The sequence below is a fragment of the Trichosurus vulpecula genome, chromosome 8, assembly GCF_011100635.1.
Source record: "Trichosurus vulpecula isolate mTriVul1 chromosome 8, mTriVul1.pri, whole genome shotgun sequence".
NCBI lineage: Eukaryota > Metazoa > Chordata > Mammalia > Diprotodontia > Phalangeridae > Trichosurus > Trichosurus vulpecula.
This window is the reverse complement of record NC_050580.1, coordinates 32,226,874-32,364,234: the sequence shown is the minus strand read 5'-3', so window position 1 is coordinate 32,364,234 and position 137,361 is coordinate 32,226,874. Positions and strand designations below refer to the sequence as shown.

At 46.1% G+C, this 137,361-nt stretch overlaps 2 protein-coding genes across 3 annotated transcripts; one reads left to right on the top strand and one right to left on the bottom strand.

The window, feature by feature from the left end:
* The first annotated feature begins 17,042 nt into the window (after positions 1-17,042).
* TACR2 (tachykinin receptor 2) lies at positions 17,043-30,874 on the top strand. Its single transcript, XM_036736466.1, has 5 exons — positions 17,043-17,434; positions 20,814-21,005; positions 23,443-23,596; positions 25,966-26,162; positions 30,679-30,874. Exons 1-5 carry the CDS (start codon positions 17,043-17,045, stop codon positions 30,872-30,874), a joined length of 1,131 nt encoding a protein of 376 aa, XP_036592361.1.
* A 6,299-nt stretch (positions 30,875-37,173) lies between these two features.
* Positions 37,174-134,485, bottom strand: HK1 (hexokinase 1). Of its 2 annotated transcripts, none has more exons than XM_036735079.1 (18): positions 134,085-134,485; positions 103,985-104,147; positions 93,296-93,444; positions 81,718-81,837; positions 71,056-71,151; positions 70,398-70,497; positions 70,119-70,302; positions 62,532-62,687; positions 59,767-60,000; positions 53,245-53,549; positions 52,706-52,854; positions 51,765-51,884; positions 51,319-51,414; positions 50,482-50,581; positions 44,675-44,858; positions 41,776-41,931; positions 40,776-41,009; positions 37,174-39,274 (listed from the first exon to the last, which is right to left on the bottom strand). In XM_036735079.1, the coding sequence occupies exons 1-18, from the start codon at positions 134,145-134,147 to the stop codon at positions 39,124-39,126; spliced, it is 2,760 nt and encodes a 919-aa protein (XP_036590974.1). In that variant the 5' UTR covers positions 134,148-134,485; the 3' UTR covers positions 37,174-39,123. The 2 variants fall into 2 exon arrangements, with proteins under 2 accessions (XP_036590974.1, XP_036590975.1); XM_036735080.1 differs by lacking the exon at positions 134,085-134,485 and adding an exon at positions 117,563-117,607.
* Positions 134,486-137,361: the final 2,876 nt, after the last annotated feature.

Here is a 137,361-nt window from a genome sequence, read left to right as displayed (position 1 = left end):
CTGTAACAAATGTTTGTTGAACCTGGACGGGACTGAGGTCACCCTTCTAGAGCTGGGGTGGAGAAGAGAAAGGAGGAGGACGAGAAGCCGAGGCCTCTGGGGCCCCCTGCCTCATTTTACATCGTGAGGGAAGACGGGTCTTGCCCCGAGCTGCGACGCTGGCGAGCCTAGGGTGGTATTGAACCCCGGCTCTGAGATGCCAGAGCCAAGTGCTCTTTGGGCTGTACTGAAGAAGAACCGAAAACCCATAATGACTACAGCCTGGAAGCAACGATTTCACAGGCTGAAGGCGACAAGATCACAGCCTGAAAGCGACGAGATGCGCAAAAGGAAGTTGAACTTTGGGAAATGGGAGGGGAAAAAAAATCCACAAAAGTCGGAGAGGACATTAAAAAAGTCTCCTTCCCTACAACTAAGAAGTGGGGGTCGACCAGGACAGAATAGTGTGTACATTAGCCAAACAAGGTTTCTGTATTTTTTTTCTTTTGCTCCATTATTACTCCAGAACCAGCACACTTTCCATGGGTTGGAGAAGAAGTTTCTAAGTGGTTCCGCATTGAGTTGTAGGTTTCAGAGTCAGGAAGGGGATCTGCAGAAATCACCAGAGTCCAATCCCCTTGTTTTACTAAGGGGGAAACTGAGGGCAGGAGAGAGACAACCACGTGACTTGCCAACAGTCAGCCAGGTAAGTAGCAGAACCCAGGTTTAAACTCGGGGCCTCTGAGTTCAAGCACGGTGCTCAGAGGGAGGGCGGCGCAAAGTGAGCTGAAGGGGCGAGGGAGTAAAGGTATCCAAAATTTGAAACAGAATCCGAGGCCAGTAGGCCTGGGTCCCTCCCCAAAACGAGGCTTACTATGTGCAGGGCACTGTGGGGGATGCCATACAAATATTGTCACATCTGATCCTCACCCCATCCCTGGGAGGAGGAAACAGATAGGCAGAGGTAAGTGACTTGCCCAGGGTCACTCAGATATTGTGTCTGAGGCCCTATTTTAACTTGGGTCTTGGACCGCACTGTGACCTGAACTGCCTCTGTGAATAATCCCCATCAGTCCAGCCTCCTCTTCCCCATTTCACGGAGGTAATGATGCTTGTCCCAGCAGGTTGTGGTAAGAATCAGTGGGATAAGGTATGTGAAATTCCTATGTAAATGAGCTAGTTTTTTTATAGTTCATGTACACGGCATTAATCCTTAGCTCAGGAATCTACATTTAATTTTTTGCTCAATTACATGTAAACAAAAATTTTTAACATTTTTTAAATTTTGAGTTTTATATTATCTCCTTCGCTCTCTCCCTTTCCTGAGAAGTCAAGCAACTTGATATAGATTACGCATGTGCAGTCATGCAAAAAATTCCCAGATTAGCCGTGTTGGAAAAGAAAATGCAGACAAAAAAAAAAAACAAAACCCTGGAATAATAAAGTAAGTTTAAAAAGCATGCTTCCGTCTGCGTTCTGACACCATCAGTTCTTTCCCTGGGGGTGGACAGCAGCTCAGGAATCTAGGCTGCACAATGGATAGACTACTGGAGTCAGAAAGACCCAATTCAGACATTTAGGAAGCTGTATGACCCTGGACAAGTCACTTAACCACTGTTTGCCTCGGTTTCTTCATCTGTAAAATGTGAAAAGTAATAAAAGTACCCACCTTGCAGGAGTTCTGTAAGGCTAACAGGAGTTAATCGTTATAAAGTGCTTTGTAAACCTCAAAGCACTATGCACAGGCTATACACAAAGGCTCCCATTCCCTGGGTCCCCCATCCCCACAGGCTCAGAGTGTTTTCAGATACTTTTAGATTAAAAGCCAGAGGCTCAGAAAAATCCTCATACGGTTACCAAAGCCTCTCTCTTCACCCCTTTTGGCGGTAGCGGATTTTCCGGCTTAATTCAATGAAACTCAGTAAGTGTTATTGAGAACCTGTCATGTGCTCCGGGTACTGGGAATACAGAGGCAAAGTGAGAAACAGGAACGTCCCTTTGCCAAGGAGTTGCCTCCATCCTTCCCAGCTTTCTGTCTGGATTTCCTCCCTGGGAAGGGGGAAGCACTAGGACCAATCTGTCTTGGTGGCTGTGCCCCACGTTCGCCTCCAAAGCTCACGTCTTGTGCAGAAGTCTCCAAAGGGAGCTTGCCCAAACCTCTTCACACCAGCCAGCAACCTTCAGGATTCTTTGGGAACCTGCAATTTGGGTTCATTGGAGATCTGGGGGTTTGTGGCTTCAAGCCCGTAGCGCATCACCAGGAAATGATTTGTATTGAAAAGATGGGAATGAATACGGGTAATAACTCCCATTTTTCTGTCACTTTAGGGTTTACAAAAAGCATTTTTTTTCTTGTCATACCTATTAAGTAGATATTATACGTGTTAATGTCCCCATTTGGAGGAGTGGAGACCCATCGAGGTACACTATATTCTAGCTAGTATCAGAGGTGGATTTTGAACTCAGGTCTCCTCATTCCAGGCTGTTGGTTCTTTCTACTATATTACCCTGTCTTGCTGGGAATTCTGGAGAACATCCCAGAAGGCCATTACTAGGGGGAGCCTGTGGTAGACCACTTCTGAGGAGCTTGCCCCTCACTCCAGAGACGAGGGGTGTACTCTAAAACAAGCCAGTGTCTTGCCAGGTGTTCAAACCTAGGTGTCTTGTGAATCCAAGTAAAAAGTTCTGGACTTCGAGCCAGGAGACCTGGATGAAATCCTGGCTCTGCCATGGGTCTCCACGGGTAAGCCACTTAGCTGCTCTGTGCCTCTGTTTCCCTGTCTCAGAAACGAAGATGAGCCTTGTACCACCTCCCTCACAGAGTTGTCAGGAAAGTGCTTTGTGAACCTGAAAAGGCTATAGAAGTGTTTATCACCATCCTCACAGGAGCTGTATGTGTATGTCTTTTACTCTTTCGTAAGACTATAAACTCCTAGAGGTCAGGGAGAAAATCTTTGCCTCTTTCCCTGAGTCTAGCACAGGTACACAGCTTATTTTTGTTGTTTTTAGCGCAAGGAGACCTGAGTCCAAATCCTAGCTGTGCCTTCCTTCCTCTAGGACTCAGTTTCCTCATCTGCAATATGAAAGTATCAGACTAGGTCATCTCTGAAAACCCTTGAGATTTTGAATCACTCAAATCAAAGTCAACTGCAAGTCATGTCATCATTTTCCTGATGTCATGGTCCTCTTCAAGAACAAAGAACAAACACAAGGTGAAACTGAATAACAGGCACTGATCTGCAGTGGGAGAGAGAGTTCCTGAGACCAATGAAATCACAGGTCCATAAAAAAAAAAGAAATAAAGACTTCTTCGAAACACACACAAAATCCCTCCAAACTTTCTGGACGTCCAATCACCTTCAGGTTCCACCTAGAGACAATGGTCTCATTCCTTTCCCCTTTCCCGGTTTCTCTGGTTCTTAGGTTGTTCGGTTCAGTCAAAAGATACTGGAGGAGTTTGCCTTTTCCTTCTCCAGCTCACTTTATAGATGAGGAAACCGAGGCAAACAGGGTTGAGTGACTTGCCTTGGGTCACACCTAGTAAGTGACTCTAGTCTTTCCCAGGGCTTTAGTGGTGTTGGGATTCCATATTATTACCCCTGCCTGTGAAATCCAGCTTGTTCTTTCATCTTGGGTTCTGCTTCCATCAGATCCTGAGAGGCAGAAGGAGCTTTCCAGATTATCTTAGTCCAACAGTTTACTCCTTTTACAGATGGGGAAAGTGAGGCCCAAGAAGGCGGGAGATTTGCCCAAGGTCACATATTGAGTTAAGTGCAGAGCCAGGACAAACCCAGGTCTCCTATACAGGAAAATTCACATCCTCCCAGTGATCGTGAGGCCCACGCCTGAAACCAGAAAGATGATCTCTAAGGTCCATTTTAGCTCTGACATTCTTTGCCTTTTTCTTCTTCCTAAATTTTTTATTCTGATATATTTTGTTTTTATATCATCTGCAGTTCCCAAAATGCCCCCTCTCTCTTTTCCCATCCAGAGAACCAACCTTTATAATAAAGAAGAAAAAAAGAAAGAGCAAAAAGCAGCCCAACAATCCTAACCAATGCATTACAGGAGACAGACATTGCTTACCGTGTTCCGCATCCATAGTCCCCCACTTCTACAAAGAAGGGAGAGAGATGCCTTTTTATATGTTGGAGGGCAAGCTTGGTTATTTTAATTATACAGCATTCTATTGTTGTTGTTTGGTGGGGGGCGGTTTTCCATTTACATGGTTGTAAATGGAAATTTACCACAAATTTTATCTGTATATACTGTTGTCCTCCAGCTCAGAACTTCTATGTTCCGTGGTCTAGCATTCCATGTTCTAAAATCTCTTCTAGATCTAGCAGGCTGTGTTCTAAGGTCCCTTTCTGTACTATTACTCTGTTCTAACATCCCTTCCAGCTCTGACATTCTATGTTCTAAGATCTCTTCCAGATCTAGCAGGCTATGTTCTAAGGTCCCTTTCTGTACTATCACTGTTCTAACATCCCTTCCAGCTCTGACATTCTATGTTCTAAGATCTCTTCAAATTCTAATAGTCATTTTTCTAAAATTCTGTGTCCTAAAGGCCTTTCCTGTATCAATATTCTACATTCTAATGTCCTTTCCAGCTGCCCCATTCTGTAAATTCTTTTCCACTATTGAACCCCGCAAGCCCAAGCTATTCTCTCTTTCCTCGTGACCCTTTGCCTGACTCTCTCTTCAATTCCTATTCCAGTCAATCAGATATCATTTCTTTATGTATGTGTCATACACAAGCTCCATGAGAGAAGAAAGTGTATTTTTTTTTACCTTTATTCCCAAGGCTCAGTGAAGGGCCTTGCGCATAATAGGGACTCAATACATTTTATTAAATTGAATTAAAAGTCATTTCTGTCCTCCAGGGTATGGAACTTTCCCCGGAAAGCCCAGCTGGGTAGGTATACCAGCAAAGTGGGCTAGGGAGGGAACCCTGACTTGGGCGTTGCTCCCAGGGCTTTAGCTGACTCACACAGACATGGCTGAATTCATCTGAGCCTTTGTCAGCTCATGACTGCATCACAGGCCTGGCCTGGGGGGTGGGCCAGGGTCACCTCAGGCATAGCCCAGTAACTAGAAAGGGTTACTGTCCAAAGGGCAGACCAGCCCAAGGTGAGGAGCCGCTGTGGGGGGTGCTGGGAAGGGAAGGCACAGAAAGAAAATTTTGACTCTTCCTATAGGGAAGAGCAGAATGGCTCAAATAAGAGAAGCAGGGAAAGGGAGGCTGGGTAGGGCTGACGACCAGCAGCAGATGCGTCTTTGTAGAATAAGAGCTTCTTGAGGGGGAGGATGGCTTCCTTTTTGTACAGGTGTCCTCTGTGCCTAGCACAGTGCCTGTCATAGAGTAAATGCTTAATGAATGTTGTTTGGCTGATTGGTGAATTGAATTAACTTATTATAATGGAAAAGCCTATTCCAGAAGGTGGCTGTGTGATTTGGGCAATTGGGCAGGAGGAAGGAAAAAGAACCGGGATGACAATTTGCTCACTGGTGCCAGCTTTGGAAATGAAACCTCAAGCAATAATAAAACTCAAGTATAAACCGTTGGTGCTACCTTTTCTCCCTCTTAAAGAGTAAATGGAAGGTGACTCAGACATTACCAATCTCTCGTATATTTTTTGACTTCATCGTTTGGAGGGAATATATCCTTCACAGGTGGTAAGTTTGTGTGATTAGATGTTTCTGCTGGGTCAAAACTGAATTTATCAGTTATGAAGAGAATTGGGGAGGGGACTCACTTTACCCAATGGACCACTTTGTTTTATGTTGCTGAAAAGTCCCCTGGAGGTAGAATTTTGGCTTTTTCAATCCCATCCATTTAAAGGCACTGAAGGATTTATCTCACCATTTAAAGTGAGCCCTTCAAGTGACGGTCTTTTGTTATGGGAATAATGGGAGCCCTGTTTCTAACCTCTTGTTAATCCTGGTTCTTGGGCATCCAGGGAAGAACCTTCAAAGAAAACCAGCTTTATTACTTGAAAGAATGTCCTCTAAAACAGCCTAATCATTCACAGATGTTTCCAGAAGAGGCACATTTGTAATTAGCAGCATGTATTTGCAAAGAAATGGTTATAAACAGGGCCTAGTTCTTTAAAGCAGCTGGTTCTCCTTGGTAGGGACACACACACACGTACACTTAAACACATATCCCTGTACCCTTGTTTGTTATATCAACTTGCTTGCAACAAAACAATAAGCATTTATCAAGGGCCTGATCTATGCTAAGTAAAAAGACAAAGGAAAAATGAGACTGGGTGCCTCCAAGGAGTTTTCATTCTACCAGGAGACACATAAACCCTTTCTTCATAGACTTGAGACAAAGCAGCATCAAAGAAGGCCTGCTGAAAAGGACCCCAGCGGCTCAGGCCCCACTAAGACAAAATCTAGATGAGTCCGGTCCGCCTTAATGAGATCTTGTGGGTTTTTTGTTCATTTGTTTCAGTCTCGTCCAGCTCTTCATGACCCCATTTGGGGTTTTCTTGGCAGATACTAGGGTAGTTTGCCATTTCCTTCTCCAGCTCCTTTTACAGAGGAGGAAACTGAGGCAAGCAGGGTTAAATTACTTGCCCAGGGTCACACAGCTAGTAAGTGTCTGAGGCAGGATTTGAATTCAGGTGTTCCTGAGTCCAAGCCCAGCACTCTGTGCGATATGATGACCCCCAACTGCCCCATTGAGGTTTTACTCATACTAATAAAGTTGATACATTAAAGAAATGAGATAATATTTGTAAAATGCATTTAGAAACCTGAAAGTGGCATATCTTTTATATGTAGCTATTATATGTTGTATAAAGTGGTATGTCACATATATAACCTTTATATATTATACATAGCTGGACATCCAATCACCTTCAGGTTCCACCTAGAGACAATGGTCTCATTCCTTTCCCCTTTCCCGGTTTCTCTGGTTCTTAGGTTATTCAGTTCAGTCAAAAGATACTGGAGGGGTTTGCCTTTTCCTTCTCCAGCTCACTTTATAGATGAGGAAACCGAGGCAAACAGCCCATTACTACCACATTTTTGCCTGGCACACAGAGGGAGATCCAGACCCAAGAGTGTTGTGGGTTCTAGTCCTAGGTCTGGCACTAGCTGGCTGGATGAAGCAGGACAAGTCATTAACCTATAATGAGTTCCTTATCTATAAGATGGAGATGATAACCAGCCCGGTACAGTGTCAAGTGAATAGCTTTGGAGTCAAAGGACCCGGGTTCAAATCCTGCCTCTGATGAGTACTATCTGTGTGACCTGGGCAAGTTAGTTAACCTTCTCTCCGTCTCAGTTTCCCATCTAAAAACTGAGAGGGTTCAACTAGAAGGGCCCAACTTTCAGCTCTCTCGCTCTCTTTCTCTCTCTAGTTGGCTAACTGGTGTCACTTAGGGCAGGTGCCGGTCTGGGACTCAATGCCCTCATCTGTAAAATGACCCATAAGGGCCCTTTTAGTTCTGAATCCTCTGAGTCCCTGCCTGACTCCTGTACAGGAAATCCCCCCTACAAAAACACTGTGGACAACGGGTCATCCGGCCTTGTTTAGAAAGCTCCAGTGAGGGGTAAGCCATCATCTCCCTCACAGGCCTCCCCACTTTGGGGGAGCTTTCCCTTTCATCCACCTCCCTTTGAGTCCGTCCCTGCTCTTAGCTCATCGTGGAGCCAAGTACAATGGTCTAATCTCTGGTGGCAGCCCTTCAGACACTTGAAGACAGCAGTCTCCTCCTCCTCCCCACACCTTAATTTATTCCCAAATGAAGTTCCCACTTCTTCATTGAGGATGAAATGACATGCTGCAGACCGTTAGGATTATTATGTATAAAACACCGGATGCTTGTCAGAAATACTTATTCTCTTTAAGGAATTTGGGGTACCTACACCTTCAGGGGATGCATCTCACCAAATCTGCCTATGCCCTTGATGGCCGGCTGTATTGACAATCAAGATGGGCTCTTAGCACTTACTCAACCAAGTCCCCTTGAAGAGTTTGGCCTTTGTTTCCTTGATTAAATTAGGAGTCCTTGGTGACCTCCTTGCCTCAAGGGAAAGCCTGGTTTACATGGGTTTGAGTGACATGTTTGTGACATCAGAGGCTTTTAGACCATGTGGGTTTAAGTCACATTTTTGTGATGCTTTTAGGTCACGTGGGTGAGAGGCATGTGTGACTCACCTTTGACCCTGAACAAGACATATAAACCCAGAGGTTGGCTTTCTCCCTTGGAGCTCTGAGCCACAACAAGAGTGGAGTGTGACTCTGAGCCAGCCGTTGTTATGAGCTCCCCGGCTTTGGAGAAAACTCAGATGGTGATGCTTCTTTGGTAACTGTATATTGTGATTTTGTCAGATGGAAATCTGTCTGTTGATTCATGTTTATTTGCTCTGAAGCTCAGGGTGCTGGCTTTTCCCCCTGAGCTGAGTGAATGATATTTGTATGTTGGATTGAAGTAAGATTGTTAACCCCTTAACGTTGCTTTCCTTAGAAAAGCAGATCAAAAGAATCTGGGCTTGCAGCATTCTTGTTGTTGGGCTTGTGTTGGTTTTTCACCCCCATAGCAACTGCTAGCTGCATTGTTGAAACAAAGGCTTAGCATCCAAAAAGCCCTTGACAATGGCTTGAGTGACCACATGGGGCAGTGATTAGAGAGCTGGCCTTGGACCTAGGAAGACCTGGGGTTAAGTCCTGCCCCTGGCACATACTGTCTTTAGCCTCTTGATGCTCTCCCCAACTCCCTATGACTATAAATTGCAAAGAAGGTGTTGACTTGCATTGGTAGAGGAAATATCCTCATCTGGAAGTTCTCTATATCAGTAAATTCACAGATTCAGCCCTATTTCTGTCCCTAAGTGTAGGCTTTTATTTGGGTACAAAAAACTAACTTCATGAGGGCAAGACTGGGAACATAGGGTTAGTAATTCATTCTGAAGAAAGACCTGGGGGTTTTAGTGGACCACAAGTTCAACATCAGCAAAGTGTAAGACATAGCAGCCAGAAAGCTAATCTGATCTTGGACTGCATTTAGGAAATAAGAATAAGGAAGTGATAATGCCTCTGTTCTCTGCCCTGGTCAGACCTGATCAGGAGTGTTGTGTTCTGTTCCAGGACCCAAAAGGAAGGAAAGACATTGATGAGCTGGAGACAGTCCAGAGGAGCTTTGAATTCATGCCCTCTGAGGATTAGCTAAAGGAACTCAGGAGGCTTAGTCCAGAGAAAATAATAATAATAGCTAGCGTTTATATAGCACCTACTATGTGCCGTACAAATGCTAGCTGTTATTATGAAAATAACATAAATAACAGCTAGCGTTTACGTAGCACCTACTATGTGCTATGTTAATGTTAGCTATCATGAAAATAATAATAAAATCTTAGCTTTAGCAATAAGAGGAGAAAAAGAAATTGAAGGAATTAGAATAGGCAATGAGGAAAGAAAACTCTCCCTCTTTGCAGATGATATGATGGTGTACTTTGAGAATCCTAGAGATTCAACTAAAAAACTACTTGAAATAATTAACAACTTTCGCAAAGTGGCAGGATATAAAATAAACCGAAATAAATCATCAGCATTTCTATACATTGCCAACAAAGCCCAGCAGCAAAAGATGGAGAGAGAAATTCCACTTAAAATAACTGCAGACTATATAAAACATTTGGGAGTCTGTTTGCCAAGACAAATCCAGGAACTATATGAACACAGTTCCAGAACACTTTTCACACAAAGTGAGATCTAAATAATTGGGAAAATAGCAGTTGCTCACGGGTAGGCTGAGCTAATATAATAAAAATGACAATTCTTCCTAAATTTGTTTACTTATTCGGTGCCATGCCAATCAAACTACCAAAAAATTACTTTGTGGAGCTAGAAACAAATAATAAAATTCATCTGGAAGAATAAAAGGTCAAGAACATCGAGGGAATTAATGAAAAAAAAATGCAAAGGAAAGTGGCCTAGCTATACCAGATTTTAAAACTATATTATAAAGTGGCAATCATCAAAACTCTTTGGTACTGGCTAAGAAATAGAGTGGTGGATCAATGGAATAGGTTAGGTAATCTGCTGTTTGATAAACCCAAAGACTCCAGCTTCTGGAATAAGAACTCACTATTTGGCAAAAATTGCTGGGAAAACTGGAAAATAGTATGGCAGAAACCAGGCACAGACCAATATCTTACACCGTATACCAAGATAAGGTCAAAATGGGTATGTGATTTAGGCATAAAGGGTGATACCATAAGCAAATTAGAAGAGCAAGGAATAGTTTACCTGTCACATCTATGAAGAAGGGAAGAATGTATGACCAAACAAGAGATAGAGAGCATTATGAAATGCAAAATGGATAATTTTGATTACATTAAATTAAAATGGTTTTGCACAAATAAAGCCAACTCAGCCAAGTGTAGAGGTAAAGCAGAAAGCTGGGAAACAATTTATATTACCAGTCTTTCTGATAAAGGCCTCATTTCTAAAATATATAGAAAACTGAGTCAAATTTATAAGAATATAAGTCATTCCCCAATTGATAAATGGTCAAAGGATATGAATGAGAAGTTTTCATATGAAGAAATTAAGGCTACCTATAAGTCATATGAAAAAAATGTTCTATGTCACTATTGATTAGAGAAATGCAAATTAAAACAACTCAACACTCATCAGATTGGTTAATGTGACAGAAAAGAAAGTGATGGGTGTTGAAGAAGATGTGGGAAAATTGGAACACTAACACATTGTTGGTGGAGTTGTGAACTGATCCAACCATTCTTGAGAGCAATTTGGAACTATGCCCAAAGGGCTATAAAATTGTGTATACCCTTTGATCCAGCAATACCACTACTAGGTCTGTATCCCAAAGAGATCATAAAAAAGGGGAAAGGACTCACATGTACAAACATATTTATAGCAGTTCTTTTTGTGGTGGCCGAGAATTGGAAATTGAGGGGATGCCCCTCAACTGGTGAATGGCTGAACAAGTTGTGGTATATGAATGTAATGGAATACTGTTGTTCCATAAGAAATGATGAGCAGGATGCTTTCAGAAAAACCTGGAAAGACTTATGTGAAGAACTGATGCAGAGTGAAGGGAGTAGAACCAGGAGAGCATTGTACACAGTTACAGTAATATTTTTCGATGACTAACTTTGATAGACTTCGCTCTTCTCAGCAATGCAAGGATCTATGACAACTCCAAAAGACTCATGATGGAAAATGCCATCCATCTCCCGAGAAAGAACTATGGAGTCTGAACGCAGATGGAAGCAGACTATTTTCAGTTTTGTTTTTTCTTTCTCTTCATTTTCCCCTTTTGTTCTGATTCTTCTTTCACAACATGACTAATGTGGAAATGTGTTTAATATGATTGTACATGTATGACCTATATCAGACTGCTTGCCATCTTGGGGAGGGCAAAGAGGAAGGAGGAAGGAAGAAAAAAGGTTGGAACTCAAAATCTTATAAATATGAATGTTGATTTGATAGACTTGGTTCTTCTCATCAATGCAAGATTCAAAGACAGCTCCAAAAGACTCATGCACATCCAGAGAAAGAATTACAGAGTCTGAATGCAGATTGAGGCAAACCATTTGCTCTCTTTTTTTTCCTTCTTTTTTGGTTTCGTTTCTCCTTCCTCATGATGCATTCCATTGCTTATAAATCTTCTTTACAACTGGACTATTATGTGAATAAGTTCAATGTGAAGGTATATGTAGAACCTACATTGGATTACATGCCATCTTGGGGGGGAGGAGAGGGAGGGAGAGAAAATTTGGAACCCCAAAACTTGTGAAACTGAGTGTTGTAAACTAAAAATAAAAAGTAGTTTATAAAAAAAGAAGAAAGTGAATGTTTGAATTTTTTACATGTAACTGAAAAAAGTACTATTTTAAAAATACAAATAGGTAAAAATAATATTAGCTAGCATTGACATAGCACCTACTATGTGCTATATAACCAGCTGCCCCAGAAGAAAGAGCTAAATAAGTGTGCATGCTGCCTAAACAGGTTCATCTACATTATCAACATTTTCTCTATCACTTTTTCAAGTCTAGACAATCAATGAAACAATCAATCCAAGCCTGAGTTTGTAGTGGTTTTGCCAATTCCTGAGGTGTAAATCCTCACATTGAAAATTTAACAATCGGCTCTCCTAAGCTGATTTGAGATTCTGTACATCACTGTCAATGTCCCTTCGAACACTGAAATTCTGTAATTCAGTGAAATCTGTTCTTCCCCAAGCCCAGGAAGTCCTGGGTTTGAGTCCTGCCTCTGACACTTATTAACCATGTATGTGATTATGGGCAAGTCCCACCATCTCTCTGGACCTCAGTTTCCCCATCTGTAACATTAAGGGGTTTCATTCAATGGTCACTAAGGTCTATTCAAGCTCTGAATCTTGTGACCTTGTAGGAAAAAAAAATTATCCTTCTGCTCCCTGATTGAAGGGCTTGAGGGGAAGGAGAGCTCAGGCATAAAGGGGTTTGAAGAGCGGGAGGGGCATTTGGGGCAGAGGAAAGGGGTCCTGGGCTCTGTGTCCAAAAGCTGCCTCCTGGGTCATGGAATTGACCACTGGCAACTTCAAACATCCCAAGAAGATGTTGACAAGGTCGCCCCCTAGTGTCTTCCTCTGCACATGACCCTCCCAGATGCCGGAGTTACTGTAGGCAAAGCCACTCTGGGCACAAAGGAAGAGAGGAAAAAAAAAAAAAAAACCAAAGCTCAGTGCCTGCTCGCAAGCGTGTAACTGTGGGGCCAGAGCTATGTGATCTGTAGTTCCAGCGTCTTCGTTTGACTGTTGAGGAAACTGCCTCAGAGAAGAGAAATGAAGCCACGCAGGTAGGAGCAGAAACGAGATTTGAACCCAAGTTCTCTGACTCCATATTAGGGTTTTTCTATCACATCAGGCTCAAAAGGGGGAGAACCCACAGTTAGGAGATCACAGGCCCTTGAAAAAGGTATTATTGTCACCATTTTGCAATGAAGAAACTGAGACAGACAGCGGTTAAGTGACTTGTCCAGGGTCATGTGGCTAGTCAGGTTCTGAGGCTAGATTTGAATTCAGGTCTTCCTGACTCCAGGTCCAGCACTTTAACTGTAGCTATCTGCCCCCCTAAATAGCTCAGATCTGGGGGAATGGTTTGCTTTTAGGTTCAATTGCTTTCCTGGTTGCTATCTCTTAAAAGGGTTAGGGTTTACACCTTCAGACTTGACTTCTTCCCACCAAATACTAGTTGCACAAAAGACCTTCACAAAGAGCATAGGGTGAGTAATCCCATTTATCCTAAAGAGAAAACTTAACCAAGGAAGATGCCCTGATTTCATCCAAGTGGGAATTTCCCCAAATCTCTAAGGAGGCAAACTGGAAAGTAGAGACATGTGGAGGTGCCAGCTCTTCCATATGTCTCTCTCTCTCTGTCTCTTTGTCTCTCTCTGTCTCTCTCTATCTCTCTGTCTCTGTCTCTCTGTCTCTGTGTGTGTCTGTTTCTCTGTTTCTACACACACACACACACACACACACACACACACACACACACACACACGCACTCGCGCACACGTGCACACATGCGTCTCTCCCCAAAGAAAGCATGGAATCACCTGTGTCTTAATGAAGGGATGAAGAATGTCTTTCTGCCCAAAGCTCTCCACTCCCCACATAGGCAGATAATCTCTCTACCAAAAGGAGAATATTATGGAAGCCCTTCAGGCTTCAAACCCATGTTCTGTCTCATCCTTCTGCATCTGTTGATGTTTCTCTCTTCTTTTAAGGCCCAAGTCACATGTCGCCTCCTCTGTGAAGCCTTCCCTGAGCACTCCACACTGAAATGGGGAGTCCCCAAGCATTTCCCAGCCCTTTTCTGGCTCTCTCCTTGGCCCATTTCACAATCATTTTCTCGTAGAAAGCATAGTTATTTGTCACCTACCTTTCTCCTAGGTTGTAAGTTCTTTGAAATCTTGGTTTTATGTCTAGTTAATTTCTATGTCCCAGATCTCTAGAGAAGGCTTTGCACATGGTGGGTACTTAACAGATGTATGTTAAATTGAATTACCAATAATAATATTATCTCAGGTGATCCTTTTAAAACCTGTGAAGGGCTTTGGACCAGGCCATTGTCATTTAAAGGGCCATCATTGGCAGCTTGTGTTCTTTTAGCAGGTAAAAAAAACCCCAAAAATTGAGATTAGCACCCAGTGAGCAAAAATAATTTGCTAAAACAGGAAGCTACCAGATGGTAACAATGCTTTCTAACACCTCTCCCCATTATTAGAGAAGTCTGGAAATCACCTCTCAAATGCCATTGCAAGTGCGTGTTGGAGGATCCCCTCTCTGGCCCCGAGACATTGAGCCGCCCTCCCTCCCCTCATGTTGTCCAAGATCTCTATATTCAGACGATAAACACACTTTGCCTGGAGAGACAGCCCAGAGGCTTCAAGCCTGCCAGTTTGGAGGCTGGTTTATACAACCTCTGGGGCTCTCCTCCAGCTTCATAAATCTTACACCCTCCCCCAAGACATTGCCACCAACACACTGAGGGTGTTTAGACAACCTGGCAACAGCTTAGTGTTTATTTGGTCCACGGGGTGGCAGCTATGGGAAGGCTGTGTGTGCCTTCCTGAGCCGAAGACTGAAAAACCCAGCCATTGGTGCTCAGTGGAGAAAGATGACTAAACCTCTCTACTTGCCATAGGAGGGACCATTGTCAAGTCAATTTACCCTTCTGGCCTCAATTTCCTCATCCGTAAAATGGGAGAGAGTAGGCTAGACAAGCTCTTTTATGGTTAGATCTAGGGTTTAATTGAAAAAGTGATAAAAAGAAGATCCAAAAAAATGTACCCCTCTCCCAAAGGTCATGGCAGCCCCAGATCCCACTGTACGTTCAAGAATTGTTGTAGAAGCTGAATCCCATTCAAACCATTTTCAGCCCTTGTGGTTTTGGAGTCGGGGAGCTGGATTTGAATCCCAACCCTAGTTGTGCCAAATGGGCAGGTCGCTTAACCTCACTGGGCCTTGGTGTCCCAGTCTGTGTCATACCCGGGGCACACTTTCCCACAAAGGTCCCCACCATCTGTTGGAAGAATGGATGTTCATAGGAATAATGCATGAAGGGAAGGCATATAACAAAGAACATACAGGTGGGGGCACCCACATTGGGAACGCACAAACAGGGCACCCACACTGCTACAGGGCCGCTCATGTCTTCTGCTTATAATGCATTTATACAGCAATTTTAAGTTGTGCAAAGCATGGTGCGTACATCATCGCATTTGAGCTGTGAGACAGGTGCTATTATTATAATACCCATTTTATAGATGGGAAACAAGCAGAAAGAGTTGGAATTTGTCCAGGGCTGCCCAGTTTTTGAGTGTCTGACGCTGTCTCCAAGCCTGGCGCTCGATCCACTGCACCACGCTAGGGCGGCTGTTCTCTGTCTCTCTCCATCCCTAGGGCTCCTCTGCTTTCCAACCCACTGTTAATATTGTGGTTGCTCCCCCCCGTTGCTCTCTACTACCAGCTTCTCAGCTTTATCTCTTCGGGGCCACCTGCTGACAATGTCAGCTTCCGTTTGCTTGGGTACAGAAACTAGAAAGCAGGTCTCTGTTAAGAGCAGGCTGACAGCTATTTAGTCATAGCCAGAGGTTACGAGCCCAGCCGTAGCACCCTGCTAACAAAAGCCAGGCACCATACTCTCAAGCTAAGATGATGTCTTTTCTTTTAACACCTGTGTTGGAGCTTGACACAAAGTCCCCTCTCCCAGACAACTCTATGATTTAGGATTAGAAATTGTCAAGATCCTCTCTTGGAATGTATATTTCACCATCAGTCCTCTAGAATCAGGACTGGTCATGATCTTGATTCAAAGTTCTAATATGTTGCAGTGTTGGTCAGGATTTACTTCCCAAGTTAGTCCCACGTTAGGCTAGAGGAGGGAGAAAGTGATCCCTTCTCCCTTCTCCTTCCTGGTCTTCAGTTTCTTCTTTAAAATGAGGGGTCTAGAGAAGATCACAAGATTTAACGCTTAGAGGCCATCTAATATCTAATCGAACCCTCATTTTACAGGTGAGGAAACTGAGGCCCCAAGAGAGGAAGTGATTTACTTGCCCAAGGTCACACAGCTAATTAGCATCAGGATTCATATTCTTGCCCCGATTTAATTCTCAAGAGACAACTTTCCCATCCCTTTCTGATGCCCCAAGATAATGCTCCTTTCCCATTCTTTAGAAGGCCCTTATTTCTCCTTGGTCCTACTGCTCTTCTGAATTATTCCACTTTCCTGTGCCGAACCAATTAGCTGAGAGAATTCCGACAGAGACAAAAGGGAGTGAGCAATTCCAGCAGGGAACAGAAGAGATCAGGAGTCCAAATCGGGAGACCTCCCACCTCCCTCTTTCCTTCAAAGGAAGTGGTTTCAAAGGGAGGCTGACCAACCCAGCAGTGGGCCGAGCCTGGCAGTTTAAAAGGAAGCAGAGACAGCCAAAGGCCCAAATGCGATCCCTACCCCTGCCTGGATGAGGCGAAGATCCAGCCAGCCCTTCGAGCTGTCCTGAGGATCAGGGCGGCAGTTGTTTCAGGCTTCTGTCCCATAACTTCTGCCAAAGTTCCCACCCTAAGCAGAAGCCAGGACCTGGAATTCCACAGGAGCAGAGGAAAATCTCCCATCCTTGCTTTAAACAGCCACCGTTAGGAGTCGAAGGAATTAGCAGGAATAGAAGGAAGAATCCCTGGGTAAGTCCCTTAATTTCTCTGGGCCTCAGTTTCCACATCTGTAAAATAAGAGGGTTGGGCTAGCTATGAGGCCCCTTTAACGCTAACTTGTGATTCTGTAGTGTGGGTTTAGTCCTGATTCTGGTAATTACTACCTGGGTGACTGGGGTGAGTTAATCCCTCACCTTCTCTGGGTTTCCTCTGGAAAAAAAAATGAGAATTTGGGACAGGATGGCTTCGGAGACCCACCTTCCTACGGCAGTATGACCATCGAAAGGCATTTTCATTCCATAGCAAATCCATAAAACAGAATCTGGGGAAAACCAAGAGATTTCAAGTCCTTCACCCTTCAGCCCCACCCTGCGGAGCGTCATGGTCACATGCATCCTCTCAAGTGATGGAAACATCTCCTCAGCCTCTGAAAGCAACACCACAGGCATCACAGCATTTTCTCTGCCCAGGTGGCAGCTAGCCCTCTGGGCCATGGCTTACCTCTTCCTGATACTGGTGGCCCTCACGGGCAACATCACTGTCATCTGGATCATCCTGGCACACAAGAGGATGCGGACGGTGACTAATTATTTCATCGTCAACTTGGCGCTGGCTGACACCTTCATGGCCACCTTCAATGTCGCCTTCAACTTTGTCTATGCCAGTCACAATATCTGGTACTTCGGCCAAGCCTTCTGCCACTCCCAGAATTTCTTCCCTGTCATGGCGATGTTTGTGAGCATTTACTCCATGATGGCCATCGCTGTGGACAGGCAAGTGATGGGGAATCGATGTGGGGGGGGGCGGGCAAGGCATAAAGGATATGCGGGACAAGAAGCCCCTATCAGTGGATTGTGTCAGTCCAGCATAATGATTAATAGAGCCACAACTAGGGTTGGGTGATCAGGGCTTTGTCCCAGGGTGAGAAATTTAGAAGGTGCTTTCTCCCCTGCCCAGCTTGCCCCTGAAGCAACACTCTTGTTCCACAGAGACTATCCTCCCTTCAGCAACTTAAGAATCTTATAATTTCCTAGATGGTTGTTCTACCTCCCCACTACTCTCCATCAGTGGACTCAGTCTGGATGAATGTACCCCTTCTTCTACTCCTCTACTGCCGCCACTAGTTGTGGTTCTGATAATAAGTAGGCAGTTAAGTGGTACAGTGGACAGAGTGCTGGACTTGAAGACAGGAAGACCTGAGTTCAAATCCTGATTTAGACATTTACAAGTTGTGTGATCCTGGGTAAATCCCTTGACTTCTCCCAGCCTCAGTTTCCCCATCCGTGAAATGGGGATAATAACAGCACCTACCTCACGGGGTCGGTGTGAGGATTGAATGAGAAAGCCCGTGCAAGGTACTTTACAAACCTCCAAGTACTAATAATGCCTCGACCCCAATCTCACCAAGTAGTAATAAAGTACTTCCCCCAGAACCACCCTGTGAGGTAGGAAGTGCCTGTGAGACTTGTTTGCATGCACATCAGAAAGGATCTTGGAACTGGATGGGCTTCAGGCCTGTGCAGGATCTGTCTTGGGTTTTTGTTTGGGGTGGGGGGGTAAGGAGATGGGGGGGACATGTCCAAAATGCATTTTGGGAACACAGGATCGCAACATGGGGTTTAACAGGAGCTGAAAACTAGACACTCGTGATCTTGCCCGTTACGATGTAGGCTTCTTGAGAAAAGGGATTGTTTCATTCTTTGCACTCTCAGCCTAGCATATAGTAGGTGCTTATTAAGCACGTGTTTATTGATCTATTCACGCTGGGCAGCTCAATTTATTTCTTGGTGCCTCAGTTTCCTTATCGTCCGGATGAAGAGGCCTGATTGACGGCCTCTCAGATCTATGACTCCACCTACTTCCCGAGAACTGCAGAACGGCCTGGACGAGGGCCAAACATTAGCCAGACTTCTGCTGGTTTAGAATCTCCTCCCTTGAGCCCTGGGCATCTTCGGGCTTGTTGTGCTGGTCTGAGCTCTTGAGAAGCCCAGGGAGATGCAGAATCACAATGAGAATCAGAAGACCTAGGTTAGAGCCCAGCTGGACTACGTGTGACCCATGAGATCTCCTTCCTTTTTTGTGTCTCAGTTTCTCCAACTGCTAACATAAGGGTCTTGGACTAAGTGACCTCTAAGGGTACTCCCTGTTTTGAATGTATGAGCCTAGGATTCTCAGCCCTTAGGGCTGATGTAGGATCTTGGGAGAAGGTAAAGGCTCTCTGTAAGAACTTGGGTTGTTGAGATAGGTGGACACTCTCCTCTAAGAGCCCTAGGTTTGGGGTCAAGAGGTCTTGAGTTCAAATTCTGACTTTGTATTTAGTAGGAGTATATCCTCGGGAGAGTTGTTCCCTTTCCCTGGGTCCATCAATGTGGGAAATTGCACTAGGGGTCCCTGTGGTTCTTTTGGCCTTAACTCCTATAACCATTTGAATCTATGCCTCCTCCCAAAGCCCACTGAACCTGCCTTCCAAGGGCTACCCGAGAAGCCTCGGGCCTGGGCAGTCATCTCTGGGGGTTAAGCCACTGAAGGGCCCTGCTGAAACGCAGCTGTTACTTGGGGGAAGGGCTAACATACCGTCCACTGTCCTCAGCTTAGCCAGAAACAGTGAAATCCCTTCTTTCCTTTCACACACAGCTGGGATCGCAAGAAATGGACCTGATAAGGTTTGATAGGGATTGGTGAGATTTGAAAGGGTGAGCAAAAGGAAGGAACATGGGCTCGGAGCCAGGAAACCCCACTTCAAGTCCATTTAAGTGCCTAGTAAGTGCCAGGCACCGTGGCTCAGCACTTTGAAATTTTATTTTTTGGAAGGGGGTAGGCGAGGCAATTGGGGCTAAATGACTTGCCCAAGGTCACACAGCTAGTGTGCCGAGTGTCTGAGGCTGAATTTGAACTCAAGTCCTCCTGACTCCAGGGCCGGTGCTCTTCTCACTGCACCACCTAGCTCCCCTCAACACTTAGCAAATTTTGTCCCATTTGATCCTTGCTATAGCCCGGAGATGAGGGCTGTCATGATCCTCTTTTTACAGTTGAGGCAGACAGAAGTTAAGTATCTTCCTTCGGGTCACACAGAGAATAAATGCCTGAGGTCCAATCTGAACTCAGGTCTTTCCTGATTTTAGCCACTGTGCCACCTGGCTACACACATGAAGAGTCAGAAAGGGACCTTAGAGTCTGCCTCATTTTATAGATGAGAATAATGAGGCCCTGAGAGGTCCAGTGATTTGTCCAGGGTCACACAGCTGGTGAGCGTCCAAGGCTGGATTTGAACTCAGGTCTTCCTATCTCCAGGCCCTTCATGCTAGCCAATGCACCACCTAGGTGCCTTGGGCAAGTCACTTCCCGTTCTGGGCTTCAGTTTCTTAATCTGTAGAATAAAGAGTCTGGACAAGATGGTCTCTAATGCAGCAGAATCTAATGTTGCCTCCCATGTCCTGGCCTCGCATCTAAAATGTCACCATGAAATGGATTCCTTTGGGTCTGGTGTGGCAGGCTTTACAGGCCGTGGAACCGCACCCCCCCCCCCCCCCCCGCCATAAAAAGGCAAGCAAATCCCAGGAAGGGGTTCAACCGTAAGGTCTTTTCAGTCATTTTTGTCTCACTGGGTTTTTGCGGTTGTTGTTCAGTCATTTTCGGTTGTCCCACCCTTCATGACCCCAACTGGGATTTTCTTGGTAGAGGTACTGGAGGGGTTTGCCATTTTCCTTCTCCAGCTCATTTTACAGAGGAGGAAGCTGAGGCAAACAGGGTGAAGTGACTTGCCCAGGATCACACAGCTGGAAGTGTCTGAGGCTGGATTCAAACTCAAGTCTTTCTGCCTCCAGGTCCAGAGCTCTATCCGCTTGCTACCTAGCTGTCCTGTCACTGGGTTAGTCCCTAGCTAACTGAGATTGAGGGCCTGTTAGGAATGGGACACAGGAAATGGCCTAGAGAAGACCCAAGATGGAGGAAAGGGTAGAGGCCTCTGTCTGAGACTCAGTTTCCTCTCCTATAAGATGAACCAGGTGAGCTCCCATCCCGGCTGTCCTCAGGAAGGCAGAGCTGTGTGTAGGGCCAATGTCATGGTCACAGGTGGTGAGGAAGGGAAAGTTGTCATAAAAATTGGGGCTACAGCTCACCAGTGGTTTTCCACGGTGCCTCCTCCTTCTCCAGGTACATGGCCATCATCCACCCCTTCCAACCGCGGCTGTCGACCCTCCGCACCAAGGTCGTCATTGGGGCCATCTGGCTGGTGGCCTCTGGACTGGCCTTCCCTCAGTTTTTCTACTCGACGGTCACTGTGGAAGAGGGAGTCACCAAGTGCATTGTGGACTGGCCGGAGGACGGCAAGGTCAAGCTCCTTGTGTAAGGAGGGGGGACTTGATGGATTGGGTTGGGTCAAGAAGTACCACCCCAGCCTGGTATCTCTAATGCCTCCAGGGTTAGGTACAAAAGCCTCTGTCTGACCCTTAAAACCCTTCACAGCCTGCCTCCAACTTGTCACTCCCAGGAGCACACATCTACCAGGAACCAAACTGGCCTCGCAGCCATTCCTCACACACAACCTTCCATCTCCAGGCCCAGGCCCAGGATGCCTTCTCCTCATTTCTCTCTTAGAATCCCTAGTTCAACTCTCAGCTTCTGTGCCACCTTCTTTATGAGTCCCCCCCCCCCACCGTGATTGTAACATATAAATACCTTGTGTTTATTTGTAGTATCTAACAATAGAATTTAAGCCCCTGAGGACAAATTTTCATTTTCTCTATCCCCATCACCTAGGGCACGCCTGGCATAGACACCTGATAGATGCATGTCACACTGATTCATTGTTTGGCTGGCCTTTTGATTGTGGTGTCCTGCTCTCTATAACCCCTCCTGGCTCACCTGTGTGAGCCTGGCCCCGGACAATCAGGTCATCCGAGATATGAATCTTGGTGCCCGCTGGGAACAGAGCCTGTGTTGGGCCCTAAGGACTTCTGTCCCAGAGAAACCACAGTCTTTGCCCTCACACAGTTTATAATCGAACAGAGAAGAGAATACCAAGTAGAATTTTAATACCCAATTGGGGACGTGGGGGCTGCTTGATATAGTCTTGGAGTCCCATGTCTCAGCAAAGGGTGAAGTGGATAATGGCAGTGCCTCTAAGGAGGAACTGGGACTATTTAGCCTAGAGAGAGGAGTATTTGAGGGTAGAGAACCTGAGAACGATCTTCAAGTGTCTGAGGCACTGTCAGGGAGAACAGGAGTGAGTTAGATGGGGCGGAATCAAGAACAGTGATAGAAGTTGTACAGAAATTGCTTCCTGCAAAGAAAAACTTGTTCAGAATGAAGGCTAAACACAAATCGGCTGCTTCCACAGGCGGTGAGCTCCCCTCGCTGTGAGCACTCAAGAGGAGGGTGGACAGTCGCCTAGGATCCTAGGTCTAGGGCTAGGAGGGAGGTCTCGGGGGAAACTGAGGCCCAGGCAGGCGGTGACTTGTCCGAGGTCCCAGGAGCATCAGAGGAGGGATTGGAATGAGTCCTCTGCCCTTTCCACTTTCCTGGGATGCTGCAGAGGAATCTCAGGTATATCAAAATCTGAGGCTTTGGGATCTGACCCTCTCACAGCTCACTGAGTGAGCTCAGCCACGAGGGGGCAGAGTTTCTTGACCCTCCACAGCTGTCCTACCATCACCCAGCAGAACAGGGAGAGAGGAGGGATGGGGACGCAGAGGCGGGGCACACCCATCTGCAGACAGTGGGGGAGGGGTTACCCTGCCTGGCCCCCCCACCGTGGGTTAGAGGCAGCCTCGTGTTATAACAAGGGTGCTTTCCTCAGGCCTCTATGTAACAAGAGGGATTCCTGCTTTAGGCATGGGTTTGACAGCCCTCTGCCCTATAGAGGAGGAAACCTTCCATCTGGGGCCATGAGATCTGGGTTTGAATCTCACCTCTACGATCCCAAGCCTGATTCTGCTATGCACTATATGACCTTGAGGCAAGACCCTTACCCTCTCTGGGCCTCGGTGTCCTCATATGAAATAGGACAGGGTTAGGGAGAATGATATTTAAGATCCCTTCAAGCTTTAAAACCTATGAGGTGCCTCTTTCTGAACTTCAGCTTCCCCCTCTATGAAATGGGGGGATGGCATCTAGAACTAGACCCATTGTCATCCTGGTGATAACTCCTGGGAAGCTATAGCCAGGCAAGCCACTTAGGCGGCTTACGGGCATTGTAAGGGAAGGGAAAGCAGCAACAACAAATCTGCCTCTTTCTGCATTTCCCAAGTTCATTGTAATTGTGCTCTCAGAAGCAGCCCCCTAGAGGGAAGCTCAGTGAGGCTGGGAGGTCCAGCCCTGTTCCCTGCCAGGTTCGTCTAGCAGGCTCTTGGGCAGAGGCTTTCATCTCTCCCGGGCAAGTCAAGTTAACAAGCATTTGTTAAGTGTTTACAATGTCAGGCAGTGTGCTGAGCATTGGAGATACGAAGAAAGAAAAAAACAGTTCTTAGAATTTAAGCTGAGTCCTGAAGAAAGCCAGGGAAGCTGGGAAGGGAGGGGAGAAAGTACATTCCAGACATAGGGGGCACAGCCAATACAAAGATATGGAGGCTGGAGATGAGGTGCAAGGAACAGAAAGTAGGACGGTACATCTGGATCATCATGTAAGAAGCCTAGAAAGGCCAGATTGGTGGTTGGGGAGGGTGTGGAGAGGGGGTTCTCAGTCAGAGACAGAGGCAGTCCCGTTCAGCTCAAGGGTCCTTGGATTCCTCTAGGGGCCGAGGCAGCCTTGTGACCTGAGCCCACCTTCCTGTTTCCTCCCCAGGTACCATCTCACCGTGATCATCCTGACTTATTTCTTGCCACTGGTGGTGATGTTTATCACGTACAGCATCATGGGTGTCACCCTCTGGAGACAGGTCATCCCTGGAAACCAGCTGGTCCAGCAGAAACCGAGGAACATTGCAGCGAAAAAGAGGGTGAGCTGAGAGCCCTGTGCCAAGCACAGGCCGTTCTGGGCCCTGCTCTGGGCTGCTTTATCTACGGAACATGCAGGGTCCATATGGAATCCATCCATGCCCATAACCCTTCGTGGCTGACCCTCCTTTGAGGCCAGAGGATTGTAGATGAGATAGAAGGGACCTCCAACCCCCTCATTTTACAGCTGAGGCCCGGTGGGGTTAAATACTTTGGCCAAGTTCTTTTCTCACAGATAGCAAGCACCAAAAGCAGGCTCAGAGATTGTAGAGTGCAGCGGTGCTTTTCCCAGTGGCCACCTTGGGTTCTCCAGGCTAGGCCAACAGAATACAAACTCTCATTAGCTCCGACACCAAGCTGGAATGGCTTAGGGTTTGGACTTTGTAACAGCCTGCGGACCTGTCATGTGAGGACCAGCTGGACGAGTTCTGAGAGGCCCGTCACCAGCTTGGCTACAAGGAGATGCATTTTCCTGACATGGCAACTCTTTAGTTAAGCAAACAGCATTTATTAAGCACATACTATGTACCAGGTAGACAGTTAGGTGACTCAGTGGATAGAGCACCGGGCCTGGAGTCAGGAAGTCCTGAGTTCAAATCCAGCTTCAGACACTTAGTAGCTTTTTGGCCCTAGGCAAAAATGAACTGGAGAAGGAAATAGCAAACCACTGCAGTAGCTTTGCCAAGAAAACCCTAAGTGGGGTTACAAAGAGTGAGACATGAGAGACAACTGAATGACAAATGACCATGCATGACACTATGTTTGGGAATACAAAGGGAAAGAGAGAGAGAGAGAGAGAGAGAGAAGGAGGGAAAGAGGGATGGAGGAATGGAGGGAAGGAGGGAAGCAAGGGAGAAAGGAAGGAAGGAAGGAAGGAAGGAAGGAAGGAAAGAAGGAAGAAAAGGGAAGAAGGAAGAAAGAAAGAAAAGGAAGGAAGAAAGAAAGAGAGAGAGAAAGACAAAAGGAGGGAAAGAGGGATAGAGGGATGGAGGGAAAAGGGAAGCAAAGGAGGAAGAAAGGACAGAAGGAAGAAAGGAAAGAAAGAAAGAAAGGAAAGAAGGAAGGAAGGGAAGGAAGGAAAGACAAACAGAAAGAATGGACAGAAAGAGGGAAAGAGAGATGAGAAAGAAAGAGGAGGGAGAAAGAAAGGAGGGAAAGAAGGAAAGAAAGGAAGGAAGGAAAGGAGAAAGAAAAGAAAGGAGGGAGGAAGGAAGGAGGAAGGAAGAAAAGAAAGGAAGGAAGGAAGAAAGAAAAGGAAGGAAGGAAGAAAAAGAAAAAAGGAAGGGAAAGGAAGGAAGGGAGAAAAGAAAGGAAGGATAGGAAAGAAAGATGGAAGGAAAGAAAGAAAAAGAAAGAAAATGCATTCTGTCAGGGTAGACACCATTTACATATATGGGGGAGCAAGCACTTATTAAGCGCCTACTCTGTGCCAAGTGTTTCAGAAATGTTATCTCACACTGTCCTCTCAATAATACTAGAAGAGATGGGTACTATTATCATCCCCATTTAGGGATGGAGAAACTGAGGCAGTCAGATTGTAAGTGACTTGCCCAGGGTCACACAGCTAAGCGGTGTCTGAGGTCAGATTTGAACTCCAGGCCAAGTGCTCTATGCAGTACTTTAGGGAGGGAAGGCATCAGTGATCGGGGAGGATCAGGAAAGGCTTGAGCATCTCCAGTCTGGGGAGGAAGGGGTGCCAAGGAGGGTGTTGGCTGTGGAATAGTGGATCCAGGGCTGGGCTTCGAGTCAGGCAGACCTGGGCTTGAGTCCCTCTCATCTGATATATCCTAGCTGAGTGTCCGAAAGTAAATCACTTAATGTCCCTGAGCTTCAATTTACTCTCTTGTAAAATGGGGAGAATGATGCCAGGAACACCTTCCTCACTGAATGAGATTGTGATATACAGAAAGTGCTTTGCAAATCTTGTGTAAATGCCAGCTATAATAATTCTTCTTGGGGGCCAGGTCAAGGAAAGAGAGGGAAGAAGCATCTGCAGGTGAAACAGGACTGGAGATAATGCTCTCAAGTACTAGGTAGAGGAGGGTGAGCTGGGGGTGTACACGTCACTGCTGACCATGTGCTGAAGACACGGAGATGGGCCGAGGCTCAACCTAACCTTGAAGACGGCCATCATGTGCCCATTGGGTGCACCTGTCTCTGGTCTTCTCCAGTACAAACTCGTTTCAAAGATGCCTTGGAATTGTTCTGTGGTTCTTTGTGGGTAGATACAGTGCCCTGTCCCTCCAAATAAAGTAGAAGCTGCCTGAGGGCAGGGGCATATGTTCTCAGCCCCTTGGATTTTCCAGAATGCTAAAGCAGAATGTGGCGGCTGGACTAATGACCCCAGGCTCTTTCTCCTTCCTCCCAGCAGTTTGTGAAAACCATGGTGGTGGTGGTGGTGACTTTTGCCATCTGCTGGCTGCCCTATCATCTCTACTTCATCCTGGGCACCTTCCGTCAGGACATCTATTGCCACAAGTTTATCCAGCAGGTCTACCTGGCCCTCTTCTGGCTCGCCATGAGCTCCACCATGTACAACCCCATCATCTACTGCTGTCTCAACCAAAGGTGAGTCTCCCACAGGCCCGAGCCCGGGCTCTTCAGCTTGGCCTTCGAGGCCCTCTACAAGAATGACCACAATAATGATAACCAATAGCTTGGTCTCACTTGACCTTCATAATTACCCTGTGAGGTAATTACTACAAGGGCTACCAGCATTACACTCATTTTATAGATGAAGGAAACTGAGGCAGAGGCAGAGTGACCTGACCGTGGTCACACTGTACGTACCAAGATTCACACCCAGATATCTCCTCACTCCAACTCCAGCATTCTTTTTTTTTTAAACAATATTTAACTTTTATTGATCTTTTCCTCCCTCATCACCTTTATTCCTGAATGGATCCCAGTGAGCCATCCCTTGGGATGAAGATTTTTGAAAAGAAAGAGAGGAAAAATCAATTTGCGAGCTTGACTATATATGCAGGATTCTATACCCAGAGTCCCCCAATTTTATAAAGAAGGGCGGGAGAAGGAGAGACCAATAGAGTAGAATGAGCAGTGAATGTGGAGTCAGAAGGCCCTACCCTCTGTCACTTACTGTGTGCCTCTGGGAAAACCATTCCATGTCTTTAGGATTCCATTTTTTCATCACTAACCCAAGGGGGTTGGAATAGATGTCCTCTATGGTCCCATCTTGTGCTAGATCGATGCCCCTCAGAGGAGGGGGACATTTTCTTATCTCTTCTTTGGGACCAACCAATATTCTTTCTACTTCACCTCAGGCTGGTCCCTCTCTACCTTAACAGAAAAGTGCAGTATATATGTACAAACATGTGTTGCATATATTCATTTGTGTGTACATGCACACATGTGTATATATGTACATACGCATCCACACACGTGACTCCCAGCATGAAGCCCTGGCTCTAGACCAGCTGGTCTCGTCACTGTTACCTTCCCAGGGTCTACTTCTTCATCACAGCTCTAAAGCTACAAAGGTCCTTGGACATTGCCCAGTCCTTGGTCAGATGGTCAATACTATTGGCTGAGCACCCCCTGATTTCTGAGTGCCATGTTAGAGGCTCATACCATATGTTGGGGAGGAGAGGAAGGAAGAGAGTAGCGAACAAAAGAAACGGAGAATATGGTCTCTACATGGTGTTAATGACTGTTGACAGTTCGTCAACAAGCATTTATTAAGTACTTATTATGTGCCAAGTACTGTGTGAGTGCTATGTGTGATGCTGGGTGCTGAGGAGACAAAGAAAGGCAGGAAGCAAAGTCCCTGACACCCACAAACAAGATCTGGCAACCTTACCCATCCTCCCACCAGGAGGATGAAGCATGAGGAAGGACGTCCCAGTGGTGAGTCAGCTTCTGGCATTTCTGAAGACATTGGGTTTCTCAGTGTCCCTGAATATTTCATCTGTTTTTAGCCAAGTCGTGAAGTAGATTCTCTTCCTCCATGTCTGGTGTTCTTTCTACTGCACCACAGCCTGCTGCAGCCTCCCTGATCCCATTTAGCAGCTTCAGGGTCCATCTAGGCCAAACCCCACCCTTACAAGACTCTGCTCTTCCACCCTCCTGAGAAGTGGTTGGATACTCAGTCTATCCTTGAAGACCTACAATAAAGGGGAACCTACCACCCCGGGGGGAGGAGCTCATTCCCCTTTAGATAGCTCCAAGTTCTTAGCAAATATTTCCTTAACAACCCTGAATTTGTCTCTCTTCCATTTGAGTAATGCCTTATGTAGTGTATTACAGTTTTCAAAGTATTTCCCCAGCTATAAATAAAATACCAGACTTTAATCCAAATCCTGCTTCACATTAACTAGCTGTGTAAACCTGGACAAGTCACTTAAAACCTCTCTCAGCCTCAGTTTCTTCATCTCTAAAATGGGGGTACCTTTCTCACAGGGTTGTTGTGAGGTTCAAATGAGCTAATATGTGTAAAGTGCTACGTAAAATGTTAGCTATTATTATCTCATATGATGATCACAACGATGGCATGAAGGGCATACGTTACCATCAAATCCAGAACTGAAAGAAACATTTTACAGATAGGGAAGCTAAGAGGTCACCCAGGTAAGTCACAAAGTTGAGATTTTAACCCAGGTCTAAGTCTCTCTTGTCTCCCACAATTTCAATTCTTCAGAGACTGTAGTAGTTCATAATTCAAAACCACTCAGTGTCACTGGGAAAATGCTGATGTTAAAAAGATGGATTTTGTATCAGAGGGGATATTTATGTATGATATAAAATCAGTTGGGGACCATTGAAGGCACAACAGGACTTCCCAAAGACAAGTCAACCTGCCTTCCTCCTCCCAGTCCATTCTGGTCCTGACTCATTATACATTTGTAGCATCTGTCCCACATCTACAAACTGATGGAAGAAATTAATTCCCATTCAATGCCCATTCAACTGAATGTTATAATCTGAATGTTTATCATCAATTTAATTTTACCTGTGTGGAATATGAGGATGATGTATTTTGACAATGTAGGTGTATGGCTCAACTTTCTTCTTGGTAATTTTTTTTTGGAATAATTTTCTTGGGGGAATTTTTCCTCTCAAATATCTTGAAGATCAATCTTCTACTCCCTCTCTATTGCAGATTTCTCTTGGGTGTACTTGGTTAGGTCCAGCTACTCTCTTGTATTTCTTCATCAGATATTATAAACCATGTGGATATTGAAAACGGATCACTGTAGAAACATTGGCCCATCAGTTTTGTTTGTATTTCCTGTTTACCCATCTAGCCTTATCTATCGCTGTTCTTGGGATGATCCAGCTGAGTCCTCTCTCAAATTCCTACAGGCTTTTTTCCTTTCCTATTGTCTTTTGTTGTTTCAGATGTCAATAACATTTATAATCTTTCACCATCTTCCATTTTGTACATATTAAACCATCATTGCCCTTGACTATCAGGTCTTTTCTGGTTGGCAGGAAAATAAAAGATTTGCCGACTTATGAGGTTTCTGGGCTAGTCTGGCCATCTCATTGTGGAGATTGTTTTACATCAGTTAAACTTCTCTAAGAAATGGTGGTAGTCAAAATCAATGTCTTCATTTTATCCATTTTCCACAGTCGACGGGTCATTTAAGTAGACTGAGTTGGATCTGTTGTAATCATGTGCAATGCCATCTCTCCTTCTCCTTCCAATTTAATGCCAATCTTGACCTTTACTCTTACTAATTAATGGTCTGACTGCACACAGACAAATGTCTTGGAAATGATTTTCTCAAAACAACCAATTGTTTCCTGTCTGTTAAGATACAGTCAGTTTCCTTGTGGGAGTGACGTTCAGAGCTTACTATATCTCTGACTTCATTAAGATAGAATTCATTATATGCCTGCAGGCAAGTATTGTAGATTTTATTATCTCCATCTTACAGGTGAGGAAACTGAGGAGAGATTTCTGAATAGGATATAAGCCTTTTGACTTTTTTTTCTTAATCCACACGGTAGATAGAAAACCCCAAATTGAGAAAACCTGGGTTTGATTTCTGCCTTGTCAAGTCACTTAACCTTTTAATAGTGTCTGAAGCAACTCTCTAGCAGGTACAGAGAAGGTGCCAACCTGCACGGACAGGAGCTCCCATACTCCAAGAAATGATAGGTTTGGTAAAAAAAAAACCCTAGAACTGTACTTTCTAGCTTATTTTTATAGTCTCCTCCACAGTAGAACCAAACTCTATGTTCACTTGGCTTGGATGATGTTGCCAAGGTCTTTGTAGATTAACTTTCTATCTTCATTCTCTGTAGTGTGAGCTACAGTTATCTTTATGGTGGTCTTTTTGTTGACATCTACTGTGACAAACTCACATAAAATGATGCTTCCTGGGGCCTTTGGACACATGATGAAAGCAATCCATCTAGCCCCTTTAATTGGCCTTTTCCAGGGGAACCTGGGAGCCAGGGTCAGCTGCTTCTTCATGCTATCTCTGGCTTCATTGATAGCATGAGTGTCAATATCCATGTGGTTCAGTTCCCATGGTAGCATATCAACTTGCTTGTCACTTGACAAAGATCTCACCTTTAGAGTATCAACAGGCAATATTTATCAACAGTCTAAAATTGTGCGTTCCTCAGCAACCTCTGCCCGCTTTCCACCATCATGGCACCATAACTACAAAAGCAGAAGGGGATGCTAGATGGGAATGGAGTCCATTTTGGATTTTTCTCTTTCACGGGTCTCTGCTGCCAAAGGATTTATTACCTGGTGGCTGAGATGCTGGAGGTAAGCTTCTCTAAGCAAAGTCAGTGAGTAGTATTTATTATGTAATTAAGTACCAGGCACTATGCTAAGCTAGGTGGGCTAGGTGATAGCAGGTACAATCTGTCTGTCACCCAGGCAGTACCTGAAGCCTTTTCAATTTGGTATCTACACTGCCCAAGCTTGGCTCAGCTGGCAAAACCTGGGGTCACCTTTGGACCCTGATGAAGCATTGATGGGAGTGGCATTGATGTGTAAGGATGGAGCATTGATGGGAACCGATGGCTTTACCTTCCCACTGTTCTTCTGGGTCAGTCTCCATTAACCTGAATGCTGGATTCATCAGAACATTCCACTCCCTAGGTTTCGCTCTGGCTTCCGACTTGCCTTTCGCTGCTGTCCCTGGGTCACCCCGCCTGATGAAGACAAGCTAAAACTCTTCCAGAGCCAGTCACTGTTGATGACTATCCACAAAAACCACAACAAAATGTCACTCTCTGTCAGAAAAGCATCTTTGCCAGAAAGCCCCAATGATCAGGAGGGAGACGTTGGGTACTAGCTTCCTAGCGGACTCTGATGGCCATCCCTTCCTCTTTGCTTTGCTGGAGACACATATGGAATCCCTTCTCCCTTACCTTCCTCTCTCCCTCCCCGCCCCCACCCTGCCCAAATCCTCCCTTGGAAACAGCAATATCCACTTTGGAAAGACAGTCCTTAACTGTCTAGTAGAAAGCAAAAAACAGGCTATGTCCCTGGGCAGACAGATAATTTTCTCTAAGGGGGCTTCCTAGTTTAAAGCCTTGGAATTTTATAAAGTTGGGTTTGTGCTTAAAAAAAAAAACAAACCAACAAAGCAGAGTCACCAAACCAGAACAGAGAATATCAGCTGATAGCTATATATCACTTTAATTTTTTACAAAGTGCTCTCTTAACTTCGTACACAGTAACAGTAATATTGTAAGATCAAGTGAATGACTTAGCGATTGTCAGCAGTACAGTGATCCAAGACAGCACAGAAGGACTTAGGATAAAAAAATGCTACCCACCTTTAGAAAAAGAACCGATGGAGTCTGAATGCAGACTGAAGCATACTTTTTTAACTTTATTTTTCTTGGGGTTTTTTGGTCTATGTTTTCTTTCACAACATGACTAATATGGGAATATGTTTTGCATGACTACATGTGTATAACCTATATCAAATTGCTCGCCTTCTCAATGAGGGGGATGTGGAGGGAGGGAGAGAATTTGGAATTCAAAATTTTAAAAATGAATGTTGAAAATTGTTTTTACATGCAATTGGGAGAAATAAAACACTGAATAGTTTTTAAAAAATAAAAAAGTGTTCTCCTTACTAACACCTCAAAGGTAGGTAAAGACATGTATAAAAGAGGATCCATTCCTCCATGAGTGGGCTGTCAGCTAGCTCAACCCCAGAAAACAGCTCCATGTATTAGATAGCCTTGTGGCAACACACTGTTAAGAGGGCCCTGAAGCACATGTCTCCTTGTATATGAGGCTCCTAGAATACCCAGAGTGGGGAATAATGGAAAATGTGCTCATCAGTATATAGGTTGAAACCCCTCACTCACATCACACGTGTGACCTGAGGTAAGTCACTTCACTTGTCTGGGATTCAGTCTTGTCCTCTGTAAAATGGACTGGATGACCTGGGAGGTCCTGGGCAGCTCTAAAGCAGGGATGCTTTTAGAACAAGGAAAGACTTAGCATCCAACACCTTCCTCTACCCCCACCCCCATCTGATAAGGAGCCCAAGAGGGAAGCAACCTGCCCCAAACCATGCAGTGGTGTCAGGACTGGGACTCAAAGCCTGGTCTTCTGGCTCTAATCCTTTGTTCTTTCCACTATAAAATGCTGGGTGGAGAAAATAAAATTTTGATTTTCCATTAGAACATATTAAAAACACACACATCATGAAACTGGGATCAGAGAAGACAGTCTGAGCTCCATGTGTCTTTGAAGAACAAAGATAGCAAGCAGCAGGTTCTCTCATCCTGACTCCTCAGGATTCACCGACCAAAGCCAAATAAAGGAAAAACCCTTCCAACCAATATTCCCAGCTCTACATAACCCCCCTACAAGCCAGTACTGAAAAGACCTGGGTTCTAATTCTACCTCTGACCCTTTCTAGTTGTGTGACCACAGGCAGGTGGCCATTTAACTCTAGAGCTTTGGTCTTCTTATCTGTAAAATCGGACTATTAATATTTGTATTATCTACCTTACCAGGTTGTTGTGAGACTGAAAAAAAGATAACACCTTGCAGACTTAAGAGCACATTATTATTATCAGCTGTCACTATTAATGCCAATGTATGGGTGGGAGTAAGAAGCTTCAAAGACAAGGAACCGTCCTAAGCCACCAGTCAGAGATGGCCTCTCCCCCAGAAAATAATCAAGGACTTTGTCCTCTCTAAAAGTCTTTGATTGTCATAATAACCTTGTAGGCTAAATAAGGCGTGCCTCGTTATCCGCACTTCACAATAAAGAAACTGAGGCCCGAAGCTTGAATTAGGGTTCTGCCATTTATTAGCCTTCTGACTTTGGCTGAGTTATTTCACCTCTCTGGGACTGTTCCCCCAACTGTACAATGAAGAAGTTGACCTGGTCGATATCTAAGGTTTCTTCCAGTTCTAAATCCCATGAAGTCTCTGCTCAGACAGAAAGAGAAATAAGACCTGGCCCCTGCCCTCAAGGAGCTTACAATCTAGTAAGGGTAACAGTGGGGAACAAGTTATGGTTTATGATTGTGATGGAATACTATTGTGCTATGCAAAATGATGAGAGGGATGGTTTCAGAAAAACCTGGGAAGACTTATATGAACTGATGCAAAGTGAAGTGAGCAGAACCAGGCGAACAATTGCTACAATAACCGTGATAGTGCAACGATGATCAGCTGCGAATGATTTAGCAACTGCAATCAACACGATGACCTACCACAATTCCAGGGGTCTCTTGGTGAGACATGCTCTCAGCCTCTCGATGAGAGCTGATGGCCTCCAGGCAGACTGAGGCACAATTGTTTTGGACAGAGCCAATTTGGAAATGTGTTTGCTAGAAGTACGTGTTTATATCAGGGAGGCTGATTTTTCGTGCTTTGTCAGGTGGAGGAGGGAGAAGGGAAAGGGGAGAAATGAATCTTTTTAAAAATGTTAATTAAAATGTATAAACATAGGGTATGAAAAATGCCTGAGAAAATAATTTCTCTTGATTATACAGATTTATTACAAGGGCCCTGGTTTTTTTTTTCTTTTGCATTTAGGGAGATGGGAGAGAAAGAAGACAGATTTTGATTAGTTTTAAAAAATATATAACTCTGATTATGTCAAATTGAAATGTTTTTGTACAAAAAAAGCCAATGCAACAAGAATTAGGAGGGAAGCAGAAAATTGGGAGAAAATCTTTGCAACTAGTATCTCTGATAAAGGCCTCATCTCTAAAATATACAGGGAGCTGAGCCAAATATATAGGAATACAAGCCATTCCCCAATTGAGAAATGGTCAGAGGATATGAACAGGCAGTTTTCAGAGGAAGAAATTAAAGCTATCTACAGGCATATGGAAAAATGCTCTGGATCGCTGCTGATTAGAGAAATGCAAATCAAAACAACTCTTAGATACCACATCTCTCCTGTCAGATTGGCTAAAATAACAAATCAGGAGAAGGATAAATGCTGGAAAGGATGTGGGGAAATTGGAACATTGTTACGTTGCTGGTGGAGTTGTGAGCTGATCCAGCCATTTTGGAGGGCGGTTTGGAACTATGCCCAAAGGGCTATAGAAATGTTCATACCCTTTGACCCAGCAATACCACTTCTAGGGTTGTATCCCAAAGAAATCACGCAAGCGGGAAAAGGACCCATATGTACAAGAATATTTATAGCAGCTCTCTTTGTGGTAGCCAAGAATTGGAAATCAAAGGGATGCCTATCAATTGGGGAATGGCTGAACAAGCTGTGGTATATGAAGGTGATGGAATACTATTGTGCCATAAGAAATGGGGATGATGCAGACTTCATAACAACCTGGAAAAACCTACACGACATAATGCTGAGTGAGCGGAGCAGAGCCAGGAGAACGTTGTGCACAGCCACAGATATATGGATTCCGTGAGGACCAACCCTGACATACTGCGCTTTTCTCAGCAACCTAAGGGACAAGGACAACTCCAGGGGACTCACGATGGAGAATGCTATCTTCATCGAGACAAAGAACTGCGAAGTTTGAATACAGACTGAGGCACACTACATGCTCGCCTTTTCTGCTTCTCTTTTGTTTTTGTTTTTGGTTTTTTGGGTTTTTTTTGGTTCTGTTTCTTCTTTCTCATGATTCATTCCATTGGTCAAGGTTCTTCTCCACGACTTGACTAGTGCATAAATTAATTCAATGCGAAGTTATACATGACAGTTATATGAGACTTCATGCCGTCTTGGGGAGGGAGGGGGGAGGGAGGGGAGAAAAACTGGAACTCAAGACTATGTAGAACAGTGTGTGGTAAATTAAAAATAAATAAAGAAATTTATAAAAAAAATATATATAACTCATAAAAAGTTTGTGATACAAGTGTTATGAGATGATAGGATCAGGAAGTTAGGGCTGGAAGGGATCTTTGAGATATCATTCAAGGCCCTTATTGAGTGCAGTAACCCATCCAGGCCACAGAACAAGTTAGCCCTGGACTTGAACAAGGTCTCCTAGGTCCCAGGTCAGTACTCCTTTTACTTTTTCACACCGTATTCCCAGAGAAACTGGGAGGCAGGGAGAGCTCTCTGAGGCTGCTCTGGATTTGACCACAACCATGTTCCCAATGATCTTTATTTCTTTGCAATTTTAATTTTCTTTGGACCAAACCTGTAATTTCACCGGTGTTGGGCAGGGCTGTCAAATATACCTGCATGTGACTTACAAGGCTCCCAAGTGTGGCCTGAAACAGATTAAAATATAATTGAGAAACATTTCACAAAATAAATAAAAATGTAATAGAACATAGATAATGTTAATATGTGGTTTTCTAAGTCAATGTGGCCAGCAGGGATCCTTCTGTACCGGTGGCCCCTAGTTTCTATGTAAGTTTGATACTATTCGTGTAGGGAACCCACGGTGAGGGGACTCCCATTATTGGCATAGCTTGGCAACTTAGTCTTCGAGAGCCCAGAGAGGTTTAGTGGCTTGCCTTGACTCACACAGCCAGCACATCTCAGAAGAAGGGCTTGAACCCTTGTCTCTGAAGCCAGCTTTCATGGGATGTGGGGAAGTGTATGGAGCAAACCTCCTGTTTATGAGGCACATTTGACAAGTGCAGACACAAGTAGATATTTTCAATGATATAAGTAGATTCTCCCATGCTGTTAGTCACGTGAGCAAGGAGAGCGTATTCGTAAATCGCTTAGCTCAGTGCCTAGAACATAGCAGGTGCTATATAAAGTAAGTGCTTATTTCCTTCCCATTCCCCCTTCTTTCTAGGCCCTGGCTATAGATATTTGCTGCCAGGAAAAGGCCTGTGACATTCTACTGTCAATCATGCTTTCTACCTATGTGACCTTGCTGGAAGTCTCTTAATCTCTAAGGTTTTCTGTTTTCTCATCTGTAAAATGGGAGGTGTGTGGCCTAGATTGCTGATAGGATTCACCTCCTACCTCCAGACCCAGGGTCCTGTCTGCAGATAAGCCAACCCTGGACGGATTTAAAGAAAAACTACTAAACCATCATGGCTGTTCAGAAGCAGAATGGTCTGCACACAAGGCACGTGGAATTCACTCTCTAGAGGTCAAGTGTTGGCTGGATGAGGCCACTGGTGGGAAGCAGGCTGCAGAGGGGACTTCCTGCCTATATGGTGGTTGGATGAGGTGGCTTCTGAGGTCTCTTCAAAGCTCTAGGCTCCTGGGGATGAACAGAGCTCCAGATCTGGTAGGCAGGACACTGCAGAATGGGCCCAAGGCAGCCGAGAATTGTTGCGCCTGGTGAACTTGTAGAGGCCCACCAAAATCTGGTGCTTTGAAGAGCTCAGGGCTGGTCCATGAGACGAAGCTGTGGCATAGTGGATGGAGCGTTGGCCTGAGTCAGGAAGACCTAAGTTCAAATCAAGCCTCAGACACTTCCTAACTGTGTGACCCTGGGCAAGTCATACAACATCTCCCAGTCTCCTTTTCCCTATCTGTAAAATGAAAATAATAGGACCTACGTCTCAGAGTTATGAGTGGAGCTATAGAGTAAGCAGGACTTTCCTTCCAGAAATAACAGTCAAATCACTGAACCCAAACCTTAGTGTCCTCTCTTAAGATGAGAGGATTGGCTCTGAGGGACTCTATGGTCCCTCCAACTCTGAATCGATGCACCTATGAATATACACCTCAGGGAAGGCAGACACGGATTCTGGACCTTTGGTGGGGAGGGAATCAGGGCAGGGGAGACAAGGCAGATGACATCCATGAGCTGCTCACTTCTACTGGGGTTGGTTGTTCAAATCACTGTCCCTCGTCAGAGATAGCAACGAATAAGCTGAGAACAGGATGGGGCCTTGTTTAGAAACCCACACGCATCCTGCACTGACTCTAGGGTCCCCTGTAGAAAGAGCCTCAGGAGACAACCAAACATCAGTTGTATTTACCCAGGAGCCTGCCTGTCCACTGTGCGCTGGTGAGGGCTGTTCACTGGCTCCACGACCTTAAGACCGCACCGATGAGACCATAACTGGGTTCCCCATGAGATCATGACAGCCACCCCCAGTTTCCAAGGAACACTGGGCCTGGACCAGTTCAATGTTAAAAAAAAAACCCTCTTCTCCTTCTGAGATACCACACCTTCTTCCCCAAGATTCTCCAGAAAAAATGATTCCACACCATTGAGCCGACATCAAAAAATTTTAATGATGTTTGTCTGTTTTCTCCACAAATAGCACTGTGCCGCGGGCACGGTCACTGCCGATGCAACATATGGAAAGATTTCCTCCCTGTCCTAACCAAGTGGGCATGCAGTCCCTGAAGGTGGACACACCACAAACTGTAGTAACAGCAAAGCAGACGAACGTGGCACCTCACAACATTCAGTCAATCACAGTGCGTCAGGACACAAATGGAATCCATGAAGGAGGAGGGGAGGGAATTCAAGATGGCGGCTGGGGACAAGGAAGCCAGAGGCTGAGACTCTCTTGGAGGCAGAGTGGAGTTGGGGGTTGGGGCCAGGTGAATGCCTCCCACGGGAGGGAGTACCTCATGAACAGGAAGAGATAAAAATGGAGCCTGTCAACTTCACCTGGCCCTGGCAGGGCACACGCCAGTTCAAAGGATCGCTAGTGTTTGCATGGGAACAACTGGTCAGGGGAGCATTTATTTAGCTTCATGACTCCAGGTTAGGCCAAAGAGGGACAGAAGGGCCTTGGTTTGGAAATGGCAGGTAGAAGAGCGGTTATTCCCATCTCCTCATGAAATTCAAACCAGGCCCTCCCATCTCCAATTCTAGATGGTCCAGTGAAAAAACACCAGCTCTGGGTTCAAATCCTGCCTCTGAGCTGCGAGTCGCTCTAACTTCTGAGGTCCCTTCTCATTTCATCTCTATCATTCTGGGGTTTTAAGTGGCTTCCCCTGGGCCCCAGCTTGGGGAGGTAAGGAGGCCAGTGAGACCGACTCATCATTTCATTTGGTTACCCCTCATCATGATGGGGTGAAGGGGGCACTCTGACTGGAGACTACTGGCAGAGTGAGGGGGGCTGGCAGGATGACTGCTGGGATACAGTACTAGACACAGGGAGGGAGAGACTCTCATCACACACAACACGGAAAGGTGGACAATACACAGTCACACCACATCGAGTCTTTCTGGGCAGGGCTGGGGAGAAGGGTGGGCTTAGGGACATGAACCAACCAGAACCCCTCCAAATTCACAGGAATCTACAGGGCATTTTGGTTTGGCCACACTTTGAGAAGGAGCCCCCCTCCCACAGCCACAACTGGCCCAGTGACTGTTGGAATGGTACAGAGTTTACAGAGTCACACAAGACACGGCCCGTGAAAACAATGAGGCAGTCCAAGGATAAAACGGGAAGCAAGAGAGAGCCTTCAGGGAACAAAGGGGAGAAGAACTGAGGTGAGGCCCCTTCCAGACCCTCCCTCCGAGAGACACACACACACACACACACACACACACACACACACACACACACACACACGCACCCACGCAGGGCTAGACCATCAGATGCAGCAGGCAATCACCAGACCCTCACAGCACGGCCCGGCACAGCCCCTTCCCAACAGGGACCTTAGGAAGTGAGATGGCTGGCTTTCGCTACTGGGACGGAAGGAGCCCTCTGATTTTGGAGTAACTCTGGGGCAGCCATGGGTGTCTAGACACAATTTGCCGTGATAATACATTTCACAGAGAGGACGTGTTCCCGAGGGCAGCAGGGGAGTAGAGTCTATTGGGCGGCTGGAACTTTTCACGTCAAATCAATAAATAACTTAGATGACTATATAAATTAGGAACTGACTTCACTAACTCACGTGTGGAAACTGGACAACCCAATGGAAATGAAAACATGCAGAACAGTGACGGGGGAGGACAGAAGGTGGCAGGGCAGGGCAGGAGGGATGGGGCTCCCGGGTGAGAGATATTATCAACAGCACACACTTAATTTTGCACCCAAGTTCTTTATGCCTTGAGGTGTACAGGGCTCCATACGTCGGCAGGGTCCGGTGTGCGTTCAGTTCAGGCTACCCAAGGAAGGAAAATGGAGGAGTGCACAGAGGGGGGGGGGGAAGGGGGGAGAGGCTTCTCCTGGTTGGGGCGGGGGGGGCTCTTAGCTGGCCTTGGCCTTGGCCTCGCGGAGCCTCACCCCGACGGCCGAGATGAGAGCCGCTCCCTTCCCACTGCCGTCTTCTGAGAGGAGGAATTTCACCTTACAGTTGGGGGCCAACTCGTTCACGGTCTGCTGCATGACCTTGGAGAAGCTACAAGAGAGGAAGAGAGGGGGGCGGTGGAGGGGGATGTCGCCAACATTCGCTGGCTAGAACCCCCACCTCTTGGGTCCCTGAGAATACAAAGGAGTCCTCCGATAACCTGGGTTTGAATCCTCGTCCTGGTCCTTCCCTGCCCTGGACAACTTTCTTGGTTTCTGAGGGGATCAGGCTGTATGGCCCGAGGTTCTTCATGATCCCAAGAAGGGTGGGCAGAGGGGGAGCGGCTTGGCACAGGGGACTTGGAATCAGGAAGAGCCTGACACTGAGGGACCCTGGCCAAGTCACGTAATTCTGTTCCTCATTTTTCTCACCTGTAAAAAGGGGATAATCAGAGTACCTCTCCAACTCCCAGGGCTGCTAGAAGGATCAAAGGAGATGACATAGGGAAAGCACTTGGCAAAACCGAAAAGCATCACAGAAATAATAGCTAGGAGGAGGAAGCGGCGGGGGAGGAGGAGGAGGAAGTAGAGGGAGAGGAGGAGGAAGTGGAGGGAAAGGAGAAGATGAGGAAGAAAAGGAAGTGAAAGAGGAAGAGGAGGAGAAGGAGAGGAGGGGGACAAGAAGAGGAAGGGAAGAAAGAGGAAGAGGAGGAAAAGAAAGAGGAGGAAGAAGAGGAGGAGGAAGTGGAAGAGGAGGAAGAGAAAGAGGAGGAGGAAGAGGAAGTGAAAGAGGAACAGGAAGAGAAGGAGAAGAGCGGGACAAGAAGAGGAAGAGAAGAAAGAGGAAGAGGAGGAAGACAAAGAAGAGGAAGAGGAGGAGGAGGGAAGGAGAAGAAGAGGAGGAAGTGGAAGAGGAGAGGAGGAAGTAGAGGAGGAGGAGGAAGTGGAGGGAGAGAAGATGAGGAAGAAGAGGAAATGAAAGAGCAAGAGAAGGAGAAGGAGAAGAGGGGGACAAGAAGAGGAAGAGAAGAAAGAGGAAGAGGAGGGGAGGAGAAGAGAAGGAAGTGGAAGAGGAGGAGAGAAGGAAGAGGAGGAGGAAGAAGTGGAAGAAGAGGAGGGGAGGAGGAAGTGGATGGGGAGGAGAAGAAGAGGAGGAGGAGAGGGAGGAGAGGGGGCAGAGAAAGAAGAGGAAATGGGAAAGTTGTGGAAACAGAATGTATAGGACATGGCAAATGAACTGAGGACAAAAGTGAAGAAGCAATAGTCAAAGATGATTCCAAAGATGTCTAGGGGAGCGAACAAGCACTTATTAAGCTCCTACTGTGTACCACGTACTGTGCCTTATAAATATTATTGAATTTGACTGAGATGATGATACTGCCCTTGAAAGGAACAGGAATTCTCAAGGAGAGGACAATCTAGCGGCAAGAAGACAAACATAATAGCCATGAGAAAACGCCCCAGTAGGGGCGCCTGTAAAATGAGCTGGAGAAAGAAACGGCACAGACCACTCCAGAAAACTCCAAATGGGGTCATGGAGAGTCAGAGGTGCGGCTGAGCTCTGCCTCCCAGGAAGTGCGTGGGCAGGAACTGAAGCCAAGAATAAGACTTACTGAGGATGAAGTTTGTAAAGCGTCCCATCGACTCCCACGGCCACATTCAGCGTCTTCAGGCCCCTGTTTTCCTTGATCTTTTCCACGACGGCTGCCATCCCGGCCCCACAGACCTGGGCAGCCCTCCTGGACACGATCCCGCAGACCTTCTTGACGAGGATACTGTCATCACAGGTGCTGTTCAGGCCCAGATCCTGCAGGATTGTTCGCACTTGGAGCAGGGCTAACCTATCGCTGCAAGAAGGAAAGGATAAGGCACCAGTCAGCTGGTGACACGGATCTCCGAGCAGTCCGCCAAAGTTCCCAGTGAGAATCATGGAGACAGAGCTGGCTTTGAAGTCTGCCTCCCTGCGACGATGACTCTTGGTAGAGCATTTCCAGTGAGCGTAGACTTTGCTCTAGGAGGAACCCCAAGGACCATCTGGTTCAACTCCCTCATTTGACAAATAAAGAAACGGAGATCTAGCAAAGTTCTTACATGATAGAGCTAGAGCCAGAAGCGACCTCAGAGACCGCCTAGTCCAACCCCCCTCTTTTTACAGAAAAAGAAACTGAGGCCCAGGAAACTGAATCGTAAGGGTAGGATTTGAACCCAGGGACTCTTGACTCCAGGACCAGAGTTCTTGACACTATTAATACCACGCTGATTTCTATTTTTATGTTTTCAAAGTACTTATATCCTTGTGAGGTTGGAAATTCAATTCGACAAGCATTTAATAAGCACCTGCCATATGCTGGGGGGACAGGATAAAATTGAAATGAATCTTTCCTCAAGGACAAGCAGTTTTCATTCAACTGGGGAAAACAATAGGTACAAAGACGCAAAATATTTTTGGTGGGAGGAAGTGGGGAATCAAGTAAGGCTGAGCCTTGACTAGAGTCAGGGCACAGTCCAGGTGACTATCCCCATTTTACAGATGAGGTTACTGGGGCCCATTGGGGACCTGCCTGCGATTTAACATGGTACAAGCCCAGGCTCTCCCTCTTGCTGTTCACTTACCTTTCGATCTGAGATAGGAACTTGGTCTTAAAGATTCCCCGGGTTTTCAAGGCCTCAGAGATCTGACCTCGGAACAGGAAACCCTTTCGAGTGAAGTCGATTAAAATGTTTCGGACGATCTCTCCCAGGTACATGCCACTAATCATCTTCTCATACCTGAAACAGAGAGGGAAGAGGCGTCACATTGGGAAGGAGCCAACAACAGCATCCCAGCCTCCGTGGGATTCTACACAGCAAGCTTCCCCAGAGCGTCTCGGAGGGCTCCACCGACATCCCCAACAGTTCACCTCCCTGCGTAAGAGGCAGGCTGATGGGGATTCAGCCAGGGGAATTCCCAGAAAAACATGGTGTCCAAAGAGAAAGGAAACCTAAAAAAGAAAAAAAAAGCCAAGGCTCTCACCTCCGAGCCTGAGCCTCACTGTCAGAGGAGAGGATGAGATTGGAAAAGATTTTGAGCCAGAGAGGATTTCAGAAGCCACCGAGTTCAACCCTTTACAGATAAGGAAACTGAGGCACATGAGAGAAGTGACATACACAGGGTCACCCAGCTAGTAATTGTCTGAGATGGGATTTAAACCCATAAGTTCAGGGCTCACGCAGGCAGGATTTTTAGGGTCAATAAGGGTAAAGATAGAGCAACCCCAGGCATTGCTCTCACTTAGCTAGAAGGGCAGCACGTAACAGAAGTGTCCTTCCCCTGTGGCTCAGGACATAGCCTGCTGCTTGACCAACTGCCCAAGCCATACCCTTGTGCATTAGACCAAGAATGACAGACAGACCTAGGGACTCATCGACTATTAGACCTGGAAGGAGTCTCAGAGACTGTCTGGGTAAACCATCCCCTTTTACACAAGAAGCAGCTAAGGACTGTGGGGAAGAAGGAAATGACTAAGCCAAGGGACTGTCGGCTATTAGACCGTGCTATCATCATACCGGGTGTTCCTAAAGTCTGGACACAGGCAAAAATGCATATTTTCAAGAAATGAAATGATAGAAATTTTCAACAACATTTTATTTAACTGGAATATTAACAAGTAACATCTTCAACTTCAAATAACATCATTTGATTTCATATACATATTCCAAGACTGAATGTGCTAAAATTGAAGGCAATGTGGAGTTATTAAGTTACTGCATCAAGTTCACGTGAATCTTGCAAAGCGCATCAACCTTTGCATCGCAAATGATGGAAATCATATTGAAGATGTTATTTGTTAATATCCCAATTAAATAAAATGTGGTTGAAAATTTCATTCATTTCACTTCTTAAAAATATGTGTCCAAACTTTAGGAACACTCTGTATATCATGTGTTCAAAAGCTGGGTTCAAGTTGGATTTGAATTTGGAGGAGCTGGGTTCAGATCTCACCTCTGACATCTGCAGCCTACATAACCTTGGGCAAGTCACTTTTTTGGGCCTCAGTTTCCTCACCTGTAAAATGACAGAGTTGTACTAGAGAACCCATCAAGGTCAGTTCTCTAGATAGATGATAGATAAGATGCTTGTAAGGTCCCCTCTCTGAGTGCATGATCTCATGATTGTCTCTCCTTTTCTCAATACTGGAGGTCGCCCTACATCAACTACAGAAGAGTTTCTGAGCAGGATTATTCCCTGGTGCAGCCCTAAGAGGAAGCCTTCCTAGCTGATGACACCTTTCAACAGCCTTTACTAATAAGCAAGGTCCCAGGACCTGCCCTTGGTAGCATCCTAAAACCACCAGGTGGCGCCAAATACTTCCAACATGGTTCCATCAACATCTGAGTTGCTTGGACACCACCAGTTAAACAGAAAAGCAATGATGTCAGGAAGGAAGCGGCCCAGGAAAAATTCCCTTCTTCTACTCCAGCAGAGTTATAAAAGGGTGTGCCTATCCTGGTAGTGTGATGTGGATGGTAGTCGTGAGACCTGTGAGGGACTTTGTAGAGGGGAGTTCTCATTCTGGTTGGGTCCCTCCTCCATAGGCTTGTGGAAGATCCACTGCTCAAAGTCACCTTGGAGGGAATAGAAGCCCGGAGAAAGGACATGGCTTGCACAAGGTCACCCAAGTAGTTCGTGACAGAGCTAAGATCTGAAGCCAGGGTCCTAGTCATTCCACTTTTCATCCACTTCCCACAAACATTCTGGGGTTTCTAGTAAAAATAAAGAACTTTAAACTCATCTGTGGCTTCACCCCAATGGTAGCTAAAAGGTTACTAGGACTGTGGGGCTGGAGTTTCCCTGAATGCAGTAGACAAAAGTCCTAGGGAGATTCTGGGAAAGTCACAGAGATCAGAGCGCCAAAAAACTGTCTCATGACAAGAAGAAACTAAGAGATTTACAAGGGGTATTTGTTGGGCAGTGGGTGGGGAATTTGAGCCCTGGGTTCAAATGCTTTCTCCAACACTGACTGGTGTCCTTGACTAATTCCTTCATCTGTAGAATGCTCACACCTCTTGGATAAGATGGGAGTCACCATCTCTATTCCTTGCAGTAAGGCGGAGGACCACCAGGCCTTCCCCAAGGGCTTCCTACAGCCCTCTAGGCTTTCTCTGAAGATCTCCCACAGTAACCTGCACTCTAGTGATGTCCCAACCTAAGAACCCTCGGGCTTTGCCACCTTCCCTAGGGCTGAACCCTTACGAACTTTCTTACATGTTGTGTCCCCCAATTGGAGTGTGATTTTCCTGAGGGCAAGGATTATCCAGCCTTTTCTATATGTGTCCCCAGCACTTAGCACAGTGCTTGGCACATAGGAGGCTCTTAAATACGCCTACCTTCCCTCCTTCCTTTCTTTGCTTTCCTCTCTCACTCCCTCCCCCCCTTCCTTCCTTTCTCCTTTCTTTCCTCCTTCCTTCCCTTTATGGAAAAATTCACTTCTCTCAACCGCATTCTGCATCTCACTGACCCCTAGACAGATACCTTTGTTTGCCAGTATTGAGGGAATAATCATCCACAATTCTGTCAAACTCTGTCCTAATGTCTTCCAGGCACCCGTTGTCCCCAAAAGCACCCCACTCCATGTTGATGCACATCCGTCCCTCGTTTCCCTCGACCATCTCAATATTCTTCATCTCTTCCATGTAGCAGGCGTTGCTTCCGGTCCCTGAATTGGACAAAAAATGGAAAAGAATGGAAAGAATCAGTAGTTTCACACAACTACAGATCAAGGGCTGGCAAGCACTTTTCTAAAATATCTAGTTTGCCCCACCCCACATCTTACAGAAGAGGAAACATGATACGCCCAAGGTCAGGCAGGGAGTAAGGAGAAGAAACAGGGATTGGAGCCAGGTTCTCTGACCCCAAATCTAGCACTTTCTATGCTCAGGATTCTTTGGATACTTGGTCTCTATGGAGGTCATGACTTTGTGACTTTACAGCCTGGTATTACAGAAAGAATAAAGTTTCAAGTTAAAGGACTTGGGTTCAAATCCAGCCTGTACCACTTATTACCTGTGTGACCCTGGGCACGACTTTCAGCAATTCCCTATACACTAAAACTCTCTACCTCACTGCCTTCATAAAGATTTTCATCCCCTCAGGAAGAGGCTCTTTTTTAAAATTAATTTATTTATTTTTAGTTTTTCAACATTCACTTCCATAAGTTTTAAATTTTCTCCACCTCCCTCCCCTTCCCAAGACAGCACGCAATCCAATATAGGCTCTACATATACATTCTCATTAAACATATTTCCACATTGGTCATGTTGTATAGAGGAATCAGAACAAATGGGAGAAACCATGAGAAAGAAAAAACAAAACAAAACCAAAAAAAAGAGAGCAAATAGTCTGTTTTGATCTACACTCCGACTCCATTGTTTCTTTCTCTGATGTGGATGGCATTTTCCATCATGAGTCCTTTGGAAAAGTTTTAGGTCCTTGCAATGCTGAGAAGGGCTGAGTCGACCAAAATCAGTCATCACACACTGTGGCTGTTACTGTGGACAACGTTCGCCTGGCTCTGCTCCCCTCACTCAGTATCAGTTCCTATGAGTCTTTCCCAGGTTTTTCTGAATCGTTTCTTGTTTTGTTTGTTTGTTTGTTTGTTTTTGGCAATTGGGGTTAAGTGACTTGCCCAAGGTCACACAGCTAGTACGTGTGTCAAGTGTCTGAGGCTGCATTTGAACTCAGGTCCTCCTGACTCCAGGGCCAGTGCTCTACTCACTGCGCCACCTAGCTGCCCCCAGCTCCTCGTTTCTTAGAGCACAATAGTATTCCATTACATTCATATACCACAACTTGTTTAGCCATTCTCCAATTAATGGGCATCCCCTCAATTTCCAGTGCTCGGCCACTGCAAAAAGAGCTGCTATAAATATTTTCGTATATGTGGATCCTTTTCCCTTTTTTGTGATCTCTTTGGGATACAGCCCTAGAAGTGGTATTGCTGGGTCAAAGGGTATGCACATTTTTATAGCCCTTTGGGCATAGTTTCAAATTGCTCTCCAGAATGGCTGGATCAATTCACAACTCCACCAATAATGTAGCAGTGCTCCAATTTTTCCCACATCTTCTTCAGGAAGAGGATCTTAAGGAGGAAAGAACCTACTTCAACTAATTCATACTAAGAAGGTAATGACTGAAGGTTTTGTGGGCAAACCTTCAGGTGCTTTTATACTTCAAAGGCCACAAAATGTTAAAGAGCCAAGGAGGGCCTGGGATCCATTTTGGGTGAGATTCTCTACAGAAAACTCAAGGAAGGCTGGAGCATAAGAACAGCAGAAAAGGACAGATGGGTGTAGTGTATCCAGATGAAGAGTGGCCACTGATGCTACGGTACCAGGATTGTTCTGGTAACAAACACTGGAACCTTAGGCTCTATGGCCCCCAGAGTACCGAGTAGGGAGTCCTGCTCATACAATGCCCAGAGAATAGACGTTCAAAATGAGTGTTTGCAAAAGCAGAGCCAGGAAATCAACAGAGAATCAACAAAAATCAACCCAACAAAGGCAAGCATAGCTCAGGAGAAGAGACAGGAGAATCCACTCCTGCCCTTGATGGCAGAAATCAACAAGGCAATAAGCATTTATTAAGCACCTATTGTGTACTCACTGCTGGGGATGCAAAAATAGTCCCTGTCCTCAAGGAACTTAGAGTCTAATGGGGGGGGGGGGAACCACCTGCAAATCACTATGTGCAAACAAGATCTGTGTAGGAGATGGAGGTACCTCAGAGGGAAGGTGGAGGTGGGGCACCATGGGTGCTGAGCACCGCATAGACCACCACACTCAGGCATTTTGTTTATTTGGATTGTTCCCTGCTTCCCCTCCTCTTTCTTTCATATTTATTCTCTGCAACAAGGATGGCTTTCAGGAAAAGGGAAGGAACATGGAGGGATACCAGGAACCTTTTTAAAAACAAATTATGTGCTGGAGAAAGGAATGCATCCCCCCCACTCAAGCTGGCCTCTAGTGCACCGCTGGCACGTGGAGTTGAGAGCAGTACTGGAAGGCTGAGCTGGACTCTGCCTAGGGCAGGCAGTACCTGTTAGAGGCAGCATGAATGGCCTGAGGGTCCATGGGGCAGGACCCAAGGGCCATCTGTCTGTCTGGCATGTCCTGGGGGAGATTCTTTTGGAGCAGAAGGCCCAGGACGTTCCCATAGTGAGTTGAGGTGGGTTTAAATCCTGCCTCTGATACTGCTGTGTGACCCTGGCCAGGCTCTTCACCTGCCTGCCTCAGTTTCCCCATTCATAATATGAAAACCTCCCAGGGCCCTTCCACCTCTCCCATAGGGAAGCCGGCCCCAGAGTCTCTAATCTGCTAGAAGGTGACTCAGGGTTTCTGGATTCAGCTCTAAACGTCAAGAGTTCCCTTTAGCCTGTGACTCACTTCCAGGGGAGCCTCCAACCCAGCTGCCATTCCTTGGGGCTGGGTGTGTTTTTTTGGGCAGCAGGGCAAACCACACTGGGTCCCAAATCTGCCTTGTCACCCTACCTCGGCATTTTCAGATCCAGCCCCAGACAAGGGAGAGAGAATTTTGCAAAAGAAGAAGGGAAAAGGGCCCCAAAGGAAGGTTCTTTTATGGAGGATCCTCAGCATTTTTTACAGGAATTGAAAAAAAAATCCCAGCCCTGGCTCTTTGGTCAGGTGGCTCAGCAGCTGGTGGGCCCTGGAAATGTCTTGTTGAAGCCTGGACTGTGGGGGGTTGGGGGAGGGTCAGGGGGACCCCGGCCTTCCTTCTGAGCATTTGTAACTCATGCCAAACAATCACTTTAGAATCATGAAATAATTGGTCTCACGCCCCTCCCTTCTCTCCCCAGGGAAATAAACAGCAAGCAGTGTCATCCCAAGGATCCTCCACACCAGGATAGGTTCTTGGTCAACTGGCTCTTGAAACCACTGTTGTGGAGACCCCAGGAACCTCAGGGGTCATCCAAGCCAACTCTGGCCTCTAACAGATGAGCAAAGTAAGGCCCGGAGAGGATTTGGGATGGTGAGGCAAGCTTGACACCTAGCCGTGATATATACTGTCTTCATGGATGTCTGTCTTCTGTTTATAACACTGACTCATTCCCCTCCAATATCATCCCCCCCACCCTTCAAGCACCAGGCTTAAAGCCTTTTACCAAAGAGGTACTTGAGAAACATTTACTATCTTCAACGAGCATTTATTAAGTGCCTATTATATGCCGGGTCCTAGGTCTGTGTACGAGGCACCAAACATTGGGCTCTGTATACAGACGGCAGCTAATAAATGTTGGATTATCTTCAATGAGCATTTATTAAGCACTTATTATATCTAAGGCCCTATGTCCATACTCTCAGTACCACGCAAAGGGCCTTATACACAGAAGGCATTTAATAAATATTTAATTATCTTTTATAAGCATTTATTAAGCACCTATTATCCACAAGGCCCTCTCTGTTCATACTCCCAGCAGGAAAGGCATTTGATAAATGTTTCATTATCTTTAGCAAGTATTTATTAAGCTCCTATTACAGACGAGGTCCTTTACCGATAGCACCGAGCAAAGGGCCTCGTACCCAGGATTATTATGGGCAAGGTTATATTCTAGGTGCCATGTTTCCAAAGATAAAACAAAAATAGGCCTCGATCTCAAGAAGCTTACATTGTGCTGTTCTGAAAGAAGGCTGCTTAATAAACGCTGAATTACATTGAACAAACCAATATTCCTTAAATAGCAGGCCTCATGGTGCACTGGAGGACCTAGTTTCTAATCCTGCCTCTGACCTCACTCCCTGGTGTTACCCTGGGCAAACCACACATCATCCCTCTGGGCCTCAGTTTCTTCATCTGTAAAACAAGGGTGTTGTACTACATGACCTCTGAGGTCCCCCCCAGCTCAAGATCAATGACTTCGATATCAATGTGCTCCAATGCATCCATGACCTCACTGACATGGGAATTCCCTGCAAAAGGTCTCAAATAGCAACCCATCCACGCCTGCCCATCCCAGGACACTCTGACCCATGCCTTCCCATAAAATCACATGAGGTCTGCTCAAGGGGCTCGAGCTCCTTCTTGCATTCTCCCAGCTAACCAAGGAAACACATGCAGTAAGTACATAAAAAGTGTTCCATCGACTTTTTAATTTGACCCCAGTGCAGATTCTCCAGATAAGCTCTACAGTGGCTTTAAAATTCACACCTTTAGGAAGAGACCTTATAAACCACATGAAGCAGAGAACATTAGAACAAAAGGCCAGGCAGGGGGCAGAAGCAGCGTCCTTAAGTCTGGTCAGTGTCTAGTAGCTTCCCATCTCCCTTTTCAGGCCTAGCTCCCATCTTGGGCTCCTGCGCCCTGTTTTCCCCAGGTCTCACGTACCTAATGATCTCCTGTTAGCCTTTGGCTGTCAAACTTGGCCTGGAGTCAGGAAGACCTGAGCTCAAACCTGGTTTCAGACACTTATTAGCTATGAGACCCTGACCAAGTCACTTAATCTCTGCTTACCTCAGTTCACTCAACTAAAAAAATCTTATTGTGAGGATCAGATGTGGTAATATTTGTAAAAAGCACAATGCCTTGCATACGGTAGGGGTTCTATAAATGCTTGTTCCCTATCCCTTCCCCACTGCTTTCAATCAGAGGGTTTCTCAGGCCTATCTCTCCATACTTCAGCCACCAGGACCAACATACCCTCTGCCCCAGCAATCCCATAAATCAAACCCACACAAATGTGTCATCATATAAGGACTCAGTGAAAGAACTGGCATGTGCCTCCTGGAGACGATGGGTTAGATTTACTCTGCCTGGGCACGGAGAGGAGGGCAAAGAAGCCAATGTAGACTTTGAAGTCCAAGAAAAACTTCCTATCTGTGAAAACTATCCAAAAAGTAGAAGAGGATAGTGAAAAAGGCAGTGCCCTTCACCTTGGAGACCTTCACACAGAGGCTGAAGAGGACCCCTTGCTGGGGGTGCTAGAGGAGGGATTCCTTTGGTGTATGGGTTGGACTGGGTGGCCACTGAAGACCCTTCCAATTCTCAGACTCTGGGATTCTAGGTCAGAAGCTAATCATTTAATAAAATATCTCTTCAAGGGAACATGTTTTCAAAGATACCAGGAAAAAACACAAAGGAATTCTACCCTATAAACAACTGAAGGACTGTTACAACATTTGGGGCAAGTGAAGTGTTATGGGCACACCTCCAACGACACCAGAATGGGGACTCCCCAGTTATATCCGCAGCCTATAAGCAAGGCTGGCAATAATTACTGTGCTAATCCCCAGGAGGTACTGGGCACGCACAGCTCATCTGAGACTCACCTACAATGAGTCCAATCTCACAAGTCGGCTCTTCGTAGGCGCAGGTCATCATGGTGCCCACTGTGTCGTTGACCAACGCGACAACATCCAGGTCAAATTCCTTTGGAGAGAGCAAGATGGGGGAGGAGATTAGAGACAGCACAGACCTCGGGGTTTTTGATTGTTGTGTTTTAATAGGAGCCTGTAAAACATTCATGGGCCTCTTGGTTTTACCCATCTGGAGAACTATGTTTGGTTCTGGGGATCACAGTTCAGGAAAGGAAGCAGAAAGGCAGTGTGAGCCATGAATACAAGGCACTGGAAGATGTGAGTGTGAATCCTGCCTGTATGTTTACTCCTGGTGTGACCTTCTCTAAGATAAATATCCCCCACTCTCTTCACTGACCTCACCTGGCGTGTTTTCCAGTCCCCTAACCACTCTGGTCACCCTCCTTTGGAAGTGACCATCGTGCACGCTGTACAACAAAGAGCACCAACTTGAGATTCAGATAACACAGATTCAAATCCTGTTTCTGATGCTGTGTGACCTCAGGCAGGGCCCTGGGCCTCAGCTTCCCTACTTATAAAATGATGGGGTTGAGCTCTAGCGGGAGTGTGTGGCCCGGCCCCCTTGGGCAGACTGGTGAAGCCCAGAGGCCTCTACTCAGAAATAATGTTGTTTCTTGATCGAAAGAAATGCTAATGTAGCTAATAGAGAAATAGGCTTTGCATGACTTCACAGGGAGGTGCTATTCTCTGGGCCACATTCCCCCCACTCAGGTCCAGGCCGTGGGGACTCCCAAACACCCAGGCCGCAGAGGAGTAACCAGGTGGACCAAGGCAAGTCAAAGCTGTTACCTCTCTCCTTTTAATGGCTTCTCTCAGCAAGGTGGGCACATCGTTTCCTACACAGTTGCTTGCGTTGAATCCCTTAGTCCACGTGAGCAAGATGCCCTAAGGAAAGAAAAGGTTCATTTTTTAGTGACAGGCCACTCACAACACAGAAAACGTGACTTGTAAAATGGACAAGGATTAAAAACGATGACAAGCAATGATTCAAATACTTTAAAATCCCACAGCTTTCACAGTGCTTCCCCATTCACATTCATCAAAGACCAGTGAGGGAGAGATTGAGGCTTTTTGTAGCCTTGTCATACGACTAACGGAACGTGGCTTTGGCCAGCCCAATGAGCCTCCAGCAGATTCTCCTGGGAATGGGAGAAGTACAGGCTTCACTGAGGAGGGAGGGGCCCCAAGGAGCCAGATTTCTATCCCCCACAGACCCAAGACGCAGCACAACTCACCCCATCCAAGCTCGTCTGTTGGCAAGGGAAGGAAAAGGTGAAGCCTAGGGGCATCCGGGCACCCTTGATGCCCATGTAATCCAGAAAGTCAGAGATACAGGAGACAATGTGGTCAAAGAGCTGGAGGAGAGAGAGACAGAGAACCACACGTGACTCTCCCAGTGAGAGCCTGACCAGACCGACCCAGGCTGCCAAGCCCATGACCTGCATTCCAATCCTGCCCCATACGAGTCCCCTGGCATTTCTGAGCCTGTAAAGCGAGGCACCTGGATTCAATGACCTCCATGGTCTTTTCTAGATCTAAATCTACGACCTTATGATCTTCCTCCAGGATATGTCTTTCTGAGAGCTAGACTTGGAATCAGAGAGACTTGAGTTCAAATCCAGCCTCAGACCCTTACTAGTGGTGTGACCCTGGGCAAGTCACTCACTGCCTCAGTTTCCTCATCTGTAAAATAGAGAAAATAATGGTACCTCCCTCCCAAGACTGATGTGAGGATCCAATAAGATGGCATGTAAATCTTAAAGCACTATTTAAATCCTAGCTATTACTATTTTATTATCATTGTGGCAAAACACTCTTAAGACACTACGTAAATGCTAGCTATAACTCTTTTATGATTGTCGTTGTCATCACAGCAAAACCTTCACACTTTCAGTCCTCGAGGGTGCTACCTAGTTTTTCAAAGGGATTTAATAGAATTATTATTAAAAGATGTAATAGAATAGAAATAGAATTAAATATTGTTAAATACATTTAAATAAATATTCATTGAAATGAAATATTAGCAGATTAAATGATTACTCCTGGTGTGTGAGTACCTAACACCCCTCCCCCCCCAGAAGGAAGCAGTCGGCGCCTCTTCAGATACGGGCTGTAGCCCTGGGCACAGATGTGGTTTGGCTTGACCAGGAAAGGCCCGCCGGCGTCCTGCCCTCACCTCCTCCCCGGTGCCCTGCATCACTTCCTCAGGGATGGCGTAGATCTTGTTGTGCATTTCAACGCTTCTCTTCTTCCCACTTCGGATCTTCACCAGCAGGACCCGGAAGTTTGTGCCACCAAGATCAAGGGCCAGGAAGTCTCCGTTCTCTGCCAGGGAGCAAGAAGAGCGAGGAGGGTTAGGGCATCCTAATGGCCAGGCTGCCGCTCACTCAGAAACGCTCCCAGGTTCAAGAGGAAAGCTCAGATCGGAGAAATGAGTGCGCCAAGGACACAGACTGATGGCTCTCTCACACACACATACACACACACGTACACGCACATACATGTGCATGCACACACGGACTGAGGACATTCTCAGGCAGAGACCTGAAGGGAAGAAGGGCCCTGGGATGATGCGCTGACCTCTCCAAAGGGAACTCACAGGATTGATGGAGATGCCTAGAAATAGTGCTTCCGAGAGAAGACTCACTCCAGGTCCCCTGGGAAGTAATAGGGGCAGGCGGGATTGTGGCCCCTCCCTCACCCAGGGAAGCTCACCAGTCCCATCGGGGGTGCCACAGACAAAGGACGGCAGCATCTTCACTTTGGCCGTTTTGTTGGTCTTCTTCTGTAAGCCGAGGTCCATCTCTATCCGCATTCTGTTCTTCACCTGCATGAGTTGTTCCCTGCTGAGCTTGAGGGGGGCCAGTATCTCCTCCATCTGCCTGTGCTGCTCGGCCAAACGATAGGCCACAGCGGTCACCATGGCAGCCCCCTTCCCGCTCCCGCTCTCAGAGAGGACGAAGCGTACGTCGCAGTCAGGTACCAAGCGCCGCAGGGTCTTGTGGAATCGACGGGAATACCTAGTTGTATGAGGGGGGTCATGTTGTCAGATTCTGGGAGTCAATGTTGCACACGTCTCTCTGCCCCACCACCGCCATCACCCCACCTGTGCGCCATGATGTGAAGAGAAGCGGCAGTTATCTCAGAGATCATGGTTTATAGGTTTTGCCCCATATCCCCAAGAAATATGCAGAGCCTACTTAGGAAAAGGGGTCCGTGTTGGGGGAAAAATGTTTTCAAACCTATAAATTATCTGTTTATACAGGGTACCCCAAAGGTGGTTTTTTAAGTTTTAGGAAGCTTCCAAGGTAGTAAAGACAAAACCACACCAAGACTTTTGGGTCACTTTACCATGTTAACATTATCTTGCATTTATATGGAGCCTAGATGGTGTTGGGGGGAAGGGGATGGAGAAAAGGGAACAGCACACAGAACATTGGACCAAGAGTCAGGAACACCTGAATCCATCTCTTGCTTCAGTGACTCACTAACAGTGTGACTCTGGGTAAGGCACTGAATTTCTTTTTTTTTTTAAATTTATTTATTTAATATATTTAGTATTCAGCATTGATTTTCACAAGAGTTTGAATTACAAATTTTCTCCCCATTTCTACCCTCCCCCCCTCCCACTCCAAGATGATGTATATTCTGGTTGCCCTTTTCCCCAGTCAGCCCTACCTTCTGTCACCCCACTCCTCTCCCATCCCTTTTTCCCTTCCTTTCTTGTAGGGCAAGATAAATTTCTACACCCTACTCCCTGTGTATCTTATTTTTTAGTTGCATGCAAAACCTTTTTTTTTTGTTTTTGAACATCTGTTTTTAAAACTTTGAGTTCCAGATTCTCTCCCCTCTTCCCTTCCCACCCACCCTCCCTAAGAAGTCAAGCAATTCAACATAGGCCACATGTGTATCATTATGTATAACCCTTCTACAATACTCATGTTGTGAAAGACTAACTATATTTTGCTCCTTCCCAACCCATCCCCCTTTATTGAATTTTCTCCCTTGACCCTGTCCCCTTTCGAAAGTGTTTGTTTTTAATTACCTCCACCCCCATCTGCCCTCCCCTCCATCATCCCCCTTTTTTTTAATCTTCTTCCCTCTTCTTTCCTGTGGGGTAAGATACTCAATTGAGTATGTATGGTATTCCCTCCTCAGGTCAAATCTGATGAGAGCAAGATTCACTCATTCCCCCTCACCTGCCCTTTCCCCTCCTCCCACAGAACTGCTTCCTCTTGCCACCTTTATGCGAGATAATCCACCCCATTCTATCTCTCCCTATCTCCCTCTCTCAATATATTTCTCTCTCATCCCTTAATTTGATTTTATTTCTTTTAGATATCTTCCCTTCATCTTCAACTCACCCTGTGCCCGCGCTCTCTCTCTCTCTCTCTCTCTCTCTCTCCCTATATATATATATATGTATGTATATACACATAGATATATACATACATACACATTCACTTATATATATATAATATATATACACATAAACATATATATATATGCATATTCCCTTCAGCTACCCTAATACTGAGGTCTCAAGAATCATATACATCATCTTTCCACGTAGGAATGTAAACAAAACAGTTCAACTTTAGTAAGTCCCTTGCAATTTCTTTTTCTTGTTCTTTTTCTTGATTACCTTTTCATGCTTCTCTTGATTCTTGTGTTTGAAAGTCAAATTTTCTATTCAGCTCTGGTCTTTTCACTGAGAAAGCTTGAAAGTCCTCTATTTTATTGAAAGTCCATATTTTGCCTTGGAGCATGATACTCAGTTTTGCTGGGTAGGTGATTCTTGGTTTTAATCCCAGCTCCATTGACCTCCGGAATATTGTATTCCAAGCCCTTCGATCTCTTAATGTAGAAGCTGCCAGATCTTAGGTTATTCTGATTGTGTTTCCACAATACTCAAATTGTTTCTTTCTGGCTGCTTACAGTATTTTCTCCTTGATCTGGGAGCTCTGGAATTTGGCAACAATATTCCTAGGAGATTTCTTTTTAGGATCTATTTGAGGAGGCGATTGGTGGATTCTTTCAATTTCTATTTTGCCCTGTAGTTCTAGAATATTAGGGCAGTTCTCCTTGATGATTTCTTGAAAGATGATATCTAGGCTCTTTTTTGATCATGGCTTTCAGGTAGTCCAATAATTTTTAAATTCTCTCTCCTGGATCTATTTTCCAGGTCAGTGGTTTTTCCAATGAGATATTTGACATTGTCTTCCATTTTTTCATTCTGTTTTATAATATCTTGATTTCTCATCAAGTCACTAGCTTCCACTTGCTCCAATCTAATTTTTAAGGTAGTATTTTCTTCAGCGGTCTTTTGGACCTCCTTTTCCATTTGGGTAATTCTGCCTTTCAAGGCATTCTTCTCCTCATTGGCTTTTTGGAGCTCTTTTGCCATTTGAGTTAGTCTATTATTTAAGGTGTTGTTTTCTTCAGTATATTTTTCAGTATTTTTTTGGGTCTCCTTTAGCAAGTCATTGACTTGTTTTTCATGGTTTTCTCGCATCCTTCTCATTTCTCTTCCCAATTTTTCCTCTACTTCTCTAACCTGCTTTTCCAAATCCTTTTTGAGCTCTTCCATGGCCTGGGACCAGTTCATGTTTTTCTTGGAGGCTTTTGTTGTAGGCTCTTTGACTTTGTTAACTTCTTCTGTCTGTATGTTTTGGTCTTCTTTGTCACCAAAGAAAGAATTCAAAGTCTGAGACTGAATCTGGGTGCATTTTCGCTGCCTGGCCATATTCCCAGCCAACTAACTTGACCCTTGAGTTTTTCAGTGGGGTATGACTGCTTGTAGAGTTAAGAGAACTATGTTCCAAGCCTGGGGGGATGCGCCAGCTCTGCCACACCAGAACTCCTCCTTCCCCAAGAACCCCCAACCCAGACTGCACTTAGATCTTCAGCAGGCTCTGTACTCCTGCTCTGATCTGCCACTTAATTCCTCCCACCAGGTGGGCCTGGGGCCGGAAGCAACTGCAGCTGTAGTTCTGTAGCTGCCCCACCTCCACTGGCCCGGGGCCAGTGGCAGAACCACGAACTCCTTCCACTCCTGCAGCTTTTCCCACTAACCTTGGTGTTTGTGGGTTGAGAAGTCTGGTAACTGCCGCAGCTCACTGATTCAGGGCACTAGGGCACGCTCCTCCCGGATCCTGATCTGGTTGGTCCGTGCCGCTCACACTGGGCTCTGCTCTGCTCCGCTCCCAGCTCAGTGCGGGATAGACCTCACCCAGAGACCATCCCGGTTGTCCTGGGCTGGAGCCCTGCTTCCCTCTGCTGTTTTGTGGGTTCTGCGGTTCTAGAATTGTTTCAGAGCCATTTTTTATAGGTTTTTGGAGGGACTTGGCGGGGAGCTCACGCTAGTCCCTGCTTTCCAGCTGCCATCTTCCCCCAGGCACTGAATTTCTTGCAGTTTCCTCATTTGCAAAGTGGAGACAATCACAGCCCTTAGCTCAGAGTTGCTGTGAGACGATGTGTGTCAACTGCTTTGCAGACCTAAAAGCACCGTGTGCTAGCTCTGACTGTTATTAATTAAAGTACACAGCACTTTGCACAGACATCGTGCTCCTGTCTGCTCTGGGAGGTCACCAGTTCTCTCTCTGGAGGTGGACAGCACCTTTAATCATGGCTCCTTTGGAACTCTGTCCTTATCAGGGCAGCCAAGTCTTGCACGGCTTGTACAATGATCCCAGAAGGTGATTTCTAACCTGTTCTCACGTGGGCCTTCTCTTTATACCTGGAGCCTGAAATACGTCTCATCGCTCCCATGGTCCCCGAAGGCTCATGCAGCTGACGGAGGGCCGAGAGATGTTTTTCCAAGGTATAATGTAACTAGGTGGCTGACTTGATAATTCATATTTATGGGATTACCAGGACAAAACCAGAAGTTACTTTAATTAACTCAGCATCTCACCTGAGTGCCACGGGCAAAGCACTGAACTCTGAATTGCAATTTCCTCTCAGCTATAAAATGAGTAAATTAAGACCTATAACAAGTATTTGCTTTGCACAGTGGCCTGAGGACTAAATGAGATGGTGTGTGGTGGAATAATGAGACAGCAGCTGATCCTGGAGTCAGAAGGACCCGAGTTCAAATGTAACCTCAGACGCTAGCTGTGTGACCCTGGGCAAGTAACTTAACCCTGTTTGCCTCAGTTTCCTCATCTGTCAAATGAGCCGAAGAAGGAAATGACAAAGCCCTCCAGTATCTCTGCCAAGAAAACCCCATATGGGGTCATGGAGAGTTGGATATAACTGGAGAGACTCAACAACAACATGTACGTAACGAACTTTGTATAAAAACATAGGCTATCATAATTATTTGTTGAGGACAGAAGGAGGTGGTAAGGAGGATTGGGGGTGGGTGGGAAAGAAGCCATGAAGGAAATGAACCATGGACTGGCAGAGGACTTTAGGACATACAAATGCTGTCTACCCTCTATTTCTAGAAACTGGAAATAACTGGTAAGACCTTTTGTGGATCAAAATGAATTAACCATATATATGTAAAGTGCTTTACAAACCTTCCAGTGCAGCAGCACCATCACCACCACCACCACCACCACCACCATCACTATCACCACCATCATCATGGAAAAACAAGAGGGAAGGCAGACAGAAGCCCATAAGGGCCATAAAGAGGCAGGGCTCAGGAGGACCTTAGGGTGGAGACTCAGATGCCTGAATCCAAGCTCCCTTGAGAAAATGGACTCTTCCTCAAGGACCTGGGAGGTCCCTGCATAGCACATTCTGCCATCCTTCCCAAGACCTTGTAACCCTCAGGTCTAGCTCATCCCTGGAAAAAAATTCCTCCAATCTGTTTTTCCCTTTTGTTTTCAATAATAATAACAACAATTAATTATAATAACGGTAAGAGCTAGCATTCACATTAAAAATAACTTTACATATGATTAATTCATTTAGACTTGAATTAAAGACCTCCAGGTGAAGGGGAGCTCACTACCTCCCAAGGGATCCCACTCTATGTTGGAATAGCTGGGAAAGCTTTGCTTAAATCTGCTTAAATCTGGCCCTTTTCCAATTTCACTCACTGCTCCTACTTCTGCCCTCTTGGGCGAAGGAGGGAAGCATGAGCTGGTGAAAAGAACACCAGGTTTGAATCTTGGCTCTGACCCCTGGTCTAATCACATCACCTGGCTGGGCCTCAGTTTCCCATTCTGTAAAAAATAGGGTGGGGCAGTGGATAGAGTACTGGTCCTGGAGTCAGGAGGACCTGAGTTCAAATCCGATCTGACATTTACTAGCTATGTGGCCCTGGGCAAGTCACTTCACTTGGGTTGCTTCCCAAGAAAAGGGGTGGGAGGGGGAGAGAGATGGGACTAGAGCTTTTCTAGATCCTTCTAGCTCTAACAATTCTGTTGTCTATCATTCTGTATTCCTAAAAGCCTAATTTCTACTCGACAGGACAGACCTAATCTTCTCACCTCAACATACCCAGTCCTTTCAACCAATGGCTATATAGCGAAACCTCTCCATGAGTTAGTTTTCTAACCTGAGTATATTCTGCAATCTCACATCTGTTGGGGCTAGTGCTGACCAAACTGTCATCAGATCTCCCCTCGGCCTCAGGTTCTGCCTGACTGCCTAATCAACCAATTGATCACTCAGTCAGTTAATCTATAAGCAATGCTTGGTATATCAGGCATTAGTTACAGATCGTCCAATCGATCACTCAGTCAGTTAATCTATAAGCAATGCTTGGTATATCAGGCGTTAGTTACAGATCGTCCAATCGATCACTCAGTCAGTTAATCTATAAGCAGTGTTTGGCAGATCAGGCATTAGTTACAGATTGTCCAATCGATCACTCAGTCAGTTAATCTATAAGCAATGCTTGGTATATCAGGCGTTAGTTACAGATCGTCCAATCGATCACTCAGTCAGTTAATCTATAAGCAATGCTTGGTATATCAGGCGTTAGTTACAGATCGCCCAATCGATCACTCAGTCAGTTAATCTATAAGCAGTGTTTGGCAGATCAGGCATTAGTTACAGATCATCCAATCGATCACTCAATCAGTTAATCTATAAGCAGTGTTTGGCAGATCAGGCATTAGTTACAGATCGTCCAATCGATCACTCAGTCAGTTAATCTATAAGCAATGCTTGGCAGATCAGGCATTAGTTACAGATCGTCCAATCGATCACTCAGTCAGTTAATCTATAAGCAATGATTGGCACATCAGGCGTTAATTACAGAGATGGAAGACTCACTGTGGATGAAACTTGTAAAGCGTCCCATCAACACCAACAGTGGTACGAAGCCGAGACACACCCTTGTTTTCTTTCAGGCGAGACAAGATGCCAGCCAACATGGCAGCCACCAAATTGGCTGATCGATGTGAGACAATGGCGCACACATGCTGGACAGAGATGCAATCTTCAGGAGATGGGTCCAAGCCGAGGTTGGTCAGGATTTCTTGGGCTCTTTGGAGGCCTTCCTTAGTTCTGTAAGGTGAGAGAGCCACATTAGGGTGTATGAAGGGCAGGGTCACAAACTACCCAGAGCCAGACACAGGTGAGCGACCATGGAATGGGTAATTGCATGGCGCAGTGGACAGAGCACCCCAGGCTCGGAGTCAGGAAGACTCATCTTCATGAGATCAAATCTGGTCTCAGACACTAGCTGTGTGACCCTGGGCAAGTCACTTAACCCTGATTGCCTCAGTTTCCTTATCTGTAAAATGACCTGGAGAAGGAAACAGCAAACCACCCCGGTGTCTCTGCCAAGAAAATCCCAAATGGGGTCTTTATGAGTCAGACACAACTGAAACGGCTCAACAACAAAATCGAGAGTCTGATAGGGCCATGAGGAAGACCTACCATGCAGGATGATGGAAAGCCCTATGTTCACTGGGTCATATTGCTGGAGCAAAGAAGTAGCACGACCAGCCATGAGGAATTACTAACTGATAAACTGTAGTAGGGGTTCTTCTCCTGGGGTGCAAGGACCCTGGAGGGGTCTGTGGATAGATTTCAAAAGGTCCATGAACTTGGATGGGGGAAAATAATTACTTCTTTATTTCAATATAATCAATTTCCTCTGTAGTCTTATATGGTTTATCTTGTGCATTTAAACATGTTATTCTGAGAAGGTCTGTAGGCTTCACCAGACTGCCAAAGGGGTACAGAATGCAAAAAAGTTCCGATTTTAGGATTTTTCGGATTAGAGGTCACATAATCGAATCCTCTTCCTTTACAGAGGAGAAAGCAGAAGCGAAGCAAACTCAAGACATGGGGAGGGACCAAGACATAAATCGCAGTAATTCAGAGCTATTTCATCTGCACCCAGTCTTTTCTCTCCCTATAAAATGTAACCTCATCGAGGGTAAGGACCATCTCACTTGGTATTATATTTCCAGCTCCTAGCATAGTGCCTGGCCTATAGCAGGTGTTTAATAAATGCTTATTGAATCGAATTCTCTAACCACAAAGATGCCTAACCTCAGTCTTCAGATCTTGGCCCACCCCCATTATTATCATCTAACAGGGACGTCAGAGGCCATCTAGACTGGCACATAGCCACGCCCATTCCCTAGAGAGCATGAAAGGGAAGCTCCTCATCCTATCCAAAGCAAAAGTTTCAGTTACTGATGAAAGCAGGTGTTCTAGTGTGGACCACCCACCCCCAAATTCCAGTGATATTCCAATGTCCACTTGGTATCCCCTGTACTGATAGAAGAGTTCAGAACCTCAGAGGCCACCTGGTCCAGCCTCTGCCTTCATCTGGTCTCAACCTCACCCATGACAAGTGGTTAGGCAGCCTCTGCTTGAAGGCCTCCAATGAGGGCCCAAGACAGCCCACTCCATTCTGGGTTAGCTCTCCTTGTTAGCAACTTTTTCCTGATCTCAAACCCAAACTTACAATTTTCTCCCCAGTATTCTACTGCTGCCCACCCTTAGGGCCAAGAAGCATAAGTCCACTCTCTCTTTCTGTTGCCAATCTTTCAAAAACTTAACTGAATCTGGTATTACCGGACTCAAGGCCAGTCACCATCCTTGGTGTTATCCTAAAGAATTGGGGTTCTTTTGGATTATAGACTCCTTTTTTTGACAATCTAGTAAAGCCTATGGAACTCTTCTTAGAATGTTTTTAATTGCATCAAATAAAATACATAGGATTACAAAGGAAATCAATTGTACTGAAATAGTTATTAACAAGCTAAAACAACAACCAAATTCATAGCCACCTCCCCCCCGCCAAAATCTATCTACAGATCCCTCAGGAGGGAGTGCAGTCTGTGGACCCCAGGCTCCAGCTGCCCTCTGGCTCATCAATATCTAATTTTCAGGGCCTTTAGACTCTTAAAACCTCCACTGGGCTTTGCCCTCAAGGGAGGAGACACTTGACTAGCAAACACAGGACACAAGAAGAGTGAATCCCTGGGTTTCTTATTTAATACTCAGAAGCAGCTGCTGGGTTGCCAGGCAAAATGCTTAAAGCCAGAATCATAGCTCCCTCTGTGTTGAGCTTTGAACAAGTCACTTAAGGAAATTCTGGAGGGAAATCCACAAGAATCTTAGTCGTGGGAATTTTTAATCCTTGCTCCATCACCCAAACCATCTGCTTTCTGGCTCATCACTCGCATGGCTGATGTCAGCACTCTTCCCGTCCCTCCCCAACCCATCCTTTCAGGGTTTGGTAAAGGAAGGCTTTGAATCTAATTGAGGTTTCTAGTGGCACTGTGATTTGGATGCTGTGGCCAATCCAGGGTACCTTCAGAATGGACCAGTGGAGAACAGACTAACCAGGAGAAAGGACCCATTCTATTCTAGAAAGAACCTTAATCCTCCCTTTCCTAAGGTTCACAGACTGACTGGAGACAAGACCATCTCTTGGAGAAAATGTTACAAGGCCAGGAAGCAAGAGATGGTCCACAGGAGAAGCTTCCTATTATTCCCACCCTCCTGTTGTCCAACACAATGCTGGAGTGCTCCGGGATGGCAGAGTCAGCCGTGAAAAGAAAGGAGCCACCTACTTCTCAATGGCAGACACATTCTTGGTTTCAAATTTCCCTTTGGTGAGCAGCTCGGGCGTGATGTGCCCCTCAAACAGGAGGCCCCCCTTGGCCATCTTCACAATAATCAGTCTGACGAGCTCCCCCATGTACAAGCCGCTGACCATCTTCTCGAACCTGTGAAGAGGAAAACACAAGAGGCTCAGGTTACACAGAGATGATACCAAGAAAAAAAAAAGATGGCGCCATGGAACTGGACATGGAGCCTGTGGGACCAATATTTGTTAGGCCAGACCCTGTGTGGTGGTCATGACAAATACAAAAAGGTGGTACTCTCATTTGGCTCACTCAACTGGCTCCCTATTTCCTCTAGGAGCAAACAGAAACTCCTGTTCAGCATTTCTGCTCTTTACAGACTGTCCCTGCCTTTCCTTGGTATATATTATTCTCTTTCACATACTCTATGAACTAGTCAATCAGGCCTTTATTGTTCCTGACACACAGCATTCCATTCCCTGTGCCTTGGAACTAGAACACACTTCCCCTAATCTCTGCCTCTGAGAATTTCTAGTTTCCTTGAAAACTCAGCTCAAGCGCCACCTTCTATATGAAACCTTTAACAAGATTTAAAAACTTTCATCTCTCCAATGAACAACCACAACTCAAGAAGACCGACAATGAAATACGCCACCTACCTCCTGATGTCAAGAGGAAATGGGCTACAGGTGCAAAATGAGACATACATGTTTGGCCAATGGGAGAATCTGTTTTGCTTGACTATGCGTATTTGTCATAAGGCTTTGAGTTTTTCTTTTTTTTCATTGTAAGGAAGAGGTAAGGAAAATGCTTATAAAGCAAAAAAGAAAACAAAAAAATTTTTTAAATGATTTTAATTTTTAAAAATGCATGAAGCCTTTATTATACTCTCAGTTACTAGTACCCTCTCCCCCTTCCAAAAACACAACCCCAAAACACCTTGTATCTATTACATTTATATTTTATAAATATGTTGTCACCCCAATGGAATGTAAGCCCCTTGAGGTCAGGGATTATTTCTTTTTTTTTTTGCCTTTATATCCCCAGTGCCTAGCTGAATCCTGGCATATAGCAGATGACTAATAATCACTTAGTGACCGACACTCAACACTTGTACTCTGGAACCAAGATTAGTTATTCTGAGGCACAGATCTTGAAGCAGAGAATAAAGAGCAAACCTCAAAGGATTCTCTAACTAGAAAATTGTAGGGACCAGGCCAGCCTCTGTGCTGAACTGTGCCTGGACAGCTCATGGCTATACTGCTGGAGGAGGCCAATCCCGTAGGGATCTCGAACAATCAGGGCAACCAAGTCTCATCTTCGCTAGGACTGCAGAACATGTATCTTACAGGTGTTGCTCCATTAAAGTAGAACCATGGACATTTAAGGTAGTCCACTCCCCTTCCAGATAGTTCTAATTGTTAGGAAGTGTTCCCTGAGATCTAGCCTAAATCTGCTCTTCTGTAACTTCCACCCATTGCTCCTGGTTCTTCCCTGAGGGGTCAAGCAGAACGAAGTTGAACTCAATGTGATTTAGCCCAGACACATGTGCAGGAAAAGACAAGTGGAAGAGCGCCTGTAATCCAGACTGCAACATTCGGTGGGATGGCCACCCCACAGAGCTCCTCTGTCAGCACACCCATTCTGAACAAAAGCTCATTGTGCAACAAGCTAAGCCCAACACTGGACGGAAGAGAACAATGGGCAGGGTAATCTTTGAGAAAATGAGTAGGACTTGCAACAACCCCAAGCTCTCCCTTGAAACAAAGGCGCCTCTTTTTGACAGTATTCTTCTGGTGATGCTACCTGGCTGTGGGTCATTAGATCCTTCCAGTCTCCAAAGAATTCAAGTTGTGAGTCACCCAAAGAATATAGAGGGGAGCATCATGGGTGGGAAAAGGCTGGAATTCATTATGGATGAAGAAATGCCAAGGAGATATGGAAAGGGAAAAAAAAATGGGCCTGCCATTGGGCAAGAGTAAGGGGTAATGGATATTCCTTACAGGTATCTATCCACACAGTATCAAGAGATCTAGAGACAGGCAGACAGCACACTGAATAGACACCCCTCCATAGGCTTAAAAAAATTTAAATTTTGTCTATGAACAAAAATCTATTTTCTCTACCTCTCATCTCCCCCATCCCCAATGAAAAAATAAGAAAAAGAGGGGGAAAAATCCTTGCAACGAATAAGCATAGTCAATCAAAACAAATTTCCATACTGGTCATAGCCAAAAATGTGTACTTCATTCTGCGTTGAGTCTATCACCTCTCTGTGAGAAAGTGGGAAGTCATCAATCCCCTGGGTTAACTTGGGAGAGGGCATGGCCAAACACTGGCCAGGGAGGACTATGCAGGCTGGTAAGAGATCCCAGATGGGTCCACGTATTGACACACCCCAGATTGCCTAGGTCTGTGTCATCTCCCCCTTTAAAATCCGTGCTCACTGAGATCAGGGATTATTTCATTCTCGAATTAGTTTTTTTTTTGGAGGGGGAAAGGCAGGGCAAGGGGTTAAGTGACTTGCCCAAGGTCACACAGCTGAGGCCGAATTTGAACTCAGGTCCTCCTGACTCCAGGGCTGGTGCTCTACTCACTGCGCCACCTGGCTGCCCCGATTATTTCATTCTGTGTACTGGTATCCCTAGCAGCGAGCACAGTGACAGGCACACAGAAGGTATTTAATAAACGCTTGTGGATTCATAGGGAAGTGAGAGTCCTGCCATCTTCTGCCCTGGCCGGATCAGATCTAGAATATTGTGCTCCATTCTGTAACTCATTTTAGGGACGACGATAAGGATGGAGAGGACTTTTAGGGGAAGAGACCAGGATGCTGAAGACCCTCAAGTTCATGTCATAGGAGACTCGGTGGAAAGAAATGGGGACGTTCAACCTCGAATTGAGAGATGGGGGGAGGCCGTGTCTTCAAGCCCAGGGCCACACAGCCAGGATGCTTCAGAAGCAGGATTTGAACCCAGGTCCTCCTGCCTGAGGCTAGCTCTCTATCCATTAGATAGGCTATTTTTCATACTGCCCAGTGCTTTCTAAAAGCAATTCACAATCATTTCCTTATTAGGGCCTCACTGGTGAGGGAAAGAAGGCCAGGGAATCATCCCTATCCAATCCTGTTGGACAAGATGGGAAAACACGAGGCACTCAGGGTCACCCAGGGGTAGAGGGAGGATTAGAACCTGGGTCCAGCGCTTTTCAATATGCAAAGGACTGGAGTGAAGCAAGAAGAGGGGGCAGGGAGAGGAAAGAGGCTGGACTGGCAGGAAGAGGCCCATCGAGAAAGAGCCTGGAATGTCAAGGCAGTGGAGCTCAGGCCCCGTGCCCCTGGCAAGTGGGGACCAGCATTGCTTTCTCAAGAGGGGAGTGCCTGGCAGGTGAACAGTTTGAGCTGTGGAGTGCTCAGACAGACCCCAGGCACACGGAGCGATGGAATAAACCTACAGCAGGCTCCATCGTCAGAGCCGGTCCCCAGGGGGAGAGGCTCAGACCTGCCTGGCAGCTGCCCTCTCCCGTTCTGTCAACACCTGGCACTGTGGGAACACAACTCGCATTGTTCCCTCTCGCCGCAGGAATGGGCTTGCCTGGGTAAGCCCTGAGGACGAAGCCACGGTTCTGGCCGGGACCCGGATCCTTTCTCATGGAAACAATCACCGTGCCAACCTGGGCCACGGCCCTGCCCTGCACCACCCCCCCATTCACCTTGGACGCAGAATCAGAAGAGCTGGTGGACATCCCACCTCTGATACTTAGTAACTGTGTGACTACGGGCGGGTTGCTTAACCTCTCTGGGCATTTAACCTCAGTTTAATCATTGCAAAATGGGGAGAATCCTACCTTCATTCACTAGATTCATTAGTCCAAAGGGTGGTGCATTAAAACCACATCAAACAAGAGGAGTTAGACTAAATGCTCTAAATGATGTCCTGTCTTCTAAAATGTCCACAAAAATGTCGTAAAATTTAAAGAATTAAAACAGGTACAATCTTCCCTCAGGGCATGCCAGCCCCAAGGCTTGTGTCTCTCTCCCCCTGGCAGAAAGATGCCCTGGCAAAGCTCGGCACAGTCTCACCTGCCGATGGGCGTGTGTAGCCACATCCCAGAGGACTGAGGGTAGTGAGAAGTATTAGCCTCAGCATTCATGGGAGACCCCAGCCCGGACATCCTCTTATCCAAGAAGGAGAAAGAAGCAAGTGCTTCCACATCCTCCAGCATCATTCAGCGAGGGCCCGCTTGGATGACGAGAGGGGTGGGGATCTTGCTTTGCTTCTGTTTCTCACTAATGCTACTTAGTTTAACGGTATTCAACATATTATGATGATCCCCTACTGGCGCAGGGAGTCTGCTATACCAATGATGGTCTGGTCCTTAGCCCTAGGAGAAGTACTTTATTTTTTTAGAAATATTTTAAATAGCTATTATTGAAATACTTACGATTAAATGTTTACCGGGGGATAAGCGTAAAGGAAGCCCCGGTTCTAACTGCTGAGTTCTAACTCGTGGACCTAACCGGCAAGAGCAGGAGTAGAAATTTGGAAATGCCGAATGGTAATGTGGCGACCCGGACAAAAGCTGACTCTACAGAGCGCAGGATGCTTGGGAGCTGGGAGAAATCTTGCCTCTGGCTACTTCCTAGGTGGTGGGACCACCAGCAGATTCCTTAATCTCTCTGGGCCTCAGTTTCCCCATCTGTTAAATGGGGCGATGAATAAGCACCTACTTCAGAGTTGTGAGGATCTGTGGAAACTCCAGTCATGACTCTAACTTTGAAGCTGACAAAGCGCTTTCATCCTAACAGCCAGCATTTCTACGGTGCCTTAAGTCTTACAAGATACCTTCAACAAGAAGCATCTCGTTTCATCCTCACCACGACCCCATATTATCCCCAGATGCTGCCAGAGGTTAAGTGATTCGCCCAGGGTCACTCAGCGGGCAGGTGTCTGCGGCTGGATCTGAACTCGAGTCTTGTTGACTCTGCACCACCCCACTGAGCTGCTACCTCGCAGGACGCTCACAACAGGCCTCTAAGGAGGCAGGATAAGTACCACCTTCCCCATTTTTCAGTAGAGGGATCTGAGTCCCAAGAAAATCAAGTGATTCGCCTGAGGTCACAGAGCTAGGAACTTGAGCTCAGGTCTCCTGGCTCCAAATCTGGGGTTCTCTCCTCAATGCCACGCTGCTCCCATGGTGTTCAAGACATGTCCTCAGGCAGAGGCAGTCTTGTCCACAAAACTTGGAAACAAATGTAATGGGGAAACAGTCAACAAAATGACGGAAAATGTAGATAATATTACCTCTAACATTAAGTCAGCAGACAGCCTGCAGGGATCCTTATGCACAGATTAGCAACCCCTGTTTGGGTCTGACACCCCTGAGGTAAGGAACCCGGGATTTGGGGACCCCAAAGGCCCTCAGTGGCTAAACCCTCAGCTTAGCACAGGGCCTAGCCCATAATAACTGTTTAGTAAATCTTTATATGTCAACTTTCTGAGAAAGGGACAAAAAATCGTCTTATAAGGTGGAGCAGAAGGAGGGGTTGCAGTGTTCGGAACAAGGGGCCTCTGTCCTGATTGGGCCACAAGTTCAGGGAGTATTCTTTGGAGTGTCACATTTTAGGAAGGGGACTGAAAGGTGGGAGCACCAGAGGACAGGAATGGTCTGTCACTGAGCGTTTATTAAGTGCCTATTCTTGTGTGCCAGGCACTGTACTAAGCTGACGCTGTAGATACAAAAAAGGGCAAAAACACGGTCCCTGCTCTCAGGGAGCTGGAAATGATGCCACACGAGAGGACTGGTTGGAGGTGCTGAGCATGTTTAGCCTGAAGGAGAAAAGACTCAGAGAGGATGTGATAGCTGTCTTTAAGTATCTAAGGAACGCCATGTAGGAGAGGGAATAGGCTTATTCCACTTGGCCTCAGAAAGTGGAACTCTGACCAGGAAGTTGCACGGGGGAAGATTTCAGTCTAAAATAGGGAAATGCTTCCTACAAATTACAGCTACCCCAAGGTAAGATGGGCAGTCTTGAAACGTAGTGAGTTCCCCATTACTGGAGATCTTCAAGGGGAGGCTGGATGGCCAACTTAACACTCCACTCTGCTATACAGACAAGGATTGCTGAGCCAAAGGCACCACCCCCCTCTGCCCAGCTCTTGGCAATTGGCAACCCATGGAACAGCACAAGGACAGTGCCCTCATCATTGTAAAAACAGGGAGCCGACCTCAGACACAGGCCCCACTGTGCAGAGCCAGCCCAGACAATGAGTCATCCCTCAGAGGGCCCAGAAGTCGCCTTCAGGACATCTGAAGGTGAGCAAAACTGTGAATTAGAGTCTCTAGTCCATCAACGTCTATCCTTCCCTCTGCCACCATGAGCTCACAAATCCAAAAACGACCTTGTTAACTAACAAGACACAAGAGGCAGCTGGACCACTGGCTCGAGAGCTGGCTTCGGAGTCAGAAAGAAGTGGGTTCTAGGCCCACCTCTGACAAACGCTGACTGGGTGACCCTGGGCTGCTCACTTATCAGACTCCAGGACTTCAAGGCCAGAAGTATTGCTGATGTGTGTACAGGGAGCTCCCTAAACCAAAGAAATCACAGATCCAGTCCCCAAAAGAAGTTACCAGGCTTGGGCCCATTTCCCTATTCACCCCCGTGACCCCCAAATTCTCCTAGCACGGGCAGCCATTGTGATACTGCTCACCGGTGGTGGTCTTATCTTGGCATTCTACGTCCACGCTGTCTGGACAGAAAGCAGGGAGCCCCAAGAGGACTCTCCACGAGAATATTTTTGTAAGTATGTAAGATGCCTCACAGACTGATGCCCTCCCCATACCTGGACAACAGTTTTCACACCAATGCAAACATGTAAGATGGCATGGTATAATGGACAGATCTGCTGGCCCTGGTGTGAGGAAGACTACAGTTCAAATCCTACCTGGCATTTATGTGCTACAGGACCCACTTCTTATAGAACGACCTCTGGGTGACCTTGAGCAGGCCTCTCTGGGCCTCAGTTTCCTCACCTGTAAAATCAAGGGGTTGGCCTAAATGGCCCGTAGGGTCCCTTCCAATGTTCATTCTCTGAGCTGTGATCCTGAGCTCAGATGAGCTATGAGCCTCAGTTTCTTCATATGGGGATGATATGATAGCACCTATCACACAGGGTTACTCTGATGGGGTCATAGAAGCCTCAGAGATCTATGGGACAGATCAGTTATTCTAACAACACATCTACCCCACCCACAGAAAAGGCAGTGGAAACACAGCCTCAAATTTGTGGGATTTGAATCTCACTTCTCATACTTATCACCTGCACGTCCTCATCTGATAAAGGTTCACAGACACACAGAGAGATGTTAGCTGCTGTTTTACAGATGGAGAAACTGAGGCCAAGAGATGGGATCTGCCACTGTGTGATCCATTGGGAGTAAATGCCTGAGGCACCGGGCTTCCCCCAGGTCTTGCCGACTGCCACCACCAGCCTCGTCTTCTCCTCTCCCCAAGCCCTGACACCTCGATGTAAAGGCACGCTAAAAGCAGGCACAAACAGGAGTGGGACTCACAGCTGCTTCCCAGGATTGAGGGATCCTCGGTCGATCTCCTTGTCAAACTCTGTGCGAAACTCGTTGATGCAGCCATCGTCCCCGAAGGACCCCCACTCCGTGTTGATGCACATGCGCCCCTCGTCTCCCTCCACCAAGTCGATGTGCCGCATCTCTTCCATGTAGCAGGCGTTGGTGCCAGTACCTTGAAGAGACAACACCGGGAGGTAGGACCCAAGGACAACAGACAGAGGCCAGCGGCCACCCCCAACTCAGGGACAGGCCGGGAGGCAAGCTTACCAATGATCAGGCCCACTTCGCACTCCTGGTCATCAAAGGCACAAGTCATCATCGTCCCCACGGTATCATTTACGACAGCCACGATGTTGGCTTCATAATCCTGGGGACAGAAACAAGGTGTCACCTTCAGGTGCTGCTGTGGGATAGCGCAGGGAAGCTTGGCTATCACACAGATGGAGAGACAGAATGAAGAGAAACCATTGGAAGAATCTATCCCTTCTCTACTGCCATTGCTGGTTTTCTTCTCATTGGGGTTTGAACTAAAACTGAATCCTGGGATACTAATCAAATGAGGGGAAAACACATCAACTCAATCATCTAGGCCTGGTCTTAATCTGGGTAAACCCCAAGATGGTATACTGCAACATGCCATACCCTAAAAAGTTTGGGTTCCTTGGGACTGGAGCTCCTTTATTCTCTCAGTGTATAGAGTCAGGTATCTATGATCACCGATTGAGAGAAGTCAGACACTCAGCATCCAAGGGTCTGACTCACTGGCCCGACCTTCTGGACTCAGCTTCCTCAGCTTCCCAAGACTGCCTGTGCCCTTCAACCTTGCCCAAGTGCTATGACTGAAAGGCCAGGAAAACATCTCTGCTCGTTTCAGAAACCCCTCCAATGGTGGTAATTAATTAATCAAATATCAAAGAGAAATTACCCCTCGTTTCTTGATTGCTTTGTTGAGCAGCTGGACCACATCAGATCCCTCCACACCACTGGCTTTAAAGCGCTTGGTCCAGGTGATCAGGACAGCCTGTGAAGGACAACAGACAAGTTATATAAAGGGTCGAACCTCTTTCAAAACCTTGAGGGCTCAAATACCACTGATAAAAGTCTCATGTCTAAGATAAATAAGGAATTCAATTCATCCACAAGCACTTATTAAGTACCTACTATACGCCAGGTACTATGCTGGACACTGGGGATAAAAATACAAAATGAAGTCCAGAGCTTATATTCTAATAGGAGACAACAAGTAATAATATGTAATACATAATGGCTGCTGATGAAAAAACTAAAAACCAGTTCTCGATGGTCAAAAGATGTTTTTCAAAAGAACTAATGCAAACCATCGGCACCCACGAAAAGCATTCCAAATCGTCGGTAACAAGAGAAATGCAAATCAAAACAACGGAACATTCACACCACGTACATCAGATTGGCAGAGATGATGGAAGATAGCAACGGTCAATGTTGGAGGGGCTCTGGGAAGACAGGCACACTAAAGGTTGGTGGAGGATGAAACATGCCGACCACTCTGGAAAACAACATCTAATTATTCCAAAAACGGCATGCCCTTTGACCGAGTGATCCTACTACCGAGTATACAGCCCAAGGAGGGCAAAGCCAGAAAGAAACGGCACGTGTGTCTACAATGATGTAAGCGTATGTATGCACGCGCAAAGTATTTGTAGCAGAACTCTGTGTGGTAGCAACATCCTGCCTGTCAATCAGAGAGCGGATAAACCAATTATGGTCTATACTGCTGTGCCAAAAGGAATGACAACTATGAGGAACTCATGGAAACATGGAAAGACGTAGCAACAGATGGAAAGCCAAGAGAACAGCACTAAAAGTACTTACACAACATACACAACACATGTAGAATATACACCAAAATATACAATATATGCACAATATATACAAGATATGTACACCATACACAATATATATACAATATACACAAGTATACAATATACACAACATACACAATATATGTACAACATACCCAATATATATACAATATACACAAATATACAATATATGCACAACACAACAATATATGTACAATATATACGACATACACAATATATGTATAACATACACAATATGTGCACAGTATGCACAATAAACGTACAATATACACAACATATACAATATATGTCCAACATACCCAATATATACAACACACACTATATATAATATAAACACACAATATATGCATAATATACACAACACACACAAGACATATACACAATACACACAACACAATATATATACAATATACACAACACACACAATACATATACACAATATACACAACACACAAGGTGTGTGTGTGTATATATATATATATATATACACACACAACATATACACTATTTGTACAATACACACAATATATACAGTGACTACTCAAATAGAAACAGATCCTCAGATGGAATGGAACATAAATGAAGACAATGCTACAAGGCTGCTGAATTCAGATTCACAGCAATGACGAATCAGTCACGGAGAACAAATAATAAAACAGAGGTGAGGGTCCGCTAGTATGTAATGCTGCATGCCCTCTCAGACACATGTCTGAGGTCAATCATGTCTGTATTTTCCTTGACTGCTTTTCTTTGTAACGAGCAAAGGCTCTCTCTCTCTCTCTCTCTCTCTCTCTTTCTCTGTCTCTGTCTCTCTCTGTCTCTCTCTCTCTCTCTCTCTCTCTCTCTCTCTCTCTCTCTCTCTCCCTCTCTCACAAGGATGGGGGAGGTTTACACAGGGAAATGATTGCGGTGTAGGAAACCTAAGGCATCCATAAAACTGGACTCTAAAGATACGGTCCAAGGGGAGAAATCTGTCCCAGAGAAAACAGGAATTTCCCCGGGATCACAGAGTACATCTGTGGGTGCTACGCACATCAGAGCTTCTGCTCTTACCACGACTCTCATTTCTCATTCCTTGTGTGTTCACTTTAAGGATGTGGAAGGGATGATCCCCGATGTAATCCCCTGAAAGACGGCTTTCTATATAAAGATGGCGAGGAAATAAGACCATCTCCACGTCTCCCCCCCATCCCCCAACACCCAGGCCAGTGCCTAGAACACAGTAGGTGCTTAACAGAATTACCAATCTGTAGTTCTGCTCCTTGGCATCCTGCAAGAAAATGCAAATATGCCCTGACAGTGTTTGCTCTGGGAAAATGATTAGAAATAAAGAGCCATGATAAGTGTGTGTTGGCTCTCCACCTCACATCAGAAAACTGTAACTGAGTCCTGTCCTCCAAAGTGCTTCCAGAGACCATACTTCCTCTTGTAGTGCTACACGTACCCCCAACTCCCCACCTCCCTCCCCCCACAGTCGAAGAGTGCAGTGTGATGGAGCAAGTACTGGATTGGGAGCCTAAAAAATGTGTCAGTTGGGGCAGCTAGGTGGTGCAGTGAGTAGAGCACTGGCCCTGGAGTCAGGAGGACCTGAGTTCAAATCCGGCCTCAGACACTTGACACATGTACTAGCTGTGTGACCTTGGGCAAGTCACTTAACCCCAGTTGCCCTGCCACAAAAAAAAATGTGTCAGTAACCCAGGCAGCATTTAGAGTCTGTAAGTTACTGATCTTCACTGGTGAAGGGCATTTCCACATGGGAAGTTCCCTATATTAATTAACTCACAGGTCCAGAATCCACACTTGCCTCCTCCAAAAAAAGGTTTCTTAACGCTGCTTCCTCTGCTCTAAATTTCAATTCTCTATTGACCATTTTTGTTTTCTATTTCCCAATCAGAAGATTATTCTACTTGGTACATAAATCCCTCTGCTTATCACAACTTGGGCTAGCCTTCTTACTCATTAGTCCCTTTCACATCCTCTATAATTCCACCAAAGTGAATTCATTTTTTCTTCTATCTTTTCTTCTACCCCATCTCCCACCTCCACATTTTTGCTCTAGCTGTGCCCCATTCCTGGAATACACTTCCTTCCTTACCTCTTCCTTAGTATCCCTCATTTCCTTCCAAGCTGAGCTCAAGTGCTATCTTCTACATGAGGCCCTTTCCTGATCACCCCAACTGTTAGTGCTTTTCTCTGCCCCCCCCAAATTACCATGTATCTATTTTTAAAGATCTTTTATATATGGGTCTGGGAGGTAGCTTAGCATGGTAGATATAGAGCCAATCTTGGAGCTAGAAGTAATAAAATTAGAAAAAATTAAACTTGCCCAAGGTCACTAAGTTAGCAATTATCTCAGGCAGGATATGAACTCCGGTCTCCCAAGACTCCAAGCACAGCATTCTTAGCCCGACATCACCTAGCTGCTCCTAGGTATGTAGTGCCCTAAGGATAACAAAGTACTTTACAGCCTCCTTGTCAGTATGTTCTGTGTCTGAGGCTGGACTTGAACTCAGGTCTTCTTGACTCCGGGCCCAGTGCTCTACACATTGCACCATCTAGCTGCCCAAGAAGACCTGGGTTCAAATCCTGCCTGTGACACATGCTGATTGTGTGACTCTACGCAATGCTCTCAGCACTGACAATAAGTTGGGTGCCCACCTGCTTTGTTGGAGGGAGTTTCCTCACCTGGGAGAACTCTAGCCCAAGTAAATCAAAGGTCCAGTCCCAATCACCCCCCACAGGCTTATATACGTAGATTAGATAGCCTGCCTTCCTTAATAGAATGCGAGCCCCCTGTGGGTTGGGGTTGTTTCCCTTTTATCTCTGTTTCTTCTCTTAGCACACTGCCTACATCATCTACTCACTTCAGTCAGGGTCTGGAAACCCAACACAGGGTCTTCCATGACTTGCTGTGGTTGAAAAAAAAAAGATCTTCTGGAGATGAGGTAGAGAAAGCAGAGGAAAAATAGGGTTGAGTAGTTCTGCCTTCCCTATTCCCTGTTCCCCTCCTGCCATCCTTCTGAGCCCAGATCCTCTCTTACCTCTTGCCCTCAACAGCTTCCAGAGAGACTGAACCAAACTATGCTGACGAAGCATCTCAGCCTTCGCTTCTCCTGGGCTTCCACTACACTGACTCTGTTTATGGACCAAGACACTCCTTTGTGTCCATCCTCTACCACTCCCAAACCCGGCTTCCATCTTTTGTATGTGTCTTCCTGTCTTCCTTCCTTCCTTCCATATTTTTAGTTTTCAGCATTGATTTTCACAAGAGTTTGAATTACAAATTTTCTCCCCATTTCTACCCTCCCGCCACTACAAGATAGCATATATTCTGATTGCCCCATTCCCCAGTCAGCCCTCCCTTCTGTCACCCCACTCCTTCCCATCCCCTTTTCCCTTACTTTCTTGTAGGGCAAGATAGATTTCTATGCCCCATAGCCTGTATATCTTATTCCCTAGTTGCATGCAAAAACTTTTTTTTGTTTGTTTTTGAACATCTGTTTTTAAAACTTTGAGTTCCAAATTCTCTCCCTTCTTCCCTCCCCACCCACCCTCCCTAAGAAGGCAAGCAATTCAACATAGGCCACATGTGTATCATTATGCAAAACCCTTCCACAATACTCATGTTGTGAAAGACTAACCATATTTTTCTCCTTCCTATCCTATCCCCCTTTGTTCAATTTTCTCCCTTGACCCTGTCCTTTTTCAAAAGTGTTTGCTTTTGATTACCTCCTCCCCCTATCTGCCATCCCTTCTATCATCCCCCCTTTTTTATCTCCTTCCTCCTTCTTTCCTGTGGGGTAAGATACCCAACTGAGTGCGTATGGTATTCCCTCCTCAGGCCAAATCCAATGAGAGTAAGATTCACTCATTCCCCCTCACCTGCCCCCTCTTCCCTTCCTACAGAACTGCTTTTTCTTGCCACTTTTATGCAAGATAATTTACCCCATTCTATCTCTCCCTTTCTCCCTCTCTCAATATATTCCTCTCTCATCCCTTAATTTGATTTTATTTTTTTTAGATATCATCCCTTCATATTCAACTCACCCTGTGCCCTCTGTCTATGTATGTATGTATATTACCTTCAGCTACCCTAATACTGAGGTCTCATGAATTATACACACCATCTTTCCATGTAGGCATGTAAACATAACAGTTCAACTTTAGTAAGTCCCTTATGATTTCTCTTTCTTGTTTACCTTTTCATGCTTCTCTTGATTCTTGTGTTTGAAAGTCAAATTTTCTATTCAGCTCTGGTCTTTTCACTGAGAAAGCTTGAAAGTCCTCTATTTTATTGAAAATCCATATTTTGCCTTGGAGCATGATACTCAATTTTGCTGGGTAGGTGATTCTTGGTTTTAATCCTAGCTCCATTAACCTAGCTCCATATTCCAAGCCCTTAGATCTTGTATTATCCTGATTGTTTTTCCACAATACTCAAACTGTTTCTTTCTGGCTGCTTGCAGTATTTTCTCCTTGATTTGGGAACTCTGGAATTTGGCAACAATGCTCCTAGGAGTCTTCTTTTTGGGATCTTTTTCAGGAGGCGATCAGTGGATTCTTTCAATTTCTATTTTGCCCTGTGGTTCTAGAATATCAGGGCAGTTCTCCTTGATAATTTCTTGAAAGATGATATCTAGGCTCTTTTTTGATCATGGCTTTCAGGTAGTCCAATAATTTTTAAATTCTCTCTCCTGGATCTATTTTCCAGGTCAGTGGTTTTTCCAATGAGATATTTCCCATTGTCTTCCATTTTTTCATTCCTTTGGCTCTGTTTTATAATATCTTGATTTCTCCTAAAGTCATTAGCTCCCACTTGTTCCAATCTAATTTTTAAGGTGGTATTTTCTTCAGTGGTCTTTTGGACCTCCTTTTCCATTTGGCTAATTCTGCCATTCAAGGCATCCTTCTCCTCATTGGCTTTTTGGAGCTCTTTTGCCATTTGACTTAGTTTATTTTTTAAGGTGTTATTTTCTTCAGTATTTTTTTGGGTCTCCTTTAACAATTCATTGACTTATTTTTCATGGTTTTCTCACATCATTCTCATTTCTCTTCCCAATTTTTCCTCTACTTCTCTAACTTGCTTTTCCAAATCCTTTTTGAGCTCTTCCATGGCCTGAGACCAGTTCGTGTTTTTCTTGGAGGCTTTTGATGTAGGCTCTTTGACTTTGTTGACTTCTTCTGGCTGTATGTTTCAGTCTCCTTTGTCACCAAAGAAAGATTCCAAAGTCTGAGTCTGAATCTGAGTCCGTTTTCACTGCCTGGCGACATTCCCAGGCAACTACTTGACCCTTGAGTTTTTTGTCAGGGTATGACTGCTTGTAGAGCATAGAGTACTTTGTCCTAAGCTTGAGGGGCTGCCTTGTTGTTTTCAGAGCTATTTCTACACAGCAAGCTCTGCCATACCAGCACTCCTCCTCCCCCAAGAACTGCCAACCTGCACCAGATTCAGATCTGAGTGGGCTCTGCACTCCTGGCTCAGATACGCCACTTAATTCCTCCCACCAGGTAGGTCTGGGGCCAGAAGCAACTGCAGCTGCACCTCCTCCGCTGCCCCCGGGGTGGTGGTTGAACCACGTACTCCTTTCACTCTGTCCCAGCAGCTTTTCCCACTAACCTTCTCTGTTGTCTTTGGTGTTTGTGGGTTGAGAAGTCTGGTAACTGCCATAGTTCACTGATTCAGGGCACTAGGGCCTGTTCCGCCCGGCTCCTGGTCTGGTTGGTCTGGGTGCAGCCCACGCTGGGTTCTGCTCGGCTCCTGGTCTGGTTGGTCTGGGTGCAGCCCACGCTGGGTTCTGCTCTGCTCCCAGTTCCGTGCGATAGACCTCATCCAGCAACCACCCAGGCTGTCCTGGCCTGCAGCCCTGCTTCCTTCTGCTATTTCGAGGATTCTACAGTTCTAGAATTTGTTCAGAGCCATTTTTTATAGTTGTTTGGAGGGTCCTGGGGGAGAGCTTTAGGCAGGTCCCTGCTTTCCAACCACCATCTAGGCTCTGCCCACTTTGTATGTGTCTTAGTAAAGTCTAAAATGGAGCTTGAGCACCATCTAGCTAAACCAGTGACATCAAACTCAAATAGAAACATGCCCTCAGATGAACTTAAAAAACCACAAGCTTGGGGCAGCTAGGTGGCACAGTGAGTAGAGCACCGACCCTGGAATCAGGAGAACCTGAATTCAAATCCGGCCTCAGATACTTGACACACTTACTAGCTGTGTGACCTTGGGCAAGTCACTTAACCCCAATTGCCCTGCCTTCCCCCCTCAAAAAAAAACCACAAGCTAACATTACCTATTTTCTATTGGGCAGCTGGGTGGCTCGGTGGTTAAAGCACCAGGCCTAGAGTCAGGAAGACCTAAGTTCAAATCCAGCCTCACTTAACTAGCTGTGTGACCCTGGTCAAGTCACTTAACTCTGTTTGTTTCCGCTTCCTCATCTGTAAAATGAGCTGGAGAAGGAAATGGCAATGCACTCCTGTATCTTTGCCAAGGAAACCCCAAATGGGGTCATGAAGAGTCAGACCCAACTGAACATAATGATTTTCTATTATATTTTTTATTTATTTTGTTAAATATTTGCCAATTACATTTTCACTCAGGAGTGTTGTGCCCCAGTGAATCAGAGACTCTCATCTAAACACAACACCCCCTTTTTCCTTCCACTCTAATCACTGGGGTCTGTTTCTGAGGGTGGCACCATTCCTCTTGAATCAATCCTGCTCCTCCCCATCCTACAGAATCTTGGGTCAGAGGACCCCGTTTCTCTGAACTCCCTGAAATCCATCCTCCCAAAATCCAAGTTCAATCACCAAGTAAGCGATGATCACATATGATGTGTCAGGCACTGGGTGCTCAGGGTGCAAAGGCAAAAACGAACTGCTACTGCCACACTTCAGGGCGTCTGTCTCCCATTCATCACTAGGCTTCTCTATGAATAATCTTCACACGGCATCTGGCTTAGCAGATGTATGTGGGCAGTTTTCTTCCATCCCCTCCAATTTCAGGGTAGAATTCTCTTAATCAAATGTGCAGATCTCTATGCTTCTCAGCCCCCATCATTCCTAAAACTCCAACTCTGGTCTAAAGATCCAAATGCTGTTCTCCAATAGGATCTTATTGGTCTAATCATCTTATTAATACATATTAATATCACCTTATTATCTAATTAACATGCTCGCTTCTCATACCTATCCCTCTCTTCAGAAGCCCCTCTCTTTCCCTGGCAGCAGCGAGATACAAAATGCCACCTGTGCCTCTAATATCTTCTGTTTTCTGCCCAGAAGTTCACAATCTCTAGAGATGCTCACACAGTATCTTTTCACACAGGTGTCATTTAAATCATCAGAAGTAAGTAATGGGTATTGGGTTTAACCAGTCCCTGGTGTGTACCAACTAGATATATGCTCTGCCGACTGTCACTGCCTTCCTGATGCCTTTCAGTGGTTAATACTCTCCCTCTAATCAAATTATATTGTGCTTACTTGGTTGCATACATGTTATCTGTTGCTAATAGAATGTAATCTCCATGAGGGCAGGGATTATTCTATAGCCTTGCACAGAGCAGGCTCTGAATGTTAGCTGATGTGAAGATTACAAACGTTCTACTTGTTTCTGTAGGGTCAGCACATAACTGCCTGGGCACATCTAAGCAGAGGGTCTCCAAGCACCAGACTTTGTTTTTTCCTCCTGGGGCCAGTCCTAGAGCCTCTCACAGAATTCATACCTTTAGAGCTATGATTCAGAGAACATCTAGTCCAACCACTTCATTTTAGAGATAAGGACACTGAGGCTCAGAGAAGCGCCCAAGGTCACACAAGTAGTAAGTGGCAGAGATGACTTTTGAATGCCATGTTGTCTCATCCCGACTGAACCTGTGGATCCTCACCATCATTCTGTGGAGCACAGGAGGTTGCTTCCTCTTCAGGGATCCAATTCCACCCTCTGTGAGAGTCTTCATATCTATATTACGCCAATGATCCACCGGTCCACCTCATTCCCATTCTTCTGGCCTCCAGTAGAGGCTGCTTCCTTGGATTCTAGATTTTCAGCTGGTTTCCAAGAGCCTTCCCGCTTCTAAAACGGGTTCCTTTTGTCCCTTTGGACTGGCTTATGGACCCTCCCCTCTCCTCACACTATGTGGCCTTAATACCAACCCCTCTCAGGAGGCAGGGTCACTTAAATAAGGATAATAACTGACAGTTGCATAGGCTTTTTCTATATTAGGCAATTACATTAGGCACTGTGATTTAAAAAAAAAGAGGGAAGCTTGGTTCGTATCCTCAGAGAGCTGACACTCTAACGAGGTGAGTCATTATGTAAATAACTAAGTACATCCCTGTGGAATCACTTGATCCTCATCACAACCATGAAATAAGCAGAGCTGATTATCATTACATCCATTTTACAGATAAGGACATCTGGGTCACAGGAACTGACTTGCCCAAGGTCACATAACTTGTGGAAAGGTGGAAAAGCTGGACAAAGGAAAGTAAGGCTTAAAACAAAGATCTGGAACCTGCAGTGCCAAGCGACTTAAAGAGACTTTAAAATCGTGTCTAACCAGGAGCTTCACTCCCATCACAATGACAACAAAAACAACCCTATTTTGGTCTGGCCCTAGAAATTGCCAGTGGGGAAACCTCTCGTATTGACACAGATCAGCAGCTCCGCTGTAACCTATAAGGAAATGTCTCCAGGACTGAGAGACAAGCGTCATCCAACTAGTTATGTCAGAGTCAGGACTTGGAACCCAGATCTTCTTATCTGCAGGCAGACCTTTTATCCACCACATTATGCTATTTCTCTATTATTATTAATTCTATACTAATTAATAATTAAATTAATTAATAAATTATCATTAATCTATAATCATTAACATCAACCACAACATTAATATTAATAATATCAGATACAGGACAAATGCAAATACTGGATAACATTCATTGAATGTATACTTATAAATCCGTATCTATACATAAGTGCGTGTATACACACACACACACACACACACACACATACATACGCATGTATTTTATATATTGTATACTTATGCAAACTTATACATAGCAGCTGTGTCCATGGGTGCTTTGGAAATAGGAGGCATGAGGTGGTCAAGGAAAGAAGAATAAAACCACTCCCTCACCCCTGATCTATCTCCTCGTCCCGAAGCCCAGATCAGCCACACAAAAAAGGCTCAGGCAGGAAAGGCTCCTATGCAGTCCAGTAAGGTCCAGCCCTTCTTTCACCCTGTTGTATTCATCTCAAAGCCAGCTAGGTTTTCCTTTATTTGAAGAAATTTTGTAAACTTCGCCCTCTACCAGAGGGAGCTTTCCACTCCTCTCCTAAAACATGCTAATAATTAAAAATAATTGAGGGTAAACACAAGTCAGAACAGCCAAGGTTGAGCGTGGCATTCGTTTTTGCAGATGATTTTCTTTACACCACTACTCTAGAGTAAATATCGTGTAGACTTCCCTTAATGGGCACTCTACTGTGGATCTCCACTATGGATTATCAGTCGTAGGATATGAATCGCAGACTCTCCGACTCCATGACAGATTACATCATTGACTCTCAATCATGGGATCTGTAGCACTGAATCTCCATCATGGAACCTCCCAGGACCCTCCATCACAGACCCAACCAGGGAAAATGGACCAAGAAGCTTGTTTTGTTTGTTTGCAGGCCCAGAGCACTCGGCGGCCACGGAGCTCCAGGACAGCCTTACCTCATCAATCTTCGTCTGTCGGCAGGGGAAGGAAAAGGTAAATCCAACTGGTAAATTCTTGTTCTTGATGTTCTTCTTCTCCATGAAGTCACCCAGGCATTCAGCAACATGGTCAAAAAGCTAGAAGAAACACAGGGGAGAAGATGAGCAGCAGGTCAAAGTGAGAACGGCGTTGACAGGGGGAGAACACGGCACTCTCCAGACTGAGAGGAAAAACACCTGCTCTCTAGAGACTTGCCACTTTCCAATGGCTGTTGCAAGGAACAAGGAACAATTTGGCCTTGATGGAGGAAAGCGCTTCTTATTTTGAGATCTGTCCAAAAGGGAAACAAATCGACCGCTTGGGGGGCCATGGGACCCCCCGCTTATGACAGTCAATGAGCACTTGTTGGGGAGATTATAGTGGGTTAGTGGGGATTCCTTTGGGGTTTGGGTTGGACTAGATGGAGCCCCTCTTCCCTTCCAACTCTGAGATTGAAATGCTATGTTTTGGGGAGTTTTTTGCCCATGCAGCTTCTTCTACATTTGTACAGCTCTAGTGTTTGGGAAGCTTCTCTTCACATTTACCCAGGATTGGTCTCTTTGTAAGCTCCACCAATTAATTGTTCCTGGTTCTGTCCTCCAGGCTCAGGTAAAACCCTCCTCCATATACCTGTCCTTCAGATACTACAAAGTTATAGTTATCATGGGCCCCCTGAATCTTTTCTTCCCCAGGCTAAACATTCCCTCCTCTTCACCCAATCTTCCTCTGTCACAGACCTCAGCTGCCCCGGCTGTTTCTGCCCTATGAAAACAAGACAGTTCTATTTGACGAGTCAGGACCCACATTATTTTGAGTTGCCACTTAAAGGGAAGCCAATTTCAGAGCTCTGCCAATAACTTCACTTTTCAGCTCAATACCAGCCTGCCCAGGATTTTTCTTTGATGAAAACCCACTGGCTTGTGAAGGCTGACAGGAGAACAGCAGGGCCACTTAAGGCTCACAGAGGCAGCCCTGGCGAGCTAAGAGAAGGAGCAGGGACAGTGCACTCCCACATCTGACCCGACAGCTGCTGCCTCCAGCCCCAGCCCTGGGCTCTTAGCGGAGCAGCATTTCCCAGCAAGGGGCCTTCTCCAATATCCTCCCCACCACCAGCAGCCTAAGGTTCCGGAGAACAGGCTTTGTGTCATTTCTCTAACATCAGACTTGGCCATCACGACAACAGAGACGCTGGTTCATTATAATTTATAACAGTTTGTCTCTTCCTCAGTGCCTGCTGTACCTCTGGGGGCTAAACCAAGCATGGTGGCTAGAAGGGATACATGTGACTCATCATCCCCTCTGCAAGCCTGGATAAGCTTCCCTTGACCTACATTTCAGACTGATCTAAAACCTATTAGAAAATCCATTCCAGTTCAGTGGGGGGGCTGGCATGCCATGCAATTACATATGGGATAGCTTGGGTGTGAAAAGCATTCATCTGGTCCACTGAGGAATACTGTGCATCCTGTGCCCACCAAGCCCTTCCATCTTACAGTGGTCCCATGGAGAAACAACTACCAGTATTCCCATTTTTACAGAAGAGGGAGCTGAAGCCAAGTGAAGCTAAAAGAGGCAGTGTGGTTTAACGGAAAGAACAGTGCTTTGGCATCAGAGAATCTGGGTTCAAATCATGGCTGCCCTAGGCCTCAGTTTCCTCATCTGTCAAACGAAGGGCTAAATAAAGGCTAAATCAGGGGTTCTTGACCTTTTTTGTATCATGAATCCCTATGGCGCTCTGGTGAGGCCCTTTGACCCCTCCCTCAGAATAATCTTTTCCTTTGTAATTGAAGGAAATTCTCAATTTCAGTTGGAGGTTAGTGAAAATAAAGATGGATTTGTTTTCTCATCCAAGTTCAAAGAACCCCTGAAATCTATTCACACACACACACACACACACACACACACACGTTAAGATCCCTTGAATTCAATGACTTCTGACATCCCTTCTAGCTCTACAGCAAATAAACGTCTGCCTTCCTTATTCAAGGTAAAGCGTTCTCTAGCGCACAATTCTGCCTCTTAGCTGAAGAATGGCAGTCTATAGGGGGCTTACAAAAGCTCACACAGGGAGGGCGCAGCCACCACCTTCTTCCCTGTGGACAGCCAGATGTCAAGCATGAAGTCAGCAGCTGGAAAGACACTTGAAAATAGCTAATTCATTCACAGCTGATGCTCATACAATGTTGCTACTATTGCGCACAATGTTTTCCTGGTTTTGCTCATTTCACTTTGCATCAGTTCACGTAAGTCTTCCCAGGTTTTTCTGAATCTGCCTGCTTGTCATTTCTTATAGCACAAAGTATTCTACCACAATCATATACCACAATTTGTTCAGTCATTCCTCAATTGATGGCCATTCCCTCAATTTCCAATTCTTTGCAACTGCAAAAGGAGCTGCTATAAATATTTATGTACACATAGGACCTTTTCCTTTTTTTTTTAACTTTCTTTGGGATACAGGCCTGGTATTGGTATCGCTGGATCAAAGGGTATGCACAGTTTTACAGCCCTTTGGGCATAGTTCCAAATTGCTCTTCAGAATGGTTGGATCAGTTCACAACTCCGCCATCAGTGTCCCTATTCCCCTGCAATGTTTATCATTTTTCTTTTCTGTCATATTAGCCAATCTTATAGGTATGAGGTAGTACCTCAGTTTTAATTTACATTTCTCTAATCAATAATGATTTAGAGCATTTTTTCCTATGCCCATAGGTAGCATTGATTTCTTTGTCTGAAAACTGCCTGTCCATATCTTTTGATCATTTATCAATTGGGGAATGACTTGCATTCTTATAAATTTGACTCAGTTCTCTATATATTTGAGAAACAAGGCCTTTATCAGGGAAACTTGCTGTATGGAAAGACACCTGAGAAGTAGAGTATGGGACCCAGGCTCCTGAACTTAAGCCAAAGAATGGCCCCCAAACGGGTGTAGTCTCAGGAGGGGACTTAGGTCTGATAGAAGACAAGCTAGCCCCTAATGACTCATAGCAGCTCTAGTCTAGGAGTCTCCTGATATTCATTCTCTCTCTGTCTCTCTCTCTCTCCTCCTCCTCCTCCTCTCTTCTCTCTCTCTCCCCCTCTCTTCTCTTCTTCTCTCCCTCTCTCTTCCCTCTCCCCTCTTTCTCCTCTCTCTCTCTCTGCTCTCTTTTCTTCTCTCATTCTCCCACCTTAACACTCCATACCTTTCTAATGCATTTAACCAAAGTCTAATTTATACAAAATTTATGTTTCTAGATGGCCTGTCCCACTCCTAACCGCCCCCAGCCCCTGGCTGTAAGGATCTATTACTCCCTTCTCCTGGAGACCACTCCATTGGAATGGAAGTTTTTGAGGGCAGAGACTGCCTCATGTTCATATCTGTATCCCCAGGGCCCAGTAGAGAGCTTGGAACAGAAGAGATGCTAAATAAAAGCAAAGCCTTGGGACTTGGGAGTTGGTGGGAGGCAACTGGTGGTGCAGTGGATAGAGTGCTAGGACTGATGTCAGGAAGACCCGAGTTCAGAAGAGATGCTAAATAAAAGCAAAGCCTTGGGACTTGGGAGTTGGTGGGAGGCAACTGGTGGTGCAGTGGATAGAGTGCTAGGACTGATGTCAGGAAGACCCGAGTTCAAATCTGACCTCAGACACGAGCTAGCTGTGAGACCCTATGGAAGCCCCCTAACCTCTGTCTGCCTCAGTATCCTCAGCTGTAAAATGGGGATCCTAATAGCCCTCATCTCACAGAGTGGCTGTGAGGATTAAATGGGTGAGGCGCTTAGTGGCACTTTAGGATCCGGGCAAATGCTTGTTTCCTTCCTTCCTGAGCATCTCAAAGTTAGGGACTGGATTTTATTTACCTCTGTGTCACCCAGCACAGGGGGGAGCACTCAATAAATGAATCACGAATGGAGCCAGGTCACTCTGGAGCTAACCTTGCCTTTGTCACTTCCTGGGTGACCTTAGGGAAGCCAACGAACCTCTCTGAAACAGTGATAAACATGGGGCTGTGAAACACGCCCCTCACCGGGCTGGGCAGCACCTTCTCAAAAGCTTGAGACAGTTTCATGGGGCACTGAGTAAAGTGACTTGGGTGGGTCACTCAGCCAGGAGATGTCAAAGGTCACACTTGAACCCAGGGCTTTCTAACTCTGGGGTTAGCTCTCTATCCCCTACGCTGTGCTGAAATCTCATAACAATAAACTGGGGGTTCAGGAATCAGCTTCATGACCAGAGGCTGAGTGAGATGAGCCTTTCAGATAATTAATTACATAGCAGGGATAGAGAAAATGGGCCAGGTGAGTAGTGATGAGCCGAGGGATATTTGCTTCTGGATAATTTGTTATATAAAAATGTTGGCAAACCCAGAGACATTTATTAACAGCAAAAGGGAAAACAAACAGGGAAACCAGTGTTTGAACCAGGTGCGAATCATGTTCTTAGGAAAATAAACAGCAAGATGACCTCAGGCTGTCTACACAACACCCCGCACACAGAAAACTGGTCTAGTTTCAACAGGCCAGGACAGAACTCTTAGGCAGGAATTCTGTCTCCTGGGGCAAACTCAGTCAAGCTTAGCAGCAGGGGTTCAAGGGGCTCTGAGGAATGAGGCAGCCTGGAGCTGAAGAGGTGAAGGGAACAGGAGGCCAGGAGACTGAATGGGGTAGGGACTGGCACAGAGATGGAGAGCCAGGCAGAGGATTTATTCAGAAGGGAAGACCTAGAGGTCCAAAGGTAATAGTGACCCAGATCAGGGCACGATGGAGAAGAGGTAGTTACTGAGTGATGGGGGCAGGGGAGCGAGGAGTGTACCAAGCTCCCCGCCTGGCCTACTGTGTCAGAGGGTGTAGGGTTTGAGCTGCCGGGCTTGGAGAGGGTGCCGAGGGGTGTGGCGCCTTCAGGATTCAGTAAGTACCTGGAGATGGGAGGAATAAGGGAGGATCATAGGACAGGGCAAGGGAACAAGCGTTTATTAAGTAGTCACTATGTGCTTGACAAACATCGTCTCATTTGACAAGACATTTAGCAATGGAAGGGCACCAAATCCAACCTTCTCCTTCTACGGATGAGGAGCCAAGGCCTAGAGAGGGGAAGGGCCTTAGCCGAGGAAAGCCCTGCCCAGGACATGGCCAAGCTAGGACTCAACAGATGCCTCTAAATCCTTATCACAGCAGAAGGTTCTCAGAGGGTACACAGCAAAGTGACTGGGGAAGGGGGAGGGATGTGCAGAAGAGGGAGTGCTGACCTCAGGCATTCTCTCCCACCTTGGCATTTGCTCTCCCCAGGCCAAGTGGCTTAGGTGAGCCATGGAGACCTCAGGCCCCTGGGCCATGAGATCCAAAGATAGTGGGGTGCTGGGAGGGGCCAGGAGAAAAATGCACATTCTCTATGGGGAGGGGGTAGAAATCATGTCCCAAGCTGCCTCACGATAGCTCTGTGTATGGGTCAGAACCAAAGGCATCAGTTAGGCAAAGGAGCCAATAAGAAATGTTTTCCTCTGTTTCATGGCACCATTTATGGCCAGGATAATAATTTTATTCCCTTACATTTGTACTTTGGGGCTCTCTGAGGAGGTCCATACTCATTCCCCTGGCAGAATCACAGGAACCTAGATTTGAGCTAGGAGGATGCTTCAAAAGCAGTTTTTACAGAAGACCCTCCTCTCTGCTCACACAGCCTGCACAGGCTGGTGCAGGCCTTCCACACCAGCCTGGACTACCACAACAGCCCTGGCTCTCCCCATTCCAATCCATCCACCCTCACACAGCTGTCCAATTTCCTACGTCAGTTCGTGTTACCCCATTACCCAATAAACTCCAGGGGCTCCCCATTACCTCTGGGATCAAATTATACAGTCCTCTTTTTGGCATTTGAAGCTCCCTGGCTTCCTTCAAGACTCAGCTCAAATCCCACTTTGTGCTGGAGGCCTTTCCTGGTCCCCCTTGGGGGTTGGTGCCTTCCTCTCTGAGGTTACTTTATCTAAGTACCTAAGACCATCCTATGACCCAGCGGGGTGGAAGATGGCAGGAAAGTCTAGATCGTGGGCCTTCCAGCCTCGTCTGGAGTGCCACTCAGAGTTGGTTCTTTGTAGAATCCTCCCCGCCCTGCTTCCCCCAAGCAAGCACCTGAGCAGGGTCTGATAATGCATTGTGGACTGAGCCTATGAGTCATCAGAACAGCCTTGAACTGGAAGAGCCAGGATGTCTCGTCTGCCAGGGGAAACAGCCCAGCCAAGGACAAAGCCACATGATGAGCTTGAAGGCTCTTCAGAATGGAAACTGGATACCCTCGTGGACTGGTTTGGAACAGACTGACTAGAAAGCTGATTAAATCTGGATCAATCTTGACCAGAAAAGTGAGCCGGAGATATTCTAACCATTGCTGCCTGACTGGGAGAAGAGGGACAGGGATTTTCACTTTCCACGTCCTTCTGATGGGGCTCTGAGGCCATCTTGCCTCCCTGTCAAGCCCTAGTAGTCCTTCAGATGGGAGACCTCTCCACCTTGGAACTCGGTATAGAACACACATAGCTTGAGGGAGAGGGCATAGGACTCCTAAGGGCACAGATACAGCCTGGTTTCCACTGAAGGGAGGCTAGTGTGTGACTGGGAAGCAGCGTGGCTCTGGAATAGGACCACCTAGGGTCAATCTTTCTTCAGATACTAACTACCTGTGTGACCCCATTGGGCAAGTCATAAGCTTCCTTGGTTCTCCGTCTTCTCATCTATAAGATGAGGGGATCAAACATGGTAGCTTCTGAGGCCTCTCCCTCTCAGTTCTAGATCTGTGATCCTTTAACTTTCTGGGGGCCACCCTTAGGAGCCTGTTATCTGTGACAGTGCCCTGCTCCCACACTTTCCCCACTGAGTGTTTGTAGAGTGCCAAGGACCTGATAAGACCTGGAGATACGCAACCTTAATAACCCTTGGCATCCAGGCCAGGGTGATAGCAAAGGCAGCTACTGAGTCATCCACCACATTGCGGGCAGCTTACAGGCCTCCAGCCATGGGAGATTCACTCCCTGTCCATAGAGGCTATGTCCATTTTGCAAGAGTTCTGTGAGTAAGGTTTTTCTCAGCATCTCACCACCTGAGCCTTAGCTGAGCTAGGGGGAGAGGGAAGGGCAGGATGGATGAGGAGGGGTGGGGATGGGGAGGCAGGGAACAGACCATTCTGGGGAAGTAATCTTTCTAGGAGGAACATTTCCTCCAAATAACCCTGAGGCCACCAGATGCAAGCAGCCCCTACCTTGTGCCAAGATACTGAAGGCCCTTAAGATAATGAAGGGCACCCACCAATGCCTCTCCCTACAATGTACACAGTATTTCCTTAACACACCCAAAAGTCTCAGCTTTCACTTGCTTACACAGAGGGTGGCTTCCCACCCAGCAATAATCTGGGTAAACCTCTAATTCCTACCCAGACTCTGAGTGCAATGACACAATGTTTCTCTCTAGAATTCCTAGTTTCCCTCAAAGCTCAGTTAATCGCCACCTCATCCTCCAGGAAGTCTTTCCTGATTCCTTCCAGCTTCTAGCACCTCCCCTCCCCCCTCTCCATCCCTCCTAAAACAACTTAATATTGATTCTGGACAAATTTTATGTGTAAATATCTTCCCCCAAGAGAAGATAAACCCTGAAGAACAGAAGCTGTTTCTTTTGTCTTGATATCCCCATCCCCGAGCACACTGCCTTGCACACGGTAAACCTCTAATAATAAATCAAGTGTTAAGCACATTAATAAATACTTGTCGATCTGTTATTTAGTTCTGTGTTTCTCGAGACACATCACAGAGATCTCTGCTAATCTGACCCAGGATTACTGGGGGTTTCTTGTTGGTTTGGGAGGGTATCAGATCCGAACACCCAAGAATTGACTTTGTCAGAGGTAACCTTGGTACTGATGATGGAGAGCTGGCCATCAAAAGTTAATGGGTGGAGACCAGCCAACATGGTGGGAGTAGCAGACGAACACTCAAGATTTCTCCTACAGTTACTCCATAAAGACAGAAAAAACACATCAGTCTGATGCCTGATCAGGAAATCCAAGAAAAAAAATCACAGTGAGCCTTTTTTCCAGCCCAGATGTGCCAGAGAGACAGACAGAGATGAACGCTGCAGACACTAGGGATGGAGTCTAGCCAGGAATATGTGAGATAGCATTCCAGTGCAGGGATTGCTGAGAGAGCTGTGCACCAGGACAAGGGGAGGACCCAGAGCTGGCCCAGACTGGACTGTGCTGGGAGTAAAACCAGTGCCAAATGGCAGCTCTGCTCCTCACTACTGGCTAGTGCTGGATCACAGACAGAGTGGAGGATGGGACCTGTGCTTAGGGATGGTAGCCCAGGGCAAGGAGCGATGGATTCAGGGTGCTGACAGACAGACAGAGGGAGGACAAGGTCAGTGGGGGAATTTGTTTTGCTTAACTATGCATATTTATTGTGAATGTTTTGTGTTTTCTTTTTCAAGGGATGGGAGAAGAAAATGAATGCTTGTTAATTGAAACCCCCCCTTTTCAAGGGTTAAGAGGTGTGGGAGGGGACTTCCAGGGGTGGAGCCAAGATGGCGACTGGAAAGCAGGGACTTGCGTGAGCTCCCCACCACATCCCTCCAAAAACCTATAAAAAATGGCTCTGAAAAAATTCTACAACTGCAGAACCCACAAAATAGCAGAGGGAAGCAGGGATCCAGCCCAGGACAGCCTGGATGGTCACTGGATGAGGTCTATCACGCACAGAGTGGAGGGGAGCGTGGGAGGCAGCAGGACCAGCCAGACCAGGAGTCGGGCAGAATAGGCCCTAGCACCCTGAATCAGTGAGCTGTGGCAGTTACGAGACTTCTCAACCCACAAACACCAAAGACAACAGGTTAGTGGGAAAAGCTGTGGGGGACAGAGTTCGGGGTTTGGCCACCGCCCTAGGGGCAGCAGGGGAGGTGCAGCTACAGAACTACAGCTGCAGTTACTTCCGGCCCCAGGTCCACGTGGTGGGAGGAATTAAGTGGCGGATCAGAGCAGGAGTACAGAGCCTGCTGAAGATTTGCATCAGGTCGGGGTTGGTGGTTCTTGAGGAAGGAGGAGTGCTGGGGTGGCAGAGCTGGCTGTATAGAAATAGCTCTGAAATCAATGGCGCATCCCCTTAAGCTTGGAACAAAGTATTCTTTGCTCTACAAGCAGTCATACCCTGACGAAAAACTCAAGGGTCAAGTAAGTTGGCTGGGAATATGGCCAGTCAGCAAAAACACACCCAGATTCAGTCTCAGACTTTGGAATTTTTCTTTGGTGACAAAGAAGACCAAAACATACAGCCTGAAGAAGTCAACAAAGTCCAAGAGCCTACACCAAAAGCCTCCAAGAAAAACATGAACTGGTGCCAGGCCATGGAAGAGCTCAAAAGGGAGTTGGAAAAGCAAGTTAGAGAAGTAGAGGAAAAATTGGGACAAGAAATGAGAATGATGCAAGAAAACCATGAAAAACAAGTCAATAACTTGCTAAAGGAGACCCCCCAAAATACTGAAAAAAATATTGAAGAAAACAACACTTTAAAAAATAGACTAACTCAAATGGCAAAAGAGCTCCAAAAAGCCAGTGAGGAGAAGAGTGCCTTGAAAGGCAGAATTAGCCAAATGGAAAAGGAGGTCCAAAAGACCACTGAAGAAAATACCACCTTAAAAATTAGATTGGAGCAAGTGGAAGCTAGTGACTTGATGAGAAATCAAGATATTATAAAACAGAACCAAAGGAATGAAAAAATGGAAGACAATGGGAAATATCTCATTGGAAAAACCACTGACCTGGAAAATAGATCCAGGAGAGAGAATTTAAAAATTATTGGACTACCTGAAAGCCATGATCAAAAAAGAGCCTAGATATCATCTTTCAAGAAATTATCAAGGAGAACTGCCCTGATATTCTAGAGCCAGAGGGTAAAATAGAAATCAAAAGAATCCACTGATCGCCTCCTGGAAAAGATCCCAAAAAGAAAACTCCTAGGAACATTGTCGCCAAATTCCAGAGCTCCCAGGTCAAGGAGAAAATACTGCAAGCAGCCAGAAAGAAACAATTTGAATATTGTGGAAAAATAATCAGGATAATACATGATCTGGCAGCTTCCACATTAAGGGACTGAAGGGCTTGGAATACGATATTTCGGAGGTCAATGGAGCTGGGATTAAAACCAAGAATCACCTACCCAGCAAAACTGAGTATCATGCTCCAAGGCAAAATATGGATTTGCAATAAAATAGAGGACTTTCAAGCTTTCTCAGTGAAAAGACCAGAGCTGAATGGAAAATTCGACTTTCAAATACAAGAATCAAGAGAAGCATGAAAAGGTAAACAAGAAAGAGAAATCATAAGGGACTTACTAAAGTTGAACTGTTTTGTTTACATTCCTACATAGAAAGATGATGTGTATGATTCATGAGACTTCAATATCATAGTAGCTGAAAGGAATATGCATATATATATGTGTGTGTGTATACATATATATACATATGTATGTGTCTATGTATGTATATATGTAGGTATATACATATATATACACACAAAGGTCACAGGGTGAGTTGAATATGAAGGGATGATATCTAAAAAAAATAAAATCAATTTAAGGGATAAAAGAGGAATATATTGAGAGAGGGAGAAAGGGAGAGATAGAATGGGGTAAATTATCTCGCATAAAAGTGGCAAGAAAAAGTGGTTCTGTAGGAAAGGAAGAGGGGGAAGGTGAGGGGGAATGAGTAAATCTTGCTCTCATTGGATTTGACCTGAGGAGGGAATACTATACACACTCAATTGGGTACCTTACCCCACAGGAAAGAAAGAGGAAGAAGATAAAAAAGGGGAGACGATAGAAGGGAGGGCAGACGGGGGGAGGAGGTAATCAAAAACAAACACTTTCGAAAAGGGACAAGGTCAAGGGAGAAAACTCGATAAAGGGGGATAGGTTAGGAAGGAGCAAAACATAGTTAATCTTTCACAACATGAGTATTGTGGAAGGGTTTTACATAATGATACGCATGTGGCCTATGTTGAATTGCTTGCCTTCTTAGGCAGGGTGAGTGGGGAGGGAAAAGGGGAGAGAATTTGGAACTCAAAGTTTTAAAAACAGACATTCAAAAACAATAACAACAAAAAAAGGTTTTGCATGCAACTAGGAAATAAGATACACAGGCAATGGGGCATACAAATTTATCTTGCCCTACAAGAGAAGAAGGGAAAGGGGGATGGGAGGGGAGTGGGGTGACAGATAGGAGGGCTGACTGGGGAACGGGGCAACCAGAATATACGCCCATCTTGGAGTGGGGGGAGGGTAGAAATGGGGAAAAAATTTCTAATTCAAACTTTTGTGAAAATCAATGCTGAAAACTAAATATATTAAATAAATTTTTAAAAAAGATAAAAAAAAAGGCATAGAAGAGTAATGACAGAAAGGAGCTTAGAGATCATCTAGATCAGGGTTCTTAACCTAGGGTCCTTAGAGAAATTTCAGGGAATCTGTGACCTTGGATGGGAAGAAATACATTTTCATTTCAATATAAAAAAAAAGAGGTGTGGGAGGAGATGTGGAGGATTACCCACCTGGACTCCGCTGCCATTCATTATAGTCTCAGGCGTTTCATAAACCTCTGATTCCATCTGAACAGTCTGATTTTTCTCATGAGACACTTGCACTCGTAAAATTCGAAAAGAAGACCCACCAAGATCCAGAGCGATGAAATCTCCTTTTTCTGTTTAAGGAAATAAAAAGTGTCATGTCAGATGCCAGTCCTGAGAAAAGTCATCCAACCCATCCTATCCTAACAGTCCTTGCTGCTGCTCTGGGCTCTTGCAACATCCTGCCTAGGGAGAATATTTGAAGAGTTTTGCTAGCTTTTCTTCTTCTTCCACCCATTCTGTGTTCTAACCAATCGGCTCTGAATACTCTCTCTCTCCCATCTCCAGAGCTGTGCAGGCAGTGATGAGCTAATAGACATCATACTAGACTGGGCATCAGGAAGACCAGGGTGGAAGGTTAAGCATTTGTAAGCCTTAAAGTGTGATTGAAATGTTAGTTATTATTATCGGGTTGTTTCCTTGACAAGACTCAGAGTCAAGGGTTCCTTTTCCCTCCCTGATAGAGGGATGGGGAATCAAAGTCTTTCCAGCTTAGAAGGAGCTGTCCAAGGTGATTTTCTACTGGCACAGACTCTGGGTCAGTCCATATTGATTTACTGCGCTTTGAAAAGAGCTTTTCTCAGAACAATCCAAGGAGGGATGCCGTACAGGCAATATTATCTCCACTTTACAAACCATACAACCAAAACCAAGAAAGGATGTTCTTTGTCTGAAGTCACTCAAGAAATAAGTTCTAGGAGTTGGGATGCAGAGTCACATAACATTAGGGTAGGAGAAGGATTAGAAATGAACTCATGCAAAGAAACTGAATTCCAGGCCATTCTAATGACCAAGCTTGACCTCCCAGAAGCACGAGCTTCTTTGCAGAGGTGGGAGTCTAGGGGTGTGAAACACTACATTTACTGTCAGACTCAGTAGCTGTGAGTTTTCCAGAATTGCTTTTCTTCTCTCTTTTCTAATTCTCTGTGATAAGTGATGGCTCATTAGGCAGGGAAAGGGGAGGAACATTTTAAATTGGTAAAGGAGGAAAAGTGCTTTTAGCCATTCATCCAGGTGAAGGCTTTGTTTCATGCTAGCCCCTCTGTCTAATCTGATGTAAACCTGTTCAAATACGATCACAGAAAAGTAACCCAATAACCTCCAAACCTGGGGCTGTGCCTCCCCTGGTTTCTCAGGGAAGAGATCCTGGTTTATAGGGCTCTTCACAGATCCCCAGTCAAAACAAAAAAGTACCATATGTTTCTTAAAGAGACTGGCATGACATTAAAATGATTGCCTATGCCATACCTGTGGGCACTCACTAAACATTTAAGTGCCTACTATATAAGGCACCAGGGAACCAAAGACAAGAATGAAATAGTCCCTGACCTCCAGGGATTTACATTCTGTTTCCATTTATAATTACCTTCTGATATAGATATATCTCCAGACTGGAAGCCGCCTTAGAATAGGGACAGTATCTTTAACTTTTTTATATTCCCCCAAAATCCTAAGGATGGTGCACTGCACACAGCAGGTACAGAATGTTTGTTGATGGACTGGCTGGTAAGAGCCACTATCTTGGATCAACCACAGTCCATTGAGGTCAATAAAATCTGGCTCCAGTCTACCATTACCAGGCTTATTTCATATTACCACTTCTTTCATGCATGCTATATCCTAGTCCAAATGGCTCACTTGCTATTCTCTGAACTGGCACTCTATCTTTGGCCTCCATACCTTTGAACAGGATGGTCTCTAGGCTGAGAATATACTCCTGCCTCCTCTCCAACTCTTAGTATCCCAAGTTTCATTCCAGAATCAGCATATTAGCATTTACCAAGTGCCGACTATGTGCCAGGCAATGTATTAAGCACTACTGATACAAAGAAAGCGCGATCTCTGGCTCTCTCTATCTCTGTCTGTCCGCCCCCCCACCCCACACACATATACCCATAGGTTTATCAATGCAATGGGGCTTCCAGCTCATCTAGTGCCCCACCCTCATTTTATAGGTGAATATGGAGAACCTTTCCTTATGTCCCTGTCATTAGGATTCTCTCTTCTCAAATAGCAACATATCCCCATAGTACAGGGTGTCCCTAAAGTCTGGACACATAGGCAAAATGCATATTTTGAAATATTTGGAATATTAACAGACCTTAGCCCCCTCGACTTCTTTTTCTGAGGTATGCTAAAGGAGAAGGCGTACTCAATGAAAATCACAGATGCAATACATTTGAACGCATAAAGAGTGAATGTGCTAAAATTGACAGCAATGTGGAGTTACTGCATGAAGTTCACATCAATCTTGCAAAGCGCATCAACCTTTGCATCACAAATGATGGAAATCATATTGAAGATGTTACTTGTTAATATTCCAATTAAGTAAAATGTGGTTGAAAATTTAATTCATTTCATTTCTTGAAAATATGCATTTTTGCCTATGTGTCCAGACTTTAGGAAGACCCCGTAGTACGGAAACTACTTAATGGTTGGGTTTGTTTTATTTTTAATATCCCCTTTGCCTAGCGTATAGCAATCCTTGTTGGATTGGAATAGACACCTAATGGAAGGCCATGGGTGTTTTTGCCTCTCTTTGTATCCACTGCACTTAGCATAGTGCCTGAAACATAGTAAGTGGGCACTGACTTCAAAATATTGGGGAAAATAATTCCCATTCGCAAAACAACATTTGCATATCTTATGGGGTTATAGAAATAGCACTTTACAAATGTTTTGGGTGGAGGGTCCGTGAATACAGACAAGTTAACCTTCTATAATTTACAATCTTAGTTGCCCACAACACAGAAAGGTGACAAAGACTTCTCCATGGTCACTGTAACTAGTGAGTTTGAGATACATTGTACTGAGTGAATAAAACTGAAACTAAATAAATATCCTTCCATTGTCTGCACTCTATTCCTCCTCAAATTATCCTGCATTTACTTATCTATGTATATATTACAGTGCTTCGTCCCCCACCCCCGCCCAAGCATAAAGACAGTTCTTTGTTAATCTCCATTATTGCCGCAGCTCCAAGAATCCTGTCTTGTATATAGTAGATGTTTTCATGGTTTTTAAAAATTGGACCGAATAAAATAAACAAACATGAAATATCAGGTACATCTTTTTAATTTTCCAACTTCATTTAACACAACTACCATCTTGGAATCTACCTTAGGTTTCCTTTCTACCATTCTGACTACCAGGAGCCTCTGGAAGGAGGCAGCTGGGGGTACTGGGCTTGGAGTTATAAACACCCGAGTTCTAATCCACTTCTGATATTTACTGGTCATGTGACCCGTTGAAGCAAGTCACTTCATGGTTTTGAGCCTCAGTCACTTCATTTGCAAAATGATGGGGCTGGACTCAATAACTCCAAAGGGCTCTTTCAGTTATAAATGTAGTTTCATCCCTAGAGATTTTTTCCTTTGTTTTTGTTCGAGAGTATTTTATTTTTTCCAATTACACGTAAAGACAATTTTAAACATGCACTTTTTAAAAATTTTGAGTTCCAAATTTTCTCCCTCCCTAAAACAGTAAGCAATTTGATATAGGCTATATATATGCAATCATGTAAGTGTATTTCCATATTAAGCCTCTTTCTTCTGATATGGAAACCTTGAAACCCAGGTCTGAGAGACAGAGGTCATCGACTCTGGCCATGAGCTAGGATATTCCCTACCAGTGGAGTTTATAGTCCCTTAGAAATTCACCCACTTTTGGTTACTTTTCCAGCACCTCCCATTAGCCCTGAAGCCAGAGTGACTTCCACCAGAGTATTTATTAAACAAACCATCTGAAGGGCCACTAGCAACTCTCCACTTTTTAATGACAGCCACTGCAGGCAGAGCATAATGGAAAACAAACATTAGGACAGATGTCTTTTTCAAGTGGGAGTCAGCCCTGGATTACGGCACAAATAAATGCCACCTTTCTGAAATGCCTACCTTCTCTCAGCTTAGAAATTCAGCTTCTCACACTGGAAGCCAGGATGCTCACTACAGCTCACCTTCTGATTAGCTCCCCAAAGAAAGAGATGTGCCCCCATCTTCTGCAAGCTGGCCACCAGACAAACTGCTCCTAAGATGCCATGGCCCTCTATGACCACTTCATCTGAAACTTCCAAAGAGGACTGGTTTTATTTACTCCCTTCACTGGCACTGAGTGCTACCCCTCTATGCCTTCTCATCGTAGGTGATTCTGGTATGTGTTTTCTAATGAGTCCTTTCTATCTCTATCTCTGGATCTTTTCCCTAAACTACAGCCCCACTCTGGGAGACAGCATGGTCCAGTGGTTAGACTCCAAGTCAGTATGAGTGGGTTAGAATACCATTTCTGACCTTTATTATTTGTGTGACAATGGGCAAGGAATTTAACCTCTATGAGTCTTAGTTTCTTCATCTCTGAGATGGGGACAAGAGGGCCTGTAGCACCTACCTTGCAGGGCTATCACAGGGCTCAAATGAGATGACTGAAGTACTTTGCAACCCAAAAGTGCTCTATAAATGTCGGTTATTACTATCTCCACTTGTCCCCTGAACATCTCCGTCTAGAGCTCTTGCCGACACCTCAAACCCCCAGAATCTCAGAGCTGGAAGGGATCCCTGCCTGTACCTGAGTCACCCCCTCCCCTACAATATGTCCAACAAATGGCCACTTGGTCTCGCTACAAGACTTCCAGTGGTGGGGAAAGGGGACAGGGACAAGGAGACTGGACCTCCCTCTATCAATGCCAGCTGGCCTTTTCTGTATCTCAGGCACTGTTCCCTAGACGGGTCAGCTGCAGGAGGTGGAGCAGGGGAGCCACGTGATCAAATCCAAACTCAAGGAGCATCACTTTGCCAGCAGGGTGTATGATGGATTGAGACAAGGAAAAAGTTCAGGCAGGGTGACTCATTTAACTGGGAGGCCATTGCAATAATCCAGGCAAATCTACAAGGAATTGAAAAGCTTTCTGCATGGACAATAAGTCTATGAGAACGCAGAAGAGGAAAATTCTTATAGCATTTAGTACAGTGCCTGGCTCACAGTAGGTATTTCAGAAACAGCCCAGGACACAGAGTCAGGAGACACCTGGGCTTATTCCTGTGACCCTGGGCCAGTCACTTTATCTCCAAGCCTCGGTTTCCAGATCTGTACAATGGGGGTAGTAACACCTTCCGTATTTACCATTCAGAGCTTACGAGAATCTGGAGAGCTTTGTAAACCTTCAAATAGCACTCTGTAGACATCAGTTAGTACTGTTTTTGTCATTCAAAAGCCTGAGCAGCCCTTTCCCTAGCCCTATACCTAAGGAGGGAATTTCTCCACATTTAGTTTCAATTGTTACTTGGGTGCTTCGGGATTAACACCAATTCCGTTGGTGACTAATTACTCTGCTTGGAGCTGTGATTAATATTTTAGAAGTAGAACAGGACCATCTGACTTACTGTTCTGGGGCCCCATCCTGGAGGCTGCCGAACACACACACTGACCGAAGGGGATAGAAAATCTTCAATAAATGGGGGGTTGGGGAGCTTCGAGGCCTCGCTGCAATCTGGCCAGGTCCACTCCAGGATATTCAGATCAGAGGATCCATGTGACTTCTCATAAAAGATGCTTCAGGGATATGAGAAGGCCCACACCACCCCCCTCAGAGGGAGGGAGGGAGGTGAGAGGTCCACAGGTGGTCAGTTACACATTGCTTATGTTTTGGGACTTTTTAGTACATCAACCACTTGTGGTGACTTTTTTTTTCCTCTCTTAAAAAATACTATTTGTCCTAGGGGATGGCTCTCTGGGAAGGGAGTAATGAACTTACATAGTGATGTAAGAAGTGGAAAATATTAATAAAAACTTATTTTTTAAAAAAAGGTACCTTGTACCACCACCCTCTTCCTCCTCCTCCCCTGGATGCTGCCACCAGGAGTCACGGAGCAGCCTTAAGTGACTGTTTCCAAAGCAGGACAGAGACCCCACCGTCCTGCCTCCAAGTTCCAGGGTGCTTGCTTCCAGGGACCAGGGGCCTCCTGGTTTGGAAGAGAGACCCCTGAGATTTCGATGGGAGGCAGGGAGGCAGGAGAAGGGCAACAGCTGAGTCCTGAGGGTAAAGACAGGTGCTCCTCAGCTGGGACAAAGCCGCACCTGCTGGAGTCACAGCTGAAAAAGCCATGATGTCCGGAATGAGTAGGGGGAAGCAGAAGCACAGGTGACCTTGGGGAGGTGTCATCTTTCCCTCTAAGTGGAGATCAGGTGACTTTTGTTAGGGACGATCACACCCACTTCAGCTGCCTCTCCTCCCAGTCAGGCTAACCACTTACAGAAAGAGCTAGCCCTGGGGGGTTAAAGGTTCCAGGATCCTCCAAATAAAATGTATTTTTCCTTTCTTTTTTACAAAAAGACTCTTGTACCATCCAGGCTGCATGCCTGGCTCTCTGGAACTTTCAATAACAAGCCTCTCAGACTCCCTGGCTTTCATTAAGGTTTAATTCATGCGTCATCCCGTACAGGAAGCCATTTCTGATTCCCCCCTCCTAATTTCCAGTGCCCTCCCTCTCCCTAATCATCCATTATGGTCTCTCTGTCTATACATCTCCTTCAGAAGGGAAAGCTTGAGGGCTAGCCCATGCAGCCCAGTGCCCAGCACGTGGAGGACTCCCTAGCATTGTGATCCTGGATGGGACTGCCAAATGAGAAAACTGAAGCCCAGCCTGAGGTCTCCAAGCAGTCAATGACAGAGCTGGGGTCTGAATCCAGGTCCTGGGATTCCAAATGCCTCTCCACTATACCAAGCTGCCTCCCACTAGAATAGCTGGTTGTTGGACTGCCCTGGATTGGTTTGAGCTCGATATCAAAGCTGCCACAGTAATGCCAGGATGAAAATGCCAATTTGTGCCCTAGACACAAACACTGCCTGATGACTCGGGTGCAGCAGTAAACAGAGAGGATGTAACCCCGTCATCCAGCTCTGCTCAGCACTCAGGCTAAAAGCAGGCTGTGGTCGGAAGAGGAAGTCCCAGCAGGCTCCCAGGTCTGACCTGTCTGGTGCCTTGGGCACCAAGGCAGCAGCAGCAGCTGCTGCCTGGCTCCTCCTGACATCCATTTCCTGAGCATCTTACCCCTTCAAAGCCAGAGGCCCCAGGGGAGGGAGAGGGAAACCAGGGGCATATGGGCATGAAAACTCAGAGAACATCCCCTGAGGAACTTCGAAGACCCTTCCCAGGATCTGTCTAACCATCTCCACAGCTCCAGAAGCAGAGAATGGCCTATAGCTGCTCACATGGGGCCAGGAGCCTGCAGTCTCCTCATTACAAGACAGGATGCCCTCCACAAAGCAGGCAGGGCAGATTCCCAGATAGGTTAGGCCATGGGAGAGCAGACCATGAGAGCTTCCCTGTTCCTGCCCTCCTCTACCTCCAGCCTTCCTGTAATGGCAAGCAGGGTGGGACCTTTTGCTGTTTTTTGTTTTGGAGTGCTTCTCAGCACCAAAGCAATCAAGTGCCTTTGAGTCTTGCCTTTGTTTCAATTAAGGGTCTTTGATTGAACCGGGAGTCTTTGATGACCTGCTTAAATCAGGGGAAGGTCTAGGTCAGATGGGTTTGAGTCCCATGGTTGTGACACCCCTCTGACCCTTAAGAAGTCTTTATGTATTCTGAGGTTAGCATTATGCTTGGGGCTCACTCATTGGAAGAGTGTTCTTGTGGAGACTCTGTGTCGATGTTAAGGAGCACCCCACCCTGCCAGCTTTGAAAAATCAGATGTTGGGGCCTCTCTCTCTCTCTGATAACCATGTATGTATTGCCATGGTCAGACAGAAGCCTGTCTGTCGATTTGTGTTATTTGCTCTGTTTATATGATTTCTGCTTGTAATTTCTGTTTGTATTCTCTCTGAAGCCCACAGTGCTGGCTTTTCCCCCTGAACTAAGTGAATGATATATGTATGTTTAATTAAAGTAAGACTGTTAACCCCTTAAAGTTGCTTTCCTTAGAAAAGCAGATCAAAGAACCTGTGCTGGTGTTATTGGCCTTACACAGCCACTGTAGCTGCATTTCCCCACTCAGAAGAAAGGTAAAAATCTAACAGGACTCTCAGGGAGTTCGCCTCTCCTACCTGGTGGGTGAGAAGGGACTGGGGGAGGCCATTGAGAGGAAGTAGGTTCAAACCTGCCTCATGCTACTGGACTCTGGGCAAGTCATGACCTCCTTGGGACCTTGGGTTCTTGGTCTCTCAGCTCCAGATCTATTATCTCATGACCCAACCTTTTCTTCCCGACTTCAGGGAATCTTGTTTCCAAATACTGAGCAGATCCCATGGAAGCCTGAGGTCCCCTCCTGGAAAGACCTATATGAACTGACGCAGGGGAAGTGAGCAGAGCCAGAAGAATCGTGCCTGCATTATTCTACAATATTGCAAAAGAAAGCCAGAAAGAGCTCCGACCAATACAGTGACTCCAGAAGGCTTTTCCAGCCTGCCGCCTGCCTCTGGGTAAACTTACCTTCTCAGATATGGCCCGTGCATGGGGTGATTTGTTTCTGGTTGGGGCAAGGGGGATGTGGTGGGTAGTAATGAGAAGTAAAAAAGGAACAATCAATAAAACATCTTAAGAATCCTCAGATGCAAAACAAAGAAGCCCTGAAGGGCATACAGACAGGGCAATCTTGTTACTACCTTGTTAAATTATTCAACAGACACTTGAAAAAACAGAAGAGAAATAAACCCTTTCGTACACAATAAGCTCCTCTGTCATTCTTTGTATCATGAAATGTCTGTATTTTTTGATGATTCAGATGATTGGGGAAAATAATTTTAAAGCCCTCACCTGTGAAAACGGAAATTATCTGCCTCATGAGAGGCAAGACTTCTTCAGGCCGAGGGCAGACTATGATTATTCTGAAAAGTAGTGGAGCGGAATGGATAAATCATGAGATGAAAAGTCAAAGGGCCCAGGTTCAAGTCCCAGGTCCAACGCTTCCTAAACATATGCCCCTAGACAAGTCACCTTATGTCTCTAAGCCTCAGTTTTCCATTGGGTCAAATGGAGATTGTTGGGAGCAGGCCAGGCAGCCCAGACTGGGCATCAGGAAGCCGGGCCCAGAGCTCCACTTACTAACTATGTGGCTTTGAGGAGAGGTCATTCTCCCTGTCTAAGCCTCCATCTTCTCACTTAGAAAATGGGAAGAACAGTGCTTACACTGTCTCCTTCAGGACTGCTTAGGGACGAGTGCTTTGTCAATGCCTTAAAGCTGAGTAAATGTGAAATATTGCTTCCCCTTAAAACATTAAAGTGCTGAGTAAATGTGAGATTTTTTATTATTTGGTACACTGGAAAGAGGTCCTAGAAAAGAGAAAACTGAAAGGATTACTCTCCAAAGAGCTCCTGAGTGAACTTTCAGACTGAGAAAAACACAACAACAGCAATTCAAAGCTGTAACTAACGCAGGGCAATCAGGGCTTTACTCCAGGGCACCAATATCTGATGGGACATACTTTCTTCCTATGGGCGGACTGCCAGCCCTGGCCTGCGGAACGGTGAGGACACAGGATCAGAGCCATAACTAGGAATTCTTGGGCTCAGCCTCAATCAGATCATACCTGGAGTCCTCTGTTCTGTTCTGGGGTCCACATCTTAGGAAGACATTACAGACTGAAGTGCATCCTAAAGTGAGTGACCAGGACTGACCTCCCAGTTCTCCTCTGGCTTGCGCCAAGACCCAGGTCTCTTCCCCTGGCCTTTGGCCGACATCCCCAGGGTCTGTGGTCACTGTGGCATTCCTCTCCTAAGGAGGGCCCTATCCCCTCGCACAACTGTCTGAAATGCTGCAACCATCACCAGTCCGCACCTTGCTCAACTGTTTTTTGCCCCAGGTCTATCTAGAATCCCAGAGAGGCCAGGACCTCAGAGGTCAGCTGTACCTGAAGATTTCCCTCCATATGGAGGTCATGTAGACTTTGTTCAATGATCTTCCCCCGAGGGGCAGGTCACAATCTCTGGGGATCCTCTCTTCCTTTTGGGACAGCTTTATTAGAAAGTTTTCTTTTTATTAGCCGGACATACCCGCTTCTCTGCTAACTCTCACTGTTTTCTGGTTCTGCCCTCTGAGGCTAAGCCCAGAGGGCAGCTATCAATTCCCTAAACTTTCTATTTGCCAGGCAAAATATGGCCCCTTCTTCCAACCAATCCAGTGCAGCCTCCTCTTTTTAAGCCCCTCTCACGAACCGGGTCACCCTCTTGAGGACATATTTCCATCTGTAAAGTCCTTCCTAAGATGTGGCCCCCGGAACTGAACACAGGACCCCAGATGTGATCTGACTGGGGCAGAGGTCAAGAATTCCTAGTTACAGCCCCAATACTGTGTCCTCCAGAGCTCCACGATGAAAGCACTTCTTTGGTAGAGGCCATGTGCTAGGACACTAGCCTTAAGTGTCAGGAAGACTTGGGTTTGAGTCCTGCCTCAGACCCTTCCTAGGTTAATCTCTCAGGGCCTTGGTTTCCCCATCTATCTGTAAAATAAGAATAATGATGAGGAAGAAGAGGAGGATGATGGTGATGAGGATGAGGATGATGATAGCAGCTACCTCCCAGGATGTTTCTGAAGGTCAGACATGACACGTGTAAACCTTAAAGGGCTACGTATTAACTACTTTCTGCTCCCCTGACCCACTCTTCCATAACACGCCCACCGTCCTACCTGAACCATCAGGAATGGATCTCACAAATGTTGGCAGCATCTTCACAGAAGCAGTTACATTATAATTTCTGGAGAGGCCACGTATCATAGCTTTCTTAAATCGTTTTGTGACCTCATTAAGCATTTCATCTGAGAGCCGCATGGAATAAAGGTACTTGTCGATCTAGAGGGAGAGAAAAGAAAGACTTAAATGAAGGAGAGTACGGTATGGAGAAGGGCCAATCCTGCCTCTATGGGGCTCTGGATTAAACTCGTGGCTAAAGTCTGCTGGGCCCTCATGACTGATCATTCAGTCCCTGGCTTCCCACATGAAAATGCTTGATACCTGAATGGAAAATTAGGCTAGGAATCATCTTGGCCTCCCGATCCTGCTCATACTTCCCTGATCCTACTTTCACAGGGATTTTCATTCTAGAATGTCCTCTCTCAAAATGACTGTTCTCTGGCCAGTGGCCAGACAGAGATCTCACCAGAAAGGACCCCTGGGCAGTCTGTGTTTACGGCTGTGTGTGTATATGTGTGTGTGCGCATGCATGTATTCTTCAAAGTCACACAGGTAGAGAAGCATTCTTTGCCCTAAGCATTTCCTCAGATGAGGTGCCTGAACCAGTAGGACAGGAAGCCATGGTGAGCTTCTCAGAGCACAGGGGCTACCAGCAGGGCAACCATCGGAGGGCCAGAACTAGGCCAGGATTATAAGGCAAGAGGAATGGGTCCATGCTAAGAAGCTTTCCTTTGGGTTTGCCGGGCACGTGTGGAGAAGGATATGAGAGCAGATTTGTGGCCTGACTGGAACAAAGCTAGAACCTGATTTCCATAGGGGCCATGCCTCCCATTCTCCCCTATCCCTGATGCAGGAATATCCTGATTCGAGGACAAGCAGTCCAGTCTGCAGGCTCTACTTCATATTCCAGCCCTTCCTCCCTGGTTCCACCCAGAAACAGTTGATGCCTTAGCAAATTCTGGCCAATCTCTCCAGTATCCAGAGACCTGACCTTCCCCTCTCCTTATCTCTATCTAGCAAGGCACTGTGCTGTGCACAAATTGGGATCTACAGAGGTCCACTCTCAGGTAACAATCTAGAAAGGAAAATGAGACCCATGCACAAATGAATACAATAAAGGAGGAATGTGATGGTGCTCACAGCAAACCGACACAGGGCCCAAAGGAGGAAGACTTCTAGCTAGGAGACTTGGGGGAGGAGGTGATTTTTGAGTCAGGGGAATAGAAGTTCCTTGAGGGCACAAACTCCTTTCATTTTGTCTTTGAATACTCTCACAATACTTTGCACACAGTAGGTGCTTAATATATGCTTATTGGATTGGATCATTCTAGGCACCCTTAAAGGATTCTGTAGGATTCTGCCAGCTCACGGGATCACAATATTGTGGGATTTAGAGCTCATCGTCCAAGCAACGCCCTCCCCGAATCTGACCAAGTAGGAAACTAGATTAACCCCCCTGGTTAAGTCGTAGTTAACTGCCAACACTGCTTCTCATTTATCTCAGGAGTAGAGAGTGCAGAGGGCTTCAGGGAAGGGAAGGGTGACTGGTCATATGCTTGGGAGAGATTGAGGAGGATGGGGAGGGGGAGAGGGTGTCAGATCTGGCCACACAGGCCTGGGTTGCTGGACTGACAACGACAGTCAGATGGAAGGAGGAGAAGCCGGAGCAGGAGAGCGAGCACGAGATAAGAGAAGAGTGTGGCACATGCAGACTTTTCCAAGAAATTTAGCAGAAGCAAAAGGGGAGGCGGGGGCAGGGTGACTCCCAGGGGCCCTGGAGGTAAGAAAAGGCTTTCCTTTTTATCTTTTCTCCCAAAGACATGATCATGAAGGGAACAATCCAAGGTGGAGAGAAAGACAGAAAATGCAAGAGAGGGATAGGAGATGGGCTCCCGGGCCCAGGGGAGTGGTTGAGCCTTGGAAATGAGATGCAAAATGGGGAGGAGGAAAGGTTGGAGAAATGGAGGGAAATGGGAAGTGGGGAGATTGTTGGCATTTTAATCCCAACTCCTGTGTTTTGACAGAAGAGGAAACAGAAACAGCAGAGAGAGAGTCACTCACCCCAAGTCAGAACAAAGGTTGTTAGCTCTGTCTCTCCAGGCAGACTCCCTAGTTTCTGGACCATGCATGAATCACAAACTGCCCTTTCTTTATATCCCTCCAGAGTGCCTAGTGTGGTAGAGGGTATACCATAGGAGCTTCATAAATGCTCACTAATTGGCTTTTTTCTGTGTAGGGATGGTGAAGCTTGAAGGCACCTCTGCAGCCACCTAGTCCAACCCCTTCATTTTCATGATGTAAAAACTGAGACCTAGAGATATTGGTGACTTGTCCAAGGTCACACAGATAAGAAGCAGCAGAGATGGGATTTGAATCCAAGTCTGTGCTTAGTCCAGCCCAGCACACAGTAGGTGCTTAATAAATGTTTCTTGATTGACTCAGAGAGCTGGAAGGAATCTCTGACACTATCGCAATCAATCAACCAAGCAATCAACATGTCTTTTTATCTAATCCAACCCCTTTCCCCATCCAGGTAAAGCTACACAGATAACAAGTCCTCTGACTCCAAAGCCAGGACTCTTTCCACTGGACTTCTGTGGACAAGTCACTGTTGCTCCTCTGCAAAATGAGGGGGTTGGACTCAGTGGTCTGGGCTCCCTTCCACTTCAAAACTTATGAGCCCATAACCTAGCCCCCCCACCTTAATAAGGAAGGTCCATCTGGCTTAAAAGGTAAACCAAGTCACTGTGGCTCCTTTCTTTGCTTCATTGATCCCCTTGCAGTCTTATCTTCTATGGGGGATACCCAGCTTCCAAAGCAACCTGGGGCTCTGGAAAAGCTAGGAGTCCAGTGTGGAACAAGAAGAGAAGAAATATGATAGCAAAGGAATAGAGGAAGCATTTGGCACCTACCAAGGCACTCTAGCTCCTCATTCCCAGCAGACAGGTATGAGTCTAGGTGGGGAGAGTGAGAAAGGAATCAAGTGGCAGAGCTAAGAATGGCATGAGAGGCTGGAAGAAAAGCCAAATGTTGGCTGGTTTTTTAATGGGCCACAGAGGATGAAGAATGCAGCCCTTTCATGATAGAGAGGTGAGAGACTAATATGCAAAACAAGACATATTTTTGGACATGGCCAATACAAGAATTTGTTTTGCTCAACTCTGCTTCTTGACCAAATGAGTTTTCTTCCTTCCTTCTTGCTTTCTTAGGAAGGATGATGGAGATGGGAGAGAGAAAAGGCAAATTCTTGATAACTGAAAAAACAAATTAACATTTCATTTTAAAAATTAATTAATTAAATGGGCCTCAGTTTACTCCTTTGTAAAATGAGACTTAGACTAGGTGAATTAAGACCCAACTGAAATTAAGCTAAGATTAACGCAGAAATTCTCCTGGTTCCCTTCCTGAAGAAATAGATGGATGAATCTCTCGCTTTCTCTGGCAGCAGCTCCTAAGCATCTGGCTGAATTCTACCAAATGGTTTTGGCTCATTACCCCCACTGTCTCCATGTCCTCTCCTTCCCAGCAGGCGTAGACTCTTGTTCTGTCACCTTCCTCCGCCTCAGAAAGTGACTCCCAGCCCTCATCTCTCCCTCTCTACAGGGATGGCCTCCTCACTTACTGGCTGTTTTCTCTCCCTCAGATGCTTCAGTCACATATTCTAGTCTTCAGCTTTCCCTCAAGACTCAGAGAAGAGTGCCTCTCACCTGAGGATTCCTCAAACTTCACTTTGCAGTCTCTTTTTCTGGATGGCTTTGGAAAACTGAAGAGATCCTCAGTTTTGATGAATCCCTGCCTAGAAATGGGGAGATTCAGAGATGGATGCAATGGCCTTTCCCAGCCCTAAGAATTGATGATTCACAGCGTCCATGATGGGGTGAAGACCTCAAGAACCAGGAGGATCTCTCTTCTCCCCATCCATCAGCCCTGTCCCAGCTTTCCTCCTCTCCCTTTAGTCTTAACCCTCTGATTTACTATTGCAACAAAGCACTCATTCCCAACACACAAGCTCCAACCCCCTTGACCTTCAGCTGCCCCTCCTCTCTGCTCCCAAGCAGGGGAGATGATGCTGAAGTACATGAATACACTATAAATTTCCCCCTTCTGACGTCACCAATGTTACCTGACTTTGGTCACACTCTCCAAAGGACCTGTTCCGAACCTTCTCTCCTCAGGTTCACCCCAAGATGACCTTGGCTTCTACTTTACTGAAGTACCAGAGGTCCCCAAGCCTGTAGGCTCCTCCATCTCCCCTTCACCACGCCTCGAACATCTGTCTTCCCCCATGTCTCTTCAACTTCTGCAGTCTAAGACCAGGTGGTCCTACTACATACAACCACATTCCCTACCTTGTTTTCCTCCGCCATTTTGCTTGGAGCCCTTTTTCTATATGATCTTCATGTTCTTGGCCCTGGTAAAGCTAGAGGCCTGTTGTCTTTTATAATCACCGTGACCTCATCAACTTAGTGGCCTCATTGATTCACATGGGTTTAGTTTTTATCTTTATGGTATTAATCCCCAGATCTATATCTTCAACCCTAGGCTCTTTTCTGAGCTCCAATCCCATGCCACCAACTGCCTATTGGACATTTCAAAATGGATGCCCCAGAGGCATCTCAAAATTCAGTCTGTCCTAAACAGCCCTCGTTGCCTTTGCTTCCCAACCCTCCCCTCTTCCAAACTCTGTTTTTTCTGTTGCAGGATACACCATTACCCTTTTAGTGTACCAGGTTCACAACCTTGGTGCCATCCTCAACCCCTTCAGCTCATTAATAATAATACTATTAGGAGGAGGAGTGAGTGTATATTTAGCACTTTATGGCTGGCAAAGCACTATATATGTGTGTGTGTGTGTGTATACATATATATATACACACATATATATAATTTCATTTGATCCTTCAAACAGCCCTCTGAGGTAGGTGCTATTATTATCCTAATTTTACAGACGAGGAAATTCTCAGAGAGAAAAGGGAGGTGAATTCCCCAGTATCATCACACAGACAGTAAGCATCTAAGGCAGGATTTGAACTCAGGTCTTCCTGATTCAAAGACCAAATGGTAAATCTTGGCATTTCTACCACCACAAAATCCCTGGCATCTACCCCCTTCTCTCAACTCACACTCAGAGTATTACAATAGCCTTCTGGCTGCCTCAAGTCTCCCCCTACTCCAATCCGTCCTCCACACAGCTGTCAAAGTGACTTTGCTAAAGGTTTGATCCTGTCACCTGCTGCACCCACTCAATAAATCACCCCCAGCACCAAACATAAAGTATTCTGTTTGGCTTTTAAGGCAATTCACAACTTGGCCATTCCTCCTTTCCATTCTTCCTCTGCCTCCACTCCACACACTCCACATACCTATGATCCAGCCACAAGGACCTACTTACTGTTCCTCCTACACAACTCTTATCTCCCATCTTTGTGCCTTTGCCTTGGCTGTTCCTCATACCTGGAATGCCATCCTTCCTTGCCTCCACCTCTTTGTATCCCTGACTCAGAACTTAAGTGCTGCCTTCAACACGGAACCTTACCAGATCCCTCCAGCTATTCATGCCTTCCTCACTGCCCCCGCTCCCCCAAATTATCTATGTTATATATCCCTACATAAGTACACGTTGGCTCACCCACCTAGATTGTAAGCTCCTTGTGGGCAGGGGTTGTTTTGTTCTATTTTCTATCCCTAGTGCTGACATACAGCAGGCACTTAAAAAATGCTTGTTGGCATCTATAACAGAAGTGGATCAATGGGTCCCCTCTTTAACAGCTACACTCTTCTGCTGATGCTGTCCAGCTTCCGTTCATGGGACAGGAAAGTCTCTGAAGAACTCACGTTGAATTCACTCCAAGGATGATGGAGAGATGAATGGTGGCCTTGAGAAGGCCGCTACTCATCCTGTGGTGGCTGTTCAGTCGTTATTCAGTCGTGTCCACCTCTTCATGACTCCAAAAGGGATTTTCTTGGCAAAGATACTGGAGTGGTTTGCCATCTCCTTCTCTAGTGGATTCATTTTGTCAGGTAATCAGAGGTTAAGTGACTTGCCCAGAGTCACACATCTAGGAAGTGTCAGAAACTGGATTTGAACTCAGGTCTTCCTGACCCCAGGCCCAATGCTCTATCCACTAAGCTACCAGCTGCCTCTCATTACCAAGCAAGAACTTAGCAAGAGAAGTGACAGAGGTAAAGAACATGCTCAGAGAGGCAAAATAGTGGGCTGGTTGTGGGAGAATGAGCATTAACCAGGGGCCAGATCTTGAACTCCATTAGCCAAGGCCAAAATCCAGAACAAGGCCCCCAGAACACTGAGTGGACCCCATTGCTGAGGAGAGATGGAAGGTCATGCCCCAGGGCCCCCCAGAATGAGAGGGCACAGAGGGGTTGCAATCTGGATCCCTGGAAGAAGGAGCCACATTGATGAGATAGGACCAGAGCCCAAAGTGTGGAGTTGCTCTGTACGCAGGAGGTATTTAATAAATGTCCACTGTATCGGCCCATATGTTCAGTCTCCTCTTCTATTGACTCCTTCCCTGTCCACCTGCTAAAATGCTCACATTTCCCCATCCTTTGACTACTTAGCACCGCCCTAGGCACATAGGCCATGCTGAATAAATAAAGCTTTATTGACTGACTACCCTCTTTCTCCTTCCCTTCCCTGTCAAACTCTAAAAAAGGCATCTAGATTTTCCGCCTCCATTTCCTACTGCTCTGCAATTTGGCCATCCCCCCAAATGCTCACAGGCTCAGCCACTGATTTAAAGCTAGAAGGGACCCTAGAGGCCTCTGAGTCAGTCAATAAGCATTTGTTTAGCACCTAGGACAGCTGGATGGTGTGGTGGATAGAACACCAAACTTGGAGTCGGGAAGATCTGAGTTCAAATGTGACCTCAGACCCCTGCTAGCTATGTAATCCTGGGCAAGTCTTCGTTGTTCAGCCATTTTTCAGTCGTGTCCGACTCTCTCTGACCCCATTCGGGGTTATTTGGCAACGACGCTGCAGTGGTTTGCCATTTCCTTCTCCGGCTCATTTTACAGAGGAGGAAAATGAGGCAATCAGGGTACAGTGACTTGCCTAGGGTCACACATCTAGTAAATGTCTAAGGCCAGATTTGAACTCAGGGAGATGAATCTTCCTGACTGCAGCACTCTATCCACTGCCCACCTAGCTGGCCCAGGGACTAGGCACGTCACTCAATCCCTATTTGCCTCAATTCTTCATCTGTAAAATGGGGACACATTAGAGAAGGAAATGGCAAACCACTCCAGTACCTTTGCCATGAAAACCCCAAACGGGATCACGACTGAAATGACTTGGGGCAGCTGGGTGGCACAGTGGATAGAGTGCTGGGCTTGGAACCAGGAGGACGCATCTGGCTGAGCTGAAATCCCACCTCACTTACCAGCTGTGTGACCCTGAGCCAGTCACTTCACCCTGTTTGCCTCAGTTTCCTCATCTGTAAAATGAGCTGGAGAAGGAAATGGCAAACCAGGCCAGTATTTCTGCCAAGAAAACCCCGAATGGGGTCACAAAGCCTCGGACACGACCAAAATGAATGAAGAATAACCAAAGAATAACAGGCTGTCTGATGGGTTCTGCCTCCTTTGAGCAGAGGCTGGATGAGCACCTGTTAGAAATGTCCATGCTGAGGACCCTTCCAGCTCTCAAAGTCTGAGATTTGGGGCAAATGCTTATTGAATTAAAGCCCCCCACTCTCTCTGCTCTGCGACCTTCATCCATATCCGCAGCTTCCATGCCGATGAATCCCAAATCTGCTTCTCCTCTTCCCCAAATGCTCTGGCTCGCATATCCAACTGCCTGCTCAACTTCTCCCCCTGAATCGTCCCACTGAACAATAAAACTCAACATCAGGGTGACCTTGGACACTTAACTTTTCCTTGGTTTCATCTGTGAAATGAGAGCTGGACTGGGTACCCTCCAGTTGCCTTCCAGCTCTAAATTTGATCATCCTATGTCCAAACTGAATTCACCGTCTTCTCCCCCACATCTATCTCTCTTCCTAATGTCCCTATTTCTGTTTCTCACCTGGCTGTACTACTCTGGGACTTCTCTTGATAGATTTCTCCACTTGCCCCAGGATCACCTCACCATCATCTGGGAAGATCAGCCTCGGTAGTAGTCTACCACCTCCTACCCACCCTTTTGCAGATTCCTTTGGTGAGATAACTTTCCCCATTAGACTGTATGCTCCTTGAGGGCAGGGACTATCTCTTTTTTGTACTTGTATCCCCAGCACTTAGCACAATGCCCAGTGCATAGCAGGTCCAAAGTAAATGTTTATTGACTATTGATGGAGACCACCTGTTCATCTAGGTACCAACCTTCAGAATTCTATCACCTTTCACTTCTCTCTCTCTCTCTCTCTCTCTCTCTCTCTCTCTCTCTCTCTCTCTCATATCTCTCTCTCGTGTCTGTCTGTCTCTCTCTGTCTCTGTCTCTCTCTCTCTCTCTCTCTCCCCTTACCACCCAAGTAATTGTCAAGTCAATGCTGCCTACGCCTCCAAAACGTCTCCCTTCCCTGCCACTCAGGTTAGGGCAGGCCCTGCTGCCTTTTCCGTGGGCTATCTACAATGGCCTCCTAATGGGTTCCTCTATTTCCAGTCTCCCACCTCTCCCACTGCTGAAATTATCTTCTTGCACAGGGCTGGATCACATCACTCCCTTCAACACTCCGCCCCCCAATGCCTACCCAACAAAATGTAAGTCCCTTAGCTTATCATTAAGGCTTCCTATATCCTGGTTTCTACCAATCTTTAAGACCTTTTTCTTATACTTCCAAATTTCAGCCACACTGGACTACTCAGCCAGCATCTCCCACCTTCGTATCTTTGCACATGCTGTTCCCTATGCCTGGAACAGCCTCTCTTCACCTGTTCCAGGCCCAAGTTCAGGTGCCCCCTCCTCCATGAAACTTTTCACAATTCTAATCAAAAGTGATTCCACCCTCTTTAAATCTCTCATGCCGTCCCAGACTTAAACTCTCTTCCTCTCTCGATTACCCTCTAATTCATAGTTATTGTGTACACATTCCTATATAGTGCAAAGTATATAGTGTACATATCCCTTTCTCTTACCAGAGCTAGCATGATATGGATAAAGGAGTACAGGACTGTGAACCGGGAGAGAGCTGAGTTCAAATCCCACTCCCAGCCCTTACTTGCTACTCAGCCCCCCAAGCCTGTTTCTTTACTTGTAAAATGAAGGCAATAATTCTTCCCACCGCCTGACTCAGTGTTGTGAAGAAAGCATTTGGCAACCCACAGAGTGCTGAAGAAATGTAGGTGCTACTACAGTGCACCTACGAGAACAGTCAATCCACAAGCATTTATTAGGCACCTACTCTGGGACAGCCAGGTGCTGAGGATCCAGACAGAAGCATCTCTGTCTTCAAGAAACTCACACTGTGAGAGGGAGATGCGGTCTGAACAGGGGACTGCAAGCCAGGAGGACAGTTTGCTCTAGGCAGTCATGGGGATGGTCAATTATCATGCTCTTTCCAGTAGCAATGGTTATATTGATTTGATGATGCTGTCTAGAGCAAGAGCCAAAGATAATAGAAAAGGAAGGGTGCAAGAGTGAGCAGGATGCAACAGCTGGCACCACGATGGCTGCCCCAGGCAGGCCCTGGAGCTTAAGTGAGATGTGAAGAAGAGTGGTCTGAGGCCAGCTAAAGAGAGCAGGTTAGGTCACTTCTCATTCACTCACTTCCCAGTCAGGACGGACTTGGCCCAAAGCAGAGGCCCAGAATTAAATGATTAACTTCCTTGTGGTGAGGGGGCTTGGTACCTACAGGTCCCCATCAGAGGGTTCCTGTGCCTAGTGGGGAGAATACAGCAAGGCAGGTGGCAAGATGAGTAAGCCCGGGTGTCCTGGTAGAAGCCTGGGCAGGGCTGTAGACCCCATGAACTTGGTCATTTTTGATTTTCAGTCCCCAGCCCTGAGCATACTGCCTAACACAAAGTAAGGGATTAACGGATGTTTCTTGAATTGATACTGACCCACAGTACTCCTCTGTTGCTCAAATCAGATGAAGGATGGAAACGAAGGCTGAAAACCTGAAAGTTCTGTGTGTGCATCAGTTACTGGTGGTCACGATACTAACAGCAGTCAGAGTAGTTGTGTCCAGCATCAGGAATGAGCGTGCGGGTGGCCTTTAGCCATCAATGAAAGGAGAAATGCAAGATCCCATTCCCTGGGCTGGACATATGCAAAGTAAATGCCCTCTTAGCCCAGACCAGGCTTTGGAAAACTATTCACCCCAACCCGACTCAAAGCTATATTGTGTGAAAAGAAAAACTGTCCCTCCCTACTCTGTACTGAATGCAGAATTTCCCCAACAGATGAACCAGCAAGTCCAGAGGAAACGGTCAATTGTGTAAATCAATAAAGCATTTATTAAGCACAGAGTCAGGAGCCTACATTCCACCTGAGACGACAATAGGGGCATACCTAGATCTACTCAGAATATGTGCAAAATAAATGGGGTGTCAATGATGGCCTACATTATTATAGAGCTTTCCAAAGCACTGGAAGGTAGGTTCTGGGGTTATCCCCATTTTGCTGAGGAGGGGACTGAGGCTGACCTGCCCACCTGGTGGAAGGGGAGGGCACTGGCCCTTCTATAATTCCTAGAGGCAGCAAGTGAGGCTCCCAGGGAAGTACAATCATTCCTGATGAGAAGAAAAATGTCTCCACTGATGACTTACAATTACCATTACTACTACCACCAGTAACTGAAGCAGATAAAGTGCTTCTGTCCATCAGCTGGGGAGGGTGGAGGGAAGGGGTTGGACAAGTCTCTTATCTCTGGGTCTCAGTTTCCACCTCCGTAAAATGTGGGGATTGGGCACATTAATTTCTAAGGTCCATTTCAGCTTGAAAAATCCATGAGCCTCAAAAATGAAACCAAAATGAAACCAAACTCAGCCCAGCCCCATCTGCAGCCGTGTGCCAAGCTCCCTGGCCCCGGGCCTCCCAGCCAATAGCCCAAACCCGATTGGCTCCACACTCAGGAACACACTCAGCTTAAAACTCTCCAGGGCCGCCTCCACCTCCCGCCTCTCATTTTCCAGGCCAGAGCAACAGCAAAAGGCAGGAAGCCTGACCTGAGGAAACCAAGCCTCAGCCTGCCCCAAAGTGGCCTGAGCATCTAGAGACAGGGTCCAGCTTCCTGAAGCTACTACAGTAACACCAGATCAAGGCACTCTTCTCCCTGTGGGAGGAGGAAGGAACATGGAAAATCCCCATCTCTGCCACCCTCACCCTGAGCTTGTGGCCACTTTGGGCCTATGATCCCTAATCAAGCCAGCCTTGTTACTGAGGGGTCTAACTTGGAAAGAAGTTCACAACCCCCCACACAAGGATCCCAAGGATCCATGGCTCCTTTGTGGGGCCAGGTACAGAAAAGCCCCCTTGCTTCAGGGGAGAGAAAGGGCAGCAAGAGACACAAGCCCAGGAGCTCAGAGGCTGCCTAGTCAGTCTATCCTGGCTGAGAATCCCCTTGCCCCCCATGAAGGCAATCCAGCCTCTGCCTGAAGATCTCTGGTGACAGGGAACTCTCAGCCTCCCAAAAGGCAACTGTCTCACTTGGGGACAGTTTGAACAATTAATCCTGATTGTTTTTTCTCACAATCGAGACTAAATCTGTCTCTCCCTGCTTCCCACATATTGCTCCTGGGGCCCAGCAGATCCAAACCTAATGCATCCGTCTTCCACAAATCTGGTGCCTCCAAATACTTGAAGGCAGTTGTCATACTCCCCCCTCCCTTCTCCAGACTCCTCTTCTCCACAGTAAACATCCCCGAGGCCCTGGTTGCTCCTCCCGGGGCACCTCCCTTTCTTAGACACTGCTGCCTAAACCCTGGATCAGCACCACCTCATTACCTACTGCCCTCCCTCCAAGGACCACAATCCAAGAGCAGCAGTCTGCTTTACTAGGGATGTTTAAAAAAAATTACTTAGGAAAACTAGCAAGCATTATCGTCCCATTTTGCAGAAAAGTAAACTGAAGCCTGGAGGAAATCTGAAAAGGCTTCTTTTAAAAGCACATTGAGTGGACCTCCTGTGGAGAATGTATGGAAAGACAGAGAGACAAGGCTTCAATTTACCTCCCTGGGGGGCAACATTCCCATCAAAGAGTTCCTGCATCCTTCTGATAATTAAACAATCCTGGAAATGTGAACCATAAATTCCCTGCTTCTCCCACTAACCATAGTAACAGTTTTAGACAGATTCCAAAACACGATACCCATTTTAAGGAGGAGACACCCTGAGGGGTGGAGAGAGCAGGTGGGTATTTGAATCAAGATTTATATAAATCCAAGTGTGAGTCAGAAGCAGAGGAGGGACGGACCGAGCTGGGAGAGAACTCGGAGGTCACTGTGTCCAATATCATCATGTTACAGATGAGGAAACAGGCCCAGAGAGGTGACTTGACCACGGTCACACAGCACTAAGGGACAGGAATGGGTCTTCTTGTCTTTTCAGTCCAGAGGTCTTTCTCTGCCCCCCGCCCCCGCTTTCTCCACCACGATATAGGAAAATGACTCAGCCAGGCCCCAGCTCTGAGCTATCTGGAGAGGGATGGCCTGCGAACACAGCCTCTGTCCTTATAACATGAGCACAGGGTTAAGGCTTCCTGCTTCCCGGGCCCACAGCATCCGGAGATGCTTCACCCTCTGGCGAGGTCCAGGCCAGTCACAAGCTCTTGGCTCGGCTCGCTCCCCTCTTTCATGACTTCCAGGGGAGGAAGGGCAGGCTAGATCCATTTTTTAAGGCCCTGGCCCCCAACTAGAACCAACTGCTGCAGCCTCCAGCTGGCCTGGCTCCCTTCTCCCTGACCCAGGGTCTGACCCCATTTCCTGCTCAAAACACAAGCTCCTTCCTCTCCCTGCTCCCATCTCTGCTCAGAATAGCAGAAGGGGTCTTTGCCAGGGGAGGGGAGGCCCCTGGGGGTGTGAGGCATCACTTAGTTTTATTAAATTATTTCATTTTCTCTTTTTAAATTTTCTGTTACAAGGGGTAACTTGACAGATGGGGAAGGGCAGGGACACGTTTAGAAATAAAGGTGATTTTAAAAACAAAAGAGATCAGCAAAGTGGTTTTAAGAACAGCAAAGAGAACCTTGACTGAACGCTGCCAATTCCCTGACAGTGGGATAGGCTGGCACAAAAAGGTCCCCTTAATCCAAATACTTGAACTGCTTTCACATCAGTCTTGGCACAAAGAGGAGGGGATCACAGGATCAGAAATAAGGGACTTGGTTGGGAGCTCACCCACTCAAAACAGAGGCCCAGAGAAGGTGGAATGATTGGCCCAAGCAGCAGAGCCAGGATTTGCACTCAGATCTTCAGACTAGTCAGATACCATGCCCCCTCCACTTAGGGACTCTGCCTCATCAGCAGTTCAACCTTATCCCCCAAAGCCCCACAATCTGTCCATTCCCACGTATCCAGCCCCACGGCTGCACCTGTGCCTCCCCACGCTGCCTGGAATATCTTCCCTCTCATGCAGGAAGGGCCTGCTCACCACCTTCCACAGCCAGCCCATGACTCACCTTCCCCAGGCCATCATCTTCCATGGTTGGCCCCACCTGACTCTGCTCACTCCTCGCCTCAGCATTCCCCCCTGCGTTAGATTCTTCCGTTAGGCTAAATTACTTTGTCCTCATAGACATGGGCTGTAGAAAAGCATCTGCTAGTGGTCACCCACAGGTGTTCTGTGTCCCCGGCTCACGCCTCTGCTACTTCTGTCCACCCAGCATGTGGCCCTGCATGCCTGAGAAGTTCTAGAAATGCTTGAACAGGGTGCGTGAGCAAAAAAACAACCGAGAAACCCTTTGGTGACTTCCCACAGGGCGGGCTTGTGTCAGAAGGGTTTGTTTCTTCAGATAAGACCTGAAGCCTCCTCGGTCTGCCCAGCTCTGACTGGCTCCCAGGGCCTCTCAATGGGAGGCAGCCCTATTCACTGCAGCCCTACTTCGTAGCATAACAGAACAGAGTTGGAAGGAACCTCAGAAGCCAGCCAATCCAAACCCAGCCTCCCCCTTCTTACAGATGAGCGAACTCAGCGAGAGGATCCCTGACAACAGGATCTCAGGAATCATCTGTAGCCCACAGCTGAGACAAAAAGGGCTCCAATCCCAACACTGGCACAGACTTACTACCGCACAATCTTGGGCCAATCCCTATGCTTCTTTGGGCCTCAGTTTCCTCATCTGTACAGTGATGGGGTTGGATCAAAGGAGCTAAGATCCCTTCCAGCTTGCAGTCCTATGAGGGTGAGGTGCCTTTGGGCACTCACTGGAAAACCCAGGATTCTTAATCCTCCAGCACCTCCAGAATATAGAGTTACTGATCAATCAATCAACCAGTATTTACTAGGCATGGATTTAGTGCCAGCCACTATGCTAGCACTGGGGATACAAAGACAAAAGGGAACAAGCCCTGCTCTCACAGAGCTTTAATTCTGTCCAGGGGGATGACATGTCCATGGATAGGTATACACAACAAAGAATTTTAGTATCACTCTCTCATACTCTTAAGCCTTAGTCTCTTCACCTGTGAAATGAAAATACCCACGGTACCAATCTCAGAGTTTCAGGGAGGTTCAAGCGAGATAATAGGAGTAAAGTGCTTCAAAAACTTCAAAGCAATTGTTGGTTGGGAGAGCAGGACATCTGGACAAAATGGGACCCAGGAACTTTAGAATGACGGCCTCTGTGGTCCTTTTCCAAGGACTGCTGGCTTTTCTCCCTTCATTACAGTGAATAGCAATGGGAAAAGTCACCGAGAAGAAAAGCTTCCTATCATTTTGAGCAGTTCCAAAGTAGAATGAATGAGCTGACTCAAGAGGTGGTGGGTTCCCTAAAGGTCTTCAAGCAGAGGCTAGAAGACTACCTGTGGGGGTGTTATGGTGGGGATTCCTTTCCTGTATGGGTTGGATTGCATTGGCAACTTGCAGTTCTCAAATTCTGCAATTTCACTCTTTCTTATACATCTTATTGGTACCAACAGCCTTTCCTGAGATAATACTTTTGGCCTTCCTCCATGCTCCCTCAGGCCTTTCTACAAAGCCCAGATATGGGACTGGGGAGCCCTCTGAGTTAATTGAAGTTTGAAGTCCAGGTTACCCTGACCTCTCAGTGGCCTTGACCCAGGTGGCAGCAGCCTCCCACTGATGGAGTCCTTGCCCAGGGCCTAGGACAAAGCTGTCACATCGAACCAGCTAAAAACACAGGCGGCTACTGATCGCTCGGGTGAATAGAGATGGAATGTGGTACGGCAGGACGAACAGGAGCCCCGGGATGTGGATAGCACCCAGGCAACCACTGAAGCAGCTCACATGCCTACTGCTGGCTCAGTGAGGGAAGGGGGCAATTGTGCAGAAGGAAAAGCTTTACCTTTATTGTGGGATTTATTGTAGCCCTGACATGCACAATGTGACCTTGGACAGGTCACTTTAAGCTTTCGGTGTTTTTCCACTGAGAAAAACAAGGATAACAAATACTCTGCCTGATTAGAGCCCTTAGATCGATCCAATATGGCACAGTGGAAAAAGAAATGGATTTAGTGTCAGAGGACGCAGGTTCCAGTTCTACCTCCCAGCCACTTTCCATGTGAGCCTGTAGTGCGAGGAGGGGGTCAGACTGGACAGCCTTCCCTTCCAGATCTAAATCTATGATCCTATAACCCCACTATGTGCTGGGCATTGTATCGGGTACTGGAGAGATAGAGACAAAAATGAAAGTATCCCTGCCCACGGAGAGCGTGCATTCTTGTAGAACAGGCAATGAGATGCTATATAAGTGCCACGTAACTACACACTCCTTCGAAAGGAAGGCGTGTTTGTTCAGCAAGAGGTCACATGACCCCTCGTCATAGCCCAGCTTAGCTCGGCGTAGTAGCCGTGCATCTGGAAGGGACCACAGAGGCCACCCCATCTAACCCCAACCCTCATCTGACAGATGAGGAAACTGAGTCAGTGAAGTGATTTGCCCAACATGATAATAATGACGGTGCTTGTTTCTACAGTACTTTTCATTTTGCAAAGCAGGGGAGGGAGGAACAAGCAGTTATTAAGTGCCTACTGTGTGCAAATATTATGTCATTTGATCCTCATGACATCAGAGAGCACTGGATTTGGAGTCAGAGGACCTCAATTCATACTCTGCCAACCTGATCCCTGGGTAACCTTGTCTCTTTGGCTCCCTGGGGCTCAGCCTGAAGGGCATCGGCTAGATCTCTGAGGCCCCTTCCAGCCCCGATGATCTATGATTATGGTGGACATAGCAACTGGGTGAGGCAGAGTCCTAGAATGGGGTATAAAGAGCACTGGATTTCCCATCAGAGGACCTGCCCCTCCATATGGTTCTGGCACCGATTGCCTGCGATGGTGGGTAGCCACCCACTCTCACTCCTGGCTACGGTGTTTTTCAGGCTAGGTTGTTTAAACAAGCACTTTAGAGCTGGTCCTCCACAATAGAACTTCTCGTGTAATGAGTTACAGTTCAGCAAAATAAGCCATCAGACCCAGGCCTCCGTTTTCTCATCTGTAAAATGAGAGGGTTGGAATCAAGGGGGTCAAAGGTCTCATCCAGATCTAAATCCAGATCCCAAGGTTACCGTCCCCATTTCACAGATGAGGAAACTCATTTTGTTGAGTTGCTCGAGGCAACAGAGGTTGGATTCAAGCCCAGGATCAATGCTCGAGATCACCTTCAGCTCTAAGTCTATCAGCCAGCATCCCTTGCCAATCTCACAACAGACCCAGGTTCTGTAACTTCAAATTCGGCACTCTTTCCATTCCAACCCACTGAGCCCATCACATTTCCACTGAGGCTTTTCTGTGCACACTCTCCATCTTCATGGGGTCTCTGCGGGGAGGTCTTACTTCCCAGTCTCTGAACTCCCGCCTCCTTCCTCATGCCCTCTCCCAATGGGCACCCATGAATCCAACAACCCTTCAGGCTTGTCCCAGGCAAGGACACAACCAGTCTGGTCTTTGGCTGGCCCAAAGGTCATTAACAAATGTCCTACCTGTCTTCACTGCTGCAACAGTCAAGTGGCTTCCTTTTCCAACATCTAGATTTTTTTGTTTTAGATTAAATGTTTTTAAAGCACCTACTATGTGCCAGGCACTGTGCTAAGTACCTTACAAACACTGTCTCTTTCAATCCCCCCAACAATCCTGGGAGGGAGGTAGATAGCACTATTATCATCCTCATTTGATGAGGAAGCTGAGGCAAAAAGTGGTTAAACATCTTGCCCAGGGGTCACACAACTAGATCTGAACTCGTCTTCCAGGCTCTAGCCACTGGGCCACCTAGCTGCCTCCCGATCAGCTCCCACACCTGGCCACTCTTTTCACAGAGCACTGTTCCTCAGGGGACATGCTCAGTCTTTTCCAAAAGGACACAATGGATGGCAAACATGGAAATGGATAGGTAGGTGAGTGAACGAAGAGTGAGCACCGCTGCTAATGAGGACCTCAAATAGAGGGTGCCCTGGAATATGTGCTTGGCCTGAGATGGCGTGGCACAGTGAAAAGAGACCTGGAGTCAGGAAGACTCTCAACACTTGCCAGCTGTGTGACCCTGGAAAATTCACATTATCTCTCTGAGTCTCAGTTTCCTTGCCTGTCAAGTGGGGATAATAACATCTGTCATGCCTATCCATAGAGGCAGACTGATGTAGTGGGAAGAGCATTACGCTAGGGTCCGAGAGCCTGAGTTCAAAACTAGCCTCAGTCTCCTCTCCCTCCCTAATGTGCCCTTGGACAATTTTTTGCATCCCTACAGTCCTCAACTGTAAAAATTGGATGGGATGGTTCCTAAGGTCCTTTCCTGTTCTAAGTCAATGATCCAACGATCTTCGAAGTGAGGAAGATCTGGGTTCAGTTCCTGGTTTCTGACTGATCCTCCTCAATCTCAGGGCCTTCATTCAGCATAGGTGTGTATATGTGTATATGTATATATTTCTTGTACAAAGTTGTTTACCGGTTGTCTTCCCCCATTAGACTCTGAGCTCCTGGAAGACAGAGACCACTTTTGCCTCTCTTTTGCATGCCCAATGCTTAGCAAACTGCCTGACACATAGTAGGCACTTAATTATGTAGGAACACAGCCAGGTGACTTAACCTCTCAGTGCTCCGAGCAACTCTGTAAGTGAATGCTGATAAGTATCCCTTTAGTTCCCCAAACAGATAAAATCATCTGTCTGGACCCGCAATTTAATTATTTTTTGAAGCTCTATGTCATAGGGTTGATGAGAGATAAAATATGTAAGACCACCTGGCAAATCTTAAAATGCTACATAAACGTCAATCACTATTGGCCCTATGCTATTTACTCATATCCAAGTGATGTGGATAAAGGCAGAGGTGGCATGTTTATCAAAGCCGTAGATGACGCAAAGGAGGGAGAGATTACAAACCCAACAGAGTCAAGATATAAAAAGATGTTGGAGGGCTGGAACACTGGGCCAAACTGAGTCGAAAAAGCCTACCAGGGATAAATGGAAAGTCTTACACTTGGGCTAAAAAAAATCAGCTTCACAAGTACAAGTGGGGGAGGCACCGTTGGCCAACAGCTCTCAGTGAGTCAGTAATGAGGTGTGCAGAAGAAGCACGCACAGCATCTTGGACTGGGGCTGATTGTACTAATAATGATGCTGCTAAACCTGAAGCACTGGGGGAACCACATTTTGGGAAGACTTGGTTAAGTTAAAAAAGTATCCTGGAGAAGCCTGCTATGATGATGAAAGGCCTAGAGTTCATGTCATCTGAGGATGGATGCTTGGCCTGGAGAAGACTTGGGGCAGGGGGAACAGATGTCCATGTCTTTAAGTATTCTAAGGAAAAAGATTTGTCTCCCACACTAGAATGTGAGCTCCTTGAAGGCAGGAATAATGTTTTCCCCTTTTTTCATATCCCTGCAACTCATGGTATCACAGTGCCTGGCACATAGTATGCGCTTAATAAATGCTTATTTTTCCAAGATCATTGAGCTCATCGTTTCTTACAGCACAGTAGTATTCCATCATGATCATATACCATAATTTATTCAGCCATTTCCCAATTGAAGGGCATGCCTGCCAATTTCCAGTTCTTTGCTACCACAAAGAGAGCTGCTATAAATATTTTAGAACATATATTTCAAAAGAATAGCAAGCTGTACATAATGGATTTGCAGTTTCATGTGCAATCATTTTAAAAAATTATACTGTTATAGAAAAGCTTGTTTTATTCCATAAATCAAAAATAAAATAAATTTTAAGGAATTTTTAAAAAGAAAAAAAAAAGCTTGATTGATTTCCCCGCAGCACCTACCTAACAGAGTTGTCAATGAGGTCAGTTGTATAACATCTGGAAACTCTTTTGCAATCTTCAAGTGCTATACAGGGTATCCCAAAAGACTTAGTGCAGTTGAAAACTATTAAAGTTTAAAGCTATTAAAGCTTTAAAACTGCACAAAGATTTTGGGGACACCCTGTATAAATGGCCACAATCAATAAATCTTGATGGGCTGGCCTGGGGGCCATTTATAACATTGTTTCTGTGCAAAAATGTATTCATAGTACTGAAGGCTGGATATACAAACAGACTTCCGGAAAACCATTCATTTCAGTCAAATACCCTGGTCTCTGAGGAGTTCAAAGCATTTTCTATATTATTTTATTCATCCACAAAGGGATTGGTGGTTGTTGGTTTTTTTTTTAATTTTAAAAATTCCTCTGATGACAATAGCCTAAGCTCATCCCTTTACTCTTCCTTATTTTGTCAATGGAACAATTTAGTCAGAGTGGTAGAGTGTCTTACCCAAAGTCAATCAATAAACAGGGGCCACGGACCCAGTGAGAGTCGAAGGCACTGGCCTGTCCTAGCACACAATCCAAATTGATCCGGAGCCAGAAAAAGAGGCCTGGCTTTTGCATGGCTATTTAAAATCATAGCCTCCAAGAGACCTTAGAGCAGGGAGTCTTAACCTTTTTTGTGTTCTGGGCCCTCTGGCAGTCAAGTGAAGCTGATAGGCCCGCATAAAATAAAATACATAGGAGTACAAAGGAAACTGATTATAGTAAAACAGGTACGGAAATATACACCAAAAGTTCACAGGCCCTCTCTGCCCCCCAGATTAAGAACTGTTCCCTTAAAGATGCCAAGTCCAGCCATTTCCCAAGAGCTCTAAGCCTCATCAAGGTTAAATACTCCGAGCCAATGTCACACTGATAGTTCATGGCGTTCCCTTGGAATGCAGAATGCTTTTTGACCACTCAAGGGCCTAGGGAAGTAATGTGGGTGTGTACACTTCCTCTTGAGTTATGGAGACAGATTCTATTTTCAAAGGTTGTACTGTACATTTCATGTTTTAGCTCTGCCTCCGGATTTAGTCATCCACTCCTTACCCAGAAGACAGACACGCCTGGAAGCCACAGAATAAGGGCCGGCCTAGGGCAAAAAATATAGAGACAAGGAGGTGGGACAGGAAGTCAATGGGCCCTCCTCCTTGTTTTAATTCCCTAAAAAGTTTAATGTACATCTACCAAATAAAACTAAGAGGTTTTTTTTAAAGACTTTTTTTTAATCCATAAAGCTGGGATTATATAAATATTTCATTAGCAGCAGTCAATGGAGTTGGTGTTTCTCATAATAGGCCCTGTCAACTTAATGCAGTCATACTTTCCAACAAGAGCTCTGCTTGATAAGGCGAAGTGGGGCCTGGGCTAATTTTATACCAAGCTCTGAGTCGAAACATGAATGAATATACGTAAGGAGAGAGTACAAAGGACTGACTTACAGTCACTTACAAACTTCACTTCCTAGAACTTCAATGACAGAAAATGACCAGGTTAGACCAGACGACCATAGTGGCTAGGTCCCTGCCAACTCTAAATCATAGGACCCTATGAAAAGAAAGGATTCTCAAAATTATTGACCAGGCAGTTCCTGGAGTGGGGGAAGGGAAGTAATTTCCTAACACAGGTTCTACTACCAGCCGAAAATAAAATAGTCAAAGGCAGGGAACTAGTGAAGCTACCAAATTTCTCTCCAATTTAAGAAGGTAATTTGAACCAATGAGCTACTGCACTTTCAAGTTTCTCCAGTAAACTTTAACCTACGTCAAAACAAAGGAAAAGAAAACCCACAGGTTCTAGGGCATTATTCAACACATATTTACTAAATGCCTACTATGAATTAGATACTATATCAGACAACGGCACTACAGAAATTTTTAAAGACTTCTACATGAACTAAATCAATGGAGCTGGAATAAAAAGAAATTATGGAGTGGGGAGAAAAATCTTTGCATCAAACATCTCTGATAAAAAGTCTGATATCTGAGATATAAGAAACTGACACAAGGGCCATTCCCCAACAAATAAGTGACCAAGGACAAAAAAAATACTCCCCGCCCTTCAGAATTTAGATTCTACAAGAATGGGGGAAGAGGGATTCTATCAAAAACAAGTATTCTCATAAAGAGAAGAAAGTTCTGTCTGTACATTCAGTGAAGGCTCAGAAACCTTTGATGACACACAGGCTGCCATTACTAGGAAGTTACCTTGAGAAAGGTCACCTCACCTGTCTAGGCCTCCATTTCTTTTTAGTCACAAGATGGAAAGAATAATAAGCTTCCCATTCTGCCTCCTTCAGAAATGTTGAGGATGAAGAGGTTCTCAAAACATGTTTCTTATTATTCAAACACAGGTAATATCAGAGAAAACCTGGTCCATTCAAAAGGGTAGTTTTTTTTAATGTGGCATTTTGGTTAACATAGATGAACTCCCATTTTATAAAAATTTATAAAAGTATTAAGAGCATTTTTCCTTTGGTTATCAATTAACCAAAATGTGTCCTAGAGGTAAAAGAAATTTAAAATGTTTTAGGAGAGATAGTGAGGTTTTAGTTCTAGTTTTCATTCCAGAAGCTCATTCTTCTTTAAATTTAGAGCCAATGATAGATTCCTACCACATTTTTTTAAAGCTTGCAAAAGCACTTTATATACATTGCTCCTTCTCTCCAATACTGGAGGTCAAGGAAGCACCCAGAAGATATCTCAAATTGATGTCATCAACATTAGTCTGGCTCCGTTACGTGAAGCCCTGAGAGGTAAAGTGATTTTCCCAGGGTCGCCCTGAAATTGGGTGGCAGACTCAAAATTAATCTAGCTTTTCTGACTCTGCACCCCAAAGCTATTTCCACACTCTTCGGCCTCCCTAAAATGTGGGACAGAATTAAGGACCAGGAAAGGGGGAGCAGGCATTAGGGGAAGTAGGCATTAGATCCTCAAGTCCCACCCTCTCATTTTAAGGATAATTTGACCAGTCTATTTTTCCCCCAACCCCTTCATCCTTCACAGTGTGATACTGAGATCAGCACAAAAAACAAAATAAGCCAGACGAGGAATTTGCCCAAGGTCTTACAGCTAGCTGGTGGTAGAGAACAGGATGAGAAGTCTCCTGACTCCCATCCAGGGTCTTCTCTGCAACACTCTAAATAGCAAGCAGGGGAAAGTGTTAGACTGGCTATCAGACCACCTGGGTTCAAATCCCAGCTCTGCCACTTAATATCTAGAGTAAGATGCTTCCCTGTTTCCGCGTATATAAAATGAGGGGTTGACTTAATAATAGCTAGCATTTATATAGAACTTTATGGCTTATCTCATTTGAATCTCATTTGATGTGTGCCCTGTGTCTCTCCAAGAACAGAAACTTTGCCCTCTTTAGCATCTTCCATTGCCACCCAAAGAGGACCCTCAATCAATGAAGAATGGCTGGTTCTCGTGTTATTCAGAAAAGTACCTGCTGTGAAGTGTTCCTGAAATATTTAGCACTTGGGGCTGGTTTGACTCTAAGGGTCTGCCTACTTCTCTCTAAGGTCCGAGCCTTACAAGCTCTTGTAAAGAAATGAAACACTTCTCAAAACAGTGAGTGACTTACTCTGAATTTGGTCCAGCTGTTTCATGACTGGAGAGATGGGAAATTGACATAACTGGGAGAGAACTGAAACTGACATTGCTATCTCATTGCTGGAGAGATGAAACTGACTGATCTGGAAGAGACTTGAAGATGACATGGCTGTCTCATGACTGGAGAGAGTTGAAACCGACACAGCACTAGGCTTCCTGGACTCCTAGGAATCCACTATGTTTATTCTTCTGCAACTAATTCTCACACACATTCTCCAAGGCTTCCTTCCCTGTCTTTCAAGGAGTCTGGGCACACACGGCTAATTGGTATTTTATCATATAAGGATCCTATAGAGTGGGCACCCATGGAGATAACTACTATCAGAAATCTGTTTGCCTTTGCTTCCTCTTGTTTGGGGAAGAGGCCCAGGTTAGTGCCGGGAATTCAATAACCTCTCCTGCTTCCTTCAGTCACATGGGAGGACCACACAGACGTGCAAATTCTGTTTAGGTATAAGTCTGATTCCTGTACCCCCTCCCCCACTTTCTGGATCTGTGTTTGGATTTTCCATCAGACATATTTCAAAGAGACTCATTTTAACCTCATTAGAACTCAGGTTCTGCATCTATAAAATGGAGATATGACTATCCGCAGTACTAACATCCCAGGATTCTTGTGAAGATCAAATTATAGAAAATGTGCATAAATAAAAATAGCTAACATTTATTTGGCACTTTACGATTTGCAAGGCACTTTTCAAGTTATTTTGTTTGATCCTCACAAAAACCTCAGGAGGGAAGTACTATAATGATACCCATTTTACACACAGGGAAACTTCAGGCTGAGAAGTTAAGTGACTTGCCCAGGGTCACACAGCTAGGTATTAGAGGCTGAATTCAACCTCAGGACTTCTGACTTCCAAGTCCAGCACTTCCTATACTGCAAACCTTAAAGCTCTACGTAAAGGGCAGTGATAATTGAATGAGAAGCAGTACGGTTCACAAACTACGCAACATACTTTGAAATCTTGGAAAGAGCTAGATGAATGAGAGTTCATAGGATCAGAGCTGAAAAGGAAGGCAGCATTGGGTCTGGAGAACCTGGGTTCAAATCCTGCCCCTGATTATTTGCCATGTGTTTACAAGAAGATAATAGGTCTAGTGCTGGAAGGGAACCATCCAGACCAACTCTTTCATCTTACAGAGCAGGCAGGATTCCAACCAAGGTCCTCTTAATTTTAACTGTACCACACTGTTGTTTGATGGATCAGAGAGAAAAAATATGAAATAAAGTAACGTGTAAGTCTGGACTAGTGGTCAGTTCTGGGGAAACTGGAGGGCGGGTGTTTGTTTTTAAAGGGAAGATAACAGATCTCTGAGGAAGGCCACCCCCAGGCTCCTTGGGACCCAACCACCACTGTCAGCTGCAGCTGCCTGGGGCATATCACTTCCTCTCTAGAGCACCCATCCAACTTGGAGCTGTGATCCTCCATATCTGAGCAGAAATGCTCAGTCCACCCTCCAGGCAAATATTCACAATCTCACCATGCTTGTGGAGCAAAGGAGGAAGGCATTTATTATTTATATTTAGATCTGTGTGGTTTAGGTAACTGAAGCCCAGAATGGGGATGTATTTCTTTGGATAATCATGTATTGCTAAATGTTTTCTAACTAATCTTGGCCAGGACATCACTTATTATCTGTCATCAGTCAAGTCACACCTCAGTTTTTTAATCTGTAAAATGGGGATAAGGATAGTAGAAGGCTTGATGAGAGAAAAATCAGAAAATCAGACAGCCCTAGAGGAAATAAAGTGTTCATTTTCTAGCTGTTGTTGTTGTTGGGTTTTTGGGTTTGGGGTTTTTTTTTTTTTTGGCTTTTTAAGTTAGCAAGGAAGAAAATACAGTCCTTGAAAGGCCTAGCTCTTGTCTTCCTGGATAGACTTTCTCTAAGCAAACACAATAGTACATAAGCTCCTGCTTAAAGAGAGGTTAAGTTTGGTGAATCACAGAAGGGACCTCAAAGGTTATCTAGTCCAAGCTCAGCATTTTACAGACAAGGAATCTGAATCCAATAGAGAGAAAATCGATATGTTCCAAGGCGCAAAGTGAATAAATGTCAGAGCTAGCACCTGAACTGAGGGCCCTTTCTCTACCACCACAATATCCTCATCAATTTATTCTCTCCGGGTCTCCTTCAGGGCAAACAATAACTTATATTTCACAATAATAAACTCTCATTTCTCTAGGGTTTTAAAGTTTCCAAGGCACTTGCCTCACAATGTCAGGAAGGCAGTGTGGCCCAGTGGAAAATGAAAGCTTTGTTTGGAGTCAGGACGACCTGGATGACCTTGGGCATGTGACTCCAGCTTTCCAGGCTTCAGTTTTCTCAACTATAAAGCCAGGGAATTGGACTCAGTGGCCCCTAAGGTCCCTTTCTAGCTCTGGATCGAAGGGTTAGGGAGGTTGAGCATGATTATTCCCATTTGACAGAGGAAGAAACTGAGGCTGAGTGATTTGGTCAGGGCTACACCAAGCTCTTTCCACCTAGAGTGAGGCAGGTAGTACAAATATTTTCCCTCGGTTACAGAAGAGCAAACTTAACCTGGGTCACAGTGCTAGTCAGTATGTTAGAGATAGCAGTTGTACCCAGGTCCCCCGATCCCAGAGAGAAAGAACTAGTAAGAAGGTGACCAGTGATTGCTTTTAAAAAATCACAAATAGAAGCTCAATTTAAAGTATCCAAAGCCTTGAAGCAAAAAAAAAACGATTGGTAGGACTCCTAAGCCCCAATCAACAGTAACTAACCTTTCCCTTGCCAATTTGGCTTCATTTTATAGGATCATAGATTTAGGGCCTTAAAGGTCATCTAATTCAATCCCCTCATTTTATAAAGGAGAAAAACAGGGCCCAGAAATAACTTGTCCAAGGTCAAACAGGTGGCAGGGCTGAGACTTAGGCCCACGTCCTGCGGATTTCAAATCTGTCCCTTGTTTGACGCAGGCTTAGGTGTGACCCTAGGAAAATCCCTTCACTCCTCTGAGCCTCAGTTATCTGGTCCAAAGGGCTATTGAAATGGGCCCTCATCATCATGAGGATGGGCTTACATACCTAACACTTCACTAGGTACAAACCAATGCTACTCAGTCTGGACAGGGGCACAGGCCTGGGACCATCCCCCCACGATGCTGCATGCAAAACCCACTGAATGACGCCGAGCACCTTCTCTGACCCCATCTGGCCACAGGGAGACGACGGGTTCCTACCCCAGAACTTACCATCCATGTGATCCTGGGCAAGGGGTTTAACCTCCCTCTGCCTGACTTTCCTCATTTGTAAAATGCCAATGATAACAATAATAGCTAACATTTCTATAGCACTGACCACATGCCAGGGACTGCACTAAGGGCTTTACAATTAACGTCATTTCATCCCAGGAGGGGGGGAGGTGCCATTAATATCCTTGTTTTACAGATGAGGAAATTGAGATAAAGAGACTCGCCCAGGGTCAAACAGCTATGAAGTATCTGTAGCAGGATTTGAACTCAGGTCTTCCTGAGCTAAGGCACCATAGCCATTTTTCATTAATATTATTATCAGAGACAACCTGCATTTCCTTCAAAGTAGGTAAGTGTATGGAAGCTAAAGTGTGGAAGATCCATGTTCCCCTTCCCCATGCTAACACTGACCCCTCTTAATTTACCTGTAAAATGGGGGGGAGGGGGCATCCTAGGTAGTTTCTAAGGCCCTTTGTGCCCAGCACATAGTAGGCACTTAATAAAAGTTTATTGACTAATTTTTTTAATAAGCCTCCTCTGTAAGTCCCACTAGAGGACAGTAAGGAGGTGAGAGGGAGACTGGACTATGTGTAGTGCTGGGTGCCCCTGAGACAGAGATGTATTTACTAAGTAATAATATTAGCTCACATGTACATAGTACTTTAAGGTTTGCAAAGCACTTTCTTTACATACATCATCTCACTTAGGACAACTGACCAAGGTCATCAGGACAACCAACAGCCATGAGGCCAGGCCTAGGTAGGAAGCTGACAGTGCAGAGTGTGTGTAGCTCACAGGCTTTACTAAGGTTTCTTCTTGGGCCACACCCAGTTTAAGCTCTTAAAAAGCATTCTCTCTCCTCTCTCCCTCTCTCTTTCTTTCTTTCTTTCTCTCTCCTCTCTTTTTTGCTCTCTCCCCTCTCTCTCTCTTCCTCTTTTTCTCTCTCTCTTCTCTTTCTCTCTCCTCTTTTCTCTCCCTCCTCCCTATTTCTCTTCCTCTCTCTTTCCCCTTCTCTCTCTCCTCCCTCCCTCTCCCTATTTCTCTTCCTCTCTCTTTCTCTCTCTCCTCCCTCCCTCTCCCTATTTCTCTTCCTCTCCTCTCTTTCTCTCTCCTTCTCTCTCTCCCTATTTTTCTTCCTCTCTTTCTCTCCTCTCTCTTTCTCTCCTCTCTTTCTCTTCTCTTCTCTTCTCTTCTCTTCTCTTCTCTCTCTCTCTCTCTCTCCTCTCTCTCTCTCTCTCTCTCTCCCCCCCTCCCCCCCCCCCACCCCAAACTACTTGCCCAAAAGGAAGGCTTAACCTCTGGGAAATGATTCACAGAATTCTCCAGCCTGAAAGAGGCCTTAAGAATATCTAGCTCAGGGGCAGGACCCCACCTAAAGCATCCCACAGAGATGAGGGGTCATCATGCTTTGAAAATCCCTCTCCCCCCCACCCCATGTCATTCAGACCCCTGTGTCAGGACAGAAGCCTGGGACACAGGACTCCCACTCAGAAAGAGAGGGGGCAGACACCATATATGTGAGTTTAAAGAATGAATATATGCCCAAGAGGAAAGACATCATTTCCTGCAGCCCACTTCTCAGAGGTATGAGGAAACTGAGGCCTAAAGAGGAAAAGTCACTTCCTCTGAGCCCCAGTGTTAGGATAAGATGAGTCTTTGGTTTTGTGGTTCTATCGGTCTCCCCTGCTTATGCCACCCCCAGGATCCAAGATACTATATATGGCCATTGTAGACTCTATAAGATACTCTGTAAGACTAGAATCCTATCTTGGAGCTAAGCGACTGTGGTTCTCTTCCTTTGAGGATCAAGTCAACTGAAATCAAGTGTAAATGTTTTGCAAGCCTGAAAACAGCCTGACATCTTGGATTCTTAACCCCTTTCATGTCATGGCAGTCTGGTGAAGCCTATGGGCCCTTTCTCAAAATAATGTTTTTAAATAATTGAAGGAAATGCTAAACGAAAAATCAAAATTAATTTTTCCCCTGTCCAAGCTCATGGACCATCTGAAATCTATCTAAGGACCCTTGCACTGTTAAAGTTAATAGCCTCAGTTTCCCAATCTTTAAAGTGGAAGTTATCCTAACTTTCCAAAGATGAGAAAGCACAATACAGAACCAGGTACTCCACAGGCAGTAAATGTGATTTGGCTAGCTAGCACCTGGCTGCCCATAAAAGGTGCTTGGTGATCCTCTGACCTTGTCATTTCTAAAGAAAGGATATCAAAGAAGCAGTTCCCCCAAGTTTTCTCAACCACTAATCGCTGGGGGGAAACATGATGACCTGTTCCTCAGGGCTGAATATCTCTCAGTGCTGGCGAAGAGAGTGTCAAGAAAAGAAGAATTAAACCCCCCTAATTCTGCTGCTGCAAATTCCATCCAGGCAATAGGTCACCATTTCAGCCTTCTTTTCATTCAGTTATCTAAAGTATCCTTCAAAAGGCTTCTCTGGCCCTCACTTCTCATTCCACAGGTCGGATCCTTTCTGTAGGAGCCCAAGAGCGGCATCTGAGTATTCAGCCCTGGTACTGCCAGCTGTGTGTGACCTTGGCCATGGGATGCCATCTTTCTGGGTAGGCTGGCCCCAATGCTCTCTAAGACTTGCTTTCTACTTCTGCATCCATATCTAGTCTTTTACCCAGATTCTCTGACCAAAGACCCATGCAAGAAAAGGGAATGGAGCAACACACAAGGACAACTGCCACTGAAGAAAAAGAGACCATGAGTCCTCAGATGACCTCACCCCTACCTAAAGCTAGGGCTCCTCCACCACAAGGGGATGCCCACGGTTGGAGTCCACATGCAGAAGCCCAGAGCCATCTGTGATCTGGGGAGTGCTTTGGGCACACATTTTGTTTCAAAGAGACGTTACAAATGTTAATCTGGTACCAGGAGATGATACCGCACGGTAGTGGAGAGGCCCAGCAGCATCACATACACTCTAGGTTTGTGTGGGGTTCCTTAATACAGACACAAATAGTCACAGCCATACACATAGTGAACCCCATCACTAAGGCTCCTAAAGCATCCAAAAGCAACCCATATACTCTGTATGTATATGTATGTCTATGGAGATACAGAAATACAGGCGTATAATACCTATGCCACACACCCTCCTGGCTGAAATGACCAAAGGATCTTACTTTATTCCCATGATTGGGAAAATCACAACTCCGTCTTTCTAGAGTTGGAAAATCCAGCCAGATCAGAAGCTGGGAAAGAAGAGGCAAGTGAACCAATGGTGTTCTCCTCACCCTGCCCCCACCGCCAAATTACGGGATGCTGGGGAATGCCTGTACCTGGCTCCCCCCTCCATCTTAATTAGCAAGCTATCCCAGCTAACAAGAGGTAAGGAGAAAAGATAGGGGAGTGGGCCCCAGTTGCCCCCAGCTAAGAAACTACTAGACTGGGCTTTTCTTCCTCCACCCTCGGCCTGATGCTCTCACCCTCCGAAGGCTTTTCCGAATCCGTGCCTCCACACACCCCCACCCCCCACGCTGGGTGCAAAGCCAGTGGCCCAGAGGGGGCTAATTCCCCCTGTAACAGAGACCTTGGGGACGGGAAATCTTGCTTCTCCAGTAAGGGGCTGCTTGGGGGTAAAAGGGACATCTCCATTCTGTTTTCAAGGACACTGCAGTAAGCCGATGGGTCTCACAGGCTGTCTGGCCATGCACAGACCACCCAGAGCTCATGTTAGAACCTGGGGGAGGGGGAGGGCTCCCCGGGAAAACGGGGGGGGAGGGGGATCCGGGATTCCATGCGGCAGCAGCTGCCTTCCGAGGAAATGCGCGCAGCTCCAGCTGCAGACGCTGGCCTCCCGGGAGGATGGAGCCGGGAGGGAGAGGGGGAGCAGGCTCGCGGGGAGACAGGGCTGCGCACCCCCGGACCGGCACCCACCTTCTTGATCCGGTCATCCTTTAATTCGGTAAAGTAATAGGCGAGCAGCTGCGCGGCGATCATGGTGCCGGCGAAGGCGAGCCCAGCCCTGGGGCTCCTGGCTGCGCTGCGCTCCGCTGAGACTCCCGAGACGGCCTAGGGTCCTCCCTCCGCTTTGGTGCCGGGGCCGGGGACGCCGCTCCTTCCTCCTCCCTCGCAGGCGGAGAAGACGCGGACGCTTCTCTCTCCGCCTCTCTCCTTCCCCTCCTCCTCCTCCTCCTCCTCCTTCTCCAGGGGAGGGTGACAACGCTAAGCCGGCCCACCTCCTGCTCTCCCATTGGCTGTCGGCACCCGGCTCTGCTGCAGCGGGGTGGCCGGGTGGGGCCCGCCGGCCCGGACTAGGGCGGCATCCCGGTCTGGCTGCTGGAAGGGCCGAGCGAGCGCGGGACTCGGGGCGGGGCGGGGTGGAGCCCGGGGGCGGGCGGATAACCCCCCCATCCCCCGCCAAGTCCAGCATCCCGGCCCGGGCACGTCGCCCACGTACCACAAGGGAGGCCTGCTTGAGTGGGCTGGGGGCGGGGGGGCGGTCCTGCCACAAGCCCGGGGTACTGCGGCCCTGGGTGAAGGGATGGTTGGAGATGACGACGGGACAAAAGGGGCCGTCCAGCTCCGAGCCTTCCTCCTCAGGGGGTTCTGCCTCTGGGTAATGACAGGGTTCCCTCCAGCCCTGACGTTCCTGGAGCTGCGTTCTCGCGTTGTATGTCCGGTACTGACATTCCATGATGCCCTGTTGCAACGTTCCTGCAAGAACATTCTGTGTTGCCCTGCTGCAACGTTCTATGGCCTGGGATCCCTTCGTGCATGATCATTCCATGTTCTAATACTATCAGCCCCTTTCCCGCACTCGCATTCTGTGTCCCTCGTTCTATGTACAACACTGCGAGGCCAGTTCTAAGTCTCTGGGTCTCTGGCCTCGCTACCCTCCTCTGTAAAATGTTCTCCAAGGTCCGTCCCAGCTCCCACCGTTGTATGGTGAGGATGGAGAGAAGACGGATGGGGAGGGGGAGGGAATCACACAACCTCAAGGAATTCCAGAGGCGAGCCCCAGACTTAAGGGCCTTGGGTTGGGGCGCCTGGATATAGAGGGCGCAGGCTTGGGCTGCAAGCAAGCGGCCTCTCCATCTCGGATGGTGGCGATAAACCCAGCAAACCATTAGTCCCGGTAGCGATTCCCCCTCGCGGTGGCAGGAAGGCGCCCGGCTGCCGTGAATGTGGGGGGCAGAGGGAGGGGGGCAGGCACCGCCCCGACTCAAACACGTCACGATCCAGGGCGGGGGAAGGGGGGTGAGAGATAGCGAGGCGAGAGCACCTCGAGAAGTGGCTGATGGAGCCGCCCCGCCCGGTCTAGGAGGGCGGATTTGCATCACTAGGCCAGGGCCAGACCTGGGACCTCCACAGTCCTAGGCCTGGCGTCTGCTTCTACCTTTCTTTTGTCCCAGCCTTCAAACCGGTTCCCTCAGACCTCATATAGCACTTGATGTCTCTGTCTAGCTCTCACATTTGATCCCAGACTATGGGAGCTAGGAAAGAAAAAAAAACCATCACCAACCCTGCCCCGTGGGGCGTTTTACTGAGACCCAGAGCGGGGAAGACACTCAGGCTCTTTGATGGTGAGTTATTTAATCCTTCAACCTTCTCAAGGGATAAGAATAAATCACTGACTTCCAAACTTCTAACGTTAAGCATTTTGCAAAACCTAAATAAGCGCACCCTAAAAATCTGAGCTTCGATTTCCTCATTCCTCTTCCCACAGAATGTCAGCCTTGGCAATCAGTGAATGCACTTCGGGATCATCTGAGTCTCTGTTACAGAGTAGGAAACTGATTGAAAGGGGAGGAGGGGGAGAGGACTTGACCAAGGTCACCTAGGTAGTACCGGCAGGTCTGGGATTCTAACCTAGGTCCTAGGACTCGGAAAACAGTGCCCTTCCCCTACTGTAGACGTGAGAACTACCCAGCCACAGACAAACACAAGCCACCTGAGCCTCCAACCCCTCTAGGGCTCATTTGGTACTGGGCTTAATCATAGAGTCCGAAGATGTCAGCGGCCCAATGGGCCCTCAGAGATGATTGAGTTCCAAAATCGCTAAAGTCCTGGCCTTCTAGCTCTAAATCCTAGGAGAATAGGGAATAATTTAATCCCATCATTTTTCAGAGACAGAACAGATCCGGAGAGGAGAGACTTAGTAGTGAATTCATTCTAAATCTCATTGGCTTTAGAATCGGAAGGGACCTTGGGCATTATCTAATGCCAATAACACGTTTGCTGACTGTCCAGAAGTTACAAAGCGCTCTCCTCCCATCGCTCACAGTGGCACCATTTCTCCAGTCTCTCAGGTGTGGTATATGGGGCTCCTCTTGGCTGCTTCCCTCTCACTCACCCCACAAATCCAGTCCGTGGCTGTCTTGTCATTCCCACCTCCTCAACGGCTCTGGCATTTGACTCTTTTTTCTATTGACATCCACCACCACGTTAGATCTTAAATTTCATCACTTTTTGCCTCTTTAATCCTTCCTCCAACAGAGCTGCCCAAAGGATTTTCCAGATGTGCAGATCTATCCATGTCATTCCCCTGCTCAATGACTGCCCATGGCTCACTATTACCTCCAGAAGCAAATGTAAAATCCTCTGTTTGACTTGAGATTTCTACATAATTTGGCCCCAACCTCTCTTTTCCCTACTTATTATACAGGGTTCCCCTTCCTGCATTCTAGGGTCTAATAGGAGTAGGGAACCTTTGGCCTGGAGGAATCCATTTGGATTCAGTCAAAGGGCCACACTTGAGGACCTAGAGGGCCATATGTGGCCTTGAGGCCACAGGTTCCCCACCCCTGAACCCAAGTGGCCTTCTCTCTCACAAGGCTCTCCATCAGTCATCCCATTCCTCTCATCCAATGTGCACTGGTGCCACCTCGCCTCTGCCTTCGCTTCCTAAGACCCAACTCAAATTCCACTTTCTATACAAAACCTTTACTGATCTCTAGCCCCTCTCCCCACCACTAGTGCATTTCCTCACTCATTACCTCCTAGTCATTCTGCATCTATTTATCTAGGTATAAATTGTCTCCCCACAGAATGTAAGCCTGAGAGCAAGGATGGTATCATTCTTTGTACTCATCTTCTCATTGCCTGATTGAGAAAGAGACAGCTGGATGGCACAGTGGATAGAGTACTGGACCTGGATCCAGGAAGACCTAAGTTCAACCTGCCTCAAACATAACTATTGTGATCCGGGGCA

What these genes read in the sequence shown, in the direction of transcription:
- HK1 (XM_036735079.1), bottom strand. Translation starts at nt 134,147, where the DNA reads ATGATCGCCGCGCAGCTGCTCGCCTATTACTTTACCGAATTAAAGGAT. An exon ending in ATCCATTCCTGATGGTTCAG is followed by an intron (nt 93,445 to 103,984) that starts GTAGGACGGTGG and finishes TTCCTTAAACAG; the next exon opens with AAAAAGGAGATTTCATCGCT. An exon ending in AAGCCATTAAAAGGAGAGAG is followed by an intron (nt 50,582 to 51,318) that starts GTAACAGCTTTG and finishes CTCTCTCCAAAG; the next exon opens with GAATTTGACCTGGATGTTGT.
- TACR2 (XM_036736466.1), top strand. Translation starts at nt 17,043, where the DNA reads ATGGTCACATGCATCCTCTCAAGTGATGGAAACATCTCCTCAGCCTCT. An exon ending in ATGGCCATCGCTGTGGACAG is followed by an intron (nt 17,435 to 20,813) that starts GCAAGTGATGGG and finishes CTCCTTCTCCAG; the next exon opens with GTACATGGCCATCATCCACC. An exon ending in GGCAAGGTCAAGCTCCTTGT is followed by an intron (nt 21,006 to 23,442) that starts GTAAGGAGGGGG and finishes TTTCCTCCCCAG; the next exon opens with GTACCATCTCACCGTGATCA.